Source organism: Pongo abelii, chromosome 13 (genome assembly GCF_028885655.2).
Source record: "Pongo abelii isolate AG06213 chromosome 13, NHGRI_mPonAbe1-v2.0_pri, whole genome shotgun sequence".
In the NCBI taxonomy this organism is placed as follows: Eukaryota; Metazoa; Chordata; class Mammalia; order Primates; family Hominidae; genus Pongo; species Pongo abelii.
This window is the reverse complement of record NC_071998.2, coordinates 84,947,936-85,092,114: the sequence shown is the minus strand read 5'-3', so window position 1 is coordinate 85,092,114 and position 144,179 is coordinate 84,947,936. Positions and strand designations below refer to the sequence as shown.

General features: G+C 41.9%; 2 protein-coding genes and 1 long non-coding RNA gene across 9 annotated transcripts; all 3 read right to left on the bottom strand.

The window, feature by feature from the left end:
* Positions 1-250: 250 nt before the first annotated feature.
* On the bottom strand, positions 251-12,885 carry LOC129047928 (uncharacterized). The gene is made up of 2 exons (XR_008509821.2): positions 12,521-12,885; positions 251-3,954 (listed from the first exon to the last, which is right to left on the bottom strand). It is a non-coding gene; the product is annotated as an uncharacterized LOC129047928 (long non-coding RNA).
* A 55,056-nt stretch (positions 12,886-67,941) lies between these two features.
* PTPDC1 (protein tyrosine phosphatase domain containing 1) lies at positions 67,942-141,570 on the bottom strand. Of its 7 annotated transcripts, none has more exons than XM_054520255.2 (10): positions 106,849-106,928; positions 86,947-87,194; positions 86,301-86,472; positions 83,814-83,894; positions 83,463-83,581; positions 82,347-82,484; positions 79,203-80,461; positions 76,030-76,215; positions 73,418-73,528; positions 67,942-69,965 (listed from the first exon to the last, which is right to left on the bottom strand). In XM_054520255.2, exons 2-10 carry the CDS (start codon positions 87,188-87,190, stop codon positions 69,849-69,851), a joined length of 2,427 nt encoding a protein of 808 aa, XP_054376230.2. In that variant the 5' UTR covers positions 87,191-87,194; positions 106,849-106,928; the 3' UTR covers positions 67,942-69,848. The 7 variants fall into 7 exon arrangements, with proteins under 7 accessions (XP_054376230.2, XP_054376231.2, XP_009242924.4 ...); XM_054520256.2 differs by having other exon boundaries at positions 79,218-80,461; XM_009244649.4 differs by having other exon boundaries at positions 86,953-87,194.
* On the bottom strand, positions 106,860-134,093 carry LOC112134960 (cytochrome c-like). The gene is made up of 2 exons (XM_054520262.2): positions 133,325-134,093; positions 106,860-106,936 (listed from the first exon to the last, which is right to left on the bottom strand). Coding segments are annotated over exons 1-2 (312 nt in total). The 5' UTR covers positions 133,636-134,093; the 3' UTR covers positions 106,860-106,935.
* Positions 141,571-144,179: the final 2,609 nt, after the last annotated feature.

Sequence of the window (144,179 nt, the reverse complement as noted above, 5' to 3'; positions counted from 1 at the left end):
AAAAACAAAACAAAAAGGAGGGTGATCCTGAGCAGTTAATTGTCTGTACAAAGTGTTTACAAAAATGGAAGAGCTGGAAATGGCTCGTGTTAGCTTTATTAATACATCTGTAAATGATCATCCAATCACCAAATTATTGCTAATGAAAAATGAAACTAAGAACTAACAAATCATAATAATTACAAATGAAAAATGAATCTAATACTGCAAGGATGGGGATAAGGGTTAAGGATGACTTAAAAAGCACAAGTTTTGAAGTATGCAGTGTTTTTATTGAAAAGATGTATAACTTTAACAAAACATGTAACACCATTACCCGGTCAAGACAACCATTTTCATTTTATTGACCTTCCAGTTCTTGTACATATTAAACAGACAAATCGCTGTTACATACCATAATGAGCAGCAGCTCAATTACCCATTCCCAAACCATGCAATTCCACCCCAGCCGCCCCAAATTTTAAATCCAGAAGACAAACCTAGAAAAGCGGCAAGATAAATATTTACAAACATTGTAGAAAAACAGCAATATTTCAAGTTTTGTTAAATTCTTTCCTTCAGACATAATGTAGACATAGAGGAGGAACAGCTGAGAGTCTCTGCATCACAGAAAGAGAAACCTGAGCAAAACAAAACTATGCTTTCTAAACTTTCCAGTGTCCCCAAAAGGGAGAGACACCAGCAACTTAAGTGTACTTCAGAAGTCTCAAATTCTCATTAGTTGACTTTCAGTTATCAATGTCAGCACCATGCTGCAGTTTATAAATCACTAACGCAAACACTGCTCTCTTTGATATTCTTGCAATGTTTTCATTTGAGAAAACCTGCAGAAAGAACTCTGCTTACACCAAAGCAAAGTAGCAAGGAAACAGGTTATCGGTGAATAATAAGGCCCTAAGAAAGGCAGCAGGTCGTATAGTTACCTCCTTGTGGGCAAAATCCCTGCCCTAAAACTATGCAACCTACTACCTCTTCCTAGGAACCCATTTTTTTTTTCTTGCTGGTCTTCTACTTGGTAGATGCACTTCAAATTAACCTGTTAAATTATAGGTCATGTTCTTTGAGTTTTGTTTGAAATTCAAACTAATCAGAATTCTTTAATGCTTTTGAAAAGTTATCTGGCCATATGACCTTGGTAAAAAGCCACAAATATATCTGCTTAAAATCCAACCTCAAGTCACAAAGGAACAAGAAAGTAATTACATCAGAGGATGTAAGCCAGCAGTCTAATACTCAGCCCACCACATATTACTGGAGTCACTGACTTTTAACATTTAATTACCAATTTTGTTTTTTGGACAGAGTCTCGCTCTGTCACCCAGGCTGGAGTACAGTGGTGTGATCTCGGCTCACTGCAACCTCCGCCTCCTGGGTTCAAGTGATTCTCCTGCCTCAGCCCCCCGAGTAGCTGGATTACAGGCGCCCACCACCATGCCCAGCTACTTTTTTGTATTTTTAGTAGAAACAGGTTTTCACCATGTTAGGCAGGCTGGTCTTGAACTCCTGACTCAGGTGATCCGCCCACCTTGGCCTCCCAAAGTGCTGGGATTACAGGCATGAGCCACCATGCCTGGCCTAATTTTTGTATCTTTATTAGAGACTGTGTTTCACCGCGTTGGTCAGGATGGTCTTTAACTCCTGACCTCAGGTGCTCCACCCACCTCAGCCTCCCGAAGTGTTGGGATTAGAGGTGTGAGCCATGGTGCCCAACCCAATTACCAACATTTAAATATCAAATTTCATAAAATCTCCAGTCTCTCCTGTTAACTGGAAAAGTAGGTGACAATGTATATAAACCCTGCTTGCTACCCATCAACCAGAGCAAATTAATTTACTATATTTGCCAGTTACAGCTAGCCCCTCCTGGGCCTCTGATGGTATTTCAGTTTTGACCCCTGAATTAAAGTAAACAGAAACAAATTCTGATCATGAATTTTATCATCATTAAAAACAAGCTTTCAGAGATAGTCATTCTCTCCATAAAGGCATTTTTAAAGTTTTATTTTGATTTACTTACTCTGCTCAGCTAATAACAATGTCCTTATGTAATTAATAAAATACATAAATTAATTTTTCTCCAGGGCTTAATTATTAGATAAGGATACGTTTCCAACTGAGGGTGGCAACGTTATGCTGGAAGAACATGTGTCAGGAAGACCACAAAATTTCATGACTGTACTTGCTACACTTTCAGCAAAAGAGTTATACATATTTTCAGTTCAACAAAGATTAAGCCAAAGAGAATTCTTAGAACATTCCCACTCTTCTTTGGCACACCAAAAGGCAACAAATGTCATTTTCTCCCATGTTTTTATGTGCAGATTAGAACAAAGACCAATTATCTATGCAGCTGTCCACAGTGGATAAAACAAAAAGCATACATTTGGTTCAGAGTAAGTCACCTGGGTTGGGCCCATCCAAGGAAGTTTGATGTTTCTACTCTCATGAAAAGTACCAATGGCACTGCACAGTGATTATCTTAGATATTAAGGATAAACACAAATTTCTCCTTAAATTTCCATTTATTGGAAATGATTGGAGAGGGAGGGAACTTCTCCCTCACCTCCACACTGCCTCTTTTCCAACTCTTCTTCCAACACAAAATAGTTTAAACAGCAAGCACTTAGAGAGCTTTTAGCCTTGCTTGTTGATTACAAGGCCCAAGTTAGTGTATGGTTTGCCCATCGGAGGAAAGCTAAAACATGGGCCTTCATGGGTATTAAAATTCAAGAAACCTTTTCCAGCAGTTTTTCTATTTTCTTTAAAGTAACAACCTATGGACTTCCCCATCTGACATTTTCGAGTGATCCCACTGTGTGAATGAAAGACTACTTCAGGGTTTGAGGGCAAAGCTGAGATCTGAGCAACTTACCAGTAAGCAAAGGTAGAACCCAGAGCCCATCTCTCCTTTTCCACGCTGCTGAGTAAAGTCTGGCTCAATCAACCTATCAATGAAGCAGTGCTTACAACATTCTCCAAGACCACCCAAAACCCAAACTGGAAATGAATCATGACTAATCTGACTCGTTTTGGCTCACACAGTGCCCTTCCAATTTGTATTTACCTTTACCACCCGGGACCTCACCTTGGACATGTGTACCAGGATGTAAGGCAATAAATCTATTCACAATTCCAAAAGGCCCTGGTCCTCTATTAAGATTTCCGGAAGGCTACTTACTTTCTCTACTCATTAAGATTTTTGCTTAACTTCAAATTTCTGAAATATACCATATGTGAAAAATTTAAATGTTAATCTCTGTGCCTACTGTACTACTTGAACAGAGAAAATTAACTGATAAACTGTAAATACAAAACGTCAAAATTAATTCTTCTGAGTTTTAATATCATCTAGATAAAAACAAAATAATGCAGCAAGTCTACTCCTCAGGGAAGGCAATAGATTGTATAGTTATCTCCTGAACAGGGTAAAATCACTACCCCACAACTATACAATCTACTACCTCACTCTGATAGAGCAATGTTTTCTTCTGGAATGGAAAGTACAATCTCTTTCAAAAGAAAATTTCAACATAAAATTATCAGCATCAATCAAAATAAAAAAAATACATTTATTCTGATACAGAGAAATAAGACAAGCAGCAAAAGGTTTCCCCACCCCCATCCAGTGTACTTGCTACAGACTTTATCTCTAAAGTAATAAATTTCCAGGCCATAAGCAAATGCTGCACTACATCTCTTTAAGACAAGTTAATCTTAAATATTGTACAATTAGTTAACTGACTTTCTATCAGACCGCCTGGATGCAGACTTTTCTATCACGTTAGGAAAGACAGTAGATTGTATAGTTATCTCCCAGTGGTGGGTGTGACCCTAAAACTATACAACCTACTACCTCATCCCACAGTGAAGAGAACATCCAGGGTGAATGATGAAAAGGAATCACAGTTGAGCACCACAGGAAGGCTTTTTTTCCTCCTCGGTAATCCTGGTTTCCTGTGTGAGTGACAAGAAAAATAGTATTAGACCATTTTCATTCACTTATGTTGAAAATGAAGTTTAACTGAACATTTTGGCTACATGCATAATCAATGCTGTGGTTTCATTTCCTGTATTTCATTAATAGTATTTTAAATGCTTGGTTATCTGAATCCACTCCTAAAACCATGTATTTACGAGATTCAGAAACCACCCTGTTACCACCACCTTTTACTATTATCAACTGCTGGTTTTCTTATAGTTCCTACAAATGAAAACGCATGAAATAACTTATCTTTCTTTAAGAAACAACAAAAAATCATTACAGAAAAACACGACAGCCTCTAATTAAAAATCCAATGACTTCAAAACCCAAAAGTCCTGTACATCATGCATAATCCAAATGCACTAACGTACAACAATATAAAAAACGCACACAAAGAGAAACTAATTTTTAAAGGAACCTACTCATTTATCCCATGAGAGCAAACACTAAGTGGTCTTATTAGGACTAAATCAAAGATAATCACCTGAATCTGATTCAGGGTCAGAATCCTTTCCTTTAGATAGACAGGTAGTATGCGGATTGAAGGCAGAGTCCAAAATCTTTAATAACCCAAAGTAATCTAAACTATATTATTACTCTTTAATTTACAGACTTCATATTTAGGAGGCAGCTACTACAAAGAGTATCTTTTAAGATAGGGACTACATTTATTTTGTAGTGATTTAGTAACCAAAAGCACTAATTTTTAAAATTACAAAATTTAATAAAAAACATACGGCTCAAAATAATAGAATTTAAAGTCTAGAAATAAACCCATACATGGGTCAACTGATTTTCAACCATGCCAAGACAATTCAACTGGGAATCGTTTTTTCAACAAATAATGCTGAGATGGCTGTATATCCACATGCAAAAAAAATGGATTTGCATTCTTTGTAAATTGGTGTGCAAAACATACCACATTAAAGTAACTTAAAATAACCTAATTTAATGGTAAACAAAATATTTTAATAGATATTTCACCAAAGATATGACTCATAAGCACAAATGGCCAACAGGCACATGAAAAAATACATTATTCATTAGGATGGCTAATAAGATTAATAAAAGTATTGACAAGGATGCGGAGAAAATTGGAACCCTTAGATTGCTGGTGGGAATGTGAAATGGTGCAGCTGCTTTGGAGAACAAAACTTGTAGACAAGTCAAACAGTTGTTGTTAAGTGGAATCAGAAATACGTATTTCGTCTTTGTCTCCATTTGAAGATGCTGGCTGGCATACAGCTCCTAAAACCCTCAGAATTTCCCAAGTGATGAATGTCTGTTTAACGCTACGGAGTCGACTGGTGGCTCCTGTAGTTTCAGGAAGGGGATGGTCACCAGAAAGACCAAGGTGTGATTAGAGAGGTGGAACTTTCAGCCTCACCCCCTCAACCTCCAGTTAAAGCAGAGAGGACAGAGAGTAAGCCAATCATCAAAGGCCAATAATGTAATCAATCATGCCTAAGTATGAAACCTCCATAAAAACCCCTTAAGTGTCAGGGTTTGGACAGCTCTGAGTTGAAAAACACATCTTCGTGCCAGGAGGGTGGTGTAACCCTAACTTCACAGATACAGAAGCTCCTGTGCTAGGAACCCTCCTGGACTTCAGCTTAAGAACCTCTTCATCTGGCTATTCATTTATATCCTTTATAATAAACCAGTGATAATAAGTGTCTTCCTGTGTTCTATAAGCCATCCTAGCAAATTATAGACCCAGTGGAAGAGGTTGTTAAACCCCCTAATTTATAGCTGGTTGGTTAAAAATTCAGGTAGAAACCTAGGACTTGAAACTGGCATCTGAAGCAGGGGCAGTCTTACATGTTTGAGCCCTCAACCTGTGAGGTTTGTACTAACTTCAGGTAGTTTCAGAATTAAATTTAATTGTAGGACACTCTGTTGGTATCGAGTTGAAGAATTGATTGTTGGTGTCAGAACTGGTTACTGATGAGTAAAAAACAGTTCACCATGTGACCCAGCAATTCCATTTCTAGGTATATACTCCAGAGAACTGAACATGGCTGGGTGTGGTGGTGCAGGCTTATGGTCCCAGCTGAGTTACTCAGGAGGTTGAGGCAGGACTGCTTGAGCCTAGGAGTTAAAGGTTGCAGTAAGCTATGATCACACCACTGCACTCCAGTCAGAGCAAGAAAGTGAGACCCTGTCCCTCCCCACAAAAAAAAAAGGGCAAGAGAATTGAAAAAACGTGTACTTGAATTTTCACAGCATTACTCATTTGGAGTCAATAAAAACCAGGGTTCAAATCCTGGCCCTACTACTAATTCTCTGCCATTGAAACCTTGCAAAAGAAATTTAGCCGAAGTCCCTCAGCTTTCCTAGCTGCAGTATCAACATGTCTGTAAGAAAAAGGGAAAGATTTATTAATACCATATATCCAAAATATGTAAGGCCCCACTACTTCATCATCTCTAGATGAAAACTGGTGGTAAGAAGCTTAATAACTTGCCCCAAATTAGAGGAAACAGCACTGCATCACTAAACTATACTACATTTGAGACCATTTCAATTCTACAAGGCCAGTTTATGCAAAGTAGGAACTCGCAGACACACTTGTCCCTAAAGTCAGGCCCTTTATAAGCCAAAATATTTCCCAAGAATCAGCACTGTCCTTACTTTTATTTTTTATTGTTTTGAGACGAGGTCTCGCTCTGTCACCCAGGCTGGAGTGCAACAGTGTGATCTCAGCTCCTGAAACCTCCGCCTCCTGGGTTCAAGCGATTTTCCTGCCTCAGCCTCCCAAGTAGCTGGGATTATAGGCATGCACCATCACGCCCAGCTCATTTTTGTATTTTTAGTAAAGACGGGGTTTCACCATGTTGGTCAGGCTGGTCTCGAACTCCTGACCTCAGGTGATCTGCCTGCCTGCCTTCGCCTCCCAAAGTGCTGGGATTACAGGCGTGAGCCACTGCACCCAGCCTAGTCCTGACTTTTAAAACAATAACAGCCAAACAAAAAAAAAAAACCAAAACAAAAACCAACCAACCAAACAACAAAAAAAAACAGCTAAAAGAAAAAGCATCTGGTACCTCTACTACAATCTTCAACCTCCTACCGATTTTCTCATTTAAAACATGTTTGAATCCTCATCAAACATTCAAAAATACATTTTTTTCCAACCTTGGTGTCACATGCTTACTTTGTATTATTCTTTCTCAATCCAGCTATGTAAATAAATACCATACTGCTAGAAAGCATTCTGGTAATTTACATACCATGTGCTATTAACATGACCCTCAATTTTTTGAAAAGTATACGTATATAAATAATCCAATAAATAAAATCGTTCACAAATCAATACTTAACTCTAATATGTTATTTTATTATATACATAAACTGATTTTATAATCTAATGGTTCCCAGCCTGCAGTTTAGAAAACACTGATTACAGCAAATGGTGGAAACTAAAACCAAACAGCTGAGCAATGTTCAGTTAGGGCCAGCTCTCATAAACACTGAACATAATCCATGAATTTACGGATTACAAGAACCCATGGAAATATTCATTTGGAAGTTAATTAAAAGCCCTAACTAACTAATCACAACAATGTAACGCTTGCGTACTGGGAAAGAGTGGGTTGATAGCTAGTATACATTTAGGACTTGAAATTTTTCTGTCTACAGTTAATGCTGGCTCCCCATTTACTATGTCCTTGGACATATCATCTAATTTCTGGGCCTTTGTTTACTTCTTAGGTAGGATACTATTAGCTAAAATTATCAGAATTTGAGCCTTCTGATAATTCTTTCTTAAAAAGTAACAAAAATACTTTTATATCCACTTTCTATCCTTATTCACATACTACCTCAATCTGTAACTGGAACTACCCTCTCATTAAAAGTTATGGCAACTGGCCAGGCACGGTGGCTCATGCCTGTAGTCCCAGCACTTTGGGGGGCCCAGGTGGGCAAATCATGAGGTCAGGAGTTCGAAACCAGCCTGGCCAATATGGTGAAACCCCCTCTCTACTAAAAATAAAAAAATCAGCCGGGCGTGGTGGCATGCGCCTGTAGTCCTAGCTACTCGGGAGGCTGAGGCAGAAGAATCGCTTGAACTTGGAAGGTGGAGGTTGCATGGAGCCGAGATCACGCCACTGCACTCCCGCCTGGGCAACAGAGCAAGATGCGGTCTCAAAAAAATAAATAAATAAATAAAATTACGGCAACTGGCCAGGCACAGTGGGTCACACTATAATCCTAGCACTTTGGGAGGCCCAGGCGGGTGGATCACCTGAGGTCAGGAGTTTGGGACCAGCCTGGCCAACATGGTGAAAACTCATCTCTACTAAAAATACAAAAATTTGCCAGGCATGATCCCAGCTACTCAGGAGGCTGAGGTAGGAGAATCGCTTGAACCCAGGAGGCAGAGGTTGCAGTAGACCAAGACAGCACCATTACACTCCAGCCTGGGCAACAAGAGCAAAACTGTCTCAAAAATATATATATAATATAATAATAAATTATTTAATTAATTTATAGCAACTAAAAGTCAAAATTCAACTTAGAAAAAATGTATCTTCAACTTATTTCATTCAGCTCAGCATACCAGTACAGGAAAATGGTTAAGGGCAATGGTTTCAGGGTCAAGCAGCCAAGCAGCTACTTAGTGGCTGTGTTCTCTCATCGCCATTTGGGGGAACTGTAACAGCCACACCTCATGGGGTTGCTGTCAGGACTGGGATACATGCAAAGATATTGAATGACCGAGAAATTAACTCAACAAATGGCAACTGTACTTAATAAATTAATTTGACAAACTATCCTAACAGGAATTTTACCTCTCCAGATATACTTGTGATAGTTAAAAATATTATCAATTTAAAGCATGCTACAAAGCAGGCAAATCTATTAGTTATAGACTTGTCTATATCTACATTTACATCAAGTAAGTTTTCATAACTAAGTTATTAACATTCACATTCCTAGTTTCATTTTTGTAATGAATTTGTTTCAAATTGACATAAAAATCGTTATTTTTATGGTGTACATAAAATAGGTTTATATTATAGCTAAATCAAGTTAATTAATGTATGTACTATCCCCACAGACTTATTTTCTTATGGTCAAAACACTTAGGAACACATTCCTAACTTCAAAATATTTTTTAAAATAGCTTCTAATTTCTTAAAACACACTAAACTTTAGTCCAAATGCAAGCATACTCTACCTTTTAAGCACTTAATATCTAGTAAGTTTAAATTTTCTGAGCTAAGACATTTCCCTACACTTTTACATTAATTTAAATACTCCTATAACAAAGTAGCTCAAAAAGTTCACAAGTAAACTATTTCCTCCAGTCTCATTTTTGTTTCATACGCTGTAATCAAATACAAATCACAATTACAACACTGGCTACTTTAACAGATTTCTTTCAATCTCAAATAGTTGAATTATCAACAAAATTCTCCGACAATGATGCAGGCTGAGTATTACATTAATAAGCAAACTCTCTGATAGTATTTTGCTCCCTTCGATAGAGCATGTGCAACACCTAATAAATTCTTTACATTTATAAATAAGTTTCTCTAAAGAAATTTAACCTAATTCTAATTTAAGATCTTATTTCCTATTCTATCAAACATCACACTAAGCCTGAGATTAAGTCTGAAATGGCTAAGTACTAGGTCAGGTTTCCCAAAAGGACTATTCCTTATTTCCTTTCACTCTTAGACACATAGCAGACACTTAAGATAGTCTTGAAGAATACCCAACTTGGCTGGCTTGTTCTGCTTACTGACCATTATACATATACCATTATTTCTCAACCCTTTAAAAATCTTCTGCCTTCCTATCCTCCATTATACTGTTATGTTCCTGGGTTGAAAAAACCACTATGTAGTCTACACATCCCCAAGCCAAGAAAAAAAGTAGGGTGTAATTATTTAATCTAGATTCCACAGTTTACTATAATTAACTGCATCCTTAGTAGGCAATTCATAGCCTATACTGCACAACAGTGAAATCATTAAGAAATGAATTCTAAGCATTCAAGAATTATATGTTTGGCTAATAAAAATATGGGGTGGGTTTCTCAGGTGACCAGAAAAGTACTGTAACTTCCTGTTAATGAAAAATTCACACAAAGTAGAAAAGTACCCTCAGGGGATTGCTTCCAGGATACCTCCTTCTCCCAGAGGAAAATCCTCGGATGCTCAAGTCCCCTATAAAACGTGGTGTCATATTTGCATGTAACCTACACACATCCTCCTACCTAGATTACTTACAATACCTAATACAATGTAAAAGTTACGTAAATAGTCGTTATGCTGTATTGTTTTTGATCATATTATTTTTGTTGTATATACTTTTTTCCCCCAAATATTTTCCATCGGAGGTTGGTTGAATTCAAGGATGCAAAAATCCTTGGACAGGAAGGCCAACTGTGCTTAACAGAAGAGCAAAATGCTCCCAACTTGTATTCATTACGTTATGGTAGAACAAATCATCCAAAATGACTTATTCTTAGAGAAGCAAAAGAGACTTAAAGGTATAGCTGTCGGCTGCCTCAAAATACTTAAACCTTGTATCTAGAAAGGGCCTATGAAATCACCTGATTCGGCCAGGAACCCGGTGGCTCACACCTGTAATCTTAGCACTTTGGGAGGCTGAGGAAGAAGGATCACTTGAGCTCAGGAGTTGGAGACCAGCCTGGGCAACATAGTGAGACTTTGTTTCTATTATTAAAAAAAAAAAAAAAAAAAAAAAATCACCTAATGCAATTTCTTCACAATTGAGATGAAGCTGTGGAGAGACAGAACATTTTTGGCTGTTTATCTGAAATTACAACTATTCAGCTAGAGAAATCTAATTTAAAAAAAAAATCTAATTTTTTAAAAAACAGTGCACTAGAACTGCACTGTTCATTTGGTAGCTGTTAGTCACATGTCGCTACTGCGCACCTGAAATGTGATTAGCCCCAAGTGTATGTGCTGCAAGTGTAAAACAGTCTGAATTTCAAAGACTTAGTACCAAAAATAAGAGTAATGGCTCTCATATTTTGTCTATTTAATGAAGTCCATTCTTAAGTGATTATACAATGCTTAGAACACCTACACAGGCAAAAAGCATATAATGATCAGTCCCGAGGTCACATTAGACAACGCTGACAAACTCATTACTGGGGATTCGGATTCTTCTAGTCTCATCTAGACATGGATAAATAATCGGCAATATTCTGGGATGGAAAAGACCTCTTACGGTCTAAAGAAAAGCTTCGCAGGCTATTAAAAATATTATGATTAAAACGCATACTGGTCATAGATGGCAAATTTATTTCCCAACTTGTGAAAACTAAAGTGAGTGGCTCATGTTCCACCAAATATAAACAGCCCATTTAATACTCGTTAAAAAATATTAAACTATAATACTTTATACAATGCTATAAACGAGAAAAACACCCTACAGAAGTTTTTCAACTTTTGACAGCTTCACAGGATTATTTTGCAGGAATACACACGTGTCGAGCTGAATCAACACGGTATTTTGTATTCAATTGAATATTTTCTACTTTTTAAAAAATTCGGATCACCACCCACTAAAGTGACTTCATGACCCTATAACTCAGGACCTACAGTTTGAAACACTAGTTTGGCGCTCTTAACACTCGGTAATTCCCATATGAGTAGTTATTAAACTATCTTAGCTATTAAAAGTACACAATGTCTTGTGTACTGCTCTCTAAACCAAGATATGTCTACTTAATGATAACAGGAATAAAATGACCTTAAGATATAAATGTTTGAGACTAACTTGTTTAATACTTATTTCTTCACTCTGTAAAACTGAACGCAGTTATTTACACATTTTCGTTTTAGAATGGTTTTGTTTCACTCCACTTTTCACACTTGCAAGATTCTTAAGTGTCTCAAGTTCAACAGAGCTTCAATTTAAGTGAGGGGAACACACAGCCTGTCTACACGTAAAAATACTCTCTTGCTGCCAACTGCAATGTAACTATCCAAAAAAGTTAACTTTTTCCCTCACACTGTAATTGCACCTAAGTGATACATTGTAAAATGCTATTTAATACCACTGAATTTACAGGACATCAAGAAATTTGTCTATGCTCAAAGTTGAAGTTTCAAAGTAAACTTTTAACAAATATGTATAATAAATCAAACATTCTCACAAAACCCAAAGTAACTTCCAAGTTTTTACTTCCCTAACTACACATACTTCCTGAATATACAGTAAATAAAACCAGACCCCGCCAAACACCAAAAGAATTCTGGATATAAACGATTATTTCCTAAACTACAAATAAATTTGGAATTTGACATTCAATGTTCTTATACTTCAGGCCAACAGAAATAAATGCAAACGAATGCCACATGATGCTTTAACTTTAGGAACTGCATGCCAAGAAAGCAGTATTTATCAATGAAGTTAAAAAGCACAACTCAACCAGTCTCCTGATTTACCGCAAGATTTTAACATTCACTGTCTTCCCTGCCTTTTTCCTGTCTACCCACCCTCTCGTTAGTCAATTTTTTAAAAACCGAAAAGTTGAAAAATACATACCGTTACCTCTGACACAGAATCTACTGTAAAAAGTTGAAAGACCGAAGGGCATTACTGGCCAAGGACATACAGGTTACCACATTCCTCACACTAGAGCCCGCCCGGGAAGTTTATTAGCAAGCCTTCTGAGAGGCACTCGATTCCAAGAGTTTGCAGTGCCGACTCAAAAGGCCAGCGCTGTTTCCGGTGACACCGAGTCGCAAATCTCCAAGCCCCGTCCCCCGGGATACGATTTCCTCCCGCTCCCGCGTTCCCCTCCCCCTCGCCAAGGACGGCTGCCGCAGCGGACCTCCAGCCGCAGCAGCTGCTTCAGGAAGGGAGGCTGCACTTGGCCGCGGGGAGCAGGGGCATGCAGCCAGCCACGACTCTCCCGCCCTCCCCGCCCGCGCCTTCCCGCCCTGTTCCCCCGCCCCTCGCACTTCCTACCTTCCCTCCTTCATCCCAACCCCCAAAGCCAAGGTCTCCCCGGCCCACAAACATGATAACGGAAGTGACGTCAGGGGCACCTGGCGGCGCCTACAACCAGTCACGCCACAGTAAGAAGCGGCACCGGCCAACAGGCGCCGGCCGGAGGGCGGGCCTTCCGCCCGCCCCAAGTTTGATTGAAGCGGGGGGAAGGGCGGGGTAAGGAATGTGAAGAATGACCCCCCCTCCCCCGCCCTGTCGGTGAGGAGCTGGGCGGGAAGCGGAGGGGGTTGGAGCCGGCCCCGCGGCGGCCACGCGGCACCCCTCCCCCGTGCCCCGAGCGCCCGCGACCTCCGCTCGCGGCCCGCCGGACCCCCGGGGCCACCCACCCGCTGGAGGGGGCAGGCCGCCCCACGAGTCCCAGCCCGCGCTAGCTGGACGGGCGCGGGCCGGCCCACGGCTCTCCCATTCTGCCCACCCACTGCCGCGAGTCTCCGGGAAATAAAATGGCGACGGACCCGCGCTCGCCGCCGCGTCCGCCATACCCACCTCGCGTTCGCGTAGAGGGCCGTCGCCGCCGTAGGAATGCCCCGGCCCTCGCGCCCGTCGCTGCCGGGAGAGCAGCGCGCCAGGACCCGGATGGAAGCGCAGGCGGGCGCCGCCGCGGCGGCCTGAGGGAAAGCAGCGAGGGCGCCGGGAGGCCGATGCAGGGGCGGGCGCCGCGGAAAGCGCGCAAGCCCATTGGTGAAGCCGTCTGATTGAAGTGCGCGTCGCTCTTTCGCCTTGGCCTAGCTGAGCTCGTCCGTCCCCTCACTGGAGGGCGGCGGCTGGGCCCGCCTCTCGCGGGGTGGCCACCGTGGGGGAGGCGGGCCTGGCCCGCCCACCAATATCATCTCCTTCTTTCTTATTGGAGGGCTGAGAGAGTGGCGGGGGTGGTGTCCTCCAGGCCCTGCCCTTTGCGCGTGATGGGCTGGCTGTGTCACGTGGCCGCTGAACGCGCTGCCCGCGGGGCGGGGCGGCTGCTTTGCTCCCTCAGGCTCTTGGGGGCAATTTACACGTGCGCGACCCGGAAGGTCCGAACGCTGTCCAGCGTGCAGCCTCGGGCTCTTCTCGGTCAACTGACCCTGTTTCCTCCAGGAGGCCTACGCCAGGCCTCCTGGAGCTCTGTGCCTCAGTTTGCTCATCTGTCAAATGGAGGAGTTGTGTCCGCCCAACCTTTTACTTTTTTTTTTTGTTAAATATATACACTTTATTAACTTCCATCTCAGTGTTGCTTTTCCCGTGTGGATCCCACTCCTACCATGTGTGTGTGTTTTTTTTTTTTTTTTTAATACTTTAAGTTTTAGGGTACATGTGCACAATGTGCAGGTTAGTTACATATGTATACATATGCCATGCTGGTGTGCTGGACCCATTAACTCCTCATTTAGCATTAGGTATATCTCCTAATGTTATCCCTTCCCCCTCCCCCCACCCCACAACAGTCCCCAGAGTGTGATGTTCCCCTTCCTGTGTCCATGTGTTCTCATTGTTCAATTCCCAGCTATGAGTGAGAACATGCAGTGTTTGGTTTTTTGTCCTTGCGATAGTTTACTGAGAATGATGATTTCCAGTTTCATCCATGTCCCTACAAAGGGCATGAACTCATCATTTTTTATGGCTGCATAGTATTCCATGGTGTATATATGCCACATTTTCTTAATCTAGTCTATCATTGTTGGACATTTGGGATGGTTCCTTTTACTTTTATTCCTTGACGTTTTGGGGTCTGAGGGTTTTTTTGTTGTTGTTTGTTTTTTCGAGACATGGTCTCTCGCTCTTTCTCCAGGGCTGGAGTGCAGTGGTGCGGGTCACGGCTCACTGTAGCCTCGACATCCGGGCTCTAGAGATCCTCCCGCCTCAGCCTCCCTGAGCTTTCTTTTGTTATCTTTTCCAACCCGTGTTTTGAAGATTTTTGTCTTCAAACGTTTTTCAAAGCAATCCTTGATTTTGTTGTTTTAAAATTAATCCAAAGCCCAGTTCCTCCATCCCCATTACAACTTTCACATGCTAGGACTCTGAAATCAGTAGTTAAGGTGTCGTTTGAGGCCTCTGCTAGTTCTAAGATTTTATGGCTGGGAACCCCAAGACCTGGGCTGTAGCTCTGCTTTTCGTAATTCATTGTGACTTTGTGCAACACTTTTTAAAAAGTGGGTCCTTGTCTGTAATAGAACTATGGGAAATAGTACTTGACATGCTGTACGTTTACATTTATGATCTCAGGTGGTGGTATCAGCTCCCCTTTTACCACTCATATTAGTGCATGCAATAAGTGCCAAAGGAGTTTGTTTCGTTTTGTTTTTAATGGGGACTTTATTTTGTGAGCTAAAGTGAACAAGAAACTAGAGGGGGGAAAATTTGAGCTTGAGCCATGGGTAGGATTTGGGGAGGACTTCTTGAGGTTGGAAGATGTATTGAGAAAGGAGAGAGCAGGCCCCAGAGCTAGATAGAGTACAGTTCAGGGGAAGAGTGTGGTTATGCTGCAGGGGATGTGGAACTCTTTAAGGGCAGAAACTGTTTTGTTCCTGTCTATGCCAAGTACCTAGCACAGCAGTAGGGTAGGCTTAAATGATATCTAATAATGATGAAGTAGGCTGAAGTGGGAAGAAAGCATTAGCAAATAAATCAGGATATTGTTGGATATCAGAGTTAAGAGGTACTGTGAGCTTCAATTAGAGGTTGGTAGTAGAGGCTGGTGGGCCAGGGTGTTTTAGAAGAAATAAGAAGCCTTATAGCACTATGGGCCCTTCTGACATTTTCTTCATATGTTCATGGGAAACTTCTTGGTGAGTTTGCAAACGTGCATATGACATACATTACCCTTTACCTTCCTATCTGTGCTTCATTTTTTACCCTTGAAGGTCAACTAAATGATGCTAAAGTAGAATCCATTTGGAAAATGTTAATAGATTTGACAATATAAATGAAAACTGAATTTTAAAAAACTTTGAAGTTAAAAGACAAAAATTGGAAATATTGTAAAAGTCTAAAAAAATCTCTAAGAGACAAAACATTAATTTGAATGTCCAGTGGTTAAAAGCAAGGATCTGGAACCAGACTACTGAGTGTGAATCCCAATTCTGCCTCTTCCTAGCTGTACAACTATATACTGGGCAAATTGTATATCTTTTCTGTGCCTCAGTTTCTTCATCTATAAAATAGGGATAACAATATTTACCTTACAGGCTGTTGAAAAGATTAATATAAACATCTTAAGAACTAAGAACAGTGCTTGGTACACATAAGTACCACATAAGCATTTGCTAATATGTTATCCTTAATAAAGTGGTTTTTTTTTCAAATCAATAGGATAAAGTGAACACTCCTATTAAAATATGGACTGTTTAAAAAGGATGTGAACTGACAATTAACAAAAGAAAATGGCCAATGAATGTGAAAAGATGCTCATCCTCACTAGTAATCAAGTAAAGACAAAGTTTTAAACAATGAAAGCTTTCTTATCTCTTAGTTGATCAGTGGCATTGTAGTAGCAAACACTGGAGGCATTAGTATAAATTTCTGCAAGTCTAGGGGCCAGTTTGGCAGCAAGAATCAGAATATTTGAAAGTGTTCCTTAATCCAGCATTTTGCCACTGCTAGGAATTTATGCCTAGAAAATAACAGGACAAACGTACAAAGATCCTCCACAGGCTGTTTATCATCTTGTTTATAGTAGCCTCAAATCACAACTATCTACCAGTACACCATAGGTGACTGCATAAATTATGGTCCAAACATGCCATGAAAAGGTATGATCATGGCCAGGCGTAGTGCCTCACGCCTATAATCCCAGCACTTTGGGAGGCCGAGGCGGGGGGATCACTTGAGGTCAGGAGTTTGAGACCAGCTTGGCCAACATGGTGAAATCCCATCTCTACTAAAAATACGAAAATTAGCTGGGTGTGGTGGCGTGCGCCTATAATCCCAGCTACTCGGGAGTCTGAGGTGAGAGGATCGCTTGAACCCAGGAGGCAGAGGTTGCAGTGAGCTGAGATTGTGCCAGTGTACTCCAGCCTGGGCGACAGAGCGAGACTCCGTCTCAAGGGGAAAAAAAAAGTTCTCATAGTAATGTAGATCTATGTTTATTGATACGGGAAGATTATCAGGATATACTTTTTTTTTTTTTTTTTTTTTTTTGAGACAGAGTCTCGCTCTGTCGTCCAGGCTGGAGTGCAGTGGCATGATCTTGGCTCACTGCAACGTTTGCCTCCCAGATTTAAGTAATACCCTGCCTCAGCCTCCTGAGTAGCTGGGATTACAGGTTCCTGCCACCATTCCCAGCTAATTTTTGTATTTTTCGTAGAGACAGGGTTTCACCATCTTGGGCAGGCTGGTCTTGAACTCCTGACCTCGTGATCCACCCACCTCAGCCTCCCAAAGTGCTGGGATTACAGGCATGAGCCACTGTGCCCAGCCAGGATATACTATTAAGTGAGAACTAAGGTTATACAAAATTTGTTTGTATTAAACAACAGTTAGCTCTGGAATTACTCCTAACCTTTATTTTCTTTATATATATATCTTGATTCCTGGTAGTATGTATTGCTTTCATAACTAGGAAAAAATATAAAAATAAAAGCCATGCCAGTGACCGATAGTTGTTCCCCAATATCCAATGTCTCCGTTTTCTATAATAAACAGAAACCCAGTTTTTTGGTAATGGTAGACTTAAATTACTCCCTGAGTGTACCTGTGTGACTAAGTTCTGGCTGGCGAGCTGTTAGCAGGATGGAAGGGGGTTCTGGATTCCCTCTCTCTCCTGCCTTCTGATTTCTAGCTACTTGGATGTGATTGGGGTGTGTGGAGAGCCACTATGCCCATCAGTTGCAAGCAGCAGTGAAGAGCTAACTTGAGTCCCCTGGTAGCATCACAGGGCACCGTCTACACAAGCTTGGACTTTAAGTGAGAAAGACATGACTTCCATCTCATATAAGCCCCTGAAATTTGGGTATACTTCTGCTGGAAGCTGGCCCGATGTGGCAGACATGCATGTAGGCATTTTGTGGAGAGAACATGCAGCCTTTGGAACAGAACAAACATGAGTGAATGTCCAGCAACTCCGTTTCCTAGGAACACCTTTGGATAGAGACTCCATATTTCAGCTAGATCATACCTAGGAAAGTGATTTGGGACTGCTGAGTGATAAACAGCCTGGTTGTCATTAATGATCATTATTTGGCAAGGGATAGGAAGAGCATGCATTTCGCTGTTTGTCTGGGATCAAACAGAACAACCTGCTTGCAGAGCAAAGCAGCCCATGGTATTCCTTGGGTTCAAGTCCGAGCATGCTCCCGTGTCCAGCCCGGGCCTCCCTCTCCATTCGCCACTCCTGCCACTGCTCAGGTCACCTGGCATGCTTGTCCCATCTTCATCTGGCTGGTCCTTGTCACCCAGATGACACTTGAACCTCCCCTATTTAGAGAGGACTTTGCTGGCCACCCAGTCTTAATCTTCATCTTTAATGAGATTTCACCACTCTGTTTTTGTAACACTGTAACATTTTGGCACTGTCTGGCTCCATCTTGCTTGTTTTATTGATGTTCTACCCCCATGAGGGCAAGAAACTTGTCTGGCATGTTTTCACACTGTATCTTACATTCTAGAACAGGGCCTGGCAAACACAGTAGGTACCCAGTAAATATCTCTTGAAGCGTAGAATTAAAAGTGAAGAGATGGCCAGGTGCGGTGGCTCATGCTTGTAATCCTAGCACTTTGGGAGGCTGAGGCAGACAGATTGCCCGAGCTTAGGAGTTTGAGACCAGCCTGGGCAACATGGTGCAACATGATGAAACCCCACCTTTACTTAAAAAAAATTAGCCTGCCAAGGTGGCACATGCCTATAGTCCCAGCTACTCAGGAGGCTGAGGCACAAGAATCACTTGGGCGCAGGAGGCAGAGGGTTGCAGTGAGCCCAGTGAGCCGAGATCACACCACTGCACTCCAGCCTAGGCAACAGAGGGAGACTCCACCTGAAAAAAAAAAAAAAAAAAAAGTGGAGGCTGAGCTTGAAGGACACAAATAAAAGCAGTGGCCACAAGGGGAGTCTAGCTCATGAAAGTCAGGACTCACAGAAAGTTTGAATAAGTTGAGGGAGAAGCAGCTGGCTGGGCCCAGGAAGAGGACTGGGCAGAGATGCTGAGTAGTGAGTAGAACAGCAAAGTCCTGCAGCTGAGGTTCCTAGAGTAGCCAAACCCCAAACCACAGCCAGAGGCCCCTTGTCCCTAAGGCCCGTGTCCCAGAGACCTTGCCATCTCATGATTACAACTCTACCTGTCTGTCTCCATGCAGCCTTAGAACAGAACCCTCCCTCTACCTTTCTGAAACTGGACAAATGAGTCTGTTTTCCTTGTAACCAAAACAAGGTAAAGCAAACACACACTCCTGGAAATGGTGACCTTCATCCTCCCTAAGCCCCTTCCTCTAGGAGAGATTTAGTGCTCTGCCTTTGTGTAGCTGCTCTCCTCCGGCCCTACACGCATCACATGGTGTTGCAAAGATGAGTTTGCCTCATGGTCTCCCAACTGTTCACAGGTTAGACTTTCTGCTCTTATTCCTGAATGTGATAGTTTTATGTGTCCACTTGACTGAACCTCAGGGTGCCCAGATATGTGGCCAAGCATTATTTCCAGGTGTGTCTTTGAGGGTGTCTGGAAGACAGCAGCATTTGAATTGGTGGACTGAGGAAAGCAAGTGGCCCTCCCCAGTGTGGGTGGGCAGCATCCAATCCACTAAAAGCCCAAATGGAACAAAAAGGTGGAGGAGGGTTGAATTTGCACCACCTATTTGAGCTGGAATATTGATCTTCTCCTGCTCTCAGTGCTCCTGGCTCTCAGGCCTTCAGACTCAGACTGGCATCTACACCAGCAGCTGTCAAGTCCTCAGGCCTTTGAACCACACCACCAGCTAGCTTTCCTGGGTCACCAGCTTGCAGATGGTAGACTGTGGGATTTCTCAACCTCCATAAATCACGCAAGCCAATTCCTCATAATAAATCTGTTTATATCTGGATATATCTCCTCTTGGCTTTATTTCTCTGGTGAACCCTGCCTAATACACTGGGTCTTCTGCAACAGTCAGCCCAGGTCTGTCTTAGCACAGAGCATGGTGGATGTGTTGACCACGAGGGTGATGTCTGGATAGTGCCTTCCAAAACCTCACCTAGGAGCCTCCCATTTTCTGTGTGCTCAGAAGAGCTGCCTTTTGAAGAGTTACAGCAGAAAGAGAGAAAACCCACAGCTGGAGGCTCCAGGCATAGTGAATCTCCCCAGGGAGCATTCCCGGGATGGAGTGGACATTTATTATATTTTCTGCCTACAACCAGGGGTTTGCAAACTGGTGATGGCCTGGGGGTCACATCTGGTTCACAGAAGTGCTTTCTTACACCCACGCAATGTTTTAAAGCTATTTTTAACTAGCTGACAGCATGCAAAAGAATCAAGACATTTAACAGGAAAAAAAAATCTAGATTTCTTGCTTCTCTCAAAAAAAATTGGCATCTCTGGCTACACTCAGCCTGCATTCCAACATGACAATATTTTCTTTATGTGCAGCGTGCGCTCTGCTGTTTGTCACAGTCCCCATTGAGCCTGCTTCATTCTTACTACAAGCCTGGCCCCTGAAGTCATCTAAATTTGTGTCCTCTGGCCTGGAAGCATGCCTCTTCTTTTGAAATACAGCTCCTGCCCCACTTTAATTGTGGGGTTGTGGTCTCAGCTGTTAATCACAGTACCTTAACCACAGAGGTGAGTGGGTAACACACACTGGTAAGTCCTATAAGGGGACAGTACCTCAATAAGGCCAGTGTCCCTTCCTGGAAATGTAGTAAACATGGACTGGGAGAAGGAAGTCCTCTTAGCTGCAGATCCCAAGCTGTAATGACATGTGAGAAGAAGTCAGTCCACAGCAGAAAAAGCAAAGCAACAGTCAAGAAACAGAGACAAGGCTGGGCGCGGTGGCTCACGCCTGTAATTCCAGCACTTTGGAGGCTGAGGTGGGCGGATCACAAGGTCAGGAGCTCGAGACCAGCCTGGCCGATATGGTGAAACCCCGTTTCTACTAAAAATACAAAAAGTAGCCGAGTGTGGTAGCGGTCGCCTGTAGTCCCAGCTACTCGGCAGGCTGAGGCAGTAGAATGAATCACTTGAACCCAGGAGGCGGAGGTTGCAGTGAGCTGAGATGGTGCCACCGCACTCCAGCCTGGGTGACAGAGCGAGACTCTGTCTCAAAAAGAAAAAAAAAAAAAGAGACAAAAAACAGAGAAAGAGGTCATGATAGCAGCTGAGTCCCCACATCCAGGCATCCTCAAGGACACTCCACTCCTTCCCCATTGAGCATCAGAAGCTGTACATTTCCCTCTTTTCTCACCTGGAGCTGGTTGGAATTTCTGTCACGTGCAACCAGAGATGTTACTAATAAAGTGGTTAGGAGAAGGACTGGCTTGAGAGTAACATCTAGAATCCACATTTCTACCATGCTATTTGCGATTTTGGACAAACTGCTGATCTCCTTTCACCTCAGTTCATCTGTCTGTTCGGTCGGCACTAGGCACTCTAATGTTTACCTCCTCAGGTGGAATGGAGTTCCCATAATGTAATGTATGTAAAGCATTAAACTCAGTGCTTGTGCATAATAGGCATTCACAAAGTAATTCATAAACACTGAATTTTAAGATAAATGTTTAATAAAAACTAGTGGACTGGAAAGAAGAGTGAGTGAACTTCTGGAGAATTGTAATAGTGGTTTTTTTTTGAGATAGGATGTCACTCTGTCACTCAGGCTGGAGTGCAGTGGCACGATCATAGCTTACTGCAGCGTCGAACTCCTAGGCTAAAGCTATCCTCTCACCTCAGCGTCCCAAGTAGCTGGAACTACAGGTGGGGGATACCACGCTTGACCATTTAAAAAAAGAATTTTTTTTTTTGTAGAGACAGGGTCTTCCTGTGTTGCCCAGATTGGTCTCAAGCTCCTGGCCTCAAGTGATCCTCCCTCATTGGCCTCCGAAAGTGCTGAGATTACAGGCGTAAGCCACCGCGGCAGGCCAGCAGTGTTCTTTAAGGTGATGTTTCCAAATCAGTACTGCCTTCAGAGACTTGGGAATATCCTACAAGAAGCCAGGCCTCACCCAGATGGACTTGTATTTGTTTTACGGCTCACTGTTTAAGTAAATGTGTGATCCTAAACCAGTTATTTACATTTTTTGACCCTGAGTGTCTACCTATAAGGTGGAGATAATAATTCTCAGCTCTTTTAGTTATTTTGAGAATTAAATTAACTCATTAATATAAAGGGTGCATAGTAGCCTATGGTAAGCATTTAATAAACTGTAGTTAGGACTGTTGTGAAGGAAAAAGAACAAAATCCATGGACAAGAGGTAACCAAAGGCTTCATTTCTGTGGAGTCATTGCCATTGTAATGTCTAGTATTTGAAGCTCAATTGAGCTGAAATTGCATAGTAAGTCATCAGAGCATGATGCTGTTCTGTTTAGTTGTGCCAAGAACTCACCTCATGCACCACCTCCAACCCAGCCAAGCCCAGCATCTCCCACTAGTTAAAGCCCTCCTATGTTAGCTTTCAGCAACAAGCTTTTAAAGCAGGTTTCCATTAAAAATGAAAAAAAAAAAAAAAAAAGCTTTGGATGATTAATTAGCAGCAGAATAACCCAAATCAAGAGAGAGACCACAATGTGGAAAGTTTGTTTTTTTTTTCTTTTTAAGAAGTGAAGTCTAGCAACTTTCAAATTACAGGCAAAATGATCAAAGTTTTTGACATTTTGAGGCCAAAATATGACTTTACGCTGTTGATTCCCTAGACTTAAGCCCACTTCCTTGTGTGGAGAACACACCAGTGGAGGAAGTGGAGGAGGAATAACATGGGTCCCCAGGAAGCTTTGCCTCTTTGTTCGGTTTTGGCAGCAAGCCCAACTCTGACTTGCATAAAATCTCCTAGAGCATTTGTTCCAACAGTTCTCTCTGCGTGGCCCTGCCCGTCCTGCAGGCCTCGGGCAGCCTGGCCACGGTGGCCAGCGCCTGGGCTAACTCAAGCAGGACCAAGCCAGCAATATCTATTCCTTTAATGAGCTCTTGAAATTAGTGCCTGATAGACACGTTGTCCTTTTCAGGGACCTGGGGGACCATACCATCCTGTATGAACCTCTTCATCTCCGTCCTGAACTTTTTGTCCTTTCTTCCAGAAACTGTATTGCATTCCGGTGCTGCTGCAGGAGCCTCAGCATCTGGTGGCAGAGCTGGCGGGGGGCTGCGAGGTCCCGGGCCACCCACTGCAGCCTCTCCAACTCGGAGGCGTGCTCCAGCTCCTGCTTTGAGGTAACCATGTGGCTGTGGCTGTGGATGCCGCTGATCAGGCAGTTTCCGATGGTTTTGATCATGGTCCATGTGCTGGTGGTGCTGGTGGACAGGTCTGATGAGCCTCTCTGTGTCCTGCCAAGGGAGCACTAACACACACTTAGGCAAGCCCTGCAGGGAGGCCCTCCGGCCCACAGGTTCTGCTCTGCCTGGGCTTCCACCCTGAGACAGGGAGGCCCCAGGCCTGGCAGACACTGCTGGTTGCCAGCCCACTACCCGTTTTTCACCTCTTTTCTACCCAAAGAACTCTGATTCTTTGGGGGAACCAATGTGGGCAGCTAAAAATGCTACATTCATTTCCTGCTTCTCTTGACATTGGGAGTAACCAGGTGTGCAATGGAAGCAGAAGTAGAATCCAGTCAGGTGGGCTTCTAGGAAGCTGCTTAAAAGTGGGTATGTGCCCCTGGGACCAGTCTTGACCCTTCCCTTTCCCTTTGCCGGGATCATGGACAGGATGCCCATATGGGACAGCCATCCTGTGACTATGTGCTGACAAGACCACCTACCAAATGGCCGAGAGAAAAGGGCTGGAGCATCACGGCTCCCAAGCCAGCCAGCCTTGACTTCCTACCTTGGGACATTTCATTAAAGTAAAAAAATAGAACCCCTAAGTTTTTAAAGCCACTGCTCATGGACTTCTGCTACAGCCAAATGCAGATCATTGTTGAAAGAATAGCCGCATGGAAGAAATCACCTGAATAATTTAGAGGGAAATAAATGAAATCTCAGATGCAACCATTCTAATATTTCTAGAAAAAGTCAAGATCTCATACTCCGGAACTGGTGATCTTCAGTTCACCCCTAAAGCCCAGCACCAAGCTGGGCATGGCAGCTCACACCTGTAATCCCAACACTTTGAGACCCAAGGCAGGTGGATTGCTTGAGCTCAGGAGTTTGAGGCCAGCCTGGGCAACATGGCACAACCCCATCTCTGCAAAATATGCAAAAATTAGCTGAGCATGGTGGTACATGCCTGTAGTCCCAGCTATTCGGGAGGCTGAGATGGGAGGACCCCTTGAGCCCAGGAGGTCAAGGCTGCAGTGAGCCATGATTGTGCCACTGCACTCCAGACTGGGTGACACAGCAGGACCCTCTCTCAAAAATAAATAAAATAAATAAAACCCAGTACCAGCATCACCCCATGATCAGGTCTTTCCAGATGGGGCAGCAAAAAGTAGGGGAAAGCACACCAATGAAGCCACACAGACCCAGGAGAATCTTGGTTCTTGCTAGCTGGGTAGTCTTGGATCTCAGTTTCCTGCCTGCTAAGAAAGGGATCCTGGCCAGGCACAGTGACTTACGCCTGTAATCCCAGCACTTTGGGAGGCTGAGGTGGGCGGATCATGAGGTCGGGAGATCGAGACCATCCTGGCTAACACGGTGAAACTCCGTCTCTACTAAAAATACAAAAAATTAGCTGGGCGTGGTGGCGGGCGCCTGTAGTCCCAGCTACTCAGGAGGCTGAGGCAGGAGAATGGCGTGAACCCAGGAGGTGGAGCTTGCAGTGACCCGAGATTGCGCCACTGCACTCCAGCCTGGGAGACAGTGAGACTCTGTCTCAAAAAAATAAATAAATAAATAAAAATAATAAAAAAAATTTTAAAATTTTTAATCTTTGAGTCCATAGATGTAGATCTAATTTGAATATTTTTATATTTTCTGTCTGTAACTTTCTGAAATATGGAATATAATTATAATAAGTTTCAATGTCTTCATCTACTAATTCTAACATCTGTCTCAGTTCTGATTTGATTTTGATTGTGTGATTATTGTCCTCATTATAGACTGTTTTCCTGCTTCTTTGCCTGGCCAGTAATCTTTGATTGGATGCCAGACATTGTGAATTTTACTTGGTTGGGAGCTGGATATTTTCATATTCCTATAAATCTTCAATTTTGTTATGGGATGCAGTGGAGGTACTTGGAAAGAGTTTGATCCTTTCAGGTCTTGCTTTTATTGTTTTTTAGGTGGGTCCACAGCAGTGGTCCATCTAGGGCTAATTATTCCTGACTACTCGGAGGCAAGACCTTCTGAGTACTCTTCCCAGTGTTCCATGATGTATGAGTTTTTCCGGTCTTGTGGAAATAGGCGTTGTTCCTTGTCCTGTGCAAGCATCAGGTGCTCTTCCCTCAATATTTTTATGTTTCCTTGTCTGACCTTGGGTAGTGTCTTCACAGACATATGCTGATCAGTTCACTGCTGAGTACTCAAGGAAGACCCTTGACAGGTCTCCAGGATCTCTGTTTGTATAACCATCTCTCTGAACTCTGTCCTATGTACTCTAACTGCTTTGGTCTCCCTAGACTCTTAGCTCCATCTTCTGAACTCAGGGAAGTTAAATTAATTGGCTATTAACTGTTCATTTTTTGAAGTCCTGAAAGCAATCAGTACTGACCCAGTTCTTAAGGTGCACATTTCAAAACTTGGCATGTTTCAGGACAGACTCAAGGGGAACCCGTCTCTAGAGAATGCAATGTATGATTTCTCCTTTGCATTTATACACTACCTTTGTTGGCCTAGTGCTCTGAAGAGAAAACTGTTGAAACCAGAACCAAACATTGTCTTCCTGTTAATGTGCGGACAGGAGAGGAACCATTCAAGCCATACCTCCGTTTCCTGGGCTGTGCTCTCAGATCTCTGCAGTACCTGCTGAATGTCCTCAGCAAAGCTAGCTTTCCTCTCTGTGTACACATCAGCAATCTTGGCTACCTGGTAAGAACTGTGGTCCCCAGAGGGCTTGAATATCCTGCATATTGGCTTTTCATCACTTAGGCACATCTGATTGAGAAAAGAAAAGTCAGTGAAACTTTCTTTCCTTCCTTTTCCAACCCTATGCACTAGAGACCTGCCCTACCCAGGCTGATGCCATTGTGAATGTGTGAAGCAAGTATTAAAAGTCAGTTGCACAGGACACCCTGGTGTGTGTAGAACAGAGGTGATGATAGTACTAGGATGGTCTGGTGGTGATTTAGTAAGCGCATGTTGTTATTTCACATTTCACGGAATCCTCACACAACCACCCTTTGCTTTAGATAGTATGGTTTTTGTTTTGTTTTGTTTTGTTGTTGTTGTTGTTTTAGACGGGGTCTTGCTTTGTCACCCAGGCTGGAGTGCAGTGGTGCAATTTCAGCTCATTGCAACCTCCGCCTCCTGGGTTCAAGTGATTCTCCTGCCTCAGCCTCCTAAGCAGCTGGGACTACAGGCACGTGCCACCACACCCGGCTAATTTTTTGTATTTTTAGTAGAGGCAGGGTTTCGCCATATTGGCCAGGCTGGTCTCCAACTCCTGGCCTCAAGTGATTTGCCCGCCTCAGCCTCCCAAAGTGCTGGGATTACAAGTGTGAGCTACTGTGCCCAGCCTGTAATAGTACGGTTTTATGGGTGAGGAAGCTCAGAAGGCTGCAAATAACTTGCCAGGAAGGGACAGCACTGGGATTAGAAGACAAAGTCCTTCTGAGTCTAAGGTCAGAGCTTTTCCCACATTACCACACCACCTGCCTCATAGGACTGCCGTGAGAATTAAATAGGGCGATACACGTAAGATGCCTGGAGTAGTGCCTGACACCTGGATGACATTAAATCCCTGGTAGCTATTGATAATATTATAAGGACCTTCACAAACAAAGTGAGCCCCACTACGGGACTGAAAGCTGAGCACATTTCTAGATGGAGGGGATCAAAAAGGAGCCATCCCCCGTGCCTGCTTCTTCTGCTTCCACCCCTTCCTTATTCAGTTCAGGGGCAGGCTCTGAATGAACACCATAGAGGTGACTGCTGAAGATGAGGCAGAACCATAGCAAACTTGTGAAAAACTAAACCAATTCTTAAAGGCATAGTCTAAAGAGGAATATGTAATTGCACCTCAGGGGCTTGACCTAGCCTGTCCCAAGCAGTGTCATTGATCTCAGCAGAAGTGCAAGCTGCAAGGAAGAGAGGAGTGGCTCAGGCGGTGGCCCAGGTAGCTGGTTGAGGGTAGAGGATCTCAGGGAGACCCTGCCCTACTGCGGCGGACCTGATTCAGAGCTAGGAGACCCTCTTCCAGAGCCTCTTTCAGAGCCACATCTCTGCTTTTGGAGTTGGCTTCAGAGTTTCAAGTTATGGCAGAATTATGAAGTCTCATGAATGCTTTTGAATTCTTCCAAGTAAATTGTCAACTTAGGGGGCCGGGCGCGGTAGCTCATGCCTGTAATCCCAGCATTTTGGGAGGCCGAGGTGGGCGGATCACCAGGTCAGGAGATCGAGACCATCCTGGCTAACATGGTGAAACCCCATCTCTACTAAAAATACAAAAAAATTAGCCGGACGTTGTGGCGGGTGCCTGTAGTCCCAGCTACTCAGGAGGCTGAGGCAGGAGAATGGCATGAACCTGGGAGGTGGAGTTTGCAGTGAGCCGAGATGGCGCCACTGCACTCCAGCCTGGGTGACAGAGCGAGACTCCATCTCAAAAAAAAAAAAATTGTCAACTTAGTTTACACCTGATAATTAGCAAAGACGAAGCAACCTAGATGAGGCCCCTAAGGCTGGTGGCTGATGCTACCTAATCTATGAAACATGGAAACTCTGCCTTCTCCTGCCCCTCCGGGGTTGCTCGGGGAGTCAAGTAGGCTAAAGGTTGTAAACATGCTTTGTGAACAGCAAAGAATTAAAGCCTTTTAAAGGGGTATCCCATCTGACAGAAGGATCCATCCTAAAGTCAGTGCCAAAGGGGAAAATTACCTCAAAATTTCCTTTGAAGATCCCTTAGCAAGGGAATGTGGAGTGTCTTGTAGAACACATCTAGTTTTGTACAAGGCACACTGTAGATATGTGTGTAGAAATGTACAATGTACAGAGCATTGCGCAGAAACAATCAAGGGTTCATATGGCACACTGTGCGGAAAACGTGTGCTGAGCATCCAAACGCCAGAATTACACTCTGCTCTCCAAAGGAGTCACTCCTCACCAGCCATTCGGGAGGCAACAGAAGGAATAGCCAGTTCGCCAGTCTCATCCTACCGCACCCTCTCTCCAAGATGACTGAGGGTGGCTGGAGTCTCATAAATCTCATAAATCACTGTACCTGTTTGAGCCCTTCTACATGTGACCCCTTCAACCCTGCTGTGGGCTGTAGGGCTGAATACTGCATGTGTGTGTATGCATGCGCACACACGCACCCCCCCCACACACATGCACCCCGCCCCCCCCGCACACACACACACAATCGTCTCTGGGCTCCACATTACAAATCAAGAATAAAGTTAGCATTGGGTTGTGGATTTGGAAAGTAATCCTCTACTATACTCCTGAGTAAACATCTGGTTTCAACTATGTAGGCTTACCGAGTAATTTGACAGATTGAGCAGCTAGGCAAAAAGAAAATTTTAAAAAGTATAATTTAATACCAGATTCATGATTTCTGCACGCTTTTCACACATCTGAGCGAGCTGGTTTTGCTCCCCAGTGTGAAGTGTCTCAAGTACTTCCTTAAGCTTTTCCAAGATATTTTCAGCCAGGATGTTTCCCTGCAATCCATTTGTTCCCCTGCCCTTCAAATAAATGTCCTAAAACACAGAGATCACATGAGTTTGTGGCAAATTCCTGAGGCCAAAGGCCACCTCATCTTTGGGGGACGTTGAAATATGTCCCTTCCTGGTCACTAAAACACCATCCGGGAGGAGGAAAGAACTCACATTCCTGGGGAATGTGACAAGACCTGGGGAAGGCTGACAAGACCTGGAGAAGGAAGTGACTGTGAGAACCCTGTACGATAACCCTTCCAGGCTGGCCCTGCTGTGGGCCTGTTACCAGCATCTGTTGTGAAAGTCACTACAAACTCCATCAGGTGAAACTGGAACCTGCGTTCCTTCAGTCCGTTGAGTTTTGGTTAGGACCTACTCTGTCTTCCACAGAAACTCAGTCCAGTGCTAAGACAAATGCTCACAGTCAATGACTGCACAGTATATGCCAATGGAGTGCAGAGAATGAAGGACCAGGGCTCGCAGTGTCTTTTATTTTCTGTATTTTGATGTTTTGGCACCTGGGGCCTGCCCTCCCAGGGTTAGCCAACTCTTAGACAGAGTAAAGGATCTCACCTGGGACTGTGCTTTTCAGATGCAAACCAACCAACCCAGATCCCACACCCCCAACCATCCAACCTTCTCACGCGCAGGCCACTGTCCACCTGCCCTAATTACCAGAGAGCAAGGCACAGCTCCTATGCCTCAGAGCCCACTGAAATGATTCGCACTAGCCAGTCTTTAGCCTGCTTACCCTCCCCTCCCCATTTCTTCCTGTGGAAACCACAGCAAAGGCCCTGGACCACAGTTCCCTGCCATTCCCTTTGCCTCCTGATGAACCCTGGGGCTTCCCCATGTGGCCCTGCGTAGTGGGGGGCTCCCTCCTCTTGGGAACTCTGAGTAACAAACTACCTTTTCAATGGCAATCATCTCCTGATCTTTTGGCCCCAACAGAACCAGTGCAGGGAAGTGATTTCTTTTCCCTGGTGCCTCGGAAATGAGAAAAGAACTTGTCTTGAAAAGAGGTGGACCTGGGTTTGAATTCCAGCATAACACTCACTACAGAATGCCACTGGTGTATAAATCTTTTCCAGGATTCAGCAGAATGAATACTCCAGGGAAGATGAATGGGCCAGCACCTGGGATCTGGGCCTTTTTTCTTTTCAAAGAAAACTGAAGAGCATTGAAAATGTCCCAGAGGGTCGCCTTCAGAGCTGGGCACACCAGTCCTCTCCCTCTCTCCTTTCTCAAATCTCTGCCTCTACTCAATCAATCCAAAGCTCTTTCCCACCCTTCTAGGCTGCAGGTGCAGCCCGTATCCCAGCACTGTCCCTCCGCTTGATCCTCTGTATTCTGTCAGGGTGAGGACGCACAGCTACTCCTGCTCAACCCTCTTGGGACCGCACCTGCGTGACCTGCCCAACCCCCAAATCCAGGCTCAACAAAATTTCTGCAAAGACCTCCAGTGCACTTCCTGTGCCGTTTGCAGGTTCCTTATGGGCTCCCGGAGTCTGAGGAGCCTGTGTGTCTGTCACCTGGGACGAGGAAAGCCAGAGAGCAGGGCAGGGGACAAGGACCGCCTCCCTTACAAAGTGGAGCTTCAGAGGGTGAATTCTCTAGTTGCTTGGTGCATAACTTAAAATCACAATAGAGAAATTAAGGTTGCCATGGACCTGCTCAGGGAGGGAAGATGAGGAAGGAGCTGTGCACGAGAAGCTCAGTCGTCAGAGAGGCAGCAAATGCCAGTAGCGTCTAAAACCAGTGGGTGAAGAATGGCAAGATAAACACATACTCAGAGCTATGGTGGTGACTGCAGGAAGAATGAAGTAGAAAAAGTTGGGAGAGATTGCCTCTGGAGAGTGGGACTAGGGGTGGGATGGCAGCATTGCTTTTCGTTATAAACTCTTTTCCACACTCTTTCTTTGATATGATTTAAAAATAAACATACAAATAAGTGAAAATTCCAGGTTGACAAATAAAATGATCCATCCAAATGTGTGGTGCTTCTGAGCTGCTGCCCCTGTCTCTGCAGTCACCTCATGGCACCCCTCCCCCAAAAGCCAGGTGATGACCGCCTGTCTCTCTCCTTGCCCTCCAGCCCCTCAGGATTCCTCTGCCTGCAACCTATTCCTTCTAGATTTTCTTCCTTCCTTCCACAAATATCCAAAGGGCCTGGAGCAACACCAATCATGATTCCTACAATCCAGCTGGTGAAATGTTACACAAAGCATTTCCATGAGAGCATGTGACATTGTGCTTTCAGAAGTCAACGTTATGATGACCCTTTCCAGGTTAAAATACGTCACTAGCTCCCCTCTGCTTACAGGATAAAATGCAAATCCCTTTGCTAGATGTGTAGGGCCTCCTGGAATATGTCCTACCTACCCTTCGGGTGGGTACCCTAAAGCCCCAGGTGTCTCCCACAGCACCTTATGCTCAAGCCTCCCTGATCTCTGGGCCAGCCCTTAAGCACCTCCTTTCTTAGGCCCTCTTTCTCGGGCCTTGGTATCTGCCACTGTCTCTTCCTAGATTGCCCTCTCCATCAGCGTCAGTCCTACTGTAGATTCTATGCAGCAGTGTCTCCCGTGTGGCCTTCCTGTCCCCTGCGGTGCATTGCAGACCTGCACTGTGGGGTCTCCCATTATATGTGTGGTCCATCTCTCCTTAAAGGATGAAGTCTGAACCCTCATCAGCTCTGCTTCTCTGGTCTTCCACCACAGTGACAAGGCACCTAGCAAGTGCTAATAAATGGCCCTACCTACCCCAGCGCATACTGAACAAGCTGTTCTGTGAGAAAGTTCTCTCCAACCTTAGGCCACAATGTACATCCTCCTGTAGCTCCTCCCTGTGGGTCCCAATGGATCTTCTAAGCCTAAAGGAAAAGCCTGTCCTCCCCTGCTGATGCCCTCTCACAACCCTTCAGAGATGTGGGTCTGCCTTGCTGGTCTTCATTTTGGGGCCCAAAGTCCCCAGTTTTCTCATGGGCCAGGGTTTGAAGAGTGCAGACCAGAAAGAAGTCTGCTCCCTCGTGGAGTGAAAGGGCCCTAATTTTCCTCTTACTTGCCTACACACTGGATAACAGAACCGTCCCTGGACCTGGGTGCAATTCTGGCAAACCAAGATCAGCTCCAGGCACTGTTTGCAGAAGTTGTGGGAACAGGAGAGCAGCAGTGCAGGCAATGTAAGCAGCTCCATGCACACGGGCAGGACAGTGCTGCACCCAGCGGCTCCATGGCTCTCAGGCTGCCGCCCTGGCCAGATGCTAGAACAGGCCTGAAACTGCTCTGGGAGCCATGTCACAATAGCGCCATGGCCAGGCCTGGCTTTCCTCCAAGGGATGAAGCAAGGAAGCTCCTTGAGTGCTTCAGGGGCGCCAGGACATGTCGGGGAGCCAGGCGGCCAAATCCAGCTGCAGCTCCTTTCTTTGCAGCTCGTGTGCCAAGATGGTTCTTAGATTTTTGAGATTCTTTTTTTTTTTTTTGAGACGGAGTTTCACTCTTCTTGTCCAGGTTGGAGTGCAATGGCATGATCTCGGCTCACGGCAACCTCCGACTCCTGGGTTCAAGCAATTCTTCTGCCTCAGCCTCCCGAGTATCTGGGATTACAGGCATGTGCCACCATGCCCAGCTAATTTTGTATTTTTAGGAGAGACAAGGCTTTGCCATGTTGGTCAGGCTGGTCTTGAACTCCTGACCTCAGGTGATCTGCCCACCTCGGCCTCTCAAAGTGCTGGGGTTACAGGCATGAGCCACCGTGCCTGGCCATTTTTTAGACATTGTATAAAACAAAAAGCGAAAAACAAAACAACAAAAACAAAGATATGCAACAGAGTCCATGCATGACCCGCAAAGTCTTCAGTATTTACTTTCTGGCTCTTTACTGAAAGAGTCTGTGGTCCTATGTAATTGAGAAGATGAACCTACTAAAATCCAGCTACTCCTAGGCACAGCATCCTGGCCTCAGGTTAGCAGGGAGGAGTTGGGGGATAGGGCCACCACCCCACCACAGCTGGACCATCTGAGGCAGGTAGCCCCTGGCCTCTCCTGTTCCTTCATTCATGTGTGTTGAACGAGGCCATCTCTCAGCCCTTCTTCTCTGATCCTGGGCATCGCCAGTCTGTGGACTGTGACTTGGCCTTTCCCAGCCCTCGTGCCTGTCTCGCCTGCCTGCCTGGGGGTTCCTGGAGGATCAGCCAGTCTAAACAAGGGGCACTAGTTGAGCACCCATGTTGGGCCGGCATTGTCATGTGTTATCTCTTATTTCATCTCCACAGCCCTAAGAGGCTCAAGGAACTAGCTTTCATTAAGTCAGAGAAACTGAGGCACAGAGAGGTAGGATAACCTTTCCAAGGCTGCAATGTGTCACATTCCATATGACTCTTTCTCCTTTCCTGGCAAGCTATGTTGCCTCACAGATGAGGTTGTCCTATAGATGTGAAGGTTCATGGTAAAATGTATGGGTGTGGCTGGGCGCGGTGGCTCATGCCTGTAATCCTAGCACTTTGGGAGGCCTAGGAGGGTGGATCACCTGAGGTCAGGAGTTCGGGACCAGCCTGGCCAACCTGGTGAAACCCCATCTCTACTAAAAATACAAAAATTAGCTGGGCCTGGTGGCAGGCGCCTGTAATCCCAGCTACTCAAGAGGCTGAGGCAAGAGAATCACTTGAACCTGGGAGGCGGAGGTTGCAGTGGGCCAAGATCACGCCACTGCACTCCAGCCTGGGTGAAAGAGCAAGACTCTGTATCAAACACACAAAAAAGATGGGTGTGTTACACTGCTAGACATGCTCATGAGACCATGGGGAGCAGGGAGGAAGGAGTGAAAACCCACACCCCACACTCTCAGCCCCTATTCAGCATGCAGGCACCCAGCATCAAATATGTTCAAGACACAAGATGGGCCCTGAGGGGCTGAAGGTGCTGTGACTGCTCCTTGTTCATGATGGTGACAGCCACTCTTGGAGGGCTCAGCACATATGAGTTCTCAGCATGCACTGTCCCAGTTACTTACCACAACACTCCTGTATAATCAGGTCCAAGTCATAAATAAGAAACAGGCTGGGCGCAGTAGCTTATGCCTGCACTCCCAGCACTTCGGGAGGCTGAGGCGGGAGGATTGCTTGAGCCCAGGAGTTCGCGACTAGCCTGGGCAACATAGCAAGACCCTGTCTCTACACAAAATAAAATAATAATAAAAAAAGAAATATGGCAATATCCCTGCTCTTACAGAGCTCTCAGTCCAAAGGAGATGACAGATACAGAAGGAGAGTTGCAGGCATCCCCGCTGGCCCACCAGTCATGACATCCCTAACCATCTTCCATCAAGGCCAGAAATGCTGACTACTCCCCTCATCAGACTGACGTCAAGGGGTGGTCATGTGATATGCTTTTGTCCAATGAACATGTTGAAGTCTGCTCAGAGGCTTCGAAGAAACTTTTTTGCACTCCTGAAAAAAGAAACATGCAAATTTCACCACACCTCCCCATATCTTTCCACCTTGTGTGAAGACTCAAAAGCTGGAGTTGTAGCAGCCCTTTGGTAACCATGAGAGAAACCACCTAGAGAAGCACAGATATGAACGCTGACATCAGTGAACTGCTGGACCCATGTCAATGCTCACTTCTCTCCAACCTATAGTTATGTGAGAACAACAAAGCCACTACAAGCCAGGTTTGCAATCCTAACTGATAACGAAAAGGTAGGAAATATTATGAGCCATGAGAAATAAGAAGCTGTAAACATTTAGAGAATACAAGACTACTTGCAAGTGGAAACAGAAAGGATGGGGAAGGTGTGGCAGCCTCTGTTGCTGACTCTACTAGAGCCATTGCCTTCTTTTTTTTTTCTTTTTTTTTTTTGATACTGAGTTTTGCTCTATCGCCCAGACTGGAGTGCAGTGGTGCAATCTCGGCTCACTGCCATCTCTGCCTCCGGGTTCAAATAATTCTTGTGCCTCAGCCTCCTGAGTAGCTGGGATTACAGGTGCCTGCCACCACACCCGGCTAATTTTTGTATTTTTCGTAGAGATGGGATTTCACCATATTGGCCAGGCTGGAACTCCTGACCACAAGTGATCCACCCACCTTGGCCTCCCAAAGTGCTGTGATTACAGGCATGAGCCACTGCGCCCAGCTGCCTTCTGTCTTGCTAGGAGCACACTGGCTGCTCTTAACTCCTGAGACAGGTCCACGACGGACGAGACCATTATGTAAAGGTCATCCCCCAGGCCAGATACTATCCCAGTCACCCCAACATTTAGGGCAGGTTTGGCTACATGGACTAGTACTCGCCAATGAGATGTCAGGGGAATTTTGCTAGGTTTGCTAGGAAATGCTTCCCTCTATAATAAAAAAGGAAAACTGCCCACCTCTTCTTTTTTTTCCTGCTGCCTCTCCTTCTTTCTGCCTTGACTGCAGTTGTGTAACGACATGATCACGGCACTACTGCAGCTGTCTTGTGATCAAGAAGTAAAGCCCTGAAGGTCAGCAGAGATGCTGATCCAGACCACTGACCTTGACATCAGTGAGCTGCTGAAAGAACCTGGAACCACCTTGCTGGAGACTTCTGGTAAGATAAACGTCTTTGTTACTTAAGCCACTATCAGTTGGGTGTTCTAATGCTCATTCTTGGCTTGTGCACAAGCCTTCCTGGAAGACTTGGCATTTGAGCTGAGGCTTGAAGGATGGGTGGTGCTTGGACATGCAAGTATGAAGGAGAGGACTGAGGAGAGGTGGATTCCAGGAAACCAACTGTTTGGAGCCAAGGCAAGGAGCTGGAAAATGTGAAGATAGTGAGTAGTCTGGTTTAACAAGAGTGTTCACAGTTTATTGGGCACTGAAGAAATGCAGTGTGTGTTTGATAGTTTGCAGGAAATGGGAAGCTGTGGGGCTGGGCTGGGGGCTGCCTGCAGGCAGGACCTGCAAAAACAGGCAGACAAGGGCCAAAGATGGCCCTTTGCTTTTAAGACTCAGGCACCTAATGACAGCGAAGACCAGCTCCTCTACAGAAACCCGGATCCCAGGAGCAGGGCCCAGGTTCAGATCTAGAAGGTGGCACACCCTCTTGTCACCCACTATCCACTGGCTGTGCTGTGTTTCTCAGCCTCCACCAGGCTGTATGGTCCTTCTGGTCCTAGGACACATAGCAGCAGGCGGGCAATTAAGCTCCAGCCTCCTCTGTCCACTGTCCCCTGCACAGCAACCCCAGGCCTTGGGTTCTGGACCTGGGGAGAGCCACCTAGCCTGCCCCATGGGAATTCAAACAAGAAGCAGGCTATCGTTGGTTAAGCCACTGAGATTTAAGAATTGATCTGTTATCCTGGCACAGCCTAGCTTGGGGCTTCTCAAACTATCTATGGTAAAGGGCTAGTTCTTTTTAAAAATTTCTTTTTCTCTTCTTCTTCTTCTTTTTCTCCTTCTCCTTCTCCTTCTCCTTCTCCTTCTTCTTCTTTCTTCTTTTTGAGACAGAGTTTTGCTCTTGTCACCCGGGCTGGAATGCAATGGTGCGAGCTTGGCTCACTACAACCTCCACCTCCTGGGTTCAAGCGATTCTCCTGCCTCAGCCTCCCTAGTAGCTGGGATTACAGGCACCTGCTACCACGCCCGGCTGGTTTTTGTATTTTTAATGGAGATGGGGTTTCACCATGTTGGCCAGGCTGGTCTTGAACTCCTGGCCTCAAGTGATCCATCCACCTTGACCTCTCAAAGTGCTGAGATTACAGGCATGAGCCATGGTGCCTGGTCTCTTTTTAAAAATTTCTAATATAACACAGATCAACACTTTCATAAAGTAAAGATAAACTACTGGAAAAATATTTTTAAAAGACATCCAGAATATAAACCCAACTTTAATTATTCTATTCATCAGACACTGTCAGATTGGCATAGATTTTCTAAATCCTGACTCTTATTTTCTGCGCCCCACTTTCCAAGTGGGGACCACTCTGGGAGCTGCACTGGCCAGGCCTGTCTCGTCCCACCCCTGTTTCCTCCATCAGGCCTCTGTGTGTGGAGAACAGGCTGAGGGATAATGGGAGTGGGATTCAGTCTGGGCTCTGCTCTTGGCAGCATCAGCCCCAGCAGACACTTCAGTTGCCCCAAGACGAGGTATGAAGGGTATGTGGGAGTGTCTAGCAGGCAACTGGAGACTGTGACTGAAGATCTAGAGATAATTTAGAGGTCATTTATTGAACTGTTATTGGATGCGGGCATTGCATTCAGTATTCTGCAAACATCATCCCATTTAATCAGTAAGCAACAGTGCAAAGCAGGCACTATTGGGCAATACCCTTTCTTCTCATTTAAAAATATTGTGGTAGGCTGGGTGCAGTGGCTCACACCTATAATCCCAGCACTTTTGGAGGCCGAGGTGGGAGGATCATGAGGTCAGGAGTTTGAGACCAGCCTGGCCAATGGAGTGAAACCCCGTCTCTACCAAAAATACAAAAATTAGCCAGGGGTGGTGGTGGGCACCTGTAATCCCAGCTACTGCAGAGGCTGAGGCAGGAGAATTGCTTAAATCTGGGAGGAGGAGGTTGCAGTGAGCCAAGATGGCACCACTGCATTCCAGCCTGGGCGACAGAGCAAGACTCCGTCTCGAAAAAAACAAACAAAAAATTTTGGTAAAATACGCAAAACATAAAATTTACCATCCTCACCATTTTTAAGTATCCAGATCAGTGGCATTAAATGCAGATTGTGCAACCAACACCACCATTCATCTCCAGAACGTTTTTATTGGTTCAGTCCAAACTGAAACTCTGTCGCCATTGAACAACAACTCCCCATTCCTGCTCCCCATAGCTTCTGACAACCACCATTCTTGGCACTGCCTTTTACAGATGGAAATGAAACAGAGAGGGTACAGGAGGCAGCAGGACAGCCAGCCCTCATCCTGGTGGCCCTGGGGCAGGACAAGCTCCAGGGCCCTGTGCTTGGCTCTGGGTGGTGAATGCCAGCTCCCAGGCCACAGCGGCTGGGAGGGATGGGCACAGTGGGGTGACCCCTCCCCAGGAGGCAGTGAGGGGTGTGGGCAGCACTGACAGTTGGGCCAGGAGGAGGAGTAGGACCCAGAAAAGGGGTCGGACAGCCAGAGGGGCTAAGGGAGGAGAGCGGGCAGTAAGTCTACACTGCTTCTGAGGTCAGAGGGGGCAGAGGACTTGGAACCTCAGACATGACCAGTGACTGGTTCCAGAGAGGCCAGATGCCTGGGGATTCAGGGACGAGGGCAAAGGCGGTGGGAGCGCAACCCAGGGAGGGGACACGCAGGCTGGCGGGTGGGCAAATGGGGGGCGCAGAGAGGGGGAGGTCTGCCCCATGCCCCTGCGCCCCTGTCCAGAGGCCGCCCGACTTAAATGGAGGTGGACCCTTTCCTGACTCTGTGGAACCTGTTCCATTCCTGCCTGTAGCTCATGATGCTGATGTGGTTTTGCCTCGTTGCAATTTTCTCCACACTGTGGAATCTCCTGTAGGATCTCCCTGTAGCAGATTCTCCTCCTCCTCTGCTCCCCTTGGACACCAGTGGGCTCTGCAGGTCTGGGGAAAACTTTGTCCTGAGCCACCCTTGCCTCCCAGGAGCCCGCAGTTGTCTGGGGCAGCATGCTCACTGCAGGAAGTGAGTGCTGTCTGAGGAGAAGAATTTGCCAAGTTCTCAGACTAAGAGAAGGTCACTGGCCTGAGGTCTGGGGAACTGCATGGAGAAGGTCCTCTGAAATGGGCCAGGAGGACAGATGTCACCGGGGGAAGGGTGGAAACACAGCAGGAGTGAGGTCTCAGAGGTGAGGGGGCTGTGCTGTGCGGGATGATGGGACACCGGCCCCCACTGTGGGGGACAAGCTGGACTCCAGCTGGGACCCATTTTGGTACCCGTCAGACAAAGCCAGGGAAACCATGGGACTTGGAAGTAGGGAAAGAATGTGGAGGATGCGTCTTTAGACAGGCCCTGAGGGGTGTGGAGGGAAGTGGAAAGAGACCCAGAGACTGACCCAGGGGTGGAGACAGGGAGTTGGAGCTGAAAGACATTTGCCCAAGAATCTGTAGACAAATTGAATGGCTGGGGGTGTGGCCAGCCGACTTCACACAAAGAGAAAGATAAAAGTGATTTTCTTGGGGTCAAGAGAGGATGTCAAATTAGAAGACAGGTCTCTGAACTCCTGGAACCTGATTACCAGGATGTCTGTGGTTGGAAACCTTGGACAGAGCCATCCACCGCAGATGGTGGAATGGGAACAGGCTTAATGCCAGAGTTGCTCTCACCCACCGGCCCGGCTGGAGAGGGGCCCTCTGCATGCTTTGGAAATGCTGGCCTCTAGGCACATTTCTATCCTGTAAAGAGAGAATACACACGTGTTCCAGCTTTGCTGGTGGTCCCTCCCCAGAGGCTCTACATCTCAACAGCCCAGGCCCTGGGATGGGGAGCAGAGGACCTGGCCCAACCTGTAGGGCTGCAGATGGTCTCAGGACCATGGCACATTCTTGGAGGCCTGGCATGACTGAGATCAGATATTTCACCTGCCTGGGGAGAGATGGGGGCTTGAAGTCTACACTGTGTTGGTTTAAAGAAAGAGAAGAAATGCGCTACTTCTTGCTCACCTGTTTGTGGACTGTTTTAAAAAGTGGGGGTTGGGGCTGTTTGAAATTTGACACCAGAATTACTCACTGACTTTATTTCTACCCCAACCTCTCCCTACAGTCCGTGGACAAAGGATGATTTGGCTTTTCAGAATGAAAGGCCAGGAGTGCTAGTATCTATTGTTTCGTTGTCCAGAATTCCTGTCCCTCTATTTTCTGCATACAAATCCACAAGGCATGTCCCCTCCTCTGTGGAGCCTTCTCTGCCTTCCCAGAGGGCTCCTGGCCTCACATGACCTGGTGTGTTCCCGGTAAGAAGCCATCTGGCCTGGGGCTGCAGTCTGTTCCCAGCGCTTGCCTCTTCCCTTAGTGGAACTGCTGAGGAGCCGATGCAGCCTGAGGTCCATTTGTGTCCCTAAGCCCAGGAAGGACTCTGAAGATGCTCCTTAGTGAAGTGCTGAATGAATGGCGCCAGCGGGAAGGAACTTAGCTGGCTCTGTATTTCATTCAAATCTCGAGTCCATGGCTCTGATACAGTCCATTCTAAGGTACCGTTTCCCATTTGCCTGAAGGATTATTTTACACGCGGGGTTTCTTCATGACTCAGTTTCTGGGCAGTGGCCAGCAGGCGCTCCCGGTTAGAATTCCTGTGGAGGAGGACTTCTGAGCGCCATTCTGACCTCCTGGCCTGCCCTGCGGAAGTCTGACAGGCTGAAATCTTTCTTAAGCTCTTTAATTAAATCAAGATATTTTTTTGTTTTGGTCTTCAAGTTAGTTTGCCAATGCCGATTGTCAAAACTTTAAACTGTTGACAAAAAAATAACTATGTGGCTATACCAGCTAAATCTCATCTGTGACTTTTAAATATAGAAAGCAGGCAGACAAACATCTGGTAACAGAGGTTGTGTTCTGAATGGGCGGTGGCCAAAAAAAAAAAAAAAAAAAAAACCCAAAAAAGCATTAGTCAGAGTCTAGAAAAATAGTGTGTTACTTTTACCAAGTAATATTTAGAGACAGGACTGAGGAGGGAATGTAAGACATCTGTTAAAAAGCAGATTTTTTCCAAACATGGTCCTTTAGAAATTCTTAGGAAAAACATTTTAAATAAAAATAAATTTCAGTTCATTTAAAGATATTTTAGATTGTAAAAACACAGCTCTTACTGTAAAAATATTACAACTCATAGAGGTTTGCTGAAGATTCAGAATCAACAAACATCAGAGCTCAGTTGTGAGCTAGAAAATTTTTTCTAACTTTAAAAAATAACACAGTTAATATGTCGGCACATTTGTGCCATAAAAATTCAAATGATAGTTAAAGCTCAAGTTCCCCTTGTATATAACAACCCTTCCCAGAGCCCTCCCCAGAGAAAACCACCATCATTATGTTACAGTAGGTAGTCAGGCAGATATGAGCAGGGCAGGAGAGGGCCTCCAGGGGTGGGAGGAAATGTCAGGCAACCATCAGGTGATGGTCAGGCGGTTATTTATTTATTTGAGACAGAGTCTCACTCTGTGTTGCCCAGGCTGGAGTGCAGTGGCGCAATCTCAGCTCACTGCAACCTCTGCCTTCTGGGCTCAAGCGATTCTCCTGCCTCAGCTTCCCGAGTAGCTGGGACTACAAGCGTGTGCCAGTTCGCCTGGCTAATTTTTGTATTTTTAGTTGAGACGGGGTTTCACCATGTTGGCCAGGGTAGTCTTGAACTCCTGGTCTCAAGTGATCTGCCTGCCTTGGTCTTCCAAAATGCTGGGATTACAGGCATAAGCCACCTTGCCCAGCCAAGAGATAGTTTAAATTAAAAAAAAAATTCTCTTATTTATTTCTTTTTCTTTCCCTCTCTGTTTCCCGCTTCCTACTTTGGCCTTCAGAAATGCAAATATAATCTTCACCTCCCCTCACCAGACACTCCCTACAAGGCAAATTCATCCAACTATGTGCTCCAAGACAGTTGACAGTTGATTTGCAGACTGAAACATACCCCATGGAACTCTCACCTCCGGGGGGTTGCCTCGGAACTTGTACCCATGCGGAGGGCATGTCGAAAGCATGCTGGTGTGGCCACGTTTACAACTTATTTTTGCCCAAGAAGGCACCAACTCAACTGTTGGATAGATAAGGCACCAAGCTAGCAGTGGGACCCCCTGCCCATGCACACTTCACCCCCTAACTTTTTTTTGTTTGTTTGTTTGTTTTTGAGACAGAGTCTCACTCTGTCGTCCAGGCTGGAGTGCAGTGGCGTGATCTCAGCTCACTGCAACTTCCGCCTCCTGGGTCCCGGTTCAAGCAATTCTCCTGCCTCAGCCTCCCAGGTAGCTGGGATTACAAGAACACACCACCATGCCTAGCTAATTTTTGTATTTTTAGTAGAGACGGGGTTTCACCATGTTGGTCAGGTTGGTCTTGAATTCCCGACCTTGTGATCCGCCAGCCTCGGCCTCCCAAAGTGTTGGGATTACAGGCATGAGCCACCGCGCCCGGCCCACCGCTTACCTTATAAAAGTTTTCTGCTCCAAAAGTGAAGCAGCACATTTAAAGTCACGGCGCCTTGTGCCTCTTTCCACAAGCTAGCTTCGGAATAAATTCACTTGTTTTGTACCAGATCTCACTTTGTTAATTGGACACTGTGTGTGGCAAGCAACTAACCTGCTTTTTAGTTACGGTCATGCCTCCTTTCTCTCCCTTCCCCACCTCCAGGCAACCACAGATAAGCTATTTGTCACTACAGATTACTTTGCATTTTCTAGAGTTTCATATAAATGAAATCACACAGTATATAATTCTTTTTTTGTCTAGAGTCTTTCACTCAGCATAATTAGGTTGAAATTCATTCCTGTTGTATGTATCAATAACTTATCCTTTTTAAATTGCTAGATAGTATTTCACCTATTTTTATAACCACAATTAGTTTATCTGTTCACCTGTTCATGGACGTTTGTGTTATTTCCAGTTTTTGGCTATTCCACATAAAGCTGCTGTGAACACTCATGTACAAGTCTTTGTAGGGACATATGTATTTTTTCTCTTGGGTAAATGCCTAGGAGTGGAATTGTTATTGGAAAGGGATCCTGATCCAGACCCCAAGAGAGAGTTCTTGGATCTCTCGCAAGAAAGAATTCGAGGTGAGTACATAGAGTACAGTGAAAGCAAGTTTATTAAGAAAGTAATGGAATAAAAGAATGGCTACTCTATAGGCAGAGCAGACCTGAGGGCTGCTGGTTGCTCATTTTTATGATTATTTCTTGATGATATGCTAAACAAGGGGTGGATTATTCATGCCTCCCCTTTTTAGACCATATAGAGTAACTTTCTGACGTTGCCATGGCATTTGTAAACTGTCATGGCGTTGGTGGGAGTGTAGCAGTGAGGGCGACCAGAGATCACTCTTGTTGCCATCTTGATTTGGTGTTTTAGCTGGCTTCTTTACTGCAGTCTGTTTTATCAGCAAGGTCTTTATGACCTGTATTTTGTGCCGACCTCCTATCTCATCCTGTGACTTAGAATGTCTTAACCTCCTGGGAATGCAGCCCAGTAGGTCTCAGCCTCATTTTACCCAGTTCCTATTCAAGATGGAGTTGGCTCTGGTTCAAATGCCTCTGACAGAATGGCTGGATCTTATAAGGTATTGCCAAACCATTTTCTAAATGGATTGGGCCATTTTATATTCCCACTGGAAGTGGATGAGAGTTTCCGTTTCATTATATCCTCATCAACACTTGGTATGGTCAGTCTTTTAAATTTTAACCATTCTAAAGTGTGTATTTCTCTAAAGCTAATGACGTTTTAATTTGCATTTCTCTAATGACTAACAGTGCGTATTTTCATGTGTTTATTTATCAACCGTATATCTTTGTTGGTCTATTCAAATCTTTCGCACTTTTAAAAGTTTGGCCTGCTCTTTTTTTCTTACTGTTGAATTTTGAGAGCTTTCATATAGTCTGGATGCAAGTCCTTTAACAGATATATACTTTGCAAAGATTCTTTCCTAGTCTGTGGATTGTCTTCTCATTCTTCTCATAGAGCAGATAAGTTTTTTTGTTTTTGTTTTCATTCTCTCTCAGTGTCTTTTGAGGAACAAACTTTAAATTTTGATGTAGTTCAATTTACCAACCTGTTCTTATGGATTGTACTTTTGGTGTTGTATCTCACAAATCTTGAGCTAACCCAAGGCCACACATGTTTCTCTCATGTTTTCTTCTAAAAATTTTATAATTTTAGATTTTACATTCAGTTTTATGATCCTTTTTGAGTTGATTTTTTAATACGGTGGACGATATACATCCAAGTTCTTTTATATATCTATAAATGTCTAATTGTCCCAGCACCATTTGTTGAAAGACTATCTTTTCTCAGACCAGTGAGGTGGCTCATGACTGTAATACCAGCACTTTGGGAGGCCAACGTGGGAGGATGGTTGAGGGCAGGAGTTCAAGCCCAGCCCAGTCAACACAGTGAGACCCTCATATCTACAAACAAAACAAAACAAAACAAAACAAAACACTATCCTTTCTCTACTCCTTTGCCTTTGTACCTTTGTCAAAAATCATGTGTCCATATATGCATGGGTCTTTTTCTAGAATCCTTATTCTGTTCTATTAATCTACCTGTATACCAAAACCACTCAGTATTGATTACTATAGTTTTATAATAGTTGTTGAAATCAGGTAGTGTTAGCCCTCCAATTTTGTTCTTTTTCAAAGTTGTCTTGGTCATTCTAAATCCTTTGCCTTTCCACATGAACTTTAGAATTAGCTTGTCAATTTCTACAAGAAAAGCCAGGTTGAATTTTGATTAGCATTGCAATGAATACATAGGTCAATTACGGGGGGAAGTTGACATTCTAACAATCTTGAATCCTCTGACTCATGGACAAGGTGTATGTCTCCATTTATTTAGGTCAGTTTAATTTCTTTCAGCAGTATTTTGTAGTTTTCAGTGTATGGGTGTAGTGAGTTGAATCATAGCCCCTGCCCCAAAGATATGCCCATGTCTTAATACCCAGGGTCTCAGAATGTGACCTATTTGGAAAAAGAACTCTGCAGATACAATTAAATGTCTCAAGATGCAGAGATCACCCAGAATTCTCCAGATGGGCTCTAAATCCAAAGACATGTTTTTGTAAGAGAGATACAGAGGAGAAAGAGAGAGGGAGGAGAAGGTGACGTGAAGATGGAGGCAGAGATTGGAATGGTGGGGCTACAAGCCAAAAAATACCAAGGAACATCTGAAGCCAACAGAAGCAGGAAGAGGCAAAGAACAGACTGTTCCTTAGAGCTTTTGCAAGTGCTGCAGCCCTACCAACACCTTGATGTCAGACAGACTTCTGGACTCCAGCACTGTGAGAGAATAAACTGTTGTTTTAAGCCACCAAGTTGGTGATACTTTGTTATGACTGCCCTAGGAAATGAATAAAACAGGTCTTTCACATTTTCTGGCAGATTTATCCCTAGTATTTTATCTTTCTGATGCTATGGTAAAGGACATTGTTTTTTCAATTTCAGTTTTGGATTGTTCATTGCCAGTTTATAGAAACACAGTTGATTTTTGTATGTTGACCTTGTATCCCTCCGCTTTGCTAAGCTCACTCATTTGACCTAGTAGCTTTGTTTTTCTAGAACCCATCAGGTTTTCTACATAGACAATCATGTTTGAGAATAAAAATGATTTTACTTTCTATTCTCCATGTCTTTTATTTCTTTTCTTGCCTGATTGTGTTAGCAGTGGCAAATCTGTACAGGTCTGCAGCAACCTCATTTCTTGCCTCCTCAGAAGAACTTGTGTGAGGGGCATAAAGCAGAATGAGAAACGGAGGCAAGTTTTAGAGCAGGAGAGAAAGTTTATTAAAAAACTTTAGAGCAGGAATGAAAAGAAGTACACTTGGAAGAGGGCCAGGCAGGCGACTTGAGAGATTCAAGTGCACAGTTTGACCTTTGACTTAGGGTTTTATACATCGGCATACTTCCGGGGTTGTGCATTGCTTCTCCCCTGATTCTTCCCTTGGGGTGGGCTGTCTGCATGTGCAGTGGCCTGCTAGCGCTTGGGAGAGGCCGCATGTGCAGTGTGTTTACTAGAGTCGTATGCATGCTCACTTCAGGTGTTTTTCCTCTACCAGTCTAGCATTCCTAGAGGAAGGTCATATACCAGTTAAACTCCACCATTTTGCCTCTTAGTGCACATGCTTGAGCCCACTCATCCAACTCTTGAGATCTTATTGGGAAGCTTCTGATCACCAGTTTTAGGTGTTTCTATCTATTGGGAAACTGTCTTTCCCTGGCACTGGCTGCAACCAATAATTATTTCAGAGAGACAGTTTAATAACTGCCTGGCCATCACCTGATGGTCGCCTGGCATTCCTTGTGGGAGTGCCTCTCCTGCCCTGCTCATATCTGACTGGCTACCCACTGTAACAATTGCACTAGTGAGAACCTCCAGTGCAATGCTGAATAGGAGTGGCAAGAGCATGTGTTTTGGAATTGCTCCTGATCCTATGGGATCAGCGTCCAGCCTTTCATCATTACTAGGTACAATGGTGCCTGTAGGTTTTCTGTAGCTGTCCTTTACCAGATTGAGAAAGTTCGTATTACCAACTTGCTAAGAATTTTTATCAAGAATCTTGTTGGATTTCATCAAATGCTTTTTCTGCATCTTAAGATTATCACATTTTTGTTTTCTCAGTTTGTTAACATGGTAATTTTCTCATGAATGAATTGATCAGTGCTCATCTGAATACTCCAGGGTGTCTCTTTGCAGATCCTTGGGAGTTTCTGCCAGTGTGTCTCTCTTCTCTCTAGACTCTGCTCCATCAACTCAAGCTGCCTTGGTCTCCTGGGCCCTCAGCTCCATCTTCTCAAGTGCAGGAATCTTCCAGGCTCTGCCTCTGTTCTCTCTGCCACAGTCTGGAAGCTCTCTCAGGGTGGTAAAGCTGTGGCTCCTGTGCAGTTCACAGTGTTTTTTCTCATCTCTCAGGGATCACTGTCTTCCATTGCCTGAGGTCCAGTGTCTTATATACTATTGCTTTTGTCATTGTGTGTGTTTGCTTGTTTCAGGAGGGAGGTTAAGTCCAGTTCCTGTTACTCCATCTTGGCTGGAAGGGGAGGTCATATATAGTTTATGTAAGTTTTTTCAAAATGATGTTATACATATTGCTGTTTTCTAGCTTTGTATTATGGAAAATTTCAAATGTATTCAAACATAGAGAAAATAGAATAACGAATCCCAATGTATTCATCACCCAGCTTTAACAATGATAAATCGATGGCCAACCTTGTTTCATCTATAATTCAGTTCACTTCTCTGCCTATGTCCTTATCTCATGAGGACACTCCCCCCTACCAATTTTGAAACAAATCGCCCACACTGCATCATTGTATTTGCAAATAACTCTGTATCTTTAAAATTTATAACTTTTAAAAACAAATGATAGGCTGGGTGCGATGGCTCATGCTTGTAATCCCAGCATTTTGGGCTGCCGAGGCTGGCAGATCACTTGAGGTCAAGAGTTTGATACCAGCCTGGCCAACATGGTGAAACCCCATCTCAACTAAAAATACAAAAATCATCTCAGCATGGTGGTGTGTGCCTGTAATCCCAGCTACTCAGGAGGCTGAGGCAGGAGAATTGCTTGAACTTGGGAAGCAGAGGTTGCAGTGAGCCAAGCAGTGCGCCAGTAAGGACAAAGATTGTGCCACTGCACTCCAGCACAGTGTGAGACTTCATCTCAAAAACAAACAAGAGGAAATAATTATAATTCTTTAACACAATAAAATATCTAGCTGTTGTCATTGCTGTTTTACAATAGTTTATTCATATCAGGATCCTAACCAGGTCTACACATTGTATTTGGAGGATAGCTCCTTTTCAATTATTGATTCCTTCCTAGTCTCTCCCTTGTAATTTATTTATCGAAGAATGCAGGTCATTTGTCCTGTAAAGCTTCTTAGAGAATGGTTATTCTGGTTCCATCTCCATGTTGTCTTCAAAGTGATTCTCTGTCCTCTGTTAAACTTACAGTTAGATGTGATTCAGTTTCCAGTTTTGGGTGAATATTTCAGAGGCTGTCATGTATAGTACCATCAGAAGTTTATAATGTGTTATTGTATCTCTCTCTCTCTCTCTTTTTTTTTTTGAGACAGAGTTTTTTGCTCTTATTGCCCAGGCTAGAGTGCAGTGGTGCAATCTCGGCTCACTGCAACCTCCACCTTCTGGTTTCAAGCAATTCTCCTGCCTCAGCCTCCCAAGTCGCTGGGATTACAGGCACCCGCCACTATGCCCAGCTAATTTTTTTGTATTTTTAGTAGAAACAGGGTTTCACCATGTTGGTCAGGCTGGTCTGGAACTGCTGACCTTGTGATCCACCCACCTTGGCCTCCCAAAGTGCTGGGATTACAGGCCTGAGCCACTGTGCCTGGCATTGTATCTCTTTTGTAGTGTTCTAGTAGCATCCTGTGCACACTCCCACCATAGTACAGTCATGTACCTCATATTTGTCAGCTCAGGCTACCCCAGCAAAATACCACAGACTGAGTGGCTTAAACAACAGAAATTTTATTCTCACAGTTCTAGAGGATTAAAGTCTCAGAGCAAGATCCGGCAGGGTTAATTCCTGGGGAGGACTGTCTTCTTGTCTTGTAAATGTCCACCTTCTTGTGTCCTCACACGGTGGAGAAAGACCTCTGGTATCTTTCTCGTCTTATAAAGGCGCCAGCCCTATCAGATTACGAGCCCACCCTCACTTTATGAGCTCATTTAACCATAATCACTTCTTCACAGGCCCCATCTCCAAATATAGTCACGTGGAGTTTGGGGCTTTAACACGTATACATTTTGTGGAGACACAAACATTCAGTCTAATATATACCTTAAAACTTTCTTAAAAATAAACTTTTAAAAATAATATTTGCAGGTTAAGAAAAGTTGCAAAGATTGTACAGAGAATCACTGTATACTCCTGACCCAGTTTCCCTATTATTAACATTCTATATCACCATGGTACCTGTATCACAACTAAGAAACCAACACTGGCACATTGTTATTAACTACACGTGATGCTTTATTTAGATTTCATCAATTTTTCATCAATGTCTTTTTTCTGTTCCAGGATCCAATCTTTTTTTTTTTTTTTTTTTTTTTTTTTTTTTTTTTTTTTAGGGCCAAAGGAGGAAGTTTTTATTTGTTGGTTTGTTTTTGGTTTTAAGATACAGACTCTAGAGCAAGTGAGTAAATGAAATATTCCAGTAGACAGAAGAAATTAACAATGCAAATGAGAGAGTATCTGCAGAGGTTAAGTTCTTGGGATCCTGAGCACAGGTCAGGGGAGAGGTTGGCCTCTGATAGGAGCTGGGACGCTGTGGCTTTCCCTCAGAGTAAAGGAAGACAGAGAATATGGGTAAAGAAGCAGAAAAGTTAGTAAAGGTTAGGATGCTTCCAATCATGAGTTATGTTTTACAGCAATTGATAATGGCATGGTATAGGACAATGTGTTTCAAATATGATTGCAGGTCATAAATCATTAATAGATCATGATATTATTTAGAAGTTTGTAACTAGCTTTTACTTTTTTTTTTTTTTTTTTTTTTTTTAATTTATGAAGTATTTATTGATCATTCTTGGGTGTTTCTCGGAGAGGGGGATATGGGAGGGTCATAGGATAATAGTGGAGAGAAGGTCAGGAGATAAACACATGAACAAAGGTCTCTCGTTTTCCTAGGCAGAGGACCCTGCGGCCTTCTGCAGTGTTTGTGCCCCTGGGTACTTGAGATTAGGGAGTGGTGATGACTCTTAAAGAGCATGCTGCCTTCAAGCATCTGTTTAACAAAGCACATCTTGCACCGCCCTTAATCCATTTAACCCTGAGTTGACACAGCATATGTTTCAGAGAGCATGGGGCTGGGGGAAAGGCCATAGATCAACAGCATCTCAAGGCAGAAGAATTTCTCCTAGTCAGAACAAAATGGAGTCTCCTATGCCCACCCCTTTCTACACAGACACAGCAACAATCTGATCTCTCCTTCCTTTCCCCACACTTCCCCCCCCCCTTCCTTTCAACAAAACCGCCATCGTCCTCATGGCCCGCTCCCGATGGTCGCTGTCTCTTCGGAGCTGTTGGGTACACCTCCCAGACAGGGCAGCCGGGCAGAGGCGCTCCTCACCTCCCAGACAGGGCGGCCGGGCAGAGGCGCTCCTCGCTTCCCAGACGGGGCCGCCCGGGCAGAGGCGCTCCTCGCTTCCCAGACGGGGCCGCCCGGGCAGAGGCGCTCCTCACTTCCCAGATGGGCCGCCCAGGCAGAGGCGCTCCTCACTTCCTCCCAGACCGGGTGGCAGCCGGGCAGAGGCGCTCCTCACCTCCCAGACGGGGCGGCCGAGCAGAGGCGCTCCTCACTTCCCAGAGGGGGCGGCCGGGCAGAGGCGCTCCTCACTTCCCAGACCGGGCGGCCGGGCAGAGGCGCTCCTCACTTCCCAGACGGGGCGGCCGGGCAGAGACGCTCCTCACTTCCTCCCAGACCGGGTGGCGGCCAGGCAGAGGCGCTCCTCACCTCCCAGACAGGGCGGCCGGGCAGAGGCGCTCCTCAATTCCCAGACTGGGCGGCCGGGCAGAGGCGCTCCTCACTTCCCAGACGGTGTGGCGGCTGGGCAGAGGCGCTCCTCCCTTCCCAGATTGGGCAGCCAGGCAGAGGCGCTCCTCACTTCCTCCCAGACGGGGTGGCGGCCAGGCAGAGGCGCTCCTCACTTCCCAGAGGGGGCGGCCGGGCAGAGGTGCTCCTCACTTCCTCCCAGACGGGGTGGCGGCCGGGCAGAGGCACTCCTCACCTCCCAGACAGGGCGGCCGGGCAGAGGTGCTCCTCATCTCCCAGACGGGGCAGCCGGGCAGAGGTGCTCCTCACTTCCTCCCAGACGGGGTGACGGCCGGGCAGAGGCACTCCTCACCTCCCAGACGGGGCGGCCGGGCAGAGGCGCTCCTCACCTCCCAGACGGAGTGGCCGGGCAGAGGCGCTCCTCACTTCCCATATGGGGTGGCGGCCGGGCAGAGGCGCTCCTCACTTCCCAGATGGGGCAGCCGGGCAGAGGCGCTCCTCACTTCCTCCCAGACGGGGTGGTGGCCAGGCAGAGGCGCTCCTCACCTCCCAGACGGGGCGGCCGGGCAGAGGTGCTCCTCATCTCCCAGATGGGGCAGCCGGGCATAGGTGCTCCTCACTTCCTCCCAGACAGGGTGGCAGCCGGGCAAAGGCACTCCTCACCTCCCAGACGGGGCAGCCGGGCAGAGGCGCTCCTCACTTCCTCCCAGACGGGGTGACGGCCAGGCAGAGACGCTCCTCACTTCCCAGACGGGGTGGCCGGGCAGAGGCGCTCCTCACTTCCCAGACGGGGTGGCCAGGCAGAGGCACTCCTCACCTCCCAGACGGGGCGGCCGGGCAGAGGCGCTCCTCACTTCCCATACTGGGTGGCAGCCGGGCAGAGGCGCTCCTCACTTCCTCCCAGACGGGGTGGCGGCCGGGCAGAGGCGCTCCTCACTTCCCAGACGGGGCGGCCGGGCAGAGGTGCTCCTCACTTCCTCCCAGACGGGGTGGCGGCCGGGCAGAGGCGCTCCTCACCTCCCAGACGGGGTGGCCGGGCAGAGGCTCTCCTCCCTTCCCAGACGGAGTGGCCAGGCAGAGGCGCTCCTCACCTCCCAGAGTGGGCGGCCAGGCAGAGGCGCTCCTCACTTCCCAGAGTGGGCGGCCGGGCAGAGGCGCTCCTCATTTCCCATAGTGGGTGGCAGCCGGGTAGAAGCGCTCCTCATTTCCCAGATGGGGCAGCTGGGCAGAGGTGCTCCTCACTTCCTCCCAGACGGGGTGGCGGCCAGGCAGAGGCGCTCCTCACCTCCCAGACGGGGCGGCCGGGCAGAGGCACTCCTCACCTCCCAGACGGGGCGGCTGGGCAGAGGCACTCCTCACCTCCCAGAAGGGGCGGCTGGGCAGAGGCGCTCCTCACTTCCCAGACCGGGTGGCGGCCAGGCAGAGGCGCTCCTCACTTCCCAGATGGGGCAGCCGGGCAGAGGCGCTCCTCACTTCCTCCCAGACGGGGTGGCGGCCAGGCAGAGGCGCTCCTCACCTCCCAGAGGGGGCGGCCGGGCAGAGGTGCTCCTCATCTCCCAGACGGGGCAGCCGGGCAGAGGCGCTCCTCACTTCCTCCCAGACGGGGTGGCAGCCGGGCAGAGGCGTTCCTCACATCCCAGACAATGGGCGGCCGGGCAGAGGCGCTCCTCACTTCCCAGATAGGGCGGCCGGGCAGAGGGGCTCCTCACATCCCAGACGATGGGCGGCCAGGCAGAGATGCTCCTCACTTCCTAGACGGGGTGGCGGCGGGGCAGAGGCTGTAATCTTAGCACTTTAAGAGGCCAAGGCAGGAGGCTGGTAGGTGGAGGTTGCAGCGAGCCGAGATCACACCACTGCACTCCAGCCTGAGCAGCATGGAGCAATGAGTTAGCGAGACTCCGTCTGCAATCCCAGCACCTCGGGAGGCCGAGGCAGGCAGATCACTCGAGGCCAGGAGCTGGAGACCAGCCCGGTCAACACGGTGAAACCCCGTCTCCACCAAAAATACAAAAACCATTCAGGCGTGGTGGCGCGCGCCTGCAATCCCAGGCACTCGGCAGGCCGAGGCAGGAGAGTCACAGGAGCCCGAGGCAGGGAGGTTGCAGCGAGCCGAGATCATGGCAGTACAGTCCAGCTTCGATAACAGCGGGAGACCGAAAAAAGAAGGAGAGGGAGACCGAAGAAGGGAGAGGGAGAGGGAGACCGAAGAAGAGAGGGAGAGGGAGAGGGAGAGGGAGAGGGAGAGGGAGAGGGAGAGGGAGAGGGAGAGGGAGAGGGAGAGGGAGAGGGAGAGGGAGCCCAGGATCCAATCTAAGATGCCACATTACATTTATTCATTCTGTCTCCTTAGCCTTCTCTGGTCTATGACAGTTTCTCAGACTTCCCTTGTCCTTGATCACCTTGGTAGTTTTGAGAAGAACTTCCCAGACATTTTGCAGAATGTCCTTCAATTTGGGGTTGCCTGATGTTTTTCTCACAGTTAGTCTGGGATTATGGGTTTGGAGAGGGAGGCTGCAGAAGTAAAGTGGCATTCTCATCACAATATATCATGGATACGTGCTATCGACATGACATTACTGAGGATGTTAACCTTGATCACATGGCTGAGGTAGGGTTTGTCAGGTTTTTTTCACTGTAAACTTATTCTCTGTCCCCAAAACCTCACTTCAATACTCTACTTTTTGGAAGCAAGTTACTAAGTGCATCCCCCATTTGGGTAGGGCGGAGAGGGAATTAGCTACATAAATTAATCTGGAATTATTCTGTCCAGGCAATTTATCTAATCTCCCCCACTTATTTCATGTTAAAACATTTATTTATATCTATATGGACCCATCGATATTTACGTTACACCTTTTGTATGGCTCATGCACCATACAAAAACAAGTAGTGAGCTAGATTGGCCTGCAGGCCATAGTTTTCTGATCCCTAGTCTAGAAGACTCCTCAGGAAGGACTCATTTGAACAATATTCAATTAAGTTATTCTACTGTATGAGTCCATTCTCACACTCCAATAAAGAACTACCTGAGACTGGATAATTTATGAAAAAAAGAGTTTTAATTGACTCACAGTTCTGCAGACTCTACAGGAAGCATGGCTGGGAGGCCTCAGGAAACTTACAGTCATGGCTAAAGGCAAAGGGGAAGAGAGCACGTCTTAACATGTCAGAGCAGGAGAGAGAGAGAGCCAAGGGGGAGGTGCTATGCAGTTTCAAACAACCAAATCTCGTGAGAACTGACTATATTGAACACAGCAAGTGGAACATCCGCCCCCATGATTCAGTCACCTCCCATCAGGCCCCACCTCCAACACATGGGGATTACAATTTGACATCAGATTTGGGTGGGGACACAGAGCCAAACTATATCATCCATGTTCATGTAAGTTTGTGGTCTTTACATATAAAAAGGTTGCATTGGCTAAATAGAAAATCTCTTTTCCATTTCTGTAAAGAAAGACTATTGGGGCCGAGGCGGGTGGATCACGAGATCAGGAGATCGAGACCATCCTGGCTAACACGGTGAAACCCCGTGTCTATTAAAAAATATAAAAAAAATTAGCCAGGCATAGTGGCGGGTGCCTGTAGTCCCAGCTACTCGGGAGGCTGAAGCAGGAGAATGGCGTGAACCCGGGAGGCGGAGCTTGCAGTGAGCTGAGATCATGCCACTGCACTCCAGCCTGGGAGACAGAGCAAGACTCTGTCAAAAAAAAAAAAAAAAAGAAAGGCTATTGGAATTTTTACAGAAATTGCATTTATTCTGTAGATTACTTTGGATAATATTTACATCTTAACAAGATACTCGTATCAGTCTGTTCTCACATTGCTATAAATAAATAAATACCTGAGCCTGGGTAATTTATAACAAAAGAGATTTAAGTGGCTCCTAGTTCCACAGGTTGTACAGAAAGCATGACAGCATTTGCTTCTGAGGAGGCCTTGGGGAGCTTTTACTTATGGCAGAAGACAAAGCTGGAGCAGGAGGAAGAGAGAGAAGGGGGAAGTACTACACACTTTTAAACAACCAGATCTTGTGAGAACTCACTCACTATACAGGACTGAGGCTGGGATGGTGCTAAACCATTCATGAGAACTCTGCCCCTCATGATCCAGTCACCTCCTGCTAGGCCCCACTTCCAACACTGGGGATTACAATTCAAGATGAGATTTGGGTGAGGACAACATCCAAACTATATCATTTCACCCCTGGCCCCTCCACATCTCATGTCCTACTCACATTGGAAAATACAATCATGCCTTCCCAACAGTCCCCCAGAGTCTAAACTTATTCCAGCATTAACTCAAAAGTCAAAGTCCAAAATCTCATCTGAGACAAGGCTAGTCCCTTCAACCTATAAGCCTGTAAAATAAAGACCAAGTGAGTTACTTCCAAGATACAATGGGGGTACAGGCATTGGGTAAATACTCATGTTCCAAAATGAGAAATTGGCCAAAAGAAAGGGTCTCCAGGCCATGTGCAAGTCTGAAACCCAGAAGGGCAATCATTAATCTTAAAGCTCCAAAATAATCTCTTTTGACTCTGTGTCTCAACTCCAGGGCACACTGGTATAAGGGTAGGCTCCCAATGCCTTGGGAAGCTCCACCTCTGTGGCTTTGCAGGGGTCAGCCCCCATGGCTGCTCTCTCAGGCTGGTGTTGAGTGCTTGCAGCTTTTCCAGGCATATGGTGCAAGCTGTCGTGGCTCTACCATTCTGGGTTTGGAGGATGGTGGCCCTCTTCTCACAGCTCCACTAGGCAGTGCCCCAGTAAGGACTCTGTGTGGGGGCCCCAACTCCACATTTCTCCCCTGCACTTCCCTAGTGGAGGTTCTCCATGAGTGCTATGCCCCTGCAGCAGGCTTCTGCCTGACCATCCAGGGTTTTCCATACATTCTCTGAAATCTAGCTGGAGACTCCCAAGACTCAACTCTTGCACTCTGTGAACCCACATGCTTAACACCAAGTAGAAGCCACCAAGGCTTATGGTTTGCATCCTCTGAAGCAGCAGCCAGAGCTGTACCTGGGCTCCTTTGAGCCATGGTTGGAGTTGGAGTGGCTGGGATGCAGGGAGCAGTGTCCTGAGGCTGTGCAGGACATTGGGACCCTGGGCCTGGCCCACAAAACCATTCAGTCCTCCTAGGCCTCCCAGCCTGTGATGGGTGGGGCCGCCACAAAGTTCTCTGAAGTGCCTTTAAGGGCTCTTCCTCATTGTCTCTGTTATTAGCATTTGGCTTCTTTTTACTTATGCAAATTTCTGTAGCCTGCTTGAATTCCTCCCCTGAAAATGAGCTTTTCTTTTCTACCAGATGGCCAGGCTGCAAATTTTCCAAAATTTTTTGCTTTGCTTCCCTTTTAAATATGAGTTTCAGTTTCAGATCATTTCTTTGCTCACACATATGAACATAGGTTCTTAGAAGCATCCAGGTAACATCTTGAATGCTTTGCTGCTTAGAAATTTCTTCCAAGGCTGGGTGTTGTGGCTCATGCCTGTAATCCCAGCACTTTGGGAGGCCAAGGCAGGTGGATCACTTGAGGTCAATTCGAGACCAGCCTGGCCAACATGGCAAAACCCCGTCTCTACTAAAAATACAAAAATTAGCTGGGTATGGTGGTGCATGCCTGTAATCACAACTGCTCGGGAGGCTGAGGCATGAGAATCACTTGAACCTGGGAGGCAGAGGCTGCAGTGAGCCAAGATCCACTCCAATCTGGGTGACAGAGTGAGACTCTGTCTCAAAAAAAAAAAAAAAGAAAAAGAAAATTCTTCCACCAGATAACCTAAATCATCACTCTCAAGTTTAAAGTTCCACAGATCCCTAGAGCAGGAGCACAGTACAGCCAAGTTCTTTGCTAAAGCATAGCAAAAGTGACCTTTACTCCAGTTCCCAATAACTTCCTTATTCCTGTGTGAGACCTCCTCTGCCTGGACTTCATTTTCCATATCACTATCAGCATGGTGGTTGCAACAATTTCACAAGTCTCTAGGATGTTACAAATTTTCCCTCATCTTCCTTTCTTCTTCTGGGCCCTCCACATTCTTCCAACCTCTGTCTGTCTGTTACACAATTCCTAAGCTGCTTCCATGTTTTCAGGTACCTTTATAGCATGCCACACTTTTCAATACCAATTTTCTGTATCAGCCTGTTCTTGCATTGCTATAACAAAATACATGAGACTGGGTAATTTATGAGAAAAGAGGTTTAATTGGTTTACAGTTCCACAGGCTATATAGAAAGCATGGCAGCATCTGCTTCTGGAGAGGCCTCAGGGAGCTTTTATTCATGGTGGAAGGCAAAGCTAGAGCAGGTATCTTCACATGGCCAGAGCAGGAGGAAGACAGAGAGGGAGACAGTGCTATATACTTATAAACAACCAGATCTCATGAGCACTCACTCACTATATGGTACCAAGGGGAGATGGTGCTAAACCATTCATGAGGACTCTGCCCACCATGATCCAATCACCTCCCATCAGGCTCCACCTCCAACACTAGGGATTACATTTCAACATGAGATTTGGGCAGGGAGAACATTCAAACTATATTAACACTTGAGTATCTGAAATCATTGTCCTCTGGCGTAGTGTTGCTTTTGAAAAGTCTGATGTCAGTCTGGTATCATTTCCCTTATAAATGACTTGGTCTTTTTTCTCTCTGATTGTCCAAACGTTTTTTTTTTTTTCTTCTTCCCTTTAAAATCCAACAATTTTACTTGGCCAGCTGAGTTAATTTTCCCATGTAAATGGAGTAACTTTTCAGTATATAGTTTTAAGTCTTATTTTATTGAACAACACTTTTTGTTGCATTATAGATTTTTAACACTTATTTTTTTCATTACTTTTTCTTGTTTAGATACTCCTATTATACTTATGTTGAATCTTGTTTGCATGTCTTCTATATCTATCACTTTTTCTCAAATCTTTTAAATCTTTCCTTATTAAAAAAATGTTTTTTTCTTCTCCCCTCTTGATTTTCCTGTAGACTTATTTCTCTTGAAGACTTATTTGCCCATTTAGTTTAATCTTCCACTTCTGAAAGTTTCTCTTTTCATTTCTAATTCTTTAATTCATCATCTTTTTTTCAGATCTTCCTTTTATCAAATCATCTCATCTGAGTTTTCAAATTCTAAATTTTGCTGTTCTATCTATAATCTCTTAATTTTTAGATGAATGAAAAGTCTGGCATGAGGAAGTAACTGCTTGAGCTAAAGCCAACCCAATTTTCTTAATTTTTAGAGCTCATTTTGAAGTGTTGGGTAATTGTAATAGTCTTTATTTTGTGAGCACATATTTCTGGCACACTTTCATTATGTATAGGGATGTCATTCTGCACATTAATTCATCAATTTTTTATTCTTTTAATAATTTTATACGGTATTAAACTGTGGTCCTCTACTATTGCTCATACTATTTGAATTGGGACAGAACTGCTTTTCTAACTTCATGGCTTAAGGGCTTCTTTCTTTGTGGTTTTTGAAATAATGAAAAAGATGAACTCCAACTTGCTGTTCCTCTTCCTACTTTTAAATAGTCTTTCTAATTCCTTTGCCCCAAATTTCTCCCTCTTCTTCAAATTGAGTTCTATTTCCAGCAGCATCTCCTTAGTTGGAGGCTTTCCTGGAAAGGAGCTTTGGCTTATTGGTTTTGAGCATTTATAGAGCTCATACACTGTCAGGAATACTTGAGGGACCCAAGACCCTTTCAAGGTGTCTGAAAAATTAAAACTGTTTTCATTCTAATACTAAGATGTTATGTGCATTTTTCACTCATGAATGTACAGTGGGAACTTCCAGAGATTATATGATTTTTAATACTATAACATAGATTATTGTATCAGAAGCAGCTATGAGAATCTAGCTGTCTTCTATTAAGTCAGATCTTAAAGAGGACTGCCTTGGCCTCCCAAAGTGCTGGGATCACAGGTGTGAGCCACTGTGCCCAGCTTAATTTTCTATTTTTAGGAGAGATGGGGCTTCGCCATGTTGGTCAGGCTGGTCTCAAACTCCTGACCTCAGGTGATCCACCTGCCTTGGCCTCTCAAGTGCTGGGATTACAGGTGTGAGCCACAGCACCCGGACTGAAGATTATTGTTAAAATGTCAAAACTACCCAACGTGATCTACAGATTCAGTGAAATCTACCTCAAAAACCCAATGATTTTTTTTGTAGAAATAAAAAAGCTCACTCTAAAATTCATATGGACTCTCAAGGGAACTTTAATAGCCAAAACAACATTGAAAAAGAATAAAGCTGGATAACTCACACTTCCTGATTTCAAAACTTACTACAAAGCTATTTTAATCCAAACAGTATGGCACTGGCAAAAAGACAGACATATAAACCAATGAGATAAAATAGAGAGCCCAGAAATAGCTCTTGTATATATGGTCAAATTACTTTTTTTTTTTTTTTTTTGAGATGGAGTCTCACTCTGTTGCCCAGGCTGGAGTGCAGTGGCGCGATCTTGGCTCACTGCAACCTCTGCCTCCCAGGTTCAAGTGATTCTTGTGCCTCAGTCTCCCAAGTAGCTGGAAATACAGGTGCATGCCACCATGCCCAGCTAATTTTTGTATTTTTAGTAGAGATGGGGTTTGGGGTTTGGTTATGTTGGCCAGGCTGGTCTTGAACTCCTGGCCTCAACTGATCTGCCTGCCTCAGCCTCCCAAAGTGCTGGGATTACAGGGGCATGAGCCACTGTGCCTGGTCACCTTTTTTTTTTCTTTTCTTTTTTTTTTTTTTTTGAGAGAGGGTCTCCTTATGTTGTCCAGGCTGGTTTTGAACTCCTGGGCTCCAGCAATCTTCCTGCCTTGGCTTCCCTGGTAGCTGGGATTACATGCCCATACCACCACATCTAGTTTCAAATAGCTTTTGATAAGGGTGCCAAGACCTTACAGTCCTTTTCGACAACAAGTAGTGCTGGGAAAACTGGATATCCACATGCAGAATAATGTGGTTGGACCCTTACCTAATGTCATGTAAAAAAAATAAACTCAAAATGGATGAAAGACCTAAATGTAAAACCTAAAGCAATAAAACTATTAGGGAAAAAAAATGGCAAAAATTTCACAACATTGGATTTTGGCAGTGATTTCTTGGAAATGGCAACAAAAAAGAAATAGAAAATTTGACTTCATGAAAATTAAAAAATTTTGTGCATCAAAAGACACAGTCAACAGAGTAAAAAAGCAACCCATAGGATGGGAGAAAATATTTGCAAATCATATCTTTAATAAGGATTTAATATCCAGAATATATAGAGAACTAAAACTCAACAACAAAATACAAACCAACTGAAAAATGAGCAAAGGACTTGAATAGACATTTCTCCAAAGAAGATACATGAAAAGGCAATAGGCACATGAAAAGATGCTCAATATCACTAGTCATTAGGGGAATGCAAATCAAAACTACAATGAGAAAACACTTCATATCCATGAAGAAGGCTATTATCAAAAATACCCAGAAAATAACAAGTGTTGGCAAGGATGTGGAGAAACTGAAACCCTAGTGCACCATTGGTGGGAATATACAATGGTACAACCACTGTGGAAAACAGTGTAGTGGTTCCTCAGAAATTTAAACCAGGATTACCACATGATCCAGCAATTCCACTTATGGCTGTGTACCCAAAGGAATTAAAAGTAGAGTCTTGAAGAGATATTTGTATACCTATGTTCACAGCAGCATAATTCACAATAGCTCAAACATAAGCAACCCAAGTGTCTACTGACAGATGAATGGATAAGCAAAATGTGGTATATACATACAATGGAATGTTATTCCACTTTAAAGGGGAAGGAAACTGCATTATACTACAATGGGGATGGATCCTGAAGACATTTTGCTAAGTGAAATAAACTAGTCACAGAAGACAAATATTGTATTATTCCACTTATATAAAGTATTTAGAGTAGTTAAAATGAGAGACACAAAAAGAATGGTGTCACCAGGGGCTGGCATGTTGGAGGATGGGGGAGTCCTTATTTAATAGGTATAACATTTCAGTTTTACAAAATGATGAGTTAAATAGATGGATAGTGGTAATGGCTGTACAACATTTATGAATGTTTTAATAACACTGGACTATATACTTAAACATGAATAAAATGATACATTTTATGATATATATTTTGCTACCGTAAAAAAATTGAAAAATACATGAACAAGCACTAGAGAAAAGAAACACAAATGGCTCAAAACATGTAACAAGGTAACATATTTGAGGTACTATCTCATACCAACTGAGTCACAAAAATAAAAAAGTCAGTCAATACTAAGTGTTGACAAGGATGCAGAGCAGTGGGAACTCTCATTTACTGCTGTTGGGAATATGAACTGGTACAATCATTTTGAGAAATAATTTGTCATTACCTAGGAAATTGAAATTGTATATACCCTAAAGTTCACAAATTTTACTCTTAGCTACATAGCCTACAGAAACTCTTGCACATGTATACCCAGAGACGTGAAAATATGAACAACCCAAATGTCCATCACAAGTAAAAGAGGTAATTTGTGGAATATCCACACAATGGAATGCCATATAGCAGTAAATACAAATAAGCTACAGCTTACACATCAGTATGGATAAATGTGAATAGCACGTTGAACAGAAAAGGCAAGTCACAGGAGAATACACACAGCATTGTTCAATTTATGTAAAGTTTATAAACAGGCAAAATCAAGAAATATGTTGTTTAAGATAGAATTATAAAGAAATACACACAAGTTATAGTGGAAGAATTAAGGAACAGCAGGGAATTTTGTCTTCTGTATTAGTTTACTACAGGCTCCATAACAAAGTACCACAGACTAGGTGGCTTAGAAACAAAAATTTATTGTCTCCTGGCTCTGGAAGCTAGAAGTCTGAGATCAATGTGTCACCAGGGTTGGTTCCTTCTGAGGCCTCACTCTTTGGCTTGTAGATGGCAATTTTCTCTCTGTGTCTCCACATAGTCTTCCCTTTGTCCATGTTTGTGTCTCAATCTCCTCTCCTCTTTTTTTTTTACTTTTTTTTTCACTTTTTTTTTGAGATAGGGTTTCCCTCTGTCACCCAGGCTGGAGTGCAGTGGCGCAATCTCTGCTTACTGCAACCTCCACCTCCCGGGCTCAAGTGATCTTCCCACTTTAGCCTCCCAAGTAGCTAGGACCACAGGCATGAGCCACCATGTCTGGCAATTTTTTTTTTTTTTTTGTAGAGACAGTTTCTCCATATTGCCCAGGCTGGTCTTGAACTCCTGGCCTCCAGTTATCTGCATGCTTTGGTTTCCCAACATAGTGGGATTACAGGCATGAGCCACTGGGTCTGGCCTCAATCTCCTCGTCTTATAAGAACATCAGTCAGATTAGAATTGGGACCACCTCAATGATTTCATTTCACTTTAATTACCTCTTTAAAGACCCTACCTCCAAAGACAATCACATTCTGAGTTACTGGGGTTAGGACTTCAACAGATGAATTTTATGGGGGACATATTCAGTCCATAACACCTCCCCATCTCTTTGGGCTGTGTGGTAGTTAGGTAGATAAATTTAATTATATTTAACAAAAGTTAATTAGCATATATTCTGTTCCAAGAAAAAGAGCTGAGTTTTGAAGGACATGTTGAGTATTAATCATTCAGCATCATATATAAAGAATGAAAGTGTAGACTGAAGGAGGTGTGTAGATGGTAGGCAATGCCGAACTAATTAGGGTGACAATAGAGGTACAGAAAATGTCATGGACAAGTGCTGCTGTAGGTATGGATGTGCACTATACTTATGTCTTAGTCTGCCTGTGCTGCTATAACAGAATATCTGAGACTGGGTAGCTTATAAACAACAGAAATTCATTTCTCACAGTTCTGGAGGGTGTGAAGGCCAAGATCCAAGATGCCAGCATTTAATGAAGTTTGCTAGCTGCTTTCAAAATGGTGCCTTGAAAGCGGCATCCTCCAGAGGGGAGGAAGGCTGTGTCGTTACATGACAGAAGATGGAAGGATGAAAAAGGACCACACTTTCTCTGTCAAGCCCTTTTATAATAGCATTAATCAATGTATGAGGCCACAGACCCCATGAACTAAACACCTCCCGAAAGGCCACACCTCCCTAACACTACAAATTTTGGGGTACATATTCAGATTGTAACATTCCACCTCTGACCCCCCAAATTTATGTCTTTCTTACATGTAAAATACATTCATTCCATCCCATTGCCCCTAAAGTCTTAATTAGTTCCAGTAACAATTCAAAGCTAAAGTACAGGGTCCCATCTAAATCAGATATGGATGAGACTCAAAGTAAGAGTCATCCTGAGGCAAATTGCTCTCCAGCTGTGAGCCTGTGAATCCAACAAATTATATACTTCCAAAATACAATGGTGGAACAGCCATAGGACAGACATTCCCATTCCAAAAGGGAGCAATAGAAAAGAAGGCAGGAGTAAGAGGTCCCATGTAAGTCCAAAACCTAACAGGAGAAACATTAAATCTTTGTTTTAATTTCAATTGTTTTTGAGACAGTGTCTTGCTCTGTCACCCAGGCTGGAGAGCAGTGTGTATGATCATAGCTTGCTGCAACCATGAACTTCTGGGCTCAAGCAATCTTCCTGCCTTAGCCTCTCCTGTAGCTAGGACTACACGTCTGTCCCATTCTGCCGAACTATTTTTTTTTTTTTCATTTTTGTAAAGATGGGGTCTCACTATATTGCCCAGGCTGGTTTCAAACTCCTGCCTCAAGCACTCCAGCACTCCTCCCTCCTGGGCTTCCCAGTGGATTGAGATTACAGGCACAAGCCACTGTGCCCAGCCCAACATTAAATCTTGAAGCATGAGAATAATCTTTGACTCCGTGTCCCACCTTCCAGGTACACTGGGGTGGAGGTTAGGTCCCCATGGCCTCAGGCAGGCCCACCCACATGGCTTTGCTGGGTACAGCCCATGCTTCAGCTCCCATGCACTGAAATAGTCTGCCCGCAGCTTTCCCAGACTGGCACTGTATGCTGGTGCTTATACACTTCTGGGGTTTCTGGAGCAGCCCCACTCCTATGACTCCACTAGGCACTGCCCTAGTGGGGGCTCTCTGCAGAGACTTTGTCCTTGCAGCCGTTCTCTGCCTGGGCCCACTGAGGCATTCCTTGAAATCTAGGTGAAGGAAGCCATGCCTCCACTGCTCTTGTACTCTGCACACCTGCAGAATTAAGCACCACATGGATGTGCCAAGGCTCACTGCTTGCACCCTCCAGAGTAGTGGCCCTACCTGGACCTGGGCCTGCTTGAATCAGAGCTGGGGTAGCCAAGGAGCACTGTGCCAGAGTGCAGTGTGCAGAGATCCAAGTTGGCCCTCAGCAGTGAGCACACAGGTCCCATGGGCACCCTGGGCCCCTCCTCAAAATTCATCTGTCCCCAAGACCCTATCACTCCGGGCTTTTGATGGGCATGGTTGCCCCCTCCCCTTGTACCAAGATGTCCATAATAACTTTGGGGTCATTCTCCCATTGTCTTGAAAAATAGCACATGACTTTCTCGTATCCATACTAATCTTATCAAATGGTGGCCTGGCCACACTGTGTGCTATCTTCTAAACACACTTTTTTTTTTTGAGATGAAGTCTTGTTCTGTTGTCCAGGTTGGAGTGCAGTGACGCGATCTCCGTTCACTGCAACTTCTGCCTCCTGGGTTCAAGTGATTCTCCTGCCTCAGCCTCCCGAGTAGCTGGGATTACAGGTGCTTGCCAGAACGTCTGGCTAATTTTTTTTTTTTGTAGTTTTAGTAGAGATGGGGTTTCACCATGTTGGCCAGGTTGGTCTCGAACTCCTGACCTCAAGTGATCTACCCACCTCGGCCTCCCAAAGTGCTGGAATTACAGGCGTGAGCTGCCGTGTCCGGCCCTAAACATCCTTTTTTTTTTTTGAGATGGAGTCTTACTCTGTCACTCAGGCTGGAATGCAGTGGCGCGAACCCAGCTCACTGCAACCTCTGCCTCCCAGGTTCAAGTGATTCTCCTACCTCAGGCTACCAAGTAGCTGGGATTACAGGCGCCTGCCGCCATGCCCGGCTAACTTTTGTATTTTTAGCAGAGATGATGTTTCACCATGTTGGCCAGTCTGGTCTTGAACTCCTGACCTCAAGTGATCCACCCACCTCAGCCTCCCAAAATGCTGGGATTATAGGCATGAGCCATCACAACCGGCCTACATACTTTTTTATTCTTTACATGGCTGGACTGAAAATTGTCCAAATCTTTTTCATTCTTTACACGGCTGGATCAAGAATTGTCCAAATCTTTATGTTCTGCTTCCCTTTGAATTATAAATTCTGTCTTTAAATCATTTCTCTTCTCCCATTTTAACATGTTAACATAAGCAGTTAAGAGAAACCACACAGCATCCTGCACACTTTCCTGCTTAGAAATTTCTTCTGCCAAATATTCTGGTTCATTGCTAAGTTCTGCCCCTTACAAAGTCCTAGAAACATGGACATGGACACAATTCAGCCACGTTCTTTGCCACTTTGTAACAAAGATGGCCTTTTCCCAGTTTCCAATGATAGTACTCATTTCTATCTATGACCTAATTGGAATGGTCTTTACTGTCCATGTTTTTATCAGCATTCTGTTCAAAACCACTTACGCAGTTTCTCAGAAGAATGAGTGATAATTTCCCTACAGCTCTCCTCTTCTTCTGAGCTCTCACCAGAATCACTCTTAATGCTCCACCCGTGGCAATACAAGTTTTTCCTGCTTTCATTTCACAACTCTTCTAGCCTCAACCCATTACCCAGTTCCAAAGCCGCTTCCACATTTTTAGGTATTTGTTTTAGCAACACCCCACTCCCCTGGTACCAATCGCTGTCTTAGTCCATTTTGTGCAGCTATAACAGAATAGCACAGGCTGGGCAACTTAAACAACAGACATTGATTCTCACAGTTCTGGAGGCTGGATAGGCCAAGATTAAGGCACTGCCATCTGGTGAGGGCTGCTCTCTGCTTCCAAGATGGTGCCTTACATGCTGTGTCATCTGGAGGGGAGCATGCTATGTCCTCACATGACAGAAAGTGGAAGGGCAAAAAAAGAATTCCCTCCATCAGGTCTTTTACTAATAATATTAGTTCATTCATGAGGGTGGAGCTCTGATGACCTAAACACCTCCTAAAAGGCTGCACCTTCCTACTCTATTGCATTGGGAATTAAGTTTCCAACACATGAATTTTGAGGGATAGGCAACGTGACTCCTAGACAGATGAATGACTGAATAAATAATTCCTGTGTGTCCCCAGAATTAGCAGAGGGCCAAGCAGAATAGGAACAGACGTGTTGCTAAAAGAATGTTTCATATTTGTCACTTACAGTTGTATTGGAACTCTACTGTAAGCATACAGGATAGTCTTAGAAAATAATTGATCACCTAATCTAAACTTACCAAAATTAATTCAGGAAATGTCACCTACTTGTCTTGGAAATACCGAGTTTGATATTAGGTTGAACCACATGAAATGGCCAGTACTTGATCATTTTTTACCAAAAAAAAATGGCCACTCCCTGTGGTTCAGCCTAAATCAAAAGCCTGAGTAGTTTCTTTTCTTTTCTTTTCTTTCTTTTTTTTGGAGATGGAGTCTTGCTTTGTTGCCCAGGCTGGAGTGCAGTGGTGTGCTCTCGGCTCACTGCAACCTCCGCCTCCCAGGTTCAAGCGATTCTCCTGTCTCAGCCTTCCAAGTAGCTGGGAATACAGGCGCCCTCCACCACGCCTAGCTAATTTTTGTATTTTTAGTAGACAGGGTTTCATCATATCGGCCAGGCTGGTCTCAAACTCCTGACCTTGTGATCTGCCTGGCTCGGCCTCTCAAAGTGCTGAGATTATAGCCACGTGCCCGGTCTGTTTTCATTTTTAAGAGGAGAAAAAAAAATGATAAAGCAACTCATTAAATCAAAACCAGAGGCTACTGTCAGACCACTTTCTAAAGATCAGGTAAGCAGGAGCCCATCCTCAAAATGTAATTTTTCTCTAAAATAGGCAATCTCAAGAGTAAAATATCTTTTCATTTTAATCAAGAAAGCCGAGAGGCAAGGGCTTAGCAGGCTTCTCTTACTGTGTAAGTTTCAGTGGATGTATGAAACTTTTATTTTCGTTGCAAAAGGTTTTATGACATTTAAGTCTTATTGGGACATTATTTTTAGTGACTGGAGGGCTTTGAACAAAGGCTTGTCAAGTTCCAGTACTGAATGGTTCCATTGTGATTACTTATAAATCAGTTTTATTGTCAGTGTTGAGGTAATCAGAGATTAGCTCATGCCTAAAAGCATAACTAAAAAAATAATGCACCACTGAGAAACAGGATTTTGTTGAATTTTTCTCCTGCTACTTTATCTATAAACAATTTGCAGCCATCTAGCATTGAGAAAAGCTCTCTTAGGTAACATGCTAATCTTGTGCCATTCATAAAAAGCATCAAAGAGAATGCTGTTCTTGATTTACCTGCACTGAAAATATTAATGCTTGCTAATTGGGAACAATAATAAAGATCCTATGAGTAAGATGTCATTTTTAAATTGACCCCCCAAATTACATGGGCGCTGTCAAGATGTCAAGAACTTGCGGCTTGCATTCTATCTACATTATACTGTCCCTGGATATTTTTTCAGACATGTGGAGACTAGCCTGAAATAGCACCCAATCATATCAGCAAGCATTCTCCATTTAAGAGAAAATAGAGAAACTTTACCTCTATTGAATTATGATATATGGTGGTTTTCATGGAATCCAGAATGATGAAGCAAATACTTTTTCTCAGATAAGACTGGGAAGCTGGATGAAGAGATGACTAAGTAACTCAGCACAGATTTTCTGAGTTACATAAATAAATGAAGTGAGTTCTACCACCAGCAGCAATTTGTCTCAAAGGGCATTAGTAAGCTCTCTGAAGTAAGAAAAGGCAACAGTGGCAAGAAATCATGTACTTCCTCTAAGTGTGATATACTAGAGAACATCATATGATAGTAATAGAGCTGGTTCAGCCTTTTCCAGGACAGATGTGTGATATTTTCACTAAGTTATGGACAGCACAGTGTTCTCTTAATGCCATTATAAAATTTAGTGCTAAAGGGACCTCAAGGTCTCTGAGAAGGCACTTTGACTGGGCAGCTTTGCCAGGTTAAGAGTCCTATAGGCAGGTAACATGAGCAGAGAGGAGGGCACAGCACGGGGTCCATTGGACTCCACATCTCACGTCACACAGTTATGATTAAGACTTCTCAGGCCAGGTGCGGTGGCTCACACCTGTGATCCCAGCACTCTGGGAGGCCGAGGTGGGAGGATCACTTGAGCTCAGGAGTTCAAGAGAAGCCTGGGCAACACGGTGAAACCCTATCTCTACAAAAAAAAAAAAAAAAAGAAAAAAAAAAATTAGCCAGATGTGATGGCATGTGCCTGTAGTCCCAGCTACTCAGGAAGCTGAGGTGGGAGGATGGCTTGAGGCTGGGAGCAGAGGTTGCAGTGAGCCAAGATCATGCCACTGCATTCCAGCTTGGGCTACAGAGTGAGACCCCCGTCTCAAAAAAATAAATAAATGTAAATAAATGAAATAAAAAAGACTTCTCTCTGTCAAGATAATTCAGTGAAGTAATGGATACGGCTGGCCCATGGTAAGTTCTTAATATGTGTGTGCCCTTAACCTTCCTATTTATGTTGAACTGAATTTTTCAACCTTATCACTTCTCCCAATATGTGAGATTTCTGTCCTCTGGGCTACAAAGAACTCCTCATCCAAATATGGGAAGTTAGGAATCTTGTCAGCTTGGAGATTTTCCTCAGCTATTCCTCTTAGAACTCACCTATCCCAACCCCTCAGTGTTTGGTCATGCTGAACTGATGGAAGGAGTCTGCACTAACTAGAGCTTGGCTCACTGACTCAGCGGACAACTCAATCTGCCTGTCAGGATAATCTAAGACAAAACCTTGTCTTTATCATCAGATGTCCTAGAGCATCAAGGTAAAGAAGTACAAGACTAGGATTATGGGTTGTTCTTTTTACTTTTATTCAAATAAATACAATACTTATATATAGCCTGATTAATTTCCCTTGTCATATCTCTTTTTTCAGGTTTCCGGCTTAGATTTTTAGTCATGCAATGTTATGGTCACATCATAACTGTTCTCTAAGTTGAAACAAGTATTTCAACAGGCAAATAGCAAACTCACCAAAAGACCTGTGGGTCACTTGCCCAAATGAGGCCGATTGAGATAAGAACAAACATCTTTTTTTGGTAAAAACTCTATTTTTATAGTGTACCTTTGGATAAAATGCAATTGTTTCTTCCCCTTCTTTCCCAGGCCAGACACTTGAAAATAAGACATTTCAGGGATGGGCAACCCACTCCATTAACATCGACTGGACTTGATTTCCCAAGAAAATTAAAACTGTGTGAAAGAACACTGCATTTAGCATTTGGCATTTGAGTTAATGAGACTGATAATGACTGAAATATTTTTGATGTGCTAGAGGTCAATTCAGAAATGTAGGACTGGAGAAATTTCATTTGTTCTAAATGAGTCTTGCTTCTCCTGAAATTCCGTCTTTATGCAGTAACTTCTTTAGTTTGAAATTAGTCTGATTAATATCACCTTTATTGGGAAGAACTATTATCCTCTCTGTGGCTTGGCCTCTGGTATCTACACATATTAATTTAAATAAAAGTATGGCTTCAATTGATAATTGATGGTTCAGCTTACAAGGAACTAGTTTAGGCGGTCACCCTTCTTACATGAAGCCAGTTAGGGCTAATGCAACCTGTATGGTCAACTTCAGTTTAAAAATCTTAATTCTCATTGTAAGAAAGCAGCCAAATATAAAGCCTTGAGGCAAGTGGGTCTATGGAGTGGCAGATTTGGGAGTGTGGGGCCAGGGCCACGCTGCTCATGCTAATACACCATCAGCACAAACAGTGACCCAGTTTTGACTTCCTCCAGCTCTAAGAGTCACCTCTGCAGAGTGGCTGTGGCACCTGAGAGAGCAGGGCTGGCACAGAGCCCCTGCCCTGCACGAATATCCCTGTGGAGTCCCCAGGAGGACAGAGGCAAGCCCTGCTTCTTAGCAACTTTCCACACTTCCTGCCTCTGACCCCACTTCCTCTGTAAAGATGCTATTTGGCTCAGCAGCAACCGAAGGGAGTGGGAATAAGGCTTGGTGTGTTGAGAACTGCTCCTGCCTCCTTTTGACAGCCAAGGCTGGCAAGGTTGTTTGGAAATCTGACAAAGAGCAAGTCTACTTTCTACAAACAAAAAATCCCAACCACTTCACAGTCACTCCATTAAAGTAAAACTAAATCTCTCTGAAAAATAATATGCTTTGAAACCCTCTGTTACATTTATAAAAAGAAAAGGAAAAACAAAAAATTTCAAAGTTTAAAAAAAACCTTTAAAAATATTGTAGCAATAGCCTTCTTCGTAACAAATATAAAACAGCTTAAGACACTTGGTGACTTTCTTAGTTCATTTGTGGGGGAATGGATACACAATGAGGTTTTACTACTAAAGTTAGCTATTTGGTAAAAACTCTAGGAAGAGTTCCATCAAGAAAATGGTTATTTTGGAAAGACAAGTTATGACTATTTCCAAAACGTCAAAAGAAATAAGAATGTAAACACCATATACTTAAAATGTTAATACAATAATATTAACTCAGTCAAATAAATAAAAGTGGCACCAAATTTATGGCAATTTTTCAAAACAAAAATGTAGCTTAAAGATATTTTAAAATAAATAATTGGTTCAAATAGGGACGACCATTCTCAGCACAAACTAACAACATTCAAAATAAAGTGCTATGAGAAAAAGTAGCCCCACAATCTTCAACTTATTCACATATGAACAGAGATACTATCTGGATCTTTAGGTCTGAAATATTCACCACGAGGGAAAGCTAGAGGCCAGGCTTAGGGCCATCTTTTGTCATTTTTCTTTTTTCTTCCAGCGTGTGCTTAAATATTTTCTTCAGGGTGTTGTAAACTGTTGGTCCATTTTCAGAATCAAAATTAACCTGGTGACAAAGAAATTTATATTCAGGACACTGTAACAAGAACTTGAACTAGTTTCTATTTTGAAAGAAGGAGGGGGTGGAGAAAAAAACCAGACTTACAAACAAAACTCTATATAAAATACACATAATAAATTTCACACATTTTAGTTGAAAGACTATATTAGAACTATCAATATCAAACTTATGAATGAAACCATGTCAATATCAAACTTATGAATGAAAACCCCAAAATTAAATCTAGTGCCTGGATATTTAGTCTAATTATATACACCCAGCCATGAAGCAAGTCAACAGTGGGTGTGAAGTGAATTTTTTGAGACTAATCATTGATGGTATAAGGGAAAAGTTTCCCATATTAAAACAGTACATCAGCTGTATACGTCCTGCTGAGAGGCCCTATGGCCACTCTGGACAGGGTCAGAGTGACCTGAATAGAAGCCCAGCTCCCCACCTGCCAGCTATATGTCCTCATCTCATACCCAACCTCTCTGGACCTTGATCTCCTCCTTCGTAAAACAGAGATAATGATACCCACCTTCATAGGATAGCGTATCTATGAATCTAACATATGTTTGGCACATATATACAAACCTCAACTGGCTGGGCGTGGTGGCTCATGCCTGTAATCCCAGCACTTTAGGAGGCCGAGGTGGGAGGGTTGCTTGAGCCCAGGAGGTTGAGACCAGCCTGGGCAACATGGCAAAACCTCATCTCTACAAAAAATTAAAAAAAATTAGCCAGGCATGGTGGCACGTGCCTGTAGTCCCAGCTACTTGGGAGGCTGAGGTGGGAGAATTGCTTGAGCCCAGGAGGCAGAGGATGCAGTGAGCTGAGATTGTGCCACTGCACTCCAGACTGGGCGACAGAGTGAGACCCTGTCTCAAAAAACAAACAAACAAACAAACAAACAAACCCCACCTTGATAAAGGTAAATTTCCTTTCCCCTTGATGGGAGCGCACTATTTACACATATTTGCATTTTTCACCCAAGTTTACCATACTCTGGGTTAGGAGTGATGGTAGGACAGAGAACCAGAGCAAGTACCCACCCTCAACCCCATTCCCAGAGTAATGTGTAACTCCCTGGGAAAGAATCAGGGTCACACAATCACTGCTTCTCTCCTTCTGGAATTTCTCCCTCTCTGATAAATTTTGACAAATGAAAGGTTTTTCCCTCTGTCAACAACTGTAAAGATCTGAAACTTTAACCTGTTAGCTTGCCAGTGTTATGGATACTGGTAGAAGATACGAGATTCCTGGGTCAGAGACAGACAACATTTATTTCTCACAGCTGCATGTGCTTCATGTTCACATGGGTTCTCCTTGTCTCCCAAGTCTCATAGGGGCAATGCAGAGGGGCCTAGGTGGAGGCTGCACAAGCACGGGGTTTGCCTCATAGCTGAGGAGCCCCAAGCTTAGGAAACTCCAGTGTTTCACAAGGGGGCTGCAAGCAAATCTGCCAACCTTTGCCCTGAAGGGAAACATTTTTATTATCCTGGAAGTCAGAACGTGTGCCTTCTGCTCTCCAGGCAGAGCTCTCCAGACATTAGTGAAGAGTTGATCCCCAAAGAGAGTGGTCAGGGCATCTGCTCATCAGACTATGAAGAGACATGAGAGACCCAAGGAAAACTCTCCTAACATTTTCTATAGACAGATTTTGAACAATTGTTATCTCTAACTTTTCATTCGTATCCCCTTAAAAGGCCAAAAGAAGTTGTAAAGAATTCCTACTGCTTTCAGAGAGACCAATCGTAAGGATTTTTTTCAGTTGAGCTCAGGAATTTAATTTTATCTATATCATCTATCCCATTTGCAAAAAACTCCTTATTAACATTAATAATGGTGTGAATTGTTCACTTTTTTTTTTGAGACGGAGTCTTGCTCTGTCACCCAGGCTGGAGTGCAGTGGTGCCATCTTGGCTCACTGCAAGCTCCGCCTCCCGGGTTCACACCATTCTCCTGCCTCAGCCTCCTGAGTAGCTGGGACTACAGGCGCCTGCCACCATACCCAGCTAATTTTTTTGTATTTCTTTTTAGTAGAGACGGGGTTTCACCGTGTTAGCCAGGATGGTCTTGATCTCCTGACCTTGTGATCTGCCCACCTTGGCCTCCCAAAGTGCTGGGATTACAGGCTTGAGCCACCATGCCTGGCCACTTTTTTTTTTTTTTTTTGAGACAGAGTCGCTCTGTTGCCAGGCTGGAGTGCAGTGGCGTGATTTTGGCTCACTGCAACCTCCACCTCCTGGGTTCAAGCCATTCTTCCACCTCAGCCTCCTGAGTAGCTGGGACTACAGGCGCACACCACCATGCCCAGCTAAATTTTTGTACGTTAGTAGAGATGGGGTTTCACCATGTTGGCCAGGATGGTCTCAAATCTCCTGATCTCATGATCCGCCCATCTCAGCCTCCCAAAGTGCTGGGATCACAGGCATAAGCCACCACTCCCGGCTCTGTTTACTTTCTTAAACACCAAACCACAACCTTCCTCACACGGTGGGTAGCCTCTCAGTCTATGAAAATGTAAATACAGATGTAAAGGACCACGTGGTTTGGATTTGAGACTACTGACTCTGGAAACAGTGGAGAACAGATTGAAAAGATGTCAGTGGTTAGTGCCATAGAATCCAGATGAGGAACAAGGAAGGCCTGAAGTAAGAACATCACTCTGGAAAGAGTGGAGGGGAAGGAGACTGGACAAATATTAAAAAGGAAGAATCTTCATAACTTGTTAATGAGTATAAATAATAACTTATTATCATTAATGTTACCACAGATGTTGTCATTCAAAAGCTGGCTTCTTTGTTTAATGACACTTTCATATCAATGAGAGGTAACAAACAAATTATAGATACTTTCATATCAATGAGAAGTAATGAACAAATTATAGCTGATGGGGTAAGGGGAAACTTTTCTCTCAGTATGAACCTGGCTTCTTCTTCTTTCTTCAGCCAGGAAAAACTGCTGCATCCAAAAGGATGGGCTTTTAGAAAGAAAACCTTTTTTTTAACTCTTTCCTTAGGATTTGCCAACCAGGACTCGGTACTGAATTAGCAATGTGGGATGTTTAATTCTCAATAGATGGTTTCTTACTTACACCCGAGGTAGAACTGACTCGACAAGCAAAGATTCTCTGACTCCAATTAGGCACATGATCTAAAAATATGTATTCAACACTCAGTTATTTCTCTCTTTCTTGTATATAAAAGCTCTTTGTTCCAATGTTCTCCTTCAAAAAACTCACAGTTCAGCTTTTCCTAAGATCATTGTTTGGAAACTTTTTTTTTGGTCAAAACTCTGCAACTACTTAGAAGAAATGTCAAACAGATTTCCATGAAGGGAAAACATACACATACATGTTTTATTTTAGAGGAGGATGGTGACCTCTGGATTCTGATTTACAAAGATGATGCTGATCTGTGGTTCAGAGAGGGGAAAGGAAGAGTGTGACCCACCTTAGTGAACGCCTTAATGGCATGGGCAAGGAAAGCTTCCTCCACATCCATGGGAATTGTCTGCAGGTTCACTATGCAGTGCAACACGCAGAGAATAGTCTGGTGCTGTCCCTGTTTTTGTAGAAATCAAAATTTTAAAAATTTTTCAAAAAATGCCTCAATAAATCAATTCAAAACTATCGTAGAGTCAAGAATTGGTTTGTGACCAAGTACTCATAATGTCAAATGCCAAAATATCTAACAAAATATCTAAACATCAACAAATGTTTATTGTTATGTGTTAATATAATTTGAAAAGCTTTCAGGAGATAATATCAAAGCTGGCTAGCTATTGTAAAAAGTAAAACTAAATTTGAAGATAAGTGCACTTTTAAACCAAGTGTTTCTCTTGCAGTGAATTGAATAGATTTTCCCATTCTTGTTGTTTCTGGATATGTCAGTAGTCTAGTAGATGGTGACATGTCATAGAGATACATGGACTAATTAACTGGGCACTGAGTGGTCAGGATCTGGGTACCCAGCCACTGCATATGATATGGAGGGAGGCAGGTAGACAAAGAAAAGGACAAGGACAACCCCAGTCCCCCAGGAGCAATGTATGCTTAAGTGCTTAGCCTCCAACCTAAGGGGGTAAGATACTTAAAAATGTGTCCACTGACTTGACTCCTGGGGGCTGTTTTCCTTAGCAAAGAAGAAATTCCATCACCTTCAGCAATACATATCCAAGATGTAATGTACAGGGACCCATCAATTTCAATTCTGAAAATCTACTCTAAGAGCATAATCTATAACAAAGAAACACCTGCAAGCACAAATTATCATTACAATGACGCCTATGAAAGTAAAAAACCTGAAGCAATATAAATGCCCTAGGTGAATTGCCCGAGGGTGAATTAGGATAAAACAGGCAGCCTTATGTAATAGAAAGCACATGGGCTTTGTGCCAGAGTGGTCTGAGCTTGAATTCTGCTCTGACATGTGGTGCCAACCTTGGGCATGCAATCTCAGCTTTCCTTGTCTGTGAAATGGGCCTCTACCTCTAAGGGGTATTGAGATAAACAGAGAAAATGTAAATTATGTCCTGAAGGGCTTGGCCTAGTCACCTACCAAACATTAATCTCCCTTTTCACCATCTCCTGTTTTATCTCTGTGATTTAATTGCTGAGAAAATATCCTAAGAAAAGGACTTCGGATACAGGAAAATCATATCTTAAAAGATATGTATTGCATAACTGGTATGTGAGTGTATGTGTGTGTGTGTGCAGGCATGCACATGTCTGTGTATTGTGTATTGTATCTGTGTGCATGTGTGTGAACACATGTATCTGCATGTCTGCGTGTGCATCCGTCCATATGTGTCCGTGTGTGTGTGTGTGTGTGTATGTGTAGTAACAGCAGAAGATTTTTAGTGAAACTTAGAAACTGAGGAGATGTTTACATGCAGCATAGCAGGTAACTCAAGGCTGGTTATTTGATAACATTGTTTCTTAAAACAAAAACAGGCCTGGCATGGTGGCTCATGCCTGTAATCTCAGCACTTTGGGAGGCTGAGGTGGGTGGATCACATGAGGTTGGGAGTTTGAGACCAGCCTGACCAACATGGAGAAATCCTGTCTCCACTAAAATTACAAAATTAGCCGGGCGTGGTGGCGCATGCTGTAATCCCAGCTACTCGGGAGGCTGAGGCGGGAGAATCTCTTGAACCCGGGGGACAGAGGTTGTGGTGAGCTGAGATCGCGCCATTGCACTCCAGCCTGGGCAACAAGAGCAAAACTCTGTCTCAAAAAAACAAACAAAAACAAAAACAAAAACAAACTCTGTTTTAAACTGAAAATTTAGTATCTCTGTATGTATAAAAATGATAAATTGTATAAAAGGATTCATACAATTTCTCCCGTTTCCTAGATCCATTGTCTTCTAATATCTTTTCCTAAAGGTGACCACTATTACCAGTTTCTTATTTCTCCTTCTATATTTTATACATATTTTCTCTATTTTAAACATATATCTTTTACACATAAAATAGAGAAAACATCTATATTTTACAAATAAAAATTATATATACATGTATATATGTGTGACACCTACCCCTTTTTAAAAATACGAATGAGTGCATATCTCAACCTAATTCATAATTTTTCCCATATGCATGCTCACAGCAAATAAGTAGAAACAAACAACCAACAGTGAAAAAGTGCTTAATTATGGCACAGTCTCGTGTTACAGCATCATATCCGTTAAGAGTCAATATTTATGAAAAGCTTACGTTATTCATGGGAAAATAGCTATGTTATAACTTTAAGCAAAAATGAAATATAAACTTGTATGTTAAAATTATTTTTAACAAGTTAGTATACATATTGATAAGTTTAAAATATTGAAAATGTTTGCAGTGCCTCTCCCAGGACTATGGATAGTTCCCCTTTTTATTTTTGTATTTTCTAAGCGTTTACACTGGGTATCAGTTTCTTCTCTTCTCTTGGAAAAACTATTAAATTAGACCTAGATTTGGGATTCTGTGTGAATTCTCTTTTTTTATAATGGATTTTTTTTCTGCGTGAAAAACTAACGGCCTCAGTTACAGTCATTAACTGGTCCTATAGCCACTTTACCTTCTCTAATAAAAACAGTGCTTCTGCGGCATCTGCTCGCCTGTCAACCAACATGTCCACATCCTCTTTGGTGATTACAGGCTCCTTCAGTTGCTCCACCCAAGACCACATCAAGCTGCATAGGATGAAAGGGTCCCTCTCGCCACATATTCTTTCCCAAGCTCCATCTCGGGAATTAAGCTCTTTCTAAAAAGGAAGAGAAAGAGACAGACAGACAGAGACAGAGACAGGGAGAGGAGAGAGAGGTGTACCATTTGACACTGCATGATTCTTGCGCTGCCTACGAGAGTGAAAGACTCAGGCTCCAGAGTGCAGAACTGGGACCCCTCCCAGCCTCTCCACTTCCAGGCTGGACACTGGACTAAGACACTGAATTCTGTAAGCCCGTTTCTCTCTATGAAACTCATCCCCTGCTTCACAAGCTGTTGAGCTGATTGACTGAGATAAGGTCGGTTAAAGCTTATAGCACAGGGAAAGGGCTTAGTTAATCCAAGTTCTCTACTTTATTCAGGAACCACAGAAACAGTTCAGAAGAGTCTTCCTTTTCAGCCTTATGGTGAACAAAACAAAACTATTTTTTTTGCAATAAAGTAGATGGTAGATGAGAAAGTAGAAATAAGGGAACATTTACACATTAACCTGGGGTCTAAGGAAAAGGAAAAGCTTTGAGCTTCGAAGTCTGCAAAAATAAAATAAAGGTGCTTGAAAGTCGGTAAATGGGGCATATGTACTTCTTTGAAATATCTTTTCAGCATCTTATGTAGGATTTAACAATAAGCCCTGAGTCCTGAAATTTGACATAGGGATGATAACTGGAAAGTTTTTCTAATACTCCAAATGCCTAGAGAAAATTTAAGCATGAGATTTTAAAACTTTACCTCACAGAGAGCAAGGGAAAAGTGAGATAAGGATTTTCATGAATTTCTGACAGGGTTCAGATTTATGTTTTAGTGAGTCAAATACATTTTTACAATAGAAGTAAGTGTAATAATTGCTACCATTCACTCATTCATTCACCTATCCAATATTTACTACATGCACACAGTGGGACAGAAACTGTAATACATGTCTTATCTCTAACTCTCAAATGGCACCCAGCAGGGAGCTTCCTCACCAATACATATAATGGGGCTCAAGAGAGATGAAATAACTCACCTAGGAGCCAAAAGCTAGAAAATGGCAAAGGGGGTGTTCATACCCAGTTCTGCCTTACTCCAGAGTCTGTGCTGTTTCTGTTATACCACAAGGGCCCTCTGGTACTGGGCTTCTCTTTATTATCTTATGAATACACCAATACTTTGTTATTCACAGTCCTTCGTATTCCATAGATCACGTATAAAACAAAGTAGCTCTTGATTCAATCTTATGAAGGAGACAAGCTGGGCAGAACTGACACTAATCAAAAATGCTCTTAGCAAAATGACTATCTTATCATGATGTTTCCTGAGGCTCTCCAGGGAGGTTAGCCAAGAATCCTGGGATAATGGAAAGTGTTAAACACATGTGCTGTACCCTGACTCTGCCACATGCATGCCATGTGACCCTGAGCAAGTCACTTACCCTTTAACCTTCATGACCTTTAGCATCCTCATCTGTGATACTGAATTCACAAGATTAACAAATACTGTAGAAATAGTATCATCTGCCTTACAGATATGTTCTATGATAACTGTGAAAAATCACATGAAATAATATATGTGAAATGGTCTAGTACAGGCATGGGTGGCATTATACTATTCAAATAATGTTCATTTTATTCTTTTCCAGAATTCAACTGATTTTTTGATAACTAAAAGTCCTAAAATAAAATCTAGAAAAGAAAAAAATGCAAAACTATCCTGATTAAAGGTCTGTGTTCACCTCCAGAAAATGCTTTCATATACGCTACATACGGTCTGGCCCAAACCAAGTCCTGAACGCTTCATCACCACAGCAGAGCTTGCACAGGCACTGGGGCTGACCCAGGAGTTGGGGTGTGAGATTTTCATCTAAAATAGAAGACTCTCTTTCTTGCTAACTCTTAATACACAGTAATGCCCAGGAAACATTTGCTGACTGAATGAAAGACTTTTTCAGTTTGGAGCAGAAAATAAAGAAAACAATTCATTTTGGAAGAAAGCAATACATTTAACTATTGGATAGGCGAAACACAATTCTGAAGAACAAAATTTTTATCAAAAGTTCTCTCCTCCCATCATATAATTATAAGTTAATGTGAAGCTCCAAACTTAATTTTCATGCCTCTGCATCTGAAGAGATACTGGCACTCAGAAATTTTATATGCCTTGTTTAATCAATGGCAGACTATGAAAGCGAGCTATTAAAATAATTCACAGTAGGTTATGGGCTCAAAAGTCAAGATTTCGGTGATTCATGACTGTCCAAGTCAGCCTCCTTTTGGGGTAGTTTAGCTGTTTCTCATAGCTAGGTTTAATAAGGCCTATCTTTTCTCGAGAACAGGTGCTCATTCAGGGCAAAGAAAGTGTGGCTGACTTATGACTGTATCCTAGTAAAAGTACAACACAAAAAAGAGTTAAACATTTACATTCTAATCGAAGTAAAAGCTAAGAAATGGACCCCAAAGACCTCGTCTCAGCTAAAGTGAATGGCACATAGTAATCTGTGGTTTCACCCACTTGCTCCTGATTTCCCATAGTTGCCCTATTAGGGCAGGATTGGCAAGTCTGAAGGAGAGGATGCCAAGGAGACAGCCTCACTCTTCTTACCTTGCTCAGCACCCGTGTTGATGAACTTTGGAAAATAAATATTTTATTTATGTCTGCACGTCAGTAGTTCTCAAAGTATGGTTCCCTCTGCCAGGCCTCAGGTTAAAGATGCTTCAAGTCAGTTTTGAATGCTGTCTGCTGTGGGCCAGTTGCCCCCATAGGCCCAGGAAGAAAGAAGGAAGCTACTAATATCAATGCCTTGTGTGAGTCAAACATCACACCAAGTGCTTTCTTGAGTATGCAGATTTAAATGAAACCATACAAACACCCTGTGTTTTTTCTATAACATCAGGTTCTCATCAGAGACGAGAAACCTGAAGTTAGAAAGTATTATGCAAACGTATCTTCACATTTCTATAATAAATAAGTTTGGGAAAATGTATCACACTTTTGCCCTGACATAAATATTTCCCACATATCTATAATTAAATTAAGTACTAATAATACCTGCCACATTTCTACCTTCCTTTTTAGTTCCTCCTTTTCTACAGATTCATTTAAATTTGCTAGGGCTTTGGCCGCCAGTATTCTTCTTGCCTCAGCACTCAATTCAGACTGTAATGTAGAGTGTGAAGCTGCTTCAGACAGATCTTTACTGTCCTGGGTTTCATGTTCAACCAAGAACTGTGCTTTGGGACTGGAGCCACAGTCCAGAGGGCTTCGGGGTGTCCTGCTGTTCTGCCTGACAGAGCCAGGGCTCCCAACACCACGAGTTTTACACTGACAGTGAGACACTTGCTGGTGAGCAGGGTTTGGATCCTTATGGACATTTGCAAAGCTGGGTGAAACTGGCTCCCCAGGGCTGTGTGAGCCTGAAACATCTGCAGAGAAAGCTCTACCCTGCTGTGCTTCCTTTGGAATGATCCTTCCATGGAAAATTGGTGACCCATTATCTTTGAGTCCTTCCAGGCCTCCAAACTTTGACTGACTCCAGAAAGAAAGTGTGCTGCGAACCAAGGCTTCCTTGTGTAAGTCTGGTTCTGGAGACTGTGGGATGTAACAATGGCTTATGAGCTTCTGCTGCCTGGGGTTGTGGCCAACCAAGACCTGGGCAGGCACTGTCTGTGGAGTCTCCCCTTGCTCCAGGAGGTTCTCGGCCCTCTTTAAATCTGAGTCACTGTAGCTGAGCCGCCTTTTCAGATGAGTCAGGGGTTGAAGGCACTCAACATTCCGCCTTTTCCAAAGAGGGTCAAACTCTTGCTCATTGGAGAAAATCATGCCTCGATTGTCAAAATCTGCTGCCACTGCAGTGGGGTTAGGCGGGTTGGACACATCACTGTCATGCCTCAGTAACTCTTTATCCAGCTGCATGGTGACCATCTCAGACATGGTCTTTTCTATTTCAGCAGAGAGACCAGGTCCTTCGGACACATCCTTCATCATCACTGGCCTGTTCTCCGCTAAGTCCAGCAGCAATTTGCAAACTAGGTGGATAATTTTTGGCACGTGTTTCAGAAGTCGTGCCTCATAACCATGAAGCAGATGACGCTGGCGAATTAGATATTGAGCTAAGGTGACAGCATGTGCTTTGGGATCACAGCAAGAGAATATATTGCGGAGAGGAGTTAGAAACTGAGTAAATTCCCTTACACAGAGGAGCTGTCCTCTGGTTTGTATGGAATTGGGTCGCTTTGCCCGCACAAATATAATTGCTTGGTCAGCAGTCATTCTCGTTGCAAAAACTAAGTAACAGGCTATTAAAACACCTAAACAGGGAAGAAGAGAAGACTGGTATGAGAAAAGCTTACATTTTTATTTATTTTATTTATCACTCTTTGATGATTTACAATTTGAATATGGTTAAGAAACCATATAAATAGAGACACATTTTAAGGATAATTATGAGGATAACTTTGTGACTTTTTGTAGAGGTGTTATTATTGCATGTTCCTTACTGCACAGAACTTTATTAAATGTCTACGTGGCACCGCCTCCCCATGACTGAGTCATCTCAGTAGCCCAGAGCTGTGCCAGCACAGGCACAATGTAGGTGAGTAAGTGTGCAGGAGGGAAGGGAAACTGATCATCTGGCCCATCTATCCTCCTTGTTCTACCTAACTCCAACAGAAGAAAGCAAATCCTGTTTCTATTTTCCACTCTGAACAGTTCTTGAGAATTTCCATCCAATCAATCCATACACTTTGTGTTTGGAACCTCCCACTCTGCTATCTTTGCCATCAACTGCTGGCACATCCCAGCTTGGCACTCTCCCTACCACGGCAGTTTCTTCTTTAGGGATTATTCATATTCACAGTCTACTTTTCGTCTTGGCAATTCTTTTTCCAGATTTGTGCCTATACTAATATGTGTTTTCCTTCAGACCATGATATAATTCTATTTTTCCATAAGCAATTATGGAAAATTAAGCAATCTTAAGGAAGCCAGCCTTAGTGGTATAAACATTAGGTATTCTTACTAACATCTAATTAAAGGGAATAACTAGTAAGGTTATTACTAGTTAAAAGGTAAAAATTACTAGTGAAAAGGTAATAATAAATTAATTCAAATATAACAGTCAATTAATATTAAAGTAAAAGGCAAATCAAATACACGTGTGTGATCCCCAAGTTTGTGAACATCTTGTTACATATGAAAATCAGAACCTCTGAAAACTGCATGCTCTCCAGTTCACAGTCGGTAACAACATATCTTTCTCACAAGGACACAGAAGATCTTAGTATAAATGTAAAATGTCTGCAGAGGTATCATGTCAATGTCTAGAAACAGTGAGATTTTGGCTTGATCCTAAGAGCTACCAATCTCAAGCAGAGCTGAGTCCCCTCCCCCGAGCATGCTTCCAGGTATGTGGCAGATCCCCTGGCAGGAGCACAGGTACACTGTGGACAGAGTTGAGCTGCATGTGGTTGGATCAGATGACAATGAAAATTTTAGCCCTACGGCCTTTATTTTTGCCCTAATATCAGCACTGTAATGAAATTCAGCTGAATGTTTTAAGTAAAATCACTGACTTTTTAATAGAATTCTGGGCACAGATAGACTCTTCTTCACAAACAAAATTCTTATACCTCCAAAAATGGAAAGCACATGAACTCTGGAGTCAGACAACCATGGATTTAAAGTGTGGCCCTGGCACTTACTAAATGTAGCAAATTACTTCTCTCAAATTGCAGTTTCTCCAACTCACATTGTTGCTAAAGACTTTAAAATGATATACATATGGTCATTGTAACTACCTGTTTACGGTATTTCAAATATCTTAAAATTTTTTTTGATTTAATTTTTAATGTTAACATAATAATTATACATATCTATGGGGTATATAGTGATGTTTTAATACATATAATGTATAGCGATCAGATCAGTGTATTTAGTATATGCATAATCTCCAACATTTATCATGCATTTGTGTTGGGAACATTCAATATCCTCCTTCTAGCTATTTGAAACTATATATCATTTTAACTATAGACACCCTACAGTGGTACAGAACACTAGAACTTATTCCCTTCTTCCACCTGACTCCAAAGCTTTGATAGGATTCTGAGAAACATTTATCCTCAAATTAGGAAATCTTATTCCTTTTATGTTTAAATATGCCTACAAGGCAATAAACCACCTCTTAGGACCTACCTGTTCGACCAAGCCCCGCATGACAATGGATAGCTACTTTTCCTTCCTGTAAGGCAAATGTCATCACCTTCACCATATCTAGGATAGTAGTAAGAGATGCTACACCATAATCCTTCCATCCAAAATTGTAGAAGTAAACTAGGAAAAAAGAAAAGGAAAAGAAAATCAACATACAGGAAATTAATGAAAGTACACACACTAATGAAAAGTACACAGATCTACACTGAGACTGAGGCATGTAGATCTCAGTGCATACACTGCATAAAATAAGAGAGATTTTACATTCCCAGTAACTTTACTGTTAACATTTACTCACAAAGCACATTTTATGTTACTTAAGACATTTCCTGCAGAAACTTAGCCAGAAAGAATTATGGCGAAGTATAATTACAAATTAATAAAGTCAATGATTCATGCTATAGTTACTCAGCTATGGAGAGAAAGCATACACTCTTGTTTAAGCAGGGAAATGTGTCTAAATGACTGATAAATACCTTAAGACAGTATATATGGATTTTCTATCCAGTGTAAATAAGCTTCTTAAAAACAAGTTCCAAGATTGTTTATCCTTTCCAGCCTGGTTTGAAGGACACATGTTGAGTGTATTTCATCCCAAAGCTCCTGTGATTGAGGCAGCTTTGAAACTGTTAGAAGTAGAATTCCTGGGCATCATTTTGGGAGCAGGGCTGGACAGCAGTAAACCTGGAGCATGTCCAGGTTCCAAACCTGACTACCATTTCTAAGCTGTGTGATCTTAAGCAAGTAGGTAATTCTCTAAGCCCCGTGTGGCTTCATATATAAAACAGAAATAACAATTTTGTTACAAAACTGCTTTAAGGGTTAAATGAGATAATAGTGACTGGCATACTGTAAGCATTAACTAAATGTTAATCATTATTACTACAGGGTCTCCTCCCAACATCCCTCTTACAGGAACAAAGAAATCCTGTACTTTCAACAGCAACACCAAAGAGAATGGTAGCTCATTTTTTCTGATCCTTACTACGATGCAGGAGGTATTTATTTCCATCATCTTTTTAATCTAAGAACTCAGCAGAGAAAAGCCTCTGAGTGCTGCCCTTGATAATTCATGAGAGGAGGGTGGGAGGAACTTACTGCCAGCCTCCATGAAAGCCTCAGGAAGGTATGTGAAGCCACTTTCTTGTTCCAGAGGGTTCCCACAGCTAGCATGCTCACCAGGGCGCTGGAGGTTGATTACTGTTTTTATGCCATGGCTTAAAGGAAAAAGGGCAGTCAGTCATATTGGGAGCTAGCATTTAAAAAAATTAACCATTTTTGGTATTAATCAACATTATTAATTACTCTCAAAATCTTAATTTCTCATTTGAAATACACTCTTCACTACCTATTGTTAAAATGAAAGCACTTTTTCACTTGAAAACAAAGGCAATGAAAGAAAAAAACACATGAGTTTGTTCACTCGTGTGTGAACAATACAGCATTTACCTGAGGAACTGATCAATGATGTGGTACTTCTCCAGGAGCTCAGAGGATGGGCGGGCCATGGCCAGTATATTATCAGTGACCCTGCAAATAGGTGGAGGGACTGGTGAGATGTGCCGAAACCTAGGAAGTTCCAGCCCAAAGAGATGTTCCAGTCCTGAGAGATGATTTTTTTCTATGATTTCAACAACTCTGTTAGAATATTCTTTTTTGTGTATAAATTTTATTTGAACAGGTAATACAGTTTCATGGTTCAATAAAATCAAAACAATACAAAAAGGTATGCACTAAAATGTTTGCTCTCAACCGTTTTCATCCACTCCATTCAGTTTGTTCCCCATATGTAATCATTTGTATTAATTTCATGTTTATCATCTTAGTGTTTATTTTTGCAAATATAAGCAAATATGAATATTTATTCTTATTTATCTGCTTTTTCTTGTACAAAAGGTAGGTAGTAAAGGCACTGTTAGATACTTTGCTTTTTTTCTCTTTAGGTTAAGTTTTAAAATTTCGATAGTTTTTGGGGTACAGATTATTTCAGGTTACATAGATGAGTTCTTTAGTGGTGAATTTTGAGATTTTGGTGCACCCGTGTAAGAATATTCTTATACAAATCTGGCTTCAATTTTGGATGAATAGAGCTCTAAGAAACTCTAGCTTCTTAAACCCCTGGAAAAAATTCCAAGACATAAATTATTTGTGGATTCCAGCAAAGTATTTTCAAGGACTCTCAAGAGATTCTAGTGGACATGATGGAGAAAACTCAGCTGGTGGTGAAGGTAACAGTCTGGATTGTTACTCAATGGGTAGTGACTTATATGAGGAGGGCCAACTGGGAGATATTTTGTTATTCAACTATCTGAATCTTAGTTACAAGGTGTTAAATGGGGATAATAATGCCTGTCTCACAGGGTTGGTGTGAGAATTCAATATGATGTGGATGTAAAGTCTTTGGCAGAAATCCTGACATGCAGTTACGAATAAATACTGAGTTACTGTAATTTGGTGACAAATACGGGCTCCAGAGTCAGTTGGGCTTGGTTTCAAATGCTGGCTTTTCTACTTTCTAGCTTGGTAGCAAATTACTTGGTCTCTTTGGAACTCAATTCTTTCATCGATAAAATGGCATTAACAGCTCACAAGAGTTTTATGAAGATAAAAGATAATAGTATGAAAGCATCTAGCACACTGACTGGCCTACAGCCAAATGGATATTTACTGAATGAATGAGTGGGCAGACGCCCAATAAATGACTATTACTCTTGTCAGGCCTCTGGGCTCTGGCTTCATTCTGTTCTGTTCAAATTTCTCATCAGTGGCCTGATGAGATATATAAGGTAAGTCTGTTGGAAGTTGTGGGTCACATGAATCTCAGGGGAATAACAGAGACTATCAGGGCAGGATCCAAAATGACACCTTTCCCTCTGAAAGAAGGCATGTGGTTTAACATGGGACCCAAAAGTTTGGGACCCCCAGTGATAATTAGCGTAAGATGAAGGGGGATGTAACGTGAAAGCGGCAGAGGTGAAAAAGACTCATATGATTTAGTCATCAATAAAGCAGAAATATGCAAATAACCTAAGCTACATTATTAGAAATTTTCTTGTCTGACTATGAATGCTTCCTTCTTCATACTATGAGCATGATAGTGATGGACTAGAATATGACCTGTGGTGCAATAATGACAGTGGACCCCAGACTGTATCACTACAGATGTACTGAGCAAATCCAATATGAAAAAGTACAGGTTGTAAGCTGGATAAGCCAGTTGACAAATATCTAATTGAAAAATGGGTTCCTGATGTATAAAATAATTCACTACTAGAATTAAACAGTGAATTCCTCTAAGTATGCTTTAAATGTGATTTATCAGAATTTTTCAGATGTTACTACATCAAAAAGGTGTATTTGACTAGTTTACTGTTTAATAAAAAGCAGTGTGATTAAAGAACAATATTAATTGCACTTATACACCATAAAAAAAGCAAATATCTTACGTTTTCTACTGAGCTGACAACTTGTACCACTTTTATTAGGGTAGACTGAAGGGTATTTGTATGAAAATGTGACCTTTCATATAGAATATAGGAATAACATAAAAGCTAAAGCTTACTTGCATGAAACTGAAAAATTACACATGTACATCATAATTTTCTCAAATTTATAGCTGAACAGTTTTATTATTTCTAAACATTTCTGAAATTTAACAGCTAATTATCCATTTCTTCAATACACTTTATATATATCATTTCACTTAATTAAAAAAACCCTATGGTTTTGGTTTTATTATTTCCACCTTACCGATAAAGAAACTGAGGGTCAATAGGCCAAGATCACATAGCTAAGGCAAAGCCAGACCTGACTGGCAAAGTGAGGTCCTGACTTCAAAGTCCCACACTGCTCCTCCCACACTTCAGGGCTTCTGGCTCACACAGAGCATCTTTCCTGTATCCAACAGAGCTATGAAAGACCAACAGGATCACTCACCAGGATGAGTAAACCCCCTTAATGGCTTGCTCCTGCTCACTCCAGCGGGCTGGGTTCTCATACTTGCAAGCTCTACCACCACACGCCATGGAACACGCCATGTGTCCAGGAATGACATGCCGTAAACGCTCTCCTACTTTTGTGTACTTTGGTGTTGGACGTTCTAAATTTCCTAGACATATAAGGAAAGGAAAATTCAAAATTCCACTCTCCAAATGAAATTGTAACATGGGAAACAGCTTCCATTTTATCTCAGTATGGTAGATGACAAGCCAGTGCAAAATTGCCTTCATCTTGTCAAGAAAACAAAACTGTTTCCCTGTCAAAGTGACATATATCTCTTAATGTAAAAAAGCTTTCACATATAATAATCTCCACACATACTGGCAATTAGGAGGAAGAAACTGTAGAAGCAGATGTTTTACAAGAGAATGAGTTTTGTTCAAACCTATGTTTTTAATAAAAAACACAAAACATTTGATTATTTTATATCCTCTTATATATTCACTAACATAGCATAACAGACAGCAAAAAGTATAATATAGAATAAACTGCCAATATTTAAAAAGGTATAAACACAACACAGCTGATTTCCATTCCTCAAACTTATATACAAAGGTATGGCAATCTATAAGAAGAAAAAGACCTTTACTTTTTCTTTCGGGGAAAGTTGGGTTTCCCTCTGCATGGCTGACTGAGGAAACAGCCACCATCACCTGGAGAGAGGACGAGGACAGCAGCTTCGTGGCAGAGCCGGAGCCCAAGCCAGAGCCCCGCCGGGCCTGCTGCAGCCGCAGTACTGGGTCTGAGGTGGAGTGCCGGCGGCCCTGGAGAAAGGAGCTGAGGAAGTGCACGGCTGAGGGCCGCCTGGTTGCATCCTGCACCTGCATGGCACTGGGAGGCAAGAGCCGGAGGCAGGAAGAGTCAGCCCTACTTACTCAGTGGGGAACTTTCACTGAGAACACGGAGCATTGCATCGTTCTGTATGATCTAAGAGCCATTCAGATTGGCTGACTGGTTTCCATGGTGACAAACAAAGAAACTACTGATTCCCACTTAGATCTGAACAGGCAAAATCCAATATGAACAGATTGCATTTTGGACAAATTGTTCAAATATAGGGAAGAATAATATAAATTTTAAATATATTGATTACTAAATTTTATTTCTCAAATGCACTTAAAATATCTAACCACACTCAAAGAATTACTCCCCAAAATATTGTAGCGAATTTAGAAAACTGTCTTCCTGATGCAAAAACTGCCTTTTACATACATGTTGAAAGGCTTAAATTCTGTTATTCCGTTCACAACCTGTCTCTGGATATTTTGAAAAAAATTACCTTTCTACTCCTCGTTTGAATAGTGTAGAAAAAAGTTAATTGTAATAAAGTGGGATATGCTGGACACCTTACAACATTATTAAAATATCATCCAATTTTTCATAACCAAAACCACTTCTATTTTTTCTTGGTAAAACTATTAAAGAAATACTTGGATAGAACAAATAAAGACATTTTTAGAGGTGATATATTATCAGAAGACATTTAACTTCATGTGTTCATTTTCAGAATATAAAAACCCAATTCTTAGTTATGCCTCTGTTGGACAGTTATAGTAGCCATGCCTCTCAAAAACTCAAAACACCATTCTCTGCCTTTTGTTGCAGTGAGGGAAAAAAGAAGCTTCAGTAATGTCTTGGCAGAGGCATATAAAGAAAGATCACTAAGTATCACATTTTTAAAGGAACTAGATGAGGGGGAGGTTGCAACTTGAAGATAAAGGATATAAAGAAAACAGAAAGTACAACAACCACTAATGTACTCATTGTCCGCCTCCTCCCTTGTTAATGTCAGGCTGCGCCCTCGCTTGCTCGCTCTCTGCACAAGTGGTATTTCAGATGTGTGTGCACAGAAACAAACTACTGTACTGCTACAGATAAGGCTATTTTCTGTTTCTTTGTTTTTTTTTTTTTAACGATTACTAATGCTATACGAAGATCCTCTTAAAATGCTGCCCCCATCTCCCCAATAATGTGCACTTTTGTCGAATAAGACAGGGACACAGAATCCCAATTTGGTGTCCAAATTCCTACTCTATGTGTAGTATCATGCCTTTGTTATTTAGAATACAGCCATGGAAGAAAGCAAAGCTTTCCTGTCAGAGGAATTATATGAGGATTATTCTAGGCAAGGCCCTCAGGACCCTAAGGGCAACACAGAAACAGCAGTTGCACAGAGGTCTGCATGACAGGAACATGAACTTATTGGCAGGAGGCCCTAAATGCTCAAACTAAGGAGCTGTGTATTTTCTATCTGTGTAAGAGGGAGTCTAAGAAAATTTCTGGGCAAGTCTGTGCTTCTGAGTATGTGGCACACCAGAATGTTAACTTAGCTCCTGAGAAACAAGAGTGGTGAGCTCTGCAGAGACAAGTCCATGGCCTGGAGAACCAGCATCTGAGGACATCTACAGAGAAAAGTCAAAAGTAACTGCTTTCAACTACACTAAAAATGACAACTAATTTCATTAGATAAGGGGCAGGGGTAGGACTTATTTGGACCAAGCTAAGGAAGGGATGGTTTATAGATCACCTCAAGAATAATCTCTGTGGTGAAATCTTGAGCCCTGGGTTGACCTCAAATAAACACAAAATGACTGAGCTTACCCCAGTTACTATACAGTCAGTGACCCTGTGTCAATGCTAAGGAAGTCAAGCCTAACGCAAACAGGATTCTGCAAGGTGAAAGCAGCCCTTTCTGCATGCTTGCTCAGTGTTCCCAACAATGAGGTGCTGTGAATATACCTTGCATTGATGCGGCAGATGAAAAGAAAGGTACCCACCTCTGGACATGAGAACCAAATTTAGAATAATATTTAAGGAACAAAATGAGATACTGATCATGACAAATATGAAATCAGTCACAATAAACACAACGAAGAAACCCACTAAAATGTACCAGTGAGTACTGAGTCTTTTCTTCCTTAATTTCTACAAGTGGGCAGGTAAAACACTGAAAAGTGAGATCTAGAACACCAAGAACTAGTAATTTCCTTCTATATTCAAGATTTCAGAAAGGGATCATTACTTCCTAAAGTCATAGAATAGGCTGAGAATGCAGTGGGTGCCTGGTGGGCGTGGGAGGCCCACCTATCTGCATTCTTAAGTCCACCGTGGAGTCACTTCCAGGAATTTGCTGTACAGCTGAATTTCCAGCCTCGTGTTCTCTACTTTTTGTGACAAGAGGCTCACTTTTCACAAGGGAACTGACTATTCCACTGTTAGACAGCTCAAATGTTTTCTTTCCTTCCTTCTTTAGAGATGGGGATCTCACTTTGTTGCTTAGGCTGCACTCAAACTTTTGGGCTCAAGGCCTCCTCCTGCCTCAGCCTCTTGAGTAGCTGGGACTACAGATGCCTGCCAACACGCTGGGCTTCAAATGTTCTCTAGTGTTGAGTTAAAATCCATTCTGTAAACACTGGTTCTGGTTCTTCCCACTGAAAATAAAGAATAAAGCTTCTCTTTGTCTTGAAAGATTTTCAAATATCTGAAGACAGAACTTTTCCAAGACTTTCCCTATTTCTGTTTTTCAAACATTCCTAGGTATATGTAATTGTTTCCAGATCTTTCACTATAATTTCCCTTCTTCTGAGGGCCCTTCTTCTCTCCCCTTCATAGCTAAACCTCCAAACCAAGGTGACTACCCCTGCCATCTCCACGTGTCACAGGTCTCATCCTTAGCCTACTCAGCTCTGGCCTCTGCCTCCACTCTCAAATCAAACCACTCTTGCTAAGGCCTCCGATGATCTGTTTTGAGGTGGACTCTTTAGAGTTTCTATTTGACTGTGCAGCAGCATGCAACACAATTGAACACTTTAGTTTTAATTTTTAATTTTTTTTAAAGACAGCACCTTGCTCTGTCGCACAGGCTACAGAGCAGTGATGTGATCATAGCTCACTGCAGCCTTGAATTCCTGGGCTCAAACAATCCTCCTGCCTCAGCCTCTCTGGTAGCCAATATGACAGGTGCCTGCCACCATGCCTGGCCCATATATTTTTGAGAATATTTTATATTTTTACTTTGAATCAATGTCAAACTTACAGAAAAGTTACAAAAGTTACAAATAATATTTTTCCTTGGCTGGGCATGGTGGCTCGTGCCTGTAATCCCAGCACTTTGGGAGGCTGAGGAGGGCAGATCACCTGAGGTGGGCAGATCACCTGAGGTCAGTAGTTAGATACCCACCTGGCCAACACGGTAAAACCCAGTCTCCACTAAAAATACAAAAATGAGCTGGGTGTAGTGGCGCACGCCTGTAGTCCCAGCTACTTGGGAGGCTGAGGCAGGATAATTGCTTGCACCTGGAAGGCAGAGGTTGCAGTGAGCTGAGATTGCACCACTGCACTCTAGTCTGGGTGACAGAGCGGGACTGTTTCAAAAAAAAAAAAAAAAAAGAATATTTTTCCTTGAATTTTTTAGAGTAACTTGCAGAAATGCTGCCCCATTACGCCAAATAATTTAGTGTTTATTTCCCACAAAGATATTCTTTTTTTTTTTTTTACTGTTGATAGTTTTCTTTTACTATTATTATTATTATACTTTAAGTTTTAGGGTACGGGGCACAATGTGCAGGTTAGTTACATATGTATACATGTATCATGCTGGTGTGCTGGACCCATTAACTCGTCATTTAGCATTAGGTATATCTCCTAATGCTATCCCTCCCCCTCCCCCGACCCCACAACAGTCCCCAGAGTGTGATGTTCCCCTTCCTGTGTCCATGTGTTCTCACTGTTCAATTGCCATCTATGAGTGAGAATATGCGGTGTTTGGTTTTTTGTCCTTGCGGAAGTTTACTGAGAATGATGATTTCCAATTTCATCCACGTCCCTATAAAGGACATGAACTCATCATTTTTTATGGCTGCATAGTATTCCATGGTGGATATGTGCCACATTTTCTTAATCCAGTCTATCATTGTTGGACATTTGGGTTGGTTCCAAGTCTTTGCTATTGTGAATAGTGCTTCAATAAACATACGTGTGCATGTGTCTTTATAGCAGCATGATTTATAGTCCTTTGGGTATATACCCAGTAATGGGATGGCTGGGTCAAATGGTATTTCTAGTTCTAGATCCCTGAGGAATCGCCACACTGACTTCCACAATGGTTGAACTAGTTTACAGTCCCACCAACAGTGTAAAAGTGTTCCTATTCCTCCACATCCTCTCCAGCACCTGTTGTTTCCTGACTTTTTAATGATTGCCATTCTAACTGGTGTGAGATGGTATCTCATCCCACAAAGATATTCTTGAAAATTACCCCAAATCAGAAAATTATGGTTGAGATATTACTACTTGCCCTCTATTCCTCAGACCTCATTCAAGCTTCACTGATTACTCCAAAAATGTTCCTTACAGTAAAAGGACATGTTGTATTTAGCTGTCCTGTTTCTTTCACCTATTTCACACTCGAACAAGTTCCTCAGTCTTTCCTTGACTTTGATGACCTTGACACTTTTGAAGAGTATAGGCCAGTTATTTTGTAGCAATCTCTCTCAATTTGGGCATGCTGTTTCCTCATGATTAGACTCAGAAGCTCTTGCATTTATTAGTAAAGAACGGTATCTAGAAACCAATGTCTGCGTGTTAGGTATGCTCATTGCCATTAGAGTGTTACTGCTGCCAGGCCTTAAAAACAGAGAATTCTGAAGCTCTCCCCCTACAAAACTATCTTTATCTGAAACACAGCATGGGGAAGTTCAAGCCTAGGATGCTTTCAAAAACAATGGAGGTTTTGGCTAAGCAGTTATTAATAAGAGTAGCCTCATAGCTTCATGAGACCAATAAGCTGAACTGTAGTCACACTAGTTTGCCAGAGAGAACCAACGAAAGAGACAACTAAGCCCTCTCATGGAGTATGATCAAACCTCAAGACTGACCTCAAAAACGGCCACCACCCAAACTTAATTAGATCAGATTGTAGGGCAACAGATGACCCAGGGCTTTGTCAAAAGCAACAGAGTGATCAGCAGGTAATTAGTGGAACCCAACAGCTGGTGTACTAACAACTGAGGGAGACAGCCTAACAGAGAGATTCGTGGAAGAGGGAAAGAGTGCCCTGCTAAAAAAAAAACACTGTCTTCTCAGGGTGACTGCGTTTGCTTGGCCAAGGCCCTGCCCTCTTAGGAGTCACATCAGAGGCTTCAAACTATGAAGAAAAAAAGACTAGTCCATCACTAAGATGGTCTAGTCAAGTCTCTGATCAAATAGACAGGCAAATAACAACAAAAACAAGTCCGGGGAGGGAAGAGTATCTAGAGGTGCTAAAAAATATTACCTAAAATGTCCAGTTTTCAACAAAAAGTATGAGACATGGAAAGAAAGAAAAAAGTATGACCTATACACAGAAAAAAGTGTAGTCAATAGACACTATCTGTTAGAGGGGCCAGGCATCTGATATACCAAAGCCTTCAAAGCAGCCATTACAAATTATGTTCAAAGTCCTAAAGGAACCCATGTTTAAAGAAGTAGAAGAAGCTATGATGACAATGTTTCATCAGATACAGAATACCAATAAAGAGATGGGAATTATAAAAAGGAAGCAAATGGAAAGTCAGAAGTTAAAAAGTACAAAAACAATGAAAAATTCACTCAAGCAGCTCAACAGAGGATCTGAAGTGGCAGAAAGAAGAATTAGAGAACCTGAAGATAGACTGATAGAGATTATGCACTCTGAAAAACACAGAGAATAAGAAATGAAAAAATGAACAGAGCCTCACAGAAATGTGGAATACCATTAAGTGAACCAACATATACCTTATTATAAGTGAACAGAAAGAGAGTTGAGAGAGGAGTAGAAAAAACTTTTAGAAATAATGGCTTAAAGCTTCCCAAATCTGATGAAAAACATTAATCCACACATCCAAGAAGTTCAAAAAACTCTAAGTAGGATACATACAAATAGATCCACATTAAAACACATCACAGTAAAAATGCTCAAATAGAAAAATGACTCCTTGTGTACAAAGAAACCTCAAAAAGATTAAGTTTACTTCTCATCAGAAACCATGGAGACCAGAAAGTAGAGGAACGACATATTCAAAGTGCTAAATATTAAGCTGTCAATCAAGAATCTTACATGCAGCAAGATTTCTGTCAAAAATGAAGGGGAAATAAAGGAATTCCCTGGTAACAAAAAGCAGAGAATTTGTTGTTAGCAGACTCAGCGCATAAGAAATATAAAGGAGGTTCTTCAGATTAAAAGCAAGTTACCCAAGACTAATGTGAATCCATGTGAAAGAAAGGACACCAGCAAATTACAAGAGACAGTATGTATTTATATGAAATGTCCCAAGGAGGCAAATTGACAGGGACAGAAAGTAGATTAGTGTTTGCCAGGGGGACTAGGGTGAAAGTGGAACGGGGACTGACTGTTGGGATACTGTGAAATATATATTTGGTCTTGGCATACAATTCCTGAAATCCTTGGAATCTCCAAGGTGGTATCTTTTTGTATGTTAATGAGTTGACTAGTGGCTGTCAGTCCCTCCGTAGCTTCAGGATGGGGGCTGGCCATTGGAAAGACCAAGGTAGGATTACAGCGTTGGGACTTTCAGCACCAAATCCAGCTTCTGGGGAGGGGAGAGGGCTGAAGGTTAAGTTGATCAACAATGGCCAGTGGTTTAGTCAATCATGCCATGTGATGAAGCCTTAATAAAAGCTTAGAAGGACAGGGTTCAAAGAGCTGAGAACATGGAGGTTGCTGGAGGGTGGCACACTTGGGGTCAGCATGGATGCTCTGTGCCTCTTCCATCATACGTCACCCTTATGCATCTCTTCATCTCCATCCTTTGTAACAGCCTTTATAATAAATTGGTAAATGTGTTTCCTAGAGTACTGTTAGCCACTATAGCAAATTAATGAAATCCAAAGAGAGGGGTGTGGGAACCCCAATTTATAGCCAGTCAGTCAGAAGCACAGGTTAAACAAGCAGGGGCTTGTGACTGGCATCAGAAGTAGGAGGCAATCTTATAAGACTGAGCCCTCAACCTGTGGGATCTGACACTATCTCTAGGTAGATAATGTCAGAATTAAATTGGAGGACACCCATCTGGAGTCCCCTGCAGAATTTATTGCTTGTTTGGTGTGTGGAAAAAACCCCACACATCTGGTGTCAGAAACATGTTATGAGAGTGTAGCAGGATAAACTGAGTTTGCTTATTACTCTGTATTCTCAAGTGCTAATTGGTAGAACATTTCTTTTTGGTCTGATGAAAATAGTCTGGATTTAAATAGTGTTGATGACTGCACAGCCTTAAATATATACTAAAAACCAATGACTACTTTAAAAGGGTCAATTTTATGGTATGTGACTTATATCTCAATAATTTTAAAAGGGCAAATAATTTGAGTGGGCATTTCTCCAAAAAAGATGTAGAAAGTTTCAATAAATACATGAAAAGATGCTCAACATCACTAGTCATTAGGGAAATGCATATAAAAACCACAATGAAATACCACTTCATACCTACTAGGATGGCTACAATCAAATGGCCGATAATAACAAGTATCAATGGGGATGTAAAAAAAAATGAGAGCCCTTATCTACTGCTGGTGGGTATATAAAATGAAGCAAACACTTTGGAAAACGGTCTGGCAGTTCCTCAAATGATTAAACAGAGTTACCATATGACCCAGTTCTTTCCTCCTAGGTAAATACCCAAGAAAAATGAAAACATATGTCCACACAAAAACTCAGGTTTTATTATTACTCATAATAGCCAAAAAGTGAAAAGAGTCCAAATGCCCATCAGGGGAATGGATAAATGGAATGTGGTATATCTACACAATGGAAAATTGTTCAACCATAAAAAGGAAGCAGCACTGATGCATGCTACAACATGGATGAAACTTGAAAACATTATGCTAAGTGAAAAAAGCCAATCACAAAAGACCACATATTTATATGGTTCCATTTATATGAAATGTCCAGAAAAAATGAAATCTATAGAGACAGAAAGTAGTCTGGTGGCTCCTTGGGCCAGTGGGGAGGGAAAGAACAAATGGCAGCCGGTGCTTGCTAAAGAGTACAAAGTGGCCAGGCATAGTGGCTCACGCCTGTAATCCCAGCACTTTGGGAGGCTGAGGCAGGTGGATTACCTGAGGCCAGGAGTTCGAGACCAGCCAGCCTGACCAACATGGTGAACCCTGTCTCCACTAAAAATACAAAATTAGCTAGGTGCGGTAGCATGCGCCTGTAATCCCAGCTACTTGAGAGGCTGAAGCAGAGGAATTGCTTGAACCTGGGAGACAGAGGTTGCAGTGAGCCAAGATCATGCCACTGCACTGCAGCCTGGGCAACAAGAGCGAAACTCCGTCTCAAAAAAAAAAAAAAAAAAAAACAACAACCACACACACACACACACACACACACACACACACACAACAAAACAAAAAAGACAAGGTTTCTTTTTGGGGTGATAATAATCTTCCAAAACTGACTTTGGTGTTGGTTACATAGCTCTTTGAATGTTCTAAAAACACTGGATTGGTACTTTAAATGGGTGAATTATTGATAATTATACCTCAAAAAAGTTAAAGGAAATTCTCCCTTTCTCCCTCCTTCCTGCTCTCCTTTCCTTAATAAAGCAAAAAGCTACTAGGCAGACTTCTGGTTCTGTCCAAGTAGAGTTGCCTCATTCCTCATCCTTACGTCTTAGAAACTCTGGACACAATAGAACAGATAAACATAGAAAGACTCTGAGAGGGAGAGACTGTCTAAGGACCTCAGGACTTGAGGAACAATATAGCTGTGAGCTACCTGGGATTCTTCATTGCCTCCAATATATCCCCAATAGGGTGCTGCAGAAGCCTTCAACCCAGAACAAGCTATAAGAAAAGCCTGTCCCCCTTTGTCAAAGGTCTGTGGAAAATGTGACCTAACAACTGAATATATTTTTGGCAATACCCATGCTACTCCAGTTAAAAACGCCATATCATCTTCCAACCCCTAGTTTCAGAGAGGATGGAGAGGGAGCTGATCATCTATCAAATACTCCTGCTCTGCAGAAGTGGAATCAATCTACTTCTCCCATCAGGTGGTGTCGGAGGGATAAACATGGATCTCATCTTCTACTGTGTCTAGAAGGACCATGTGGTGCTCTGATTCCCCCACTGGGTGGTTTTGGGGCTGATCAGGGAGCTAATTTTCCATACCGCAACTGGAAGAAGCAGGTGGCACTCTGATTCCCCTGCTGGGTGGTGGTGGTGACCTGAGCAGAAAGATGATTTCCCCCATCAGATAGAAATGGGCAGTGCTGCAGTTCCCCTGCCAGGGTGGTGTCATTGGGGTCTATCTGTGAGCTGTGCCTCATCCAGCAGTAACCAGTCTTAACAGGGTGGTTTGAAGTGGGATTAGTCAATACCAGGCTCACCACCTGCCTCTACGTAAGCGGGACCCAGTGGAGACCTGAACCTTCGTTCTCATCCATCAACAAGGACATTGAACAAAGCTGTGCAAGTGGGGGCCTGTAAACACTCTACTTTCCCCATAACTTTCATCTTAGTGAGGCCCAGTGGGGAGACAAACCTCCACATTCAATTGGCGTCCACAAGACTGAACAGTGCAGTAGGAGGAAAGGCTAGTTGGTATTCATGTCCCTGCTGCCGCTGCCCCAAGCAACAGGGGAGCTTCAAGGTGAGCTGAGCCTCCACACTCATTTGCCATCAATGAAGCAGAATGAGGGGTGTGAAGCAGGATAGTCAACATTCCCGTTTCCCAATCCCCTGGTGTCAATGGGGTCCAGTGGGGAGCTGAACTCCCAACTCCACCTGTATGAGGAGGAAAGAGGTGGTGGGGAGTGGGAGGCTTGGCATTACACTTTCCACCTTCTCCTCCCCTGAGGACCACAGGGCCCAGCCGGGAATGAGCTTCAGTCACACCTCGCAGAAACAAAACAGTGCGAGTTGCCCTCTACTTCTTCCTAGGTGGCAGCGAGGCCCAGATTTGTTTTTTCTCATGTTGCTGATCTTAACCCCCCGACTCAAAGGCAACATGACAGTGCAAGGCAATGTCCCACTTTCACCACAAAGATGTCAAACACAACTGGTGAGACAGCTGAAATTCCACTTCGTCATCTGGACTGAGGCAGTGTTTCTAAGCACCCGACTTTTGTTGGGGTGGTGTCCGTGAGGCTGAACAGGGAGCTGGGCATATACACTCACCTGGCTCCTGGGTAATGCTTCAAGAAGAAGACTGCCTGACAAGCGAGAAAAAAAAGGACCCAAAATGTCCAGAATACAGTTGAAAATCACTTGTCATACCAAGAATGAGGAAAATCACAACTTGAATCAGAAGAAACAATCAACAGACATCAAAATGGAGATAAATGATATGCTGAAAATTTCCAATAAGGACTTTAATTATAATGTGTCTTGGCACTGATTCCTAGAATAACTGGAATCATACAGAGAATGTTCTCTGCCCACAATGAAATCAAACTAGAAATCGATAACAGAAAGACAGCAGGAAAAACTCCAAAGACTTGGAAATTAAACGTCAAACTTATAAATAAATCATGAGTCAAATAGGAAGTCTCAAAGGAAATTACAAAACACACAGAACTGAATCAAAATGAAAATATATCAAAATATATATAAGATGCTGGTAAAGCAGAGATTTGTAAGAAATTTCTATCACTTAATGCTTATGTTAGAGGAGAGGAAAGGTCTCGAATTAGTAATCCAGATTTCAACCTAAGTAAACTAGAAAAATGAGAACAAAACACACACAAAACAACATTGGACAGATAAAAATAAGAACACGAATCAGTAAGATTAAAAATGGAAAACAACAGTGCAAATCAGTGATATAAGAAGCTGGCTCTGTGAAAAAATTAATAAAATTGATAAACCTCTAGCAAGACTGACAAAAATTTTAAAAAGACACAAATCACCCATATCAGGAATGAAACACAGCTATCACTACAGATCTGGCAAGACTGACAAAAATAAAAAAAAGACACAAATCACCCACATCAGGAGTGAAACAGGAGCTATCACTACAGATCTGGCATCCATTTAAAGGATAACAAGGAACTAATACAAACAAATTAGAAATTGTTGACATAAATTTGACAACTTAGAAGAAATGGATCAACTCCTTGAACACTGCCAACTACCAACTACCAAGACTCAACCAAGATGAATGAGACAACCTGAACAGTTCTATAAAAATTAAAGAAATTGAATTAATAAACAAAAAGTTCCCCAAAAGAAATCTCCTGGCTTAAATTACCTCACTGGAGAATGCTACCGAACATTTAAAGAAGAATGGGCACCAATTTTCCACAATGCCTTCCAGAAAATAGAAGAAGAAGGAACATTTCCCACCTCCTTTTATGGGGCTAACATTACCCTGATACCAAAAGCAGATAAAGAGAGTACAAAAAGAGAAAACTATAGTCCCACATCAATCCTGAACTTAGGAAAAAAATCCTCAACAAAATACGAGCAAATCAAATCCAGCAATGCATAAAAAGAATTATACACCACTACCAAATGAAATTTATTATAGGTACAGGCTGGTTTAACATTAAAAAATCAATCAATATAATCCACCACACCAACAGGCTAAAGAAGAAAAATCATATGATCATATCAATTAACACAGAAAAAACATTAGATAAAAAAATTCAACACTGACTCATGATAAAAACTCTCAGCAAGTTAAGAATAGAGGGGAACTAATTCAACTTGTTATGGAAAACTTACTGCTAACATCATACTGAAAGGTGAAAGACTGAATGCCTTCCCCCTATGGTCAGGAAGAAGGCAAAGACTCTGCTCTTGTGACTCCTATTCTGCTTGGTAGAAGTTTTAGGCTACTATGATAAGGCAAGAAAAAAAAAATTACAGCATATGAATTGGAAAAGAGGAAACAGAACTGTCCTTATTTGCAGACATGATTGTTTATGTAAGAAAATCCCAAGGAATCACCAAAAACTTCCCAGAATCGAAAGTGAGTTCAGCAAAGTAGTAAGGCATAAAATCAACACACAAAAGTCAATTGCATTTCTATACACAAACAAAAAACATGTGGAAACTGCATTTAAAAACACAATACCTAGGCCAGGTGTGGTGGCTCATGCCTATAATCCCAGCATTTTGCGAGGCCAAGGTGGGCAGATCACCTGAAGTCAGGAGTTTGAGACCAGCCTGGGCAACATGGCATAACTGTGTCTCTGCTAAAAATACAAAAATTAGCTGGGCGTGGTGGCAGGCGCCTGTAATCCCAGCTACTCAGGAGGCTGAGGCAGGAGAATTGCTTGAACCTGGGAGGTGGAGGTTACAGTGAGCTGAGTTCATGCCACTGCACTCCCATCATGGGCAACAGAGTGAAACTCCATCTCAAAACAAACAAACAAAAAAATCACAATACCAGTTAAAATCACCGCAAAGAAAATGAAATACTTAAGTATAAACCTAAAACATGTATGAATCTATATGCTGAAAATTATAAAATTCTGATGAAATAAATCAAAGATATAAAAAAAGAGAAACATATTGTGATTATAAATTAGAAGACGCAACAAAGTAAAGATGGCAATCTCCTCAAATTGATTTACAAATTTAATTCTTATAAAAATCCCAGTAATATTTTTTGCTGACATAAATAAGCTTATTTAAAGTCACAGGTCCTATCTAAGATGATCCTGAAAAAGAGGATAAGTGGGAAGAATCACTCTATCCAATACTAAGGCCTATTACATAACTACGGTATTCATGACAGGGTGGTATTGGTGGATGGACAGATATATAGATCAGTGAAACCCAACAATGAATCTACAAACACATTCACATAGCTTCAGGGCACCGGGATAGATGAAAAGTTCTGAAGACTTGACAGCAAAAGTGTAATCCATAAAAGAATAATTGGACTTCATGAGAATTAAAAACTTTTTCTCAGAGAAAGATCATATGAAGAAATGGAAAGGTAAGTTACAGAGTGGGAGAATGTATCTGCAAACCACGTATCAGAGCAAGATCTAGTATCTAGAGTATATAAAGAACTCTTAAAACTCAACAGTAAAAAAAACAACAATTAGTGGATAAAAGACATGCACAGATACATAAAAGGAGAATATACAGATGGCAGATAAGCACATGAAAAGAGGTTATCATCATTAGCCATTAAGGAAATGCAAATTAAAACCACAAAAGACACCACTATAGAACTGCTCTAATGGCTAAAATAAATACTGATAAAACCTAATGCTGGTGAGGATGTAGAGAAACTTGATCACTTGTACATTGTTGGTAGGAATGTAAAATGGTACAATTACTCTGGAAAACAATTTGGCAGTTTCATATAAAGTCAAACATGCAACTATCATATGACCTAGAAAGTAAATTCTTGGGTATTTATCCCAAAGTAATAAAAACTCATCTACACACAAAAATCTGTACATGAATGTTTACAGCAGCTTTATTCATAATAGCCCCAAACTGGAAAGAATCCAGATACCCTTCAGTGAATGAACTGATAAACACACTGTGGTACATCCATACCACGGAATACTACTCAGCAATAAAAAGGAATCAACTATTGGTACACACAACAACCTGGATGAAACTCAAAGGAATTAGGCTGACTGAAAAAAGTCACTCCTAAAAGGTTACATACTGTATGATTTTATATACATAACATTCTTGCGATGACAAAATTATAGAACTGGGGAACAGATAGTGGTTGCCACAGGCCAGAGTTAGGAGGGTAGGTGGGTTTGACTATAAAGGAAGTAGGAGGGATCCTGTGTTGATGGAACTGTTCTGTATTTTGACCATAACAATGTCAATAACCTGGCTGTGATATTATTATTACACAATAGTTTTTCAAGCTGCTACTATTGGTGGAAACTGGATAAAGGGTAAATACGAGTCCTCTGTATTATTTCTTATATTTGCATGTGAATGTACAATTATCTCAATATTTTAATTAAAAATGTATATATAATCAAAGAGAAACAGCCATACATAAAGCCTAAGCAAGGGTCATCTAGCAAAGGTCAGGGCAACACAAGGCAGGCAAATAGTAGGGTGCATGGCATACGTTGTGGGGCCTGGCAGGGTACAGGCCCTGTGTGGAAAATACAGCTGAGTTGGGTGATGGCCTGGCAGGGTTGAGAAACTGGTTAGGAAAAGGAGGGCTGAGTAAATAAGCAAACATACTGGGGATAATAAGAGCCAGGTTTCTCATTCTTACATAATTATAAATGGGAACAGCTATAAAGATGGTGTAATAATGGATTAGAATTGAAAGTATTGGCCGGGAGTGGTGGCTCATGCCTGTAATCCCAGCACTTTGGGAGGCAGAGGCAGGCAGATCACGAGGTCAGGAGATCCAGACCATCCTGGCTAACCGGTGAAACCCCATCTCTACTAGAAATACAAAAAATTAGCCAGGCGTGGTGGCGGGTGCCTGTAGTCCCAGCTACTCGGGAGGCTGAGGCAGGAGAATGGCGTAAACCGGGAGGCGGAGGTTGCAATGAGCCGAGACTGCACCACTGCACTCCAGCCTGGGCGACAGAGCGAGACTCTGTCTCAAAAAAAAAAAAAAAAAAAAAAAAAAGAAAGTATTGGCCGGGCATGGTGGCTCACGCCTATAATCCCAGTACTTTGAGAGGTCAAAGCAGGCAGATTACTTGAGGTCAGGAGTTCAAGACCAGCCTGGCCAACATGGTGAAACCCCGTCTCTACTAAAAAAAATTAGCTGGGCGCAGTGGCGGGTGCCTGTAATCCAAGCTACTTGGGAGGCTGAGGCAGGAGAATTGCTTAAACACAGGAGGCGGAGGTTACAGTGAGCAGAGATCGCACCACTGCACTCCACCCTGGGCAACAGAGTGAGACTGTCCAAAAAAAAAAAAGAATTGGAAGTACCAAAGTGAACTTGTGGTTTTCAATATATATAGACAGAAACAGAAATAAATATACAGTTGACTCTTGAATACAAGTTTTAACTGAGCTGGTCCACTTATATGCAGATTTTTATCAACCAAAAGGTACTGAAAATACAGTATATGCAAGATGCAAAACCCTTTAGCATGGGTGGGTACCACAGAGGAGACTGTGAGACTTGAGTATGCATGGATTTGGTATACCAGGATTGGGAGGGTCCTGGAACCAATCCCCTGTGTACAAGGAGGGATGACTGTACACATAAAAATGGACAGGTACATATGTATATGTATGAACACATATTTCCCAGCTTTGTCCCCTAAAAGGGGTTGGGAATCATGATATTCCAGTAGTAGTGAGCATACCAGATCTTGGTTATATTTCCTACTAAAAAGAACCAAGGCTCCTTGAAGAAATGGCTGATTTCTGGGCCAGGGCAAGAAAAGAATAAAATGAGCTGGAAGATCTTGCTGTGCCAGAAAGTGAGGAATATAGGAATGGTGGGGACATATAAAATGGACATTGTAAACAGCTTGAAGGGGTTCTTACTGTCCAAATACGGGGAAACTGAAGCATCCAAATAAATCATAGTAAAGGATTACAATCCACTGAACAAAATAGGAATCCACGCTAAATAAATAAAAAATTGAACAAATAATAGGAAATTCTTCCTTACACTAGAATGCTAACTAATAAAGACAGAAGGGATAATGAAATCAGAAAATCTCCAGTTATCAGAGGGCTGGGCAGGGGGAGAAAATCTCCAGTTATCCATCACAGTAGTAATTAATTCAGGCAAGAAACAGCAATAGATGCTAAAACTGCTAGGTAAAAGTTGGATGTGGAACAGGATATTTACGTAGTCTGAAAGCATCTCTCCTTAAAATATTAACTATGAGGGAGGGGAGAAAGAATAATTTACAATGGATAAACTTTGGCAGACATCACTTTACTGATGTGATCAAACTAAACATAACCAATGACGGGGCAAAACGACGTCTTGTATTATCTGTGACCCTTCTACCAAAAATGCAGAATCTCAGTCTTATCATGAGGAAACAGCAGACAAACCCAAACTGAGGAACATGTTACAAAAAAAAAATAGTCTATAATCTTAAAAAATGTTAAGGTCATAAAGGTCAAGAAAGGAGTGACTAGGGCCTTTGAAAGGGATTTAAAAAACGTTACCAGAATCATTTTCCTATTAAAGGATATTATTGGGACTGCTGACAAAACTTGAATGGGGGTCTCTGGGTGAAAAGAATGTAGGAGTTCTTTTGTGTGCTTTTCTTGTACCTTTACTGTAAGTTTGAAATTATTTCAAAATAAAAAAATTAACATCACAAAAAGCAAGACAATCATACAGCTTGGGCATCCTGAGGGAGGAATATAGCACTGCCCATGAAACAGTCTTGCTAATTAAAAAAAATCTGACTAGACTCTACATCTATCTACCAATTTATAGAAAATATCATGTCGATATTATCAGCAAAATACAGGTTGTGGCAAACTCCACACAGCAAAAAAACCTGTTTTCTCCAACAAATAAACTGTAAGGAAAAAGAGACAGAGGGAAGCCCAAGTTTAAAAGAGATTGAAAGCCAGGCACGGTAGCTCACACCTGTAATCCTAACACTTTCAGAGGCTGTGGTAGGTGGATCACTTGAGGCCAGGAGTTTGAGACCAGCCTGGCCAACATGGCTAAACCCTGTCTCTACTAAGAAAACAAAAATTAGCCAGGCATGGTGGCGCATGCCTGTAATCCCAGCTACTCGGGAGGCTGAAACATGAGAATTGCTTGAACTTGGGAGGCAGAGGTTACAGGGAGCTGAGATGGTGCCACTGCACTCCAGCCTGGGAGACAAAAAGGAAAAGAGATTGAAGCTAAATAGCAACCAATTACAATGTATTGACTTTTTTTGGATCCCAATTCAAACAAATTATACACACACGATACATATATGTATAATTATAGCTATGGTATATCTATAAGACAACTAGAAAATTGAACACTGTTTAGATATTTGATGATATCAAGTAAATACTGTTGATTATTTGAGGTATGGTAGTAATAATGTGGTTTATTATTATTATTATTATTATTATTATTTTTGAGATGGAGTCTCACTGTGTCACCCAGGCTGGAATGCAGTGGCATGATCTTGGCTCCCTGCAACCTCTACCTCCCAGGTTCAAGCAATTCTCCTGCCTCAGCGTCTCGAGTAGCTGGGATTACAGGCATATGCCACCACGCTTGGCTAATTTTTTTGTATTTTTAGTAGAGATGGGGTTTCACCATATTGGCCAGGCTGGTCTCGAACTCCTGATCTTATGATCCACCCACCTCAGCCTCCCAAAGTGCTGAGATTACAGGCGTGAGCTACCGTGCCCAGCCAACGATGTGGTTATTTAACAAAATGACGCGATGCCTTGAGTTTGCTTCAAAGTAATACGGATGCAGGGAACTGAGAGAAGTGAGTGGCTGAGATTGTTAAAGCTGGGTTATGGTACATATTTGAGGGATGATGCAGACATGGGGGATGATACAAATATGGGGATCTTTATTTTATTCTGTATACTTTTGTGTTTGAAATTTTCTGTAATAAAAGTTTTTTTATTTTTTATTTTTTAATTTTTTTAAGGCCGGGCATGGTGGCTCACTTCTGTAATCGCAGCAGTTTGGGAGGCTGAGGCAGGCGGGTCATTTGAGGTCAGGAGTTCAAAACCAGCCTGGCCAACATGGTGAAACCCCATCTCTATTAAAAATACAAAAATGAGCCGGGCGTGGTGGCATGCACCTGTGATCCCAGCTACTCAGGAGGCTGAGCCAGGAGAATCTCTTGAACCTGAGAGGCCGAGGCTGCAGTGAGCCAAGATTGTATCACTGCCCTCCAGCCTAGGCAACAGAGTGAGACTCCATCTCAAAAATTAAAAAAAATAATTTTTTTTTTAAGTAGTAGAATCAAGATTTAACTCTAGGTCTGTCTCACTCCACAGCTACTTCTTGATAAGTTTTCTGTTTTCCTTTAAAAATAAATACTTTATTTATGTATCCCCCCAATTAAATTTTCCCATGAATCATTATATAACATTTTAAAAAATACTTCCCATCTACAAACATAATAAAGTATAACTATCTTTATAGATGAAATATGCTTTAATAAAATTAGCTATAAAGCAGATGTTATTTGTCTAGATTTTTTCCTAATTAAAAATTAGCTGCATTTATACTAAGAGGAAAATTTTAATTAAAAAATGTTTTTTGGAAAGGTAAAAATCAGCATACCTAGTGGATCACAATAGAGGTGGTACAACCTTCCTGGAGGTGTTTGGAAATATGCCGGGTTTTTTCATTGTCACTGGAACCTGGGGATGCTACTGGATTTAGTGGGAGGGGTCAGAGATGCTATATGTCTTAGGTGCTCAGAGCTCTCCAGTACAACAAAGAGTTGTCCCACCCCCAAAGCCAACAGAATTGCCATTGAGAAACACCAACTAAGAGGTAACATTTATAACAGAAGAAAGAAAAGGGAAAAAGGTTCGTCTGACTCAGACTTGTTAGCTGAAGAGTTACTCAGGGGGAAAGAAACATTATTCTAGAAGGGAAGCAGCCACTAGACATCATTCTTGCGTTTGTTTTAGACAGTACTTCTTTCTAAGACCAGGGAAACTAACACATTAAGTCTGGCACCTAGAAGCTGTCCACAAATGGTAGTTACCAGTAGTAACTAGTAGTAGTAATGAGAAGTGGGAAACAATGGTTTTCTTGATGAGAGAGAACGCCCCCTGGTGGAGTGGTCAGATTCCAGCAAGAACACAACAGAACTGACTTGTTCCTATCAAGTGTTGAACTCAATACCTTTAGTTAGACCCTTACTCCTTTACTCTTCTTCCTATCATCTAATCCATACTTAGGGGAGAAATCCTTCAAAGTTCTCTATACAGTTGGACTAAAGTGAATGTGGGCAAAGCCCCAAGGGGGCAGTTAGAAAATACTACAAGTGGTACTGCCAAGAGAAATTACTTAACATCTCCCTTGGCTAACTGCCGGTGGTGGCAGCAAGACCAGCAATATCAAAGCAGAAGCAGGGAGGCTCCCAGCTCAGAGCTTGTGATGGTCAGGAAGAGTAAAGGGCAAAGGTGGTAGTAAGAGTTCAAGTCACGACACCTGTCCTTGACTGGGGTGTCATATAAAAAGCAAAACGGCATGGGAGAAAACACACTGGGAGAAGTAGGGCTGGAGTGCTTCTGGATGTGCTAAGTGGCACTTACAACTAATGAAAGGAGAACAAAATTAAAGTTTGATTCATAAGTAGGCCTTTGATGATAGGAACAAATGCATAATCTCAGCTGATGATAATTATGCAGGAGACAAACACTGTTTGCAATACTCCTTCTTAAAAGGCCAAGGCCATTATTCAGGATTTTGAAAAGGAATTCTAACAGGCCAAGATGGTAAGGCAGTAAGTAATACCTGCAACTTGGGATTCGAATATGAAGAAGAGAGCCTTTTGTTTTGTGTCCATTCATATAGCTACTTTCATTAAACGCCAGCTTGCACAGAGAGACAAAAAGTGTACTAAAGAGACATTACCTTTCATGTTTGCAACACACTCACTGTTATTCACCAAGGTAGAATATGGTTGTTCATTCTGAGGCAAGACTCCTGCAGCCATGGTAGTCTGTTGGAAAAAAAAATTACTTTTTGAAAGTTTGCCTTGGGATAGTCATTTATTAATCACCCAAAATATGGCTAGACCTTTGTTATCCAATGCTGCAGTCATTGGCCCAGTGGCACATACTTGAAATATGGCTAGTCAGGTTGAGATGTGCTGTTAAGTGCAAAATACACACAAGATGCTGAAAATTTAACACAAAAAATACAATGTAAAATATCTCAATAATTTTTACATTAATTACACATGCTAAATTTCATGGCTAAGAGATTACTATATCGCACAAATGATACAGTTTCCATTGAGGAAAGTTAATTAAATCTTCTTAGATGTCAAAAAACCAAAAATTATCATATTTATTAAGTTCTTTATATGTGCCAGACACCAATATTAAGTCACTTTTTTCTAACAAGAACTCTACGAAGTAGCTATCATCCCCTATTTTAAAGGGGTAGAAGTCATGTCAGTAGGATTAACACACACTAAGTAGTAGGGTGGTAGTTAATCCCATCTTTCAGCTTCCAGTTCAGTTTTTTCAATTAGTACACAGCTGCGAATGAAAGAAATTCTAATAAAGATGATCTCAACATTTTTGAGCTTCCAGATAAACAACTGTGTAATTCAACTTTGTAGTTTCTAAGTGTACCTCAATGTAAATATTGATGAAAACAAAACTCAGTTGTGGAATTTTATAAATGACAAAACTATTTCCATAAAATGCAAGCACATAACCCAGAAAAGTTTATGGAGTTGACTGTGATACAAGAGAAAATAACACGATTCAAAAGTTTTTTCTAAATAATGATTTTAATAATTTTCTTGGCAAAACCATGTTTATGGTTTGAACATCTATTACTGGGAGGTCAAATATACTTTTATTAGCTTATTAAATGGCTATGAATTTTATTTAAAGGCAATAAAAACTTGTTGAAATTCTTGCACCAATAAATCTACAATGGTAATTAAATCCAGCCCTAATTAATATTTTTCTTTGGTGCACTGGATCATTCCTCTGAGAAAAAAGTCACTTCTCAAATCTCAGTGATTCTTTGAGAATTTCAAGTTCACTAAAATTTTACTTCTAAAAGCAATCTTTATATGCTCAAAAAGTACAAAATTTAAAATCTAAAATCCTATTTGATAAAGCTGTTTCCCTTCAAAAGAAATACAGGAATTAAAATCACAGGGGTGATCTAAAGTGAAATTAAAAAGAATGCTTTCTGAAATATTAATAATGTCACACACTGGGTATCATACTAATTAATGCAAAATTTTATAATGTGCATAGTATTTCAAATGAACGTTACATAAAGACATTAAGTAAAGGGACTAATGGAACAAGTTGTTCCAGGAAATTCATTGGCAAAAACTTAATTTGAAAGGATATCCATTAAGATTAGACTTAGATAAAACATTTTTTACCATATTTTAAAATTTGGACTATTTTCTTAAAACATTTTGATGAGAAAAACAATTATCACCATATTAGAATCATGGAATTTTGGAGCAGCTGGGACGCTAGCCTTGGTTATTTTGTATATAAGAAGTTATGAACCATGTCCCAGAGAAGGTCCTGCCTTGTCCCACATGATACAGCATGGAGAGTGACTGAGCATGCTGGTGACAAATTTGGACCAGTCATCACTTTTTTTGTGAAGCTTTCCCTGCCCTCACTCTTTGCTCTTCAGCTGTAATGTAATGAAACATGTATACCTGACAGTCTCCCCTGTAGACCATGGAGTCATGAGGATGAGTTATGACTGGTTCACCTTTATGTCTCTAGAGAATGGAAAAGTCAGTATAGGTACCCTCATGACACAACTGTCAAACTGAAATGGACCATACTAGACTGAGTTCCTTGAGTCTATTCACGTCTTATTTATCTCTGTATCCTAAAGCCTACCGAAAACATGTCTAATATGGTTTGGATCTGTGTCCCCACCCAAATCTCATGTCAAATTGTGTTCCCCAATGTTGGAAGTGGGGCCTGTGGGAGGTGACTGGATCATGAGGATGGATCCTTCATGAATGGTTTTGCATCATCTCCTTGATGTTGTGGTAGAGTTCTCATGATATCTGGTTGTTTAAAAGTGTGTAGCACCTCACTGCCCTTCCTCCTGCTCCTGCTCCCACTTTGCCTTCCACCATGAGGCCTCCCCAAAAGCAGATGCTGCCATGCTTCCTGCACAGCCTGCAGAACCACGAGACAATCAGACCTCTTTTCTTTAGAAATTACCCAGTTTCATGTATTTCTTTATAGCAATGCAAGAATGGACTAATAAAGATACTTGAAAATGTGGAGGCAGATTTGGAACTGGGTAATGGGCAGAGGTTGGAAGAGTGGGAAGGGGTCAGAAGACTGGAAGATGAGGGAAAATTTGGAACTTCCTAGAGACTTGTTGAATGGTTGTAACTAAAATGCTGATAGTGATATGGAAAGTGAAGGCCAGGCTGAGGAGGTCTCAGATGGAAATGGGGAATTTACTGGGAACTGGAGCAACGGTCACTTTTGTTAAACCTTGGCAAAGAGCATGGCTGGATTGTGCCCCTGCCCTAGGTATCTGTGGAACTTTGAACTTGAGAGAGAATTTAGGGTATCTAGTGGAAGAAATTTCTAAGCAGCAAAGCATTCAAGAAGTCACCCGGCTGCTTCTAAAAGCCTGTGCTCATATGCATGAGCAAAGACATGATCTGAAACTAGAACTTATATTTAAAAGGGAAGCAGAGCATAGAAGTTTGGAAAATTTGCAGCCTGGCCATGTGGTAGAAAAGAAAAGTCCATTTACAGGACAGCAATTCAAGCAGGCTGCAGAAATTTGCACAACGAAAAGGAAGGCAAGTGCTGATAGCCAAGACAATGGGAAAAACGCCTTGAAGGCATTTCAGAGACCTTTCAGGTAGCCCCTCCCAACACAGGCCCAGAGGCCTAAGAGGAAAGGATGGTTCTGTGGGCTATGCCCAGGGCCCTGCTGCCCTGTGCAGCCCCAGGACACTGCTCCCTGCACCCCAGCAGCTCCAGTTGTAGCTAAAATGGGCCCAAGTACAGTTGAGGACACTGCTTAAGAGGGTGCAGGCCGTAAGCCTTGGTGTCTCCCATGTGGTGTTAAGCCTGCAGGTGCACAGAATGCAAGAGCTGAAGCTTGGGAACCTCCACCTAGATTTCAGAGGATACATGGAAAAACCTGAATGTCCAGGCCGAAGCCTGCTGCAGGGGCAGAGCCCTCATGGAGCACCTCTATCAGGGCAGCACAGAGGGGAAATGTGGGGTTGGACCCCCCACACAGAGTCCCCACTGGGGCACTGCCTAGTGCAGCTGTGAGAAGAAGACTACTGTCCTCCAGACCCTGGAATGACAGAGTCTCCAGTAGCTTGCACCCTGTGTCTGGAAAAGCCATAGGCACTCAATGCCAGCCCATGAGAGCAGCCTTAAGAGATGAACCCTGCAAAGCTACAGGAGCCGAGCTGCCCAAGGCCTTGGGAGCCCACCCTTTGCATCAGTGTTCCCATGGAGTATTTTGGAGCTTTAAGGTTGAATGAGTGCTCTGCTGGGTCTCAGACTTGCATGGAGCTTGTAGCCCCTTTCTTTTGGCTGATTTCTCCTTTTCGGAATGGGAGTATTTATCCCATGCCTATATCCCCATTGTATCTTAGAAGTAACTAATCTGGTTTTGATTTTACAGGCTCATAGGTGGAAGGTACTAGCCTTGTCTCTGATAAGACTTTGGACTTTTGAGTTAGTGCTGGAATGAGTAAAGACTTTGGGGTACCATTGGAAAGGCGTAAGTGTATTTTGCAACGTGAGAAGGACATGAGATTTGGAGGGGCCAGAAGTGGAATTGTATGGTTTGGATCTGTGTCTCCACCGAACTCTCATGTGGAATTGTAATCCCCAATGTTGAAGGTGGGGCCTGGTGGGAGGTAACTGGATCATGGGTGGGGGCAGAGTTCTCATAAATGGTTTAGCATGATCCCCCTTTGGTACTGTATAGTGAGTGAGTTCTCAGGGGATTCAGCTGCTTAAAAGTGTGTAGCACCTCCCCCTGCCTTCCTCCTGCTTGTGTCATGTAAGATGCCTGCTCTTGCTTTGCCTTCTGCCATGAGTAAAAGCTCCCTGAGGCTTCCCCAGAAGCCGATGCTGCCATGCTTCCTGTACACCTGCAGAACCGTGAGCCAATTAAACCTCTTTTCTTTATAAATTACTCAGTCTCTGGTATTCCTTTATAGCAGCGGGAGAACAGACTAACACAATGACTAAAAAGTATATGTTGAGTTAATTGTACTCTTCTGGGTTACAATTATGGACTACTTTAAAGACTTATTTCTAACTAATCCTTCAGAATCTCCAAGTTGTAAGGAAACTCAGAAGTTCCTCTCAGAGAATCCTAACCAAATGTGCGCACACTCTCCACAATATCTTTGTCTAAACAGTAACAGTGACATCATTACACAGCTCTGGTAGCCAGAAAGCTTTTTATAATATTACCACTCTATAATCTCTACCCACTGGTCCTATTTCTGCTTACACAGAACAATATACCCTTTCTTCCATATCTCTAAAGCTAGTGATCATGCTCCCCACACTTCTGATATATAGCTTCCCAGATGATACATCAGCAGTTCCCTTTACCTTTTGTCATAAGTAATGTTTCTAGACCTCCTCATCAGCTTGGATGCTCTTTTCTATATATACACTCCATAGTTATTAATATTCTAGTGCCCAGAACTGAAGTCTAGTCCCCAGATGTGGAATAATCATCAAAAATCAAAACAAAACCAGTCACCTTCCTTATCTGAAAAGTTTATGTGGCTTATTATCACATTAGCATTTTCAGCAATCTCAAGACACATCAGGATACAACAGTCAAAGAATAAAGCTGGTCCATATATTTTGATGCTAAAAAAGATATTCATTAGGGATAATTAAACATATATGAAAGTTTAAAGTGAATAAATGGTATAGAATGAAAAATAAAAGTCTCCACCTTCTATCTCCCCAAGTCAAGTTTTATCCCACAGAAGTAAACCATTTAAACTCCCACTTTAATTATTCTGGGGCTGGAGGTAATAATCACTATACTTAGACCTCCGGTTCTTATGCTACCGTCTTTAAACCATACTACTGAATTCCTGATTTAAAGATGAGGAAACTGCCTCATTTACCATACTTTCCATCATGCCAAACCTTCCCCTACTTAATACATCAAAATATTTGTCTTCTGATTATCTCTGTAATTTTAAATTCTGATTACCTTTGTAAATTTTAAACGTGAATATCCTCTAACCAATCTCTTGTTCTATCAATTTTAAACAGTATCTTGATTCCCTCTATGTAAATTAGTTAACTTACACTACTGTCCACTTTATTTTCCCCTCCACTTTCAAGTTCTGCCAACCATACCATTTTTATATGAAGATTTTTAACTTTTAAATTTCAGTTAATCTATAATTTTCTCAAGCTTTGTCTGTAGGCTTATTCTAAATGTGAGACAAAATACAATTGTTATCACTATCATATATAATACATATACACATATAATCTGTGCACACATACTTTTTTTTTACCATCTTGTATCACCAAACTATGTGACGCTTTAAGTAAGACATTGCAAGCATAAGTGTCAAATGGATTCTTTTCTTTCACTCCAACAGTTGCTTAAAATAAAGGCATATTTTGTTTTGTTGTAAATTTGGACAGTATGTTTCTTATATAGACTTTCCCGGGTTTTTTGTTTGTTTGTGAGACAGAGTCTCATTCTATTGCCCAGGCTGGAGTACAGTAGCACAATCTCGGCTCACTGCAACTTCTACCTCCTGGGTTCAAGTGATTCTCCTTACCTCAGCCTCCTGAGTAGCTGGGACTACAGGCATGTGCTACCATGCCCAGCTAATTTTTTTTAAATATTTTTGTAGAGATGGGGTTTTGCCATGTTGGCCAGGCTGGTCTCGAACTCCTGAACTCAGGTGATTCACCCACCTGGGCCTCCCAAAATGTCCCAGGTTTTTAATAGCTTTTTTGTTTGTTTTTTGAGACAGAGTCTTGCTCTGTCCCCCAGGCTGGAGTACAATGGCACAATCTCAGCTCACTGCAACTTCCACCTCCAGGTTCAAGCAATTCTCCTGCCTCAGCCCTCCGAGTAGCTGGGATTACAGGTGCATGCCACTACACCCGGTTAATTTTTGTATTTTTTTTTTTCAGTAGAGATGGGATTTCACCATGTTGGCTAGGCTGGTCTTGAACTTCTGACTTCAAGTGATCTGCCCGCCTCAGCCTCCCAAAGTGTCGGGATTACAGGTGTGAGCCACCGCACCTGGCCCAATAGTTTTTTTCTTACTGACTAAAGTAATATATATCTTCACCACAGCTTCTTAATCATACTATCATAATCATACTACCTAATTGCTTTTTGAAGATATTTTTCTTCTGAGATCTTTGGATTCCTACTCCAAAGAGGAGTTTGTGCAGATCGGTACTCAACCAAACACCTTGGGCCAGCAAAGCCTTGAGGGCCCTCTGCACCTTCCTGTGCTGCTCTCACGTCTCCAGGACCTGACTCTGCAAATTCTAGCCACCTTGGCCACACTGAACTCTGCTCTCTGCACACCTCTGGGAAAGCTCTGTCTTAGTCCCCCTCCCTGCACTGAAGCCTGGAAACTGCCCCCAGGGAGACAGCTGGTGCAATGGTAAACTCACTGTGTTTGTTTCTCTTCTCTCAGAGATCTAGGTCCTCAGCTGCTTTCTTTCCAAAATCCAAAAGACATTTTCTTATATATGTTGTCCAGTTTTCTAGTTGTTTTAGGCAGAAGGGTATTAATAAATATCTAATTTCTCTTATTTCATCTTGGTTGGAAGTGAAAATCCCCTCTGGCCATCTTCAAATAACTCAAATCCAGGGGAACTGTGAAATAGTGCCTAATATGCATTACCTATGCATAAAAACATTCATTTATAGTCCAACTGTATATAACTGCTGATCAAAAATTATATTTCAAGTATGTTAAACTATATTTTAGAATCAGAAGTTCTGTGTTTAAGTCTTGACTCTGTTCACTGTCAGCTATATGAACCATTCTGAGCTTCAATTTCTTCTATAAAATGAGGACTATAATATTTACTCTTCTTGGTTGTTGTGAGGATGAAGAAAGGGGGGTGTGTGTGTGTGTTCCTACCACAACACCTGGCTTTTAAGTATTCAATAAATATTTGTTATCTTACTTTGCAAACCAGTATCTGCAATATCTTTTTGCTTTTTCCCTTCTTAGTCTGTACTCACTTCATTTCCCTCCTATCTTTATAAGAATTTGTAAAGGATTCTATTCATACCTGTCCGACACTCCTGTTAATAGTTAGTAATGGGCTGCATGCAGTGGTTCATACCTGTAATCCCAGAACTTTGGGAAGCTGAGGTGGGCAGATCGTTTGAGCCCAGGAGTTCAAAACCAGTCTGGGCAAGATGGCAAAACCCTGTCTCTACAAAAAAATAAAAATAAAAAATTAGCCAGGCATGGTAGCACATGTCTGTAGTCCCAGCTACTTGGGAGGCTGAGATGGGAGGATTACCTGAACCTAGGAGGTTGAGGCTGCAACCTCGGTGAGCTGTAATCGTGTCACTGCACTCTAGCCTCAAAAACAAAAAAGAAACAAAATGTTAGTAATGGCTAAGCTCCTTTGACTTAAAAAACATTATTTTCATTCACAACTGAACTTATATCATATGCCCGGCTGTAGAATCCGGAGAAAAGGGTTTGAATAATAACCCTGTCATTTCACTGCAAAATCGCACATTATTTATTTCTATTTCCTGTTGTCAATGACAGATATTTTTCTCAGTCCTACAGTTTCCTTTTATCCCTAAAAGCACTCAAATGACTCAACTGTTTAGAATTAGCCACACACTCACTAATTAGTACTGAATACTTAAAACGTAAGTGCAAGAACGGACTATTACTCATACTGTTAAGAACAGTAGAACACAAAGAATGTCCTACTTCATAAAAGTCATTTCACACAGGAGACTAGGTTCTGAGATGGAATGAAGAATTCTTAGGTCACTACTTTCCTTTCTATTTCTCAGACACATGGTGTTCTGCCAAAATCTACATGTGTATTTTTTGGACAAATTTGTGGGGAACTACATTAAGCAGTCCCTGGGAGGTCAGAAGTGGTATAATCCTTCCCAGACTCTCACAGCACTAGCTCTCTAACTCTGGAATGCACCAGGATTATGCAGGGTGCTTGTGGAAATGCAAATCTGGAGTGCAATAATCTGTATTATCAATTCACACTCTAGGTCATTCTGACGTAGGAGGCCCTCTGCTCACACTTAAATAAATAAATATTGTCAATGTGATTAGATTCTAGACAGCAATTGTAGAAGAAGAATTTGAGGTTGAAAAACTTAAGCTTACATAGCAAAAAAGAGGAGTGGAAGCCCAACTACATGAGTGAACCTATAAAAGCCACATAAATATTTTTATGCTCATTAATAATATAATAATAATAACTAAATCACATAAGCACAGTACCATGCCAGGTACTGTTCCAAGTGCTTTATATAATCTTAGCTCATCTAATCCTCAACACACATTACTGAGTACCACTAGTATTCCCATTTGTTTTTAAAATAGACTTTGTTTTTTAGAGCAGTTTTGGGTTTACAACAAAATTGAACAGAAGGTACAGAGGCTTCCCATATACCCATCCCCTAACAGACTCCCCCACAGAGTGGTAAGTTTGTTACAATCAATTTACACTGACACATAATTATCACCCAAAGTCCATAGCTAACATTAGGGCTCACTCTGTGTTGTGCATTCTGTGGGTTTAGAAAAGGTATAATGATACTATAGTATCATGCAGAGTGGTTTCACTGCTCCAAAAATCTTCTGTGCTCCAACTATTAATCTCTCCCTCTCCTTGAAACCCTGGGAACCACTGATTTTTTGGTTTTTTTATATACTTTAAGTTCTAGGGTTCATGTGCACAATGTGCAGGTTTGATAGATAGGTGTACATGTGCCACGTTGGAACCACTGATCTTTTTCCTGTCTCCATGGTTTTGTCTTTTCCAGAATGTCACAGGGTTGGAATCACACAGTAGGTAGCCTTCTCAGATTGATTTCTTTCACTGGATAATGTTCATTTAAGGTTCCTCCATATCTTTTCATGGCTTAATAGCTTGTTTCTTTTTAGCACTGAATAATATTCCATAGTCTAGATACATCACAGTTTATTTATCCACACACCTATTGAAGCACATCTTGGTTGCTTCCAAGTTTAAGCGATGATGAATAAAACCGCTATACACATTCATGTGCAGATTTCTGTAGAGACCTAAGTTTTCTGCTCATCTGAGTAAATACCAAGTAGCACAACTGCTGATTGTATAGTAAGCATGTATTCAGTTCTGTATATTATTCCTGTTTATAGATGAGGAAACTAAGACAAAGAAAAGTCAAATAATTTGCCTAAAGTTACACAGTTATTAAGCATGAGAACTGGAATTTGAATTCCCACAGTTCAGCTCCAGAGTTTGTGCTGTTAAGGACTACACATATAGTTTCTGAACAATAAAGACCTATTAAATAATAAAATTTACACAAATAGTTTTAAATATTTATTCACGATTCATGAACTAGGCTTTTTATTCACGATTCATGAACTAGGCAACATAATATTCGCTCTACAAAATAGAATGGAGCTCCACTGCGTGTGGCAGGACAATTGGCTTTTTATAAGGCAGCTGCAGCAGGAACAGAGAAACAGCCCAGTACAAAGAGCAGACTGGTTATCCTCTGGTTACTTTTCCTTGTATGAGTTTAAGCAGAAGTGAGTTCCTTATGCTGGCCAGGTTGACTGGGCCCCTTCTGATTGGCTGCTGCAAATCTCCTGTTTTGTTTTGCTTTTTCCTAGAAAACTGGCCCATTTGGGGATTTCCTGTTGGTTTGTGTTTCAAGTTTTAGCTTAATTATGCGGCATGTAGCATGAGTGACTCCATTTTGGTTTGGTCTATTAGGGTCTAGTGTAGAAACTCGGTCCAAATCAATGGGCTCACATAAATTTTATTTACCAAATCTGTTTTCCTTTGTGCAGATATTAATAATTTACTGATTTTTTAATCCAAATTTTCATTCACTGTTATCTCAGACAAATATAAGGAACATGGCCCCTTTACACATTTTAGCCTCCTATCTCCTAACAGAAACAGGAATGCTAGTCTAAGTGTAAGATTACAAAATCCAAACACATTTCAATAGAGGAGTTGGCACGTACTAGCTTTGTGATCTTAGGCACATTTATTAATATCTCTGAGACTTACTACCTACCCTACTGGATCATTGTAAAGGTGACTTGAGAATGTATATGCAGACCTAATTCTATCCCCAATATGTAAGTCAGTCTATTCTCAATACAGCAGCTACAGTAATCCTGTGAACTTCAGCCAGTCATGTCACCCCTCTCTTCAAAACCCTCCACATCACCCTAATTAAAATTTAAATCACTCTCCCATTTCATTTTTCTCCATAGGACTTATGAAGAAAACACATCTAATACATTATATACTTTACTTATTTGTCCTGTCTATTGTCTGCCTTCTCCTACTGGAATGTAAGCTCCATGAGGGAACAGATTTTTTTTGTCTGCTTTGTCAACTGCTTTATCTCCAAAGCCTAGAACAGGACCTGGCACATAGTGGTACTCAGTATTTGTTGGATGTATACCTGAATAAACATTCAATAAAAGGCAGCTGCCACCACCACCACCAAAACTATTATCACTTAATCTCTCTGAATGTCAGCTTTTTCATCTGTAAGGTAGGAACAGTAATCATGCCTTACCCATCTCAGGGTTATTGCTAAGAACATATATAATTATGTGGCGGCACTACGGAAACACAAGAAATAGCACTATCCTTATTTAGTCTTCCTGATCACATTTATATCTCTAACTTCCTGCCCATTTTCTATGTGACAGATTTGTGTTCCAATTCCCTGAGGGTTGGATTTGTTTTCTTCTCAGCATAAGGTACAGAGGCTTGATACAGATGCATGACACCAATAACTTCAACCCTCAGCCCAAATTTTCTCTCCTTTAGGATGCCTTCCCTAGTATCAGTTACATATTTTACCCACATCCCTCATCATGTAGGGCTGAGTGAAGATTTATTGTATCTAGGTTTATGTGGCTCGGATGCTAAAAAAACAGCCTCCTAATACCATTGTAGTATTTTCTTCTTAAAGAATTAAAGCACTGCTTATGATTCCTTATGTAGTAAAACTAAACAAAAATCGTCTTCTTTTAAACTGAAATGTCCTCACCTCTGAATTTATAACCTAAAAACATGACATGACTATATAAAATTCCTTTTTTTTTTTTCAAATCACCCCAGAGGAAGCCAGGCAACATTAAAAAAAAACCCTTTTCTTTTTTCAGACCCCTCAACATTTCTGATAAGGTTAGTCTTGGGGAAAGGAGTGACAGCCACCTAGAAATGTGTTATATCTGGCAGTTTACTACAGTATTACCTTCACTGGCTTCTGTGATTTCACACCTCAAATATACCCTAGAGAAGTCTCCAAGGCTCTCAGGAGACTAATCACAGATTGGGGAAAAACAACACTTCAGCAGGAACTCTGCTATTTCATCATTTAAATAAGTAGGCTATTTGATTTGGATTCTTCAGAAACACATTATAATAAAGAATGGGTAAGATGTTAACTATAGATGAAGCTGGTTTTTACAACCAAGGTTTCTATATTTCCCATCCTTTTTCCCACAAGTAGCCACAAGTGGCTTATTTGATTGAAACTTATTCCCATAGGTTCAATCAACCTCAAATCAAAGATACTATCAAAGACACTTCTAAGCTCATCAAAAGGCCAACAATTCCTAATTGACACCCATCAGATCACCTGGATGGCTTTCTTAAAATCCCAAACAAAAATGCAAAGACAATAAGGTAGACAAAGTACGGTCTTTCCAACAAACTGTGCTGGAACAACTGAAAATCCATATGGCAAAAACATGAGCCTCAATCTCTCATATCACATATAAAAATTAACTCAAAATTGATCATACATCCAATTGCAAGAACTAAAAATATTAACTTCATTAATACAAGGCAAAAACTAAAGGAGAAATAGACAAACCCACTATATATTTATATTTATAGTTGAGGCTTCAACATCCTTCTCTCAGTAACTGATTAAGCAGGCAGAAAAATCAGTAAGGATACAGATGACTTGAACAGCACTATCAACTAAGTTGATCTAATTTATATTTATAGAACATTCCATCCAACAGCAGAAGAGCACATGGAACAGTCACCAAGATAGAACACAATCTGGGACATAAAACACACCTGAACAAATGTAAAAGAAGAGAACTAATAGAAAGTATATTTTTAGACCACACCAGAATTAAACTGAACCAATAGCTGAAAGATAGTTGGGTAATTGCAAATATTTGAAAAATACCCAACACACTTCTAAATAACACATAGATTAAGAAGTCTCAAGAGAAATTTAAAAATATTTTGAACTAAGTAAAAGTTAAAGTATATATATATCTTGCACAACAATGTGAATGTACTTAATAGCACTGAAATGTACACTTAAAATGGTTAAGATGATAAATTTTGTTATGTGTATTTTACAATTAAAATAATTTTTAAAAACACAACATCAAAATTTATGGGTGCCACTAAAATAATGTTTAGAGAGAAACTTATAGCAGTAAAAGCATATTTTAGAAAAGAAGAAAGACCTAAAATCAATAACCTATGCTTCCTCCTTGGGAAACTAAAGAAAACGAATTTAAACCTAAAGCAAGAAGGAAGGAAATGACAGGCCACTAACCAAGAAAAAAAAAGAGTGAAGACACAAATTGCCAGTATCAAGAATAAAAGAGGTTATCACTATTAATCCCATGGACAGCAAAAAGATAATAAAGGAATACTATGAGTAAATCTGTGCCTGTAAATGTGATTAATTATATAAAATGGATCAGTTCCTTCAAGTGCACAAACTATTAAAACTCCCTCAAGGGGATATAGATAATGAATAATCCTACACCTGATAAAGCAATAAAATTAGTAGTGAAATTAGAAAAGAAACTTCCCCAAAAAGGAAAACAACAGACTCAGATGTTTCACTGGTGAATTCCACCAAACATTTAAGGAAGAAATAATACCAATTCTATAATCTCTCCCAGAAAGTAGAAGAGTAGGGATCATCTCCCAATTCATTCTGTAAGGCTAGCATTAACCTAACACCAAAACTAGATAAAGAATTTCCTCAACCTAATAAAGACTATTTTTAAAAAGTCACAGTTAATATCATACTTAATAGTGAGAGACTTAAAGAGGGTTGAGCCAAGATGGCTGAATAGGAACCGCTCCAGTCTACAGCTCCCAGCATGAGCAATGCAGAAGACGGGTGATTTCTGCATTTCCAACTGAGGTACCAGGTTCATCTCACTGGGAAGTGTCGGAAAGTGGGTGCAGAACAGTGGGTGCAGCACACCCAGCGTGAGCCGAAGCAGGGCAAGGCATCACCTCACCTGGGAAGTGCAAGGGGTCAGGGAATTCCCTTTCCTAGTCAAAGAAAGGGGTGACAGACGCCACCTGGAAAATCAGGTCACTCCCACCCTAATTCGGCGCTTTTCCAATGGTCTTAGCAAATGGCACACCAGGAGATTATATCCTGCGCCTGGCTTGGAGGTTCCTATGCCCACGGAGTCTTGCTCACTGCTAGCACAGCAGTCTGAGATCAAACTGCAAGGTGGCAGCCAGGTGAGGGGAGGGGCGCCTGCCATTGTCAAGGCTTGAGTAGGTAAACAAAGCAGCCGAGAAGCTCGAACTGGGTGCAGCCCACCGAAGCTCAAGGAGGCCTGCCTGCCTCTGTAGGCTCCACCTCTGGGGGCAGGGCATAGCCAAACAAAAGGCAGCAGAAACCTCTGCAGACTTAAATGTCCCTGTCTGACAGCTTTGAAGAGAGTAGTGGTTCTCCCAGCACGCAGTTTGAGATCTGTGAACCGACAGACTGCCTACTCAAGTGGATCCCTGACCCCCGAGTAGCCTAACTGGGAGGCACCCCCCAGTAGGGGCAGTCTGACACCTCACATGGCCGGGTACTCCTCTGAGACAAACCTTCCAGAGGAACGATCAGGCAGCAACATTTGCTGTTCACCAATATCCGCTGTTCTGCAGCCTCCGCTACTGATACCCAGGCAAACAGGGTCTGGAGTGGACCTCTAGCAAACTCCAACAGACCTGCAGCTGAAGGTCCTGACTGTCAGAAGGAAAACTAACAAACAGAAAGGACATTCACAACAAAACCCCATCTGCACGTCACCAATATCAAAGACCAAAGGTAGATAAAACCACAAAGATGGGGAAAAAACAGAGCAGAAAAACTGGAAACTCTAAAAATCAGAGCGCCTCTCCTCCTCCAAAGGAACGCAGCGCCTCACCAGCAACGGAACAAAGCTGGACGGAGAATGACTTTGATGAGTTGAGAGGAGAAGGCTTCAGACAATCAAACTACTCCGAGCTAAAGGAGGAAGTTCAAACCCATGGCAAAGAAGTTAAAAACCTTGAAAAAAAGTTAGACGAATGGCTAACTAGAATAACCAATGCAAATAAGTCCTTAAAGGACCTGATGGAGCTGAAAACCACGCCACAAGAACTACGTGACAAATGCACAAGCCTCAGTAGCGGATTCAATCAACTGGAAGAAAGGGTATCAGTGATGGAAGATGAAATGAATGAAATGAAGTGAGAAGAGAAGCTTGGAGAAAAAAGAATAAAAAGAAATGAACAAAGCCTCCAAGAAATATAGGACTATGTGAAAAAACCAAATCTACGTCTGATTGGTGTACCTGAAAGTGACGGGGAGAATGGAACCAAGTTGGAAAACACTCTGCAGGATATTATCCAGGAGAACTTCCCCAATCTAGCAAGGCAGGCCAACATTCAAATTCAGGAAATACAGAGAACGCCACAAAGATATTCCTCGAGAAGAGCAACTCCAAGACACATAATTGTCAGATTCACCAAAGTTGAAATGAAGGAAAAAATGTTAAGGGCAGCCAGAGAGAAAGGTCGGGTTACCCACAAGGGGAAGCCCATCAGACTAACAGAGGATCTCTCGGCAGAAACTCTACAAGCCAGAAGAGAGTGGGGGCTGATATTCAACATTCTTAAAGAAAAGAATTTTCAACCCAGAATTTCATATCCAGCCAAACTAAGCTTCATAAGTGAAGGAGAAATAAAATCCTTTACAGACAAGCAAATGCTGAGAGATTTTGTCACCACCAGGCCTGCCCTAAAAGAGCTCCTGAAGGAAGAACTAAGCATGGAAAGGAACAACTGGTACCAGCCACTGCAAAAACATGCCAAATTGTAAAGACCATCGAGGCTAGGAAGAAAATGCATCAACTAACGAGCAAAATAACCAGCTAACATCAGGTTAGAGAATTTGACAGGATCAAATTCACACATAACAATATTAACCTTAAATGTAAATGGACTAAATGCTCCAATTAAAAGACACAGACTGGCAAATTGGATAAAGAGTCAAGACCCATCAGTGTGCTGTATTCAGGAAACCCATCTCATGTGCAGAGACACACATAGGCTCAAAATAAAGGGATGGAGGAAGATCTACCAAATGGAAAACAAAGAAAAAGCAAGGGTTGCAATCCCAGTCTCTGATAAAACAGACTTTAAACCAACAAAGATCAAAAGAGACAAAGAAGGCCATTACATAATGGTAAAGGGATCAATTCAACAAGAAGAGCTAACTATCCTAAACATATATGCATCCAATACAGGAGCACCCAGATTCATAAAGCAAGCCCTTAGAGAACTACAAAGAGACTTAGACTCCCACACAATAATAATGGGAGACTTTAACACCCCACTATCAACATTAGACAGATCAACAATACAGAAAGTTAACAAGGATATCCAGGAATTGAACTGAGCTCCGCACCAAGCGGACCTAATAGACATCTACAGAACTCTCCACCCCAAGTCAACAGAATATACATTCTTTTCAGCACCACACCACACCTATTCCAAAACTGACCACATAGCTGGAAGTAAAGCACTCCTCAGCAAATGTAAAAGAACAGAAATTGTAACAAACTGTCTCTCAGACCACAGTGCAATCAAACTAGAACTCAGGATTAAGAAACTCACTCAAAACCGCTCAACTACACGGAAACTGAACAACCTACTCCTGAATGACTACTGGGTACATAACAAAATGAAGGCAGAAATAAAGATGTTCTTTGAAACCAACGAGAACAAAGACACAACATACAAGAATCTCTGGGACACATTTAAAGCAGTGTATAGAGGGAAATTTACAGCACTAAATGCCCACAAGAGAAAGCAGGAGAGATCTAAAATTGACACCCTAACATCACAATTAAAAGAACTGGAGAAGCAAGACCAAACACATTCAAAAGCTAGCAGAAGGCAAGAAATAACTAAGATCAGAGCAGAACTGAAGGAAATAGAGACACAAAAAACCCTTAAAAAATCAATGAATCCAGGAGCTGGTTTTTTGAAAAGATCAACAAAATTGATAGACTGCTAGCAAGACTAATAAAGAAGAAAAGAGAGAAGAATCAAATAGATGCAATTAAAAAATGATAAAGGGAGGATTCCCTCTTTTTCTATTGATTGGAATAGTTTCAGAAGGAATGGTACCAGTTCCTCTTTGTATCTCTGGTAGAATTCAGCTGTGAATCCATCTGGTCCTGGACTTTTTTTGGTTGGTAAGCTATTGATTATTGCCTCAATTTCAGAGCCTGTTATTGGTCTATTCAGAGACTCAACTTCTTCCTGGTTTAATATTGGGAGGATGTATGTGTCGAGGAATTTATCCATTTCTTCTAGATTTTCTAGTTCATTTGCATAGAGGTGTTTACAGTATTCTCTGATGGTAGTTTGTATTTCTGTGGGATCGGTGGTGATATCCCCTTTATCATTTTTTATTGTGCCTATTTGATTCTTCCCTCTTTTCTTCTTTATTAGTCTTGCTAGTAGTCTATCAATTTTGTTGATCTTTTCTAAAAACCAGCTCCTGGATTCATTAATTTTTTAAAGGGTTTTTTGTGTCTCTATTTCCTTCAGTTCTGCTCTGATCTTAGTTATTTCTTGCCTTCTGCTAGCTTTTGAATGTGTTTGCTCTTGCTTTTCTAGTTCTTTTAATTGTGATGTTAGGGTGTCAATTTTAGATCTTTCCTGCTTTCTCTTGTGGGCATTTAGTGCTATAAATTTCCCTCTACACACTGCTTTGAATGTGTCCCAGAGATTCTGGTATGTTGTGTCTCTGTTCCTAACTCATTTTATGAGGCCAGCATCATCTTGATACCAAAGGCTGGCAGAGACACAACCAAAAAAGAGAATTTTAGACCAATATCCTTGATGAACATTGATGTAAAAATCCTCAATAAAATACTGGCAAACCGAATCCAGCAGCACATCAAAAAGCTTATCCACCATGATCAAGTGGGCTTCATCCCTGGGATGCAAGGCTGGCTCAACATATGCAAATCAATAAATGTAATCCAGCATATAAACAGAACCAAAGACAAAAACCACATGATTATCTCAATAGATGCAGAAAAGGCCTTTGACAAAATTCAACAACCCTTCATGCTAAAAACTCTCAATAAATTAGGTATTGATGGGACGTATCTCAAAATAATAAGAGCTATCTATGACAAACCCACAGCCAATATCACACTGAATGGGCAAAAACTGGAAGCATTCCCTTTGAAAACAGGCACAAGACAGGGATGCTGTCTCTCACCACTCCTATTCAACACAGTGTTGGAAGTTCTGGCCAGGGCAATCAGGCAGGAGAAGGAAGTAAAGGGTATCAATTAGGAAAAGAGGAAGTCAAATTGTCCCTGTTTGCAGATGACATGATTGTATATCTAGAAAACCCCATCGTCTCAGCCCAAAATCTCCTTAAGGTGACAGGCAACTTCAGCAAAGTCTCAGGATACAAAATCAACATGTAAAAATCACAAGCATTCTTATACACCAATAACAGACAAACAGAGAGCCAAATCATGAGTGAACTCCTATTCACAATTGCTTCAAAGACAATAAAATACCTAGGAATCCAACTTACAAGGGATGTGAAGGACCTCTTCAAGGAGAACTAGAAACCACTGCTCAATGAAATAAAAGAGGATACAAACAAATGGAAGAACATTCCATGCTCATGGGTAGGAAGAATCAATATTGTGAAAATGGCCATACTGCCCAAGGTAATTTATAGATTCAATGCCATCCCCATCAAGCTACCAATGACTTTCTTCACAGAATTGGAAAAAACTACTTTAAAGTTCATATGGAACCAAAAAAGAGCCTGCATTGTCAAGTCAATCCCAAGCCAAAAGAACAAAGCTGGAGGCATCACGCTACCTGACTTCAAACTATACTATAAGGCTACAGTAACCAAAACAGCATGGTACTGGTACCAAAACAGAGATATAGACCAATGGAACAGAACAGAGCCCCCAGAAATAATGCCGCACATCTACAACTATCTGATCTTTGACAAACCTGACAAAAACAAGAAATGGGGAAAGGATTCCCTATTTAATAAATTGTGCTGGGAAAACTGGCTAGCCATATGTAGAAAGCTGAAACTGGATCCCTTCCTTACACCTTATACAAAAATTAATTCAAGATGGATTAAAGACTTAAATGTTAGACCTAAAACCATAAAAACTCTAGAAGAAAACCTAGGCAATACCATTCAGGACATAAGCATGAGCAAGGACTTCATGTCTAAAACACCAAAAGCAATGGCAACAAAAGCCAAAATTGACAAATGGGATCTAATTAAACTAAAGAGCTTCTGCACAGCAAAAGAAACTACCATCAGAGTGAACAGGCAACCTACAGAATGGGAGAAAATTTTTGCAACCTACTCATCTGACAAAGGGCTAGTATCCAGAATCTACAATGAACTCAAACAAATTTACAAGAAAAAAACAAACAACCCTGTCAAAATTGGGTGAAGGATATGAACAGACACTTCTCAAAAGAAGACATTTATGCAGCCAAAAGACTCATGAAAAAATGCTCATCATCACTGGCCATCAGAGAAATGCAAATCAAAACTACAATGAGATACCATCTCACACCAGTTAGAATGGTGATCATTAAAAAGTCAGGAAACAACAGGTGCTGGAGAGGATGTGGAGAAATAGGAACACTTTTACACTGTTGGTGGGACTGTAAACTAGTTCAACCATTGTGGAAGTCAGTGTGGCGATTCCTCAGGGATCTAGATCTAGAAATACCATTTGACCCAGCCATCCCATTACTGGGTATGTATCCAAAGGATTATAAATCATGCTGCTATAAAGACACATGCACACGTATGTTTACTGCGGCACTACTGACAATAGCAAAGACTGGGAACCAACCCAAATGTCCAACAATGATAGACTGGATTAAGAAAATGTGGCACATATACACCATGGAATACTATGCAGCCATAAAAAATGATGAGTTCATGTCCTTTGTAGGGACATGGATGAAGCTGGAAACCATCATTCTCAGCAAACTATCGCAAGGACAAAAAACCAAACACCGCACGTTCTCACTCATAGGTGGGAATTGAACAATGAGAACACATGGACACAGGAAGGGGAACATCACACACCGAGAACTGTTGTGGGGTGGGGGGAGGGGGGAGGGATAGCATTAGTAGATATACCTAATGCTAAATGACGAGTTAATGGGTGCAGCACACCAACATGGCACATGTATACATATATAACAAACCTGCACATTGTGCACATGTACCCTAAAACTTAAAGTATAATGAAAAAAAAATAGTGAGAGACTTGATGTTTCCCCCTTAAATCAGGAACGAGGCAAGATGTGCTCTCTCTCACCACTTCTATTCAACTTCATATTAAAAGTCCTAGCTAAGTGTAATAAGACAAGAAAAAAAGAGAAAGGTATGCAGATTAGAAAGAAAGAAAGCTCTCTTTATTCACAGACAACATGATTGTCTTTCATGGTTGTCCATGGATGCAGAAAACCCCAAAGAATCTACTGAATAACTCCCACACAGGTGAGTTTCACAAGGTTGCAAGATACAAAGTCATCCTCAGCAAATTGATGCAGGCCACATGTTCTCACTTATAAGTGGGAACTGAACGATGAGAAAACATGGACACACAGAGGGGAACAACATACACTGGGGCCTGTTGGGGGGTCGGGGGAGGAAGAGCATCAGGAAGAACAGCTAATGCTGGGCTTAATACCTGGGTGATGGGTTGATCTGTGCAGCAAACTACCATGGTACACATGCACCTATGTAAAAAACCTGCACATCCTGCACATGTACCCTGGAACTTAAAGTAAATCTAAATAAATGAAGAAATATTTTGTGTTCTTGATCGAAAGATAACATAGTAAAGATGCTAATTCTCTCCAAGTTGATCTATAGGTGTAATAAAATTCATATTGAAATCCTAGCCAGGTATTTTGTAGACATATACAAGCTTATTCTAAAATTTATATGAAAAGCGAAAGGTGCTAGAAGAGCCAATTCCATTCGGAAAAGAAGAACAAAGTTGCAGGATTTACATTACCTGATTTCAAGGTTTAATATAAAGCTACAACAATAAATACAGAGGGGCAAAACATTAGATACCTCAATCAATGGAACAGAATAGAGAGATTGGAAATAGACCCAGAAAAATATAGTCGACTAATTTTTGAAAAAGGTGCAACGACAATCCAATGGAGAAAGAAAAGTTTTTTCAACAAATGATGCAAGACATCTGGATGTTTATATGAAGTGAATTCAACCTCACTCACACCTTACATAAAAATTAACTCAAAATGTATCTTAGACCTAAACGTAAATGCAGAAACTATCAAACTTCTAGAAAAAAATATAGGAGAAAAGCTACATGACCTTTGGTTTGCTGATGAGTTTTTATTTTTTTCAGACAGGGTCTCACTCTGTCATCCAGGCTGGTGTGCAGTGGTGCGATCACGGCTCACTGCAGCCTTGACCTCGTGGGCTCAGGTGTTTTTCCCACCCTCAGCCTCCTAAGTAGCTGGGACTACAGGCACACGCCACCACATCCGGCTCATTTATTGTATTTTTTGTAGAGGGTGGGAGTCATTTTCAGAAATTTAGGTGTGGAGCAAAGAGGAAGGGTATATCCTATTTTATTCCCTTTATACATTTCTGTATTGTTTGAACTTTATAATTATTTTTAAATTATAAACAAAACTTTGATACTATATTTTAAAATTTCTACTAAAAAACATGGGCACAAGATCTAAACAGACACCTTGCTGAAAACATATAGATGGCAACTAAGTATATGAAAAGATGCTCAGTGTAGGGGATGTGCAAACTAAAACCATAATACGTACCATTACACATCTATTAGAATGGATTTTTTTAAAAAACTAGCAATATCAAAGTACCGGCAAGGATGGAGAGTAACAGGAATTCTCCCTTATGAATCACAAATGAAGGACATTTGCAATTCATGGGAGGAGGTCAAAATACCAACATTAACAGGAGTTAGGAAGAAGCTGATTCCAGCCCTCATGGATGACTTGGAGAGGTTCAAGACTTCAGTGGAGAAAGTATCTGTACATGTAGTGTTAACAGCAAGAGAAGTAGAATTAGAAGTGGAGCTGAAAATGTGACTAAATTGCTGCAATTTCATGATAAAACTTGAATGAATGAGGGACTGCTTTTTACGGATGAGTAAAGAAAGTGGTTTCTTGATAGGGAATCTACATCTAGTGAAGATGCTGCCCTCTGATGAACTGAAAACAGAGGATTTAGAATATTCCTTAAACTTGGTTGATAAAGCAGTGGCAGGGTTTAAGAGGACTGACTCCACTTTTGAAAGAAGTTCCACTGTGGGCAAAGTGCTATCAAACAGCATCATATGCTACAGAAAAATCTTTCATGAAAGAAGAGTCAACAATGAAGCAGTAAACGTCATTGTTATTTTAAGAAACAGTCACAGCCACCACAACTTTCAGCAGAAATCTATCCTGATCAGTCAGCAGTCATCACCACTGAGGCAAGACCCTAAACCAAAACAGATTACAACTCACTGGAGGCTCAGTGGATCCTTAGTATTTTTTAGCAATATTTAAAAATTAACGTATATACATTACTTTTTTTAGACCTAATGCTACTGCACACTTAATAAACTACAGTCTAGTGAAAACATAACTATTATAGGCACTGGGGAACCAGAACATTTATATGACTTGCCTCATTGTGATATTCACTTTATTGTGGTGGTCTGGAACCAACCTGCAATATCTCTGAGGCATGCTTGTATAATAAATGCATGACATGACACAATCTCACTGAAGGGGATGGGGAGAATGGAGTTTAAGAAGCTTTGGAAATGAATGGAAATTGTAAAAGAAAGCAACAACAACAAAAAACCCTGTACATAAGCACCGTTCTGTAGTTGGTTTTTATGGAAGTATGGGTTAATAGTTCTGATACTGCTGTACATGTATACTGGAATTGAAAAAATAAGTAAAAGGATGGTGAATGGTAGGAGCCAGATTTCTCACTATGGACTGGGAGGTTACGGATAAGTAAGGAGGAAAGGTTAGAATAAACCATGTAGTTCTCAGTTAGATTCTAAGACATCAGGGTGAAATCCTCTTTAGCTTAATATAGACACTGATGAGTAAAAATAGAAATAAAAATATGTATGCATACACAGGTTAATATACATACATATAGTTCCTACCTATGGTCACTGACACGGCCTAAAAGCAATGACACTCCAACAGTGATGAGCATATCAGAGCAAATCTGGTTTCTAATACTATTTTCCAATAAAAGGAACCCGGGATCCTTGGTTGAAATGATTAATTTTAGGGCTAGAGCAGGGAATATACAAGATGAGCCTGGAGCATCATGTATTGCCAGAAAAGTAGGGAAGTGCTCAAAACACAGAGACTGATGAGAATGTCAAAAAGATGCAGAAGCAACTGAAAGAGCTCCCAATGGCAAAAGTGGAAACAATTTGAGTAACAAAATAAATAATGCAGTATTAAGTTAAAACTGGCCAGCAACAGAAGACCTAGAATTTAATAAAAACAGTTCAGTTTTATCTACATCTTTACAAATTTGAGGGATTTTTAAGTTGATTGTCTACATGGGAGGTCTACCATGGATCCAAGTAATAATCACTTAGAAAAGAGAATTTAGAAGGTGTAGGCTAAAAGTATAATTATTCTACAATCTCTTTATAAGAATTTAAGCTATTAAGGGCATTCACACTTTAAAAATCTACAAGTAATTAGCAGGAGTCTGTTCTCCCTGTTTCGAACTATCTAAACAGCAGCATCAGATGGAACAGAAGAAAATGATCTAAACGACAATTCTTTCCCCATGTGCACCAGGCAACAAATGCAACTAATCACAGAGAGAAGAAAACCTTCCCTGTGGACCTTGCTTAGTATCTCTGTTTTCAAAGAGCTTTTGCTCAAAGGAAAGAAAACACTGAACTAGAGTCAGTTGATTTGTACATCCTGGCATGATAAGGCTGATTATGTTGGAGGCATGATAGAACTTCTGCAAAAAAGGCATATAGAATGAAGGAAGACGTAGAGATCAGTCAGCATGGGGGCTGAAAATACTAACTCAACTATGAGGTAGAAAGAAAGAGATAGCCATCCAATAATAATGTTCAATGGACATGGTGAAGGAGACCTTGTTCAGGTAGGCCACTGATATAAAGTATCAGAAACATAAGAACTGTTCAAGAAATAATAGCAATGATGACAGTGAACACTATAAATTATCCAAGTCAGGATGGTCAGCACCTAGGAGTCTTCAGGTAAAAGGAGTTAGAAAAGATATGTGTTGGCATTAGCTGCAGAACATTATCTTGGCAATGTATTAAAAATCAACTTTTTAATGGTAAAAATGGTAAAAATTTCTATAGTTTAAAGTAAAATACAAAATTGTGTACAAATAAGTAAAAATAAATATATACAAACTGAAACAGATTGACCAAAATACTAATGATGAGAGTATGGCTGACTTTTTTCCTTTATATGTTATTTATTCTATTATTATTATTTTGTTATTGTTATTACTCAAATGACTAAAACAAACTTTAAAAATTAGTTTTTACTAATACCTTTCATTAAAGACACATGATGGCCCAGATATCTACAGGTATCCAGGGGAAATTAATCTGGAATTAAATTAAATCTGCTGTGGTTTATACACAGGGTGGATAAAAGCTTCTGATCTTAAAACAGGAATAAGACCATTTGTTCATGGAATAGGTTAAAAATAGATACTTAATGTATACCTATTCAATTCAAATAAAGAGGATGTCAAATAAAAATTATGGGAGGCCATGGTGTTGGACTGAGTACTTGGACTAGGCTCAACTGGCCAGACCAAACCAGAATGGAGTCACTCATTAATGTAATTAATCAAACTCTGAAATGAGCCAATTTTCCAAAAATCTAGAGATTCACAGCAATCAGCAGAGCCCCAGTTTACCTGAGCTGGCATGGTAAAGAAGTCTCCTCTGTTTGAATCCTGTAAGGAAAGTAACTTTGTAACTACCAATCTGTTTTTTGCTCCTTTCTGCTTTCTTTGGCCTTTTTCTACTTATAAGTACCTCCTTTGCTCAGCTCATTGGAGTGGCTTTTGAAGTCTTTAGATGGGATGCTGCCCAATTCATGAATCCCTAATAAAAGAACTTTAAGTAAAATTGGTCAAAATTTGATTTTTAACAAGGGTCAAAAAACACTCACAGGAGAGCTGTCCTTTGCTATAACCATTTTTAATAGAATCTACCATAGATTAAGAAAGAGACAGAGTCGTAAACTAATGGAATATTCACAGTGGTGGGATTGTAAATGATTTGTGTTTCTTTTCTGCTTACTGGTATTTTCTTTCATTTTACTTTTTTTTTTTTGGCAAGGTCTTGCCCTGTCACCCACGCAGGAACATACTGACGTGATCACGGCTCACTGCAGCCTCAATCTCCTAGGCTCAAGTAATCCTCCTGCCTCATTTAAAAAATGTTTTGTAGAGACAAGGTCTCACTATGTTGCCCAGGCTGGTCTTGAATTCCTGAGCTTAAGCAATCCTCCCGCCTTGGCCTCGTAAAGTGCTGGCATTACAGGTGTGAGCCACAGCACCCGACCCTTATTGGTATTTTCTACATTTTCATAGTCAATGTTTTATTTTACGGGACTAAAAATGCAATTTTCAAAGGACTATAGCTGCACTGGCTACTATTACATACATTTTTAGGAATATACTTTCATGCTACATTTTAAAATACATTCCTACCATTGTTTTTAATATCTAGTATATATTTATTTAATCTGTGGCCTGAGTTATTTGTATATAATTTCTCATAGACTATAAAGACATTTAGAATGAATAAAAAAATTGAGTATTTCCAAACAGAGATAATTTATTTATCTATTTTTCATGATCTGTGGTTTTCTTTTTAGTTATTTTAAGTCTTATGATCACACATAATTTTAAAATTTGTGTATATCTTCTCTACTTTTAAGTTGGCCAAAGCACCATTCCCAATCACGAATACACAGCAGTTCTACAGTTTTATGTTTCTGAATGGCTCTTTAAAGACTATCCTAAATTATAACTTAGTTTGACTTAGATTATAAAGAATTCAAGAGTGAAGTTTAACTTGCTACTATTTTAAAAGCATGTGACCTTATAGATCATCTATAAAATTTAAAAAGTGTTAAATGATCTTTGATATTACACACAAACCACACTAAAATGCCTTTCAATAAGTAAAAGGAACAATTTTAAATACAGTGATTCTGGTTAAATTGGCATAATTAAGGCCAAAAATATAAAGTAGACATTACTACCTTATTTATCTTCAACCCTTGCCTTTAAGAGGCAAATGAACACAAAACACAGGTGAATCTTCCTTGGTTCTGACACAGTGAAGGAATTTCCCCAGTATTTAAATATATTCACATAACAAGTTATATAAATCTAAATATAAAACCAAACTCCAGTAAGTTTTAAGATGGCACTCACCATCTTTGTGAAAAGTTGAACATTACTAATGAAGTCTAATTATATTTTTAGAAGGGGTAAAGAGTGATAGCATTTACTGAATTGGAATTACTATTAAAATTCAAACGCTGAACATATTCATTTAACCACAAGCCAGTCTTAGTTTTAAATCAGGACGGCCCAATAAAATATTCTGTCAGTAATTCATGATCTGAATTCTGGTGTATGAAATCTATTAAAGTACGGTACACATAAAAAAGTCATGAGACATTTGTAATAAATAAGGCAGTGGTCAATTATTACTCACTAGTAGCTTTTTTTGAGATAAGCTATCAAGTCTGCCCTTTCTGCCTTCTTCTTAATGCCAGCAAAGATCGTTTTTGTTCCAGGGATGTACTTCTTGGGATTCTCCAAATACTCCATCAGTGTATCCTCTCCCCAGGTGATGCCTTTGTTTTTATTGGTGTCTGTGTAAGAGAATCCAGTGGCCTGACCTGTCTTCTGCCCGAAGAGACCATGGAGATCATGCCCAGTCTTATGCTTGCCTCCCTTTTCCACGGTGTGGCACTGGGCACACTTCTGAACAAAAATCTTCTTGCCTTTCTCAACATCACCCATATTTAATTCTTTTTTGTCGCTGGCACAACGAAGGTTCCTATCCCAAAGCCGGACGTCCCACTCTCTCAAAACAGAGATAATTTAATAGTCAAATATATTTGCACATTAACAGTAGATGATTCTGAAGAATGATTAGCCGTAGAACCTTCTGAAGAGTTAGTTGAAAAGCTCTGCAAAGAAGAGAACTTAGAGTGCTAACTATATATCTGACTGGATAACTTTCCTTCAGCGACTTCCCCAACAGAACCCTCGTACGCTGGAATTACGGGACGGGAATGGGGCAGGAATTAAGGATGGAAAGGGGCAGGAATTAAGGACGGAAAGGAGCAGAGAAGTGGATTTTGTTCCTGGGTTCCAGTTTGGGTTTCTGAATTTATCCTGTACAGTAATTTATTAACAGTATTCTTCTGGTCCCTGTTCTAGAAAAAAAAAATTCTGTTTAAAAACAATCATGAGAGTAAAAAGCTACTTACTTACCATATATTATTAGATTAAAAAATACAAGCTACAAAAGAGAACATATCTCATTTTTATAAAATAAACACACACATACACATATAAAATAAGTACACATATAAAAGACTGGAAAAATATAAACTAAAATATTAACAGGGTGGATTATGGGTGGTTTTTATTCTCTACTGATATTTTCTAAATTTGACAATACATGTTACTTTGAGAAGAAAACAATGTTATTTTTAAAAGACAATTATACTGCAAACTTCTTGGGAAACAGTATTGGGAACAGAATAAAATAAAAACAGTCACAACACTAATTAAATAGGCAATTTAATTCCTAAGACAGAAGATTCAAGGAAATGGAGAAAATGTAAATTCCTAGAATCTTTTCCACCTAAGAGTTGAATTCGTCTTTATAAGGTATAAAAGTAACACATTGATTGACTGCAAAAGCAAGATTCTAAATGAGAAAATATTTCCATGAAAGCTAACATTACCTAGATCTCCTTAAGCATATAGAATTTGGCCATGGAATCTTGTAGTAGATCTATTTAAACCATTACAATGCCTGGCACATAGTAAGTGCTCAAAATTTAATAAAAGAATGTTCTGAGTTCAAAACATATAGGACAAGGTAACTTTCCTTTTGAAGGGTAGATTGCCACAAATTACTGGATAAAACAGGCATCAAGGGAACAAACGGTGCTGCTTGAATTGTAATGTATAGAAATGACTCTTAGAGATGAAAAAATGCAACTCTGTTTCCCTGGATTAATTATTTGTGAGTCTTCTAACCATTCTCCACCTATAGTGGCCAACTCCCTCTGCTGTGCACTGCAGCATCCAGCCAGGGAAGTCTAATCCAGAGATTGATACTTACTCATCCCACATAGAACAGAGAGGAAGTATTCTTTTGTAGTCACCAGAATCAGAGCAGGTTATGGCCTTGTAGTGGAACTTATCACTCAAAAAGTTACAGGTTAATATCACAAGGTTTACCATCCAAGAACACGATGGTTAGGTTTTAAAACATGACAAAAAATTAATCTAAATAAACCCATGCATATATGGTCAATATGTGACAAAGGTGCCAAGAGTACATAATGGGGAAAGGATAATCTTTTAAATAAATAGTGTTGGGAAAACTAGATATTTACATGAAAAAAAATAAAAGAAACAAACAGGACTCCTATCTTACACCACTTACAAAAATTATATAACTCAAAATGGATTAAAGACTTAAATCTAACACCTAAAGCTGGAAAACTCTTAGACAAAACCAGAGGGATAAAGCTCTTTGACATTAGTCTTGGCAATAATTTTTTGGATGTGACACTAAAAGCAGTCAACAAAAGCAAAAATAAAAAAAGGTCTACAACAAACCAAAAAGATTCTGCACAGCAAAGGGAACAATCAACAAAATGACAAGACAACCTACAGAATGGGAGAAAATGTTTGCAAACCATATATCTGATAAGGGATTAATATCCAAAATACATCAGGAACTCATACAACTCAGTAGCAAAAAAAACCAAATAATCCGATTAAAAATGGGCAAAGGACCTGAACAGACATTTTTCTAAATAAGATATACAAATGGCCAACAGGTACATGAAAAGGTGTTCAACATCACTAATCATGAGGGAGTGCAAATCAAAATCATGAGGAGATATCACCTCACACCTGTTAGGATGGCATTACCAGTAAGTCAAAAGATAGGTGTTGGCAAAGATGTGGAAAAAAGGGAACCCTTGTGTCCTGTTGGTGGGTATGTAAATTGGTATAGCCATTATGGAAAACAGTACAAAGGTTCCTCAAAAAATTAAAAATAGAACTACCACTCTATTCAGCAGTCCCACTTCTGGGTATTTACCCAAAAGATTTGAAATCAGTTGAAGAGATGTCTGCATGCCCACGTTTATTGTAGCAGTATTCACAATGGCCAAGTTACGGACTCAAACTAAGTGTCTGTCGACAGATGAATGGATAAAGAAAATGTGGTATATATACACAATGGACTACTATTCAGCCTTAAAAAAGAAATACATTCTGACATTTGCCACAACGTGGATGGAATAAGAGAACTAAGAGACCATTATGCAAAGTGAAATGAGCCAGGCACAGAAGTACAAATACCACATGTTCCACTTATATGAGGAATCTAAAACACCTGAACTCATAGAGGCAGAGAATAGAATGGTGGTTACCAGAAGCTGACAGTTGGGAGGAATAGGAAGATGAAGGCAAAAGGGTACAAAGCCTCAGTTAGACAAGCATAGGGTTTTTAAAAATTGAGATCTATTGCACAGTGTGGTGAATATAGTTAATAACAGTATATTACATTATACTGCAAACTTCTTGGGAAACAGTATTGGGAACAGAATAAAATAAAAACACAGTCACAACACCATTTAAACAGGCAATTTAATTCCTAAAACAGAAGACTCAAGGAAGTGGAGAAAATGTAAATTCCTAGAATCTTTTCCACCTAAGAGTTGAATTATAAGGTATAAAATAAACACATTACGATTGACTGCAAAGGCATGATTCTAAATGAATCATATACATTTCAAAATTGATAAATTTCAAATGTTCTCATCATAAAAAATAAGTATATGAGGTGATGAATATATTAATTAGCTTGACTTAGTTATTCCACATTGAATTAAACCACAGCATCATTTTGCACTCCATAAATATATACAATTATAAACTGTCAATTTAAAATAAAATTTAAAAAATTCAGAGAAACCACTGAGAAAGATTATTGGGGGCACAATTTTCCAATAAAGTAAGTGTCCATATTAATTGTTCTTATAAAGAATGATTTATAAGAAAAATGACATCATAATTTCTTAGAAGTTAAGCAGAAAAATTACCAAAACATTGACACTTTAATGGAAGAAATGTAAATTACATCCCTTGGATAAACTGTAAAACATTTCAGACCTAGAAAATCTTTAACTGTGTTCTAATTTATTTTCCTTAAATCTCCCATTTTCTTTTCTGTTTGTTTTTTTCTGAGACAGAGTCTCACTTTATTGTCCAGGCTGGAGTGCAATGGCATGATCTCGGCTCACTGCAACCCCCGTCTCCCAGGTTCAAGCAATTCTCCTGCCTCAGCTTCCTGAGTAGCTGGGATTACAGGTGTGCATCACCACACCCCACTAATTTTTGTATTTTTAGTAGAGATGGGGTTTCACCATGTTGGCCAGGCTGGTCTTGAACTCCTGACCTCAGGTGATCCGCCCGTCTCAGTCTCCCAAAGTGCTGGAATTACAGGTGTGAGCCACTGTGCTTGGCCACAAATCTCCCATTTTCTGACACATAGTCTAATTTCAAAACCTTAATTGAGACTTAAGAGTTTAAGATAATTTCCTAATATTTTTTCACAAATTTAAACTCAGTGAGGAACATATTTTCTCACCATGTTAAATTCACTGACATTATTCAGTTTTACTGTTTAAGCATTTATCAAAATCTGTAATTACTTTATTCGCTCACTATCTTTTTCTTATATAATTTCTTTTAGGTTAGGGACCTTGTCTGTCTTCTTTACAGTTATATTGTCTACATCTACTATACTGCCTGGCACATGATAAGTGTTCATAAATATCTGCTGAATTAACAAATGGATGTCTTTGGTCATAGAGAGCAAAACCTGATAAGAAACTAGATAGGCAATTTGCCCTTAGTTTTCTCAGCAAAGTTTTTTAAAAAGATGGCCCACTATTTTTTTTATGAATTTTTTTATGTCTCACATATAGTTAAGTGCTCCAGAAAATGCATCTTTTTGGAAATGAAAATGATCTTAAATATTACAGCAGGATAGGAACTCATAAATTTGCTCTAAAGAGAGTGAGAGAGGAAAAAAACTAATATTAATAGAAAATAGTTGTGCTTAGCACTCTACTAGGGCTTTACACATGCTGTCTCATATAAATGTCACAACCCTGGAGGCACTGTCCCCATTTTAAAGATTAGGAAAGTGAGAATCAGAGAGGAAGAACTGAGAATCAGAGAGGACGTCACCGGCCCAAGGTCACATAACTAGAAAGTACTGGAATTGGGATTAGGACACTGGTTCTTCCTTAAACACACTTTATTTCCTGTACCCCATGTTGCCTCCACAGAAACCAGAAAAATGAAATACAACTTTTTCAGTAACAACACATGAGGTACATGAAACGATCCAGAAAATAATTGCAAATAAATGTTTTGATTATTCAACTTACATCATTTTTAGAAAAAGAAATATATAAGTAACTTACATAAAACATGATTCTGAAGAAACATTTCAATGTATACATTTTCCCATCCTCTATACTGCTTAATTTAGAACAAAGAAAATGTCTGGACTTTGAGGCAGTTGTTGGTTTTGAAAAAGGACATGCAGGCTGGGGACAGTGGCTCATAGCTGTAATCCCAGCACTTTGGGAGGCCGAGGCGGCAGATTACTTGAGCCCAGGAGTTCAAGACCAGCCTGGGGAACATGGCGAAACTCCATCTCCATAAAAAATACAAAAAAGTAGCTGGGCGTGGTGGCACACAGCAGTAATCCCACCTACTTGGGAAGCCGAGGTGGGAGGATTGCTTGAGCCTGGCAGGTTGAGGATGCAGTGAGCTGAGATTGCACCACTGCACTCCAGCCTGGGCACCAGAGCGAGACCCTGTTTCAAACTTAAAAAATAAATAAATAAATAGAGAGAGAAAAAGAAAAAGGATGTGCTTTTAAGAGAACTGCGAGGCCAGTTGTGGTGGTTCATACCTGTAATCCCAGCACTACAGGAGGTCAAGGATTAATTTAAGCCCAGGAGTATGAGACCAGACTGGGCGACAGAGTCAGACCCTGTCTCAAAATAAATAAATAATAAAAGTCTAATAGTAACTTTCAAATAAATGCCTTGAACCTAGCTTTCAAGGAGGATCAGAATAGCACAGAAGGAAGCTCATTTTAAAAAAGCAAAGCAATATTGTCAGAACTGTCTCAAAATGAGAGCTGTTCCACAGGATAGGGTCCTGTCTCCTAAACCTTGGTTTCCTCCAACAAAAGATTTTCTTCCAAAGCTTGAATGGTCACTTGCCTGGAAAAGGAGATGGAATCTCTGTTCGGGAGGAGAAATTTGAGCCCCTTGGGTACAACCCCACGAAGACTTTGGGATTGGGTGGGAAATTAGACTAGAACAATTGTTCTTAAAATGGTCCCTGGGTCACCAATATGGGAATCATCCTAGAAGGGTGTGAAAATGCAGATCCTCCAGCCCTGTCCCTGATACTGAATCCTCATTTCTGGAGTGGGAGCTGAGATTTTGCATTTTTAAAAAGCCACAAGGTGGAATTCTTGTGCACTAAGAGGTCTGGACACAACTGGACAAGCTGGGAGCCAACAGGATGAGTGGGTGGTTTTGGAGCCACATAGACTTGGATTTAAATCCCAGTTCTTCCATTTAACATTAATAGCTCTGACTGTGACAAGTCACCCAGACCCTCTGAGCTTGTTTTCCCACACAGTAAATGAAATGACACTTTGTTGTGGAGATCAAATAAAATTGTGTGGACATATGTATGTGTGTATATATGTATGTACCTATACGTGTGTGTGTTAACAGTGCCTGGCATGGAACTTTTATAAGATGACCTCTTGGAGTTTTCTGGCTCTCAGCCTATGAATGCTACTATGTTTTAATCCTTCCATACACACAACTATCGCAGGATCATCTGCTTATCCACCTCCCTAAAGCAGTGTTCCTCAACCTTTTCTTGATTTTCCCCCTCTCCTCCCAGGAGACGTTTTAGACATTTTATTTCCGAATCTGCCAACCCCATAAAATTTCAGTGACATGGGTATAACGTATATCTGCTTGTTTTGAGGCTCTTTGGAAGGCCACAAAGGACGGTAATATCTACGATCTTTTTGCCCCCTAAGAACATGAGCAATATCACCCATGTTGAGAATGCATGTCCGAGAGATAAGTGACTTGGTCAAGGTCACGTGACTAATTTAGTGGCAGAATTAGACCTAAATTAGAGGTCACAAACTGGCAGACTAGAACCAGCTTATAAATGACTTTTGTTCGGCTTCCAGTGTTTCTTCTTTTTTTTAAATTGATTGCCAACATTTACAAATCAAGAGATTTCACATAAAAATCCCGATATTCAACTTCTTATGAAAAATCTGAGATCGCTCCAAGCGGCAGTTGAGAGGCGCTCGCCACCCCAGAACGTGGGGGTTCTCCCAGCATCTCCCAGCCTGGTCCCTGCAGACATCTGAATGTGAGACCCTCAAATTCAAGACCTTTAAACTTTAGTTTCAAGCTCACGACCCTCAGTGATTTGCCTCCAACCACGCATCACTTAATAACTAGACGTTTAAAAAAACAAATCTGAAAGAACCATACTGAGCGTGCGGCTAAACTAGCTGCGAATTCCGAACCTTTTCCCGCTCCGGATTCCAAGCCCTCGGCGCCGGCTGGGGTCAGCAGGACGCGCCGTCCGTGTCGCAAGTCGCCTGCGGTCGGCGGACCAGGGTGCGGCCGGCCCGGAGACGCTGCCCCGCGGAGGGTCTGTGGGTAGCGGGCTCGAGGGCAGCCTCTGCGCACCCTCACGGCGCGGCACCGATCTCTGCTGCTTCTAACGCGCCCTAGAGACAGAGGGGTCCCGGCCCAGCCCGCCGGACAACGTCCTAGGGCGAGCGCCTGGGCTCCTCCCCGCGGCGGGGCGCCCCTGCTGAGGCTGCGTCCCCGGCGCTGCCCTCAGCGCGCCCGCCCGCCCGCCCGCCCGCCAATGTCAGCCGCCACACGCCGCACGTGACGTGTGCTGGCCAATGGAGGCCTGAAGCGGACCGTGACGAGAGCGGTGGCTCTGGGCATTTTCGAACGGGCGCGGGCGGTGAGGGAACCGTGAGGGACGCTGAGGGGATGGCGCGGGTGCGGAAAGGGGACCATAAGTAAGGGGACGGCGCGAGGACAGCTAGGGGACGGCGCGAGCCAAGAAGGACGGCGGCGGAGCTGGCTGCAAGCGCTCCCCGGCCGCAGGGTCGAGAAGAGTGAATGGAGGAAGAGCCAGGAGAGCCCTGGAGCCGCGCGGACGGAACCCGACGACTGGCCATCTCTCTCCGGGCGCGCTTCCTGTGTTGTTCATCCTGCTTCTACTGGTCCTATCGTCCCAACTCTTACGGCGTCGCGGCCCCAGGTGGTTGAGAGAAATCCGAGGAGCAGAATCTGGGTGAGAGCGAGGCCCAGCAGTTTACAGGGTAGCTGACGGGGTTTGCCTGCGTGTAACAGGAATCCCCAGATTCCAGTATCCTAAACCCACGAGGGGCTTTTCCCCTCTCCCATGAAAGAAAGTGGGAGGAAGGTACCTAAGCTTGTTCGGCTGTGTCATCCGTACAGCCTGCTTGTGTCCACAAATTTGCCTTATGGGCCAAAATAGTAGTTGGAGCTCCAGCCATCACATCCTTATTTTAGAAAGGGCCTTTCTGGAAGTCCCACACAAAACCTTCTAACTACATCTTACAGACTCGAATTTAGTATCATGACCTCGCAGAGCTGGAAACTGTAATCTTAACTTGGCACATTGATGCCCTTAAAAATCTTTCCAAAATTAAGGGAAGAATGAATTTAATTAAGCAACTAGCAATGTGCTGCATCTTGTTTTTTCACCCTTGCAAGTGGTCTTGTGTCTCACGGCTCAGTAGAAATAAGTCCTTCCCCTGCATGTGCAGAACAACTCACTAGGCAAATACATCCTCTGTGGCAGACCTTATACTGGATACTTTACATATATTTTCACATTTAATTCCTCTAGGTAGGCATTACTAGCCCCATGTTGCAGATGACACTGGAAGATAGAAATGGTGACAAACTGAATGCGGAGAGGCTGTTAGATTGACCAGATGGTCTGATACCAGTTGGCTGCATAGTTGCAAGCACATGGACCTAAGAATGTAATTTTCTGTACCGAGTCCACGAAGGCCACTCTGCCTAAAGCTGACAGGAATCAACAAACAAGATGAAGATACCATACTGCCCTGTGGCTCAGGAAGCAGGCCCCATATAATACACCAATGCAAAAATAGCGTGACATCTAAACACCAGTATGGTAATGGTGTAAAAAATTTGTTTTAGTAAGCAACAGATGAAAAGAGATTTGAAAACGTTGACTTGGTATTTCTCAGCACTGTCCTACAGAGAACAGTGCCCATACTTGGGCTTGTTAATAAGTAATGGAGACTGGGCACTGTGGCTCAAGCCTGTAATCCCAGTACTTTGGGAGGCCGAGGTGGGCGGATCACATGAGGTCAGGAATTTGAGACCAGCCTGGCCAACATGGAGAAACCTCGTCTCCACTAAAAATACAAAAATTAGCCAGGCGTGGTAGTGCACACCTGTAATCCCAGCTACTAGGGAGGCTGAGGCAGGAGAATTGCCTGAACCCAGGGGGCGGAGGTTGCAGTGAGTGGAGATCGCACCATTGCACTCCAGCCTGGGCCACAGAGCAAGACTCCAGCTCAAAAAAAAAAAAAAAAAAAAAAGTAATGGATTGGTTTCATACATTTAATAAACAATGTCTTGTGTATACTTGTGCTGCACTAAGCATTAACAATTCCAAGGTGAATTAGACGTTACCCTGCCCACAGTCTATGGGGAGACAGACAGGTATACAAACAATTAGAACATATCATGATAATGGTATTTGGGCGGTATGGGAGCACATGAGAAGAGTATCCAACCTGGCTGGAGAGAGGGAAAAAGAGGGATTTCTGTTAGAGAAGACTTTCTAAAGAAATGATGATTGACCTGAGTCTTGAAAATCAAGCTTGAGCGGATCAAGCTAAGTAAGTGGAATGGCAGTCCAAGCAGAGGGATCAGGTAGTCTAAAAGTGTGTTGATGTGAGAGAAGCCAGCATATGTGACACTTGCTATGAAGAAAGAGGGGGTAGAAGAACATATTGAGGAGTTAGTGCCCTGTCATGATGGATCATGTGTGCCATGCCAGGGAGTTTGCATCCTTTGGCCATAGCATCCACTCCTTCCCTTGCTTTGGGGAAACTATTTCTCCACCTCGTGTGTAGTCTTGGTGGCATTATTAAGATGCCCTGTGTTCCCCCAACTAGTGGATAGATGGATAACCCTAGTTAGGCCAACCAGATTATCTGCCAAGGGTGAGAGGGAAAGTAGTGGGATAGGAAGTTGAGAGTGTTTAAACATGCCCCCCTAGGGAGGAGATGAGATTTCATTTGGATCCATGAAAAGATTATTAAATTGGATAGAGAGCACAATCAAGGATAGAGGTCATGTGTGTGATGTTTTCTTCAGCAAACTCAATAGCACAGAGTCTCTAGTTGATTTTCGCATCTTACAACTGGATATAAATACTGTATTCCAGCCATTCGAAAGGTGTATTTTATAGCTATTAGGATGATATTTTGTAACCAAAAATTAAATGACTTTAGTATTTTAAATAAATACTATGTAGACCTCATTTCTCTACTGTAACTTGGATGGTTATTCCACAAATTTGAGTAATATGTGGGTTTTACTTTCATTCCATGTTTACCTAACAACCTTCTTGGAGTTCTAACTCAATAACAACAGGATTCCCCAGTGGAAAAAAAAATCACTGTATTATTTATACATAAATTATTTAGTTATACATAAATTCTTTAGTTTTCTAAATTTCTAAGGGCTTAAAACTGTAGCATCATTATGACACAAAAATTACACATCACAGATAAACTCTCTTCCCAAGGTTTTGAATATCATTTTTTCTTTAAAAATGAAAATACATTTATCTTTATAATATACATGTTCATTGAAGATAAGTTTCAAGAAAGGCAGAAAAGTATGAGGAATACACTTAGTAGTTTACATTGTCCAAGACATTTTTCTATGAACATTTATTTAAATATAAGTGTACTTTAAAATAAGATCATATCATACGTACTGTTTCATAACTTATTTTTTACGTAACATATCTTAGACAGCTTTGCTAAGTACCACAGACTTAATGGCTTAAAACACCACATGTTTATTATCTGTTTCTGTGCATCATCAGTTCTGTCACAGTTTCTGTCAACAGATTGC

What these genes read in the sequence shown, in the direction of transcription:
- PTPDC1 (XM_054520255.2), bottom strand. Translation starts at nt 87,190, where the DNA reads ATGCAGGTGCAGGATGCAACCAGGCGGCCCTCAGCCGTGCACTTCCTC. An exon ending in TGCGGGGCTTGGTCGAACAG is followed by an intron (nt 80,462 to 82,346) that starts GTAGGTCCTAAG and finishes TTCCCTGTTTAG; the next exon opens with GTGTTTTAATAGCCTGTTAC. An exon ending in CACTGTTTTTATTAGAGAAG is followed by an intron (nt 73,529 to 76,029) that starts GTAAAGTGGCTA and finishes CTACAAAAACAG; the next exon opens with GGACAGCACCAGACTATTCT.
- LOC112134960 (XM_054520262.2), bottom strand. Translation starts at nt 133,635, where the DNA reads ATGGGTGATGTTGAGAAAGGCAAGAAGATTTTTGTTCAGAAGTGTGCC.